We start from the raw sequence: 101,627 nt of genomic DNA, 5'->3' as shown, positions 1-101,627 counted from the left end.
TATTTGCAATATCAATATCAATACCTGATGTGTAATTGTTTTGTTTTTAATTATACCTTTTTATATAAGCTATAATGTATTCATAAGTGTTTAAAAAGATTAATAATGTATTATTCTCTAAAATATTTCATTAAAGAAATGTCGTAGGCCTTCTGTATATTTAATGAATTTGTTGACATCGTAGTACAATCTCAGGAAAATTACACTGTAGTTTTTTATGGTTAATCATAAATTATATAAGCAAAACTGTATTCATAAGTGCTTTAAAAATTATGAATAATCGATGTTTAGTCTGTAAAATATTACATTTTAAACAAAAATTTAATTTATTGAAAAAATAATGATCAGCCTACTGTATATTTAATGTTTGCTGTAGTTGCTGACCACATATACTACAATCTCGGGGAAAAAATACACTGTACATTTTAGTTTTTGATTATAACTTACAAAAAAAATAATGTATTTGTAATAACTAAAAAAAAAAATAATAATACTTGTTCGACAACACATTCAATTTAAAACAAAAATCGAATGTATTTATAAAATATGTAATGGGCCTAATGAAAATGTATTGTATTTGCTCAAGTTGCTGACCTCATGTAGTACCATCTCATGAAAAATACACTGTGTAATTTTTTTGTTTTCAATTATAACTTGTATAAGCAACAATACGTGCAAAAAAAGAATACATATTTATTATTACTTGTATAAAATATATAATTTAATGCAAAACATTATTTGAACAAAAAAATAGTATGCTTACTGTATATTTAATGTATCTGCCGTAGTTGCTGATCTCGTACAATCTCAGAAAAATAGAAGCAATAATGTATATTTAAGTGCTAAAAAATATTATTTAATATTTATTTCATAAAATTTTTAATTAAATACAACAATTGTATGTATAGAAAATGATAGTAGGCCTACTGCATATTTAATGTATTTTCTGTAACTGCTAACTTCATATACAATCTTAGGAAACATTTACTGTGTAATTTTAGTTTTTAATTGTAAATTATAAAAGCAATAATGTCTTCATATGTGCTAAAAAAACAAAATAGATATTAAAAAATTTTTTCTATAGAATATGTAATTTAATTTAAAACAATGTATTTAAAAGAATAATACAAACCCCTTTGCCATATGAGTTGGGAAATTGTGTTAGATGTAAATATAAACGGAATACAATGATTTGCAAATCATTTTCAACCCATATTCAGTTGAATATGCTACAAAGACAACATATATGATGTTCAAACTGATAAACATTTTTTTTTGCAAATAATCATTAACTTAAGAATTTGATGCCAGCAACACGTGACAAAGAAGTTGGGAAAAGTGGCAATATATACTGATAAAGTTGAGGAATGCTCATCAAACACTTCTTTGGAACATCCCACAGGTGAACAGGCAAATTGGGAACAGGTGGGTGCCATGAATGGGTATAAAAGTAGATTCCATGAAATGCTCAGTCATTCACAAACAAGGATGGGGCGAGGGTCACCACTTTGTCAACAAATGCGTGAGCAAATTGTTGAACAGTTTAAGAAAAACCTTTCTCAACCAGCTATTGCAAGGAATTTAGGGATTTCACCATCTACGGTCCGTAATATCATCAAAGGGTTCAGAGAATCTGGAAAAATCACTGCACGTAAGCAGCTAAGCCCGTGACCTTCGATCCCTCAGGCTGTACTGCATCAACAAGCGACATCAGTGTGTAAAGGATATCACCACATGGGCTCAGGAACACTTCAGAAACCCACTGTCAGTAACTACAGTTGGTCGCTACATCTGTAAGTGCAAGTTAAAACTCCTATGCAAGGCGAAAACCGTTTATCAACAACACCCAGAAACGCCGTCGGCTTCGCTGGGCCTGAGCTCATCTAAGATGGACTGATACAAAGGGGAAAAGTGTTCTGTGGTCTGACGAGTCCACATTTCAAATTGTTTTTGGAAACTGTGGACGTCGTATCCTCCGGACATAGGCGCAAAGTTGAAAAGCCAGCATCTGTGATGGTATGGGGGTGTATTAGTGCCCAAGACATGGGTAACTTACACATCTGTGAAGGCGCCATTAATGCTGAAAGGTACATACAGGTTTTGGAGCAACATATGTTGCCATCCAAGCAACGTTACCATGGACGCCCCTGCTTATTTCAGCAAGACAATGCCAAGCCAAGTGTTACATCAACGTGGCTTCATAACAACACAGTGGTGAACATGCCCTTTCTCAACTACTTTGGCACGTGTTGCAGCCATGAAATTGTAAGTTAATTATTATTTGCAAAAAAAATGTTTATCAGTTTGAACATCAAATATCTCGTCTTTGTAGTGCATTCAATTGAATATGGGTTGAAAAGGATTTGCAAATCATTGTATTCCGTTTATATTTACATCTAACACAATTTCCCAACTCATATGGAAACGGGGTTTGTAATATGCTTCTGTGTAGCTATTGTATTTATTTTAAATTAATTGACTTGTACCTTTTTTGGCCCTTGAAACATAGTAAATAGTAACCAGTTGGTGTAAAAATACAGATTAATTGACTCTCCCCTATTTCTGACAGTAATGCAAGTATTTAAAAATTAATCAACAAACATTACAGTATAGGTAACAAAAACATGTATTAGTTGGCTGATATCGTCTTCCTCTGGCAACAAAATCACTGATGCTGGAGTTCTGCTTGACACACTCGGACAGCATCAGGATGTTGTTACCAGAAGTTAACAACAGTCCATCTCTGCTTCCCCTTGACATCATGGGGGTAAAGGATTCTGCAATAATAGGATAAAAAAGTTTACAGAGGGCCTGTTGCCAAGCAACAAGCACAGTGTTTTAACAGTACTACAGTCTATCATGCAAGGATGTGATAGCACCGGCTTGTTCCTGTTCTATCACATGTTCTATTTTCACTTTGGATTTATGATAGATGTGACCCGTCTCAGTTGCTCTTAATCTGATACAGCTCAACAGCGTCTTGTATCCAAATGTCAGATGAATGAGTGAGACATCTTTGGTTTCAGCTCAGCGGGGGCATTTTGGAAGACCAATGATATGCAGGAGGATGAGGCCTGGTTTTACAGCAGTTTAATCCTAAACTGTGCTAATGATGGTAAGAACCCACGATAGGGTAATGGTTGCTCCTTGCTATTGCTTCCTAATGAAGTTGTAAACTCTGCAGGGTACATGCCAGAAGAAGAGTGTAACTATCATGTTACGGTGCAAGTGCAGAAGCATCACACGAAGCCAGTGGGGGCCAAATGACACCAAACAATCCATGAGAAGAGGGTAATTGGAGCTCACCAGGCTTGTTTAAGAGGCCGTGGACATATGGCGTGGCAGTTTGTTAATAACCATGGGTAATATGGGGAATTAAAGCATCCAGTCAAGGAGGCTTGTGGTGCTGATAGCAGCCTTTATCTGGACACAGCTTGGCTGCAAAGCACAGGGAGGGAGTATAATATGACACTGAAACAACACAGTATGTTGCTCTTCAGTACATATTTAACCAAGGTGTGTTAAGCATTAGTTTGAAAAAAAGTCCTCTACAATTAGCATTCAAAGGAAGCTGAGGAATTTGGCATGTTAAATAATCATAAGCCAAGAGGATGCTGGATGATTTACACACAGCAGTGGGCAATATTGTCACTGTGTAGCTTTTGCTTTAGCTTCTTAAAATATGTTTGCAGACAGCAAGTCTATAATCGCCCAACGTAAATGTTGAATTCAGTATTTATGAGCCACTGTTGACAGCCCAAACACCTGCTCCTCTTCGCAGGCTCCTTCCAAGAAGACCTGGGATACTCCAGCCAAGGACGCGACCTTACTTGGGAGAGGAGGGTGTACCACAAGTGTGAAGGTGGGGCTTTGTTTATTGGGGGAGATTTGTGCTGACAGCTAGGGTAACAAGGGCAGATAATCCAGCTTTACTTCGTGTTTTTTACCTATTTATCTCACTGGAAAGATGTTATTCTAATAGGATTGCAGTTGACAAAGAAGTATTGATTTAACAATACAGTTGCCCCTCACTCCATCACGCTTCAAATAGTGCGGATTCACCGCATCGCTGTGGTTTAAGCATATTCCACACAATTTTTGCCCATAATTACCCACTTTCAAGCATAACAAATGGCAAAACAAACTAAAAAATACCAATACTACAGTATTGGCTGCTTGATGAGACCATACCAATTAGACCACGCTGTTCAGTATCATGGCCACTGATTGGCTCAGCCTCAGTCAACCTTACTATTTTAGATTAAAAGGGTGCAAAGGTGACTAAAATGTGGTATTTTATGTTTACAGGGCTCTAATAGTGTTGTAATTAGAAGGTAGTAAACAGTTTTTATGCTCTAGTTATGAAAATATTAGATTTGTAATTAATTATTCCTTTGCGGAAGTTCATTTATCGTGGTCATGTCCAGAACCATTTAACAGTCTTTAGCGAATGATTACTGTATGTTCATTATAGTAGCTTTTTACAGGGAGGCAAAAGATCCCTGTAAAAGACTTTGTAAAGAAATGGGAAATATAACCACATGCTTCAAAGACACAAAAATAAGAAGAACAGGGAGGCAAAATATGATGATATGATGCACCACTGCAAACTACGGCCACAAAATAAGGATGAAATTGATCATGATTCATTAGATGCAAGTGCTTCCAATGTTGAGGTTTGACTGAAATATAAAATAAAATAAAGTTAGAAAGAGAAGAAGAGAGCAAAACAAATTTTATTTTAGGAAAAACACTAAGCATTGGTGCAAGCTTTCTACCGATCACCACCTGGTGGTGAGTTGGCTGCGATGGTGGGGGAGGATGCCGGACAGACCTGGCAGGCCCAAACGCATTGTGAGGGTCGGCTGGGAACGTCTGGCAGAGTCTCCTGTCAGAGAACAACTCCGGAAGAACTTTGAACATGACACGAGGGAGGTGCTGGACATTGAGTCCGAGTGGACCATGTTCCGCACCTCTATTGTCAGGGCGGCTGATTGGAGCTGTGGCCGCAAGGTATTTGGTGCCTGTCGTGGCGGTAATCCTAGAACCCGTTGGTGGACACCGGCGGTGAGGGATGCCGTCAAGCTGAAGAAAGAGTCCTATCGGGTTCTTTTGGCTCATAGGACTCCGGAGGCAGCACACAGGTACCGACAGGCCAAGCGGTGTGCGGCTTCAGCGGTCGCGGAGGCAAAAACTCGGACATGGGAGGAGTTCGGGGAAGCCATGGAAAACGACTTCCGGACGGCTTCGAAGTGATTCTGGACCACCATCCGCCGCCTCAGGAAGGGGAAGCAGTGCACTGTCAACACCGTGTATGGTGCGGATGGTGTTCTGCTGACCTCGACTGCGGATGTTGTGGATCGGTGGAGGGAATACTTCGAAGACCTCCTCAATCCAACCAACACGTCTTCCTATGAGGAAGCAGTGCCTGGGGAATCTGTGGTGGGCTCTCCTATTTCTGGGGCTGAGGTTTCTGAGGTAGTTAAAAAGCTCCTCGGTGGCAAGGCCCCGGGGGTGGATGAGATCCGCCCGGAGTTCCTTAAGGCTCTGGATGCTGTGGGGCTGTCTTGGTTGACAAGACTCTGCAGCATCGCGTGGACATCGAGGGCGGTACCTCTAGAATGGGAGACCGGGGTGGTGGTTCCTCTCTTTAAGAAGGGGAACCGGAGGGTGTGTTCCAACTATCGTGGGATCACACTCCTCAGCCTTCCCGGTAAGGTTTATTCAGGTGTACTGGAGAGGAGGTTACGCCGGATAGTCGAACCTCGGATTCAGGAGGAACAGTGTGGTTTTCGCCCTGGTCGTGGAACTGTGGATCAGCTCTATACTCTCGGCAGGGTCCTTGAGGGTGCATGGGAGTTTGCCCAACCAGTCTACATGTGCTTTGTGGACTTGAAGAAGGCATTCGACCGTGTCCCTCGGGAAGTTCTGTGGGGAGTACTCAGAGAGTATGGGGTATCGGACTGTCTGATTGTGGCGGTCCGCTCCCTGTACGATCAGTGTCAGAGCTTGGTCCGCATTGCCGGCAGTAAGTCGGACACGTTTCCAGTGAGGGTTGGACTCCGCCAAGGCTGCCCTTTGTCACCGATTCTGTTCATAACTTTTATGGACAGAATTTCTAGGCGCAGTCAAGGCGTTGAGGGTATCTGGTTTGGTGGCTGCAGGATTAGGTCTCTGCTTTTTGCAGATGATGTGGTCCTGATGGCTTCATCTGGCCAAGATCTTCAGCTCTCACTGGATCGGTTCGCAGCCGAGTGTGAAGCGACTGGGATGAGAATCAGCACCTCCAAGTCCGAGTCCATGGTTCTCGCCCGGAAAAGGGTGGAGTGCCATCTCCGGGTTGGGGAGGAGACCCTTCCCCAAGTGGAGGAGTTTAAGTACCTAGGAGTCTTGTTCACGAGTGAGGGAAGAGTGTATTGTGAGATCGACAGGCGGATCGGTGCGGCGTCTTCATTAATGTATCGATCCGTTGTGGTGAAGAAGGAGCTGAGCCGTCAATCTACGTTCCCATCCTCACCTATGGTCATGCGCTTTGGGTTATGACCGAAAAGACAAGATCACGGGTACAAGCGGCCGAAATTAGTTTCCTCCGCCGGGTTGCTAGTCTCTCCCTTAGAGATAGGGTGCCATCCGGGGGGAGCTTAAAGTAAAGCCGCTGCTCCTCCACATCGAGAGGAGCCAGATGAGGTGGTTCGGGCATCTGGTGAGGATGCCACCCGAACGCCTCCCTAGGGAGGTGTTTAGGGCACGTCCAACCGGTAGGAGGCCACGGGGAAGACCCAGGACATGTTGGGAAGACTATGTCTCCCGGCTGGCCTGGGAACGCCTCGGGATCCCCCGGGAAGAGCTGGACGAAGTGGCTGGGGAGAGGAAAGTCTGGGCTTCCCTGCTTAGGCTGCTGCCCCCGCGACCCTACCTCGGATAAGCGGAAGAAGATGGATGGATGGATGGATGGACTAAGCATTGGCTACTTTACCTAAGTTGTGGAATTTTGTATTGTTATTTTAAAAACTTGTCTTGAGAACTTTTGGTTTTATGTATGAAAAATGTTAAATTATCATTATTGTATATTTTTACAATTATATTTTTGGTGAAGTGTTTTATAATTAAACATTTTAATGTGTTTATTTATCACCACATGAAAAAAGTTGCACAAATGTAATTTAAGCTCCTTCAGTACAATTTGTACAACCTGTTGTTGTTGTTGCAGCATTTGTCCACTAGAGTATAGTCATGTGCAGCAATTCATTGTTTGTGACAGTAATGTTGAATATAGCCTATACATGCTTTTTTTTTCAAATTGCATTTTTTAAAATAGAGAAAAAATATATATTTTCACGTCTGTTCATCATCAACTAAATAAGTGAATAAAGTTAATTGTGAACGATGAACACTTGGGAACATCATGACACGCTATCAAACCACAGCTAAGCAGTGTAAATGATATTTTAGCTCCAACATTACTACAGAGTCATTACACAAAATTGGGAAATGTACCTAATATTTCAAAACTGCTGGTTTTGGTTGGTCAGTATAACCTTTGGCCTATCCATGTAATGCCATATGCACACAATACAGTACAGGCTGGCTATTGAACCCCTCGACTGGTGTTGACAGCGCTGTCATTTGCCCACACACATCTCAGCAGATCCGTTTCAGTGGCTATTCTTAAATGGGCTAAGGTATACAGGAGTTTGTGGCATTCGATTATAGAAAATACTGTATATATACATATATATATCTTCATATATATGTGTGCATATATATATATATATATATATATATATATATATATATATATATATATATATATATATATATATATATATATATATATATGTACCGTAATTTCCGGACTATAAGCCGCACCTGACTATAAGCCGCACCAGCTAAATTTAGGGGAAAATACAGATTGCTCCATATATAAGCCGCACCCGACTATAAGCCGCAGGGTTTTGATGTGTAATTAGCGTAGTATATAGGGGTTCCTGCTACCACGGAGGGGATTGTCGGGACAGAGATGACTGTTTGGGAACGCAAAGCGTCCCATTTATTAACAATAAATCTTTCAATCATTCAATCAAACTTTCACATCTTTGACATGGCGAACAGCATTCGTGCAGAGTACAAATAATACAACGGTGCAAAGTAATACAAAGTGCTCGCCTGTACGTTATCAAAATAACCATCCTACCGGTATATGAAAAGTCAGTCTTTAATCATTGTGTCATCGTCTTCCTCCTGCGTACTAAAACCACCGAAATCCTCTTCGTCGGTGTCGGAGAAGAACAGGCCGTAAATAAGCGGCACCGTTGTATAAGCCGCAGGGACCAAAACGAGGGGAAAAAGTAGCGGCTTATAGTCCGGAAATTACGGTATATATCTTTATTTATATATAGATATATATATACATAGAGAGAGAGAGAGAGAGATTATATATATATTAGGGATGTCAAAATAAACAAGTTAACTCATGTGATTAATCACAAAACATTATTGCATTGATCATGTACACACTTATTCATGCAATTTATTTTGGCTGTACAAGTTCTTTTATCTTAACCACTTTACGGTCAGTGATCAGATCATGCATACATCAGTACAAAAATGAGTGGGGGAGACTCCGACTGGTGTGCTTGATTAACAATTTTACTCCAAAATACAGCCTGAAAGAACTTTTGATTAAACAGTTACCACGTTTTGTGCAAATTAATAATATGCCTTCAATTAAAACATTTAAAAATGTTGCTGGATGACATTCTGAGGATTATGAGACATTCTTAATTTAAATGGGAATATATGAGCATCCCAGCAGTCGGCATCCTAATGACAGCAGACCTTATACAGTAAGTCTGTGTTTTTCAACCTTTTTTGAGCCTAGGGACATCTTTTGCATTGAAAAAATCCGGAGGCACACCACCAGCAGAAAGGATTAAAAAGCGAAACTCAGTTGACAGTAAAAAGTCTTTGTCGCAATTGTTGGATATGACTTTAAACCAGGGGTGGGCAATTAATTTTTACGGGGGACAGCATAAGCAACCCAAGCACTGCTGGAGGGCCACACCGACAATATTTCAATTAAATTTTGCTCAATATTATTTTTGATATACCGTAAGATAAATAATAATAATAATAATTTAATTTAACCTAACTTATCTTTATACAAAAGCAGATTGCTTTTGATGGTTTTATTTTTAACACTGTCTTACACAACACTTCCTGATGTATAATACAATGCAAAAATGTCCATTTCTGCACAGTGTTAATTTCTGTCACTTTATCCTGCATTATCCAACATTTTTCCCCGTCAGATTTGGACAACCATCTGTTGTTAAAAATCGTTTTTAATCATATTTATTTTATATTGTTTTTTATATTGGTTTTATATGTAATTATTTTTTGTCTTTTTCAGTCATTGGTGGAGCTAAGGATAATATTTGAATAGTGTTTTTGATATTGTTGTGCAGCACTTTGGAAACATTTTGTTGTTTAAATGTGCTATATAAATAAAGTGGATTGGATTGGATTGTCACACCTGCCAGCTTGTCCCATTTCAGTCCTAACATGTCCAAACACGCATTTACCTATGTGAACAAGTCATTACCTGTGGTTGTCTCTTTAATTGACTGCATGGCTGCCAGCTCCTTCGTGATTTGAAAGTCTGTAGTTATCCCACGTAAGAAGATGAGCAGCTGTGCGGTGTCACGTACTTCGCAGCTCTCATCCAAAGCCAGCGAAAAACAGTCAAAGTCTCCGAACCTGTGTACCACAAATTAAGCACACGGCTTTACCTTTAATTTCTGTAAAGAAATACTTGGCATTCCATGTCTTGTTGGAAACACGGCATTCGTCATCAACTTTTCTCTTTTTAGCGTCTCATCACTTGTCGCTGTGCACCTTCACTCACAGGTTACACCCGGACATACGCCCATAAATAACACTTTTCAAAATAAAAGCAGCACAGTTGTATTGCACGTACGACATAGATGTTTTTTAAACTTTATTTTGTAATTTGTGATTGCCGTTGTTCACATTCACTCACAATCACACACGCGCATACGTCCACACGGAAGTAATACAAATAACGCTTTTCAAAACAAAAGCAGCACCGTTGTATTGCACACTCGACATAGATACTTTTTTAAATGTATTTTGTAATTTATGATTGGCCTCACGCAGGCCGGACAGGGCGCACACAGGGCCGGATGTGGCCCGCGGGCCGCAGAATGCCCAGGTCTGCTTTAAACCATAACCAACCATGCATCAATATAGCTCTTGTCTCAAAGTAAGAGTACTGTCACAACCTGTCACATCACGCCGTGACTTATTTTGAGTTTTTTGCTGTTTTCCTGTGTGTAGTGTTTTAGTTCTTGTCTTGCACTCCTATTTTGGTGACTTTTTCTCTTTTTTTGGTATTTTCCTGAAGCAGTTTCATGTCTTCCTTTGAGTGATATTTCCCGCATCTACTTTGTTTTAGCAATCAAGAATATTTCAGTTGTTTTTATCCTTCTTTGTGGTGACATTGTTGATTGTCATGTCATGTTCGGATGTACTTTGTGGACGCCGTCTTTGCTCCACAGTAAGTCTTTGCTGTCGTCCAGCATTCGGTTGTTTGTTTACTTTGTAGCCAGTTCAGTTTTAGTTTCGTTTTGCATAGCCCTCCCTAAGCCTCAATGCCTTTTCTTAGGGGCACTCACCTTTTGTTTATTTTTGGTTAAAGCATTAGACTAGGGATGGGCGATACCACACTTTTAGGATTCGATACGATACCGATACTTTTTCTTGCATTTTCATCGATACCGATACCGATACCAATAATTTCTTATTGGCAATTTTTTGTCAGTCAAAAATATTATTACTTTTGTTATTATTTAAGACAAATCACAAGACAAATACAGACCATTTATACCACATTTATTATGGTCAATATATAATAAAAGTAAAATTAAAATAAATAACATAAATATGAAAAATAAATTTAATATTATATATAATAATAATTATATATTATATATAATAATAATTAGATATTAGGGCTTTCCAATTAACAGTCAAATCCGAATTGCAAGAAGCTGCAGTTATGTTTTAAAGTTTGTGATATAATTAGCAATTAATGAAATATGAAATAGGCTAATGTTTTCGAAATGTAAGAAATCATGTTACAGATTAAAACCAAAATCACATTCAATCATATATTTCAAGATTTTCTTGGAAAAAAATAAAACTGTAATGCAAAGATGAAGAATCTCCAAATTGTATCTCTTTCTTATCTTGTTTTAAATACTCAAGCAATTTTCAACTAACAGTAAATTCCCCTGTGTGGAAATTATTTGAATTTAGGATAATTATATATTTTTTTTAAATTCAGTAAACATTACTAAAAAAAAAAAAACAATGCCTGTTTTAAGTCAACAATTGGACAACACTGGATATGCCTGGCTGCATCGCTGTCGGCTGGCTGTGTGTGTGTTGCTCGTTGACGACGCTCATTCGCTGTCTCCTGTCACGTGACTGGGCCAGCTCTATACTCTGCCAGGTACAGGGGTGTCCCAGCACATAGTAAGTTAAGTAAGTCATCAAAAACATCTGAAAGTGATGCTTGCACCCCCCATACGCCGTTTTTTGGTTTATATCGATACTTTTTTCAGAAAAGTGATGCCAAATGAGTAGCGTGTGAGTATCGATATATCGATACCACAGGATCGATACGCACATCCCTACATTAGACACTTTTTTTACCTGCACCCTTCCTCAAGGTGTTTGCGACAGCTACAAAGCAATTAGCTACCGACTGCCACCTACTGATATGGAAGAGTATTACACGGTTACTCTGCCGAGCTCTAGACAGCACAGACACTCAACAACAACACATCATTTGCAGACTATAATTACTGGTTTGCAAAACATATTTTTAACCCAAATAGGTAAAATTACATCATCTCCCACGGCACACCAGACTGTGTCTCACGGCACAGTGGTTGAAAAACCCTGCATTAAGTGATGTTTTATTTTATTCTTATTTTGTTTGTTTGTTGTTGTTGAAGTGTGCAGTCAGTAATGATCAGTACTGAAGAAATTAAAAAAGCAAATGTGATGTGTTTTTGAAATTAATGTGCCACGTATGCTTAAAATGATCAAAATACGTAAATATTAAATGTTATTATAAATGTGCCAGTTACTACATTACATATATACTTATAGCATGTATGTAAAACCTTTAATGGTGGTGTTTGGATGTTTTTTAAGGGCTTTGTTTGTGGAATTACACGGCTCCATTGATCACATTTATTTAATATTTAGAATGCAAAAAAAAACAAAAAACATCTATCTTCATGTCTTTCATAATGATTGTGAATCATAGCCAAATTTCTCAAAAAAGTGCAGGTCCCCTTTAAAAAAACATCCGAACACCTCCATTAATGTTTTATATACACTCTCTAAGTATATATGTAATGCAGTAGCAGGCACATTTATAATAACATTTAATATTTAAGTATTTTGATCATTTTAAGCATACAGGCGGCCCATTAATTTCACAAACGCATCACGTTTGCTTTTTCCTTTGGCGACATCACTGATTACTGCTCACTGCAGACTTCATGAAAGACAACAAACATAATAACACATCATTAACTGTACAATGTCTGCTGTCATTAGGATGCCAACTGCTAGGATGTTCATATATTCCAGTTGAGATGAAGAATGACTCATAATCCTCGCAAATAAAAAACGGGGGTGGAACGAAGCGTCTTTTTGCGTCTTTCTCACCCTTTCCGGGTCTAAACTGGATGCCAAAGTCGACCAACTTGTCGGATTATGTCCTCATCTATCTACTATCAAGATGAGAGACATTACTTATGACCTAGAATAAACGTTCACAAGGTCTGATGCGAGAAAGCAACTTACTAGCCGATGATGTCAAAATAGCAGCACAAGCTAGTTAGCGCTCTGTGATCACAGCGCCGCTATAAATTTTGTTTGTCTGTGTTAGCGTTTATAATAACAATATCACTAATACTTGTTTAATATTCAGGTCACAAAATGTAAATGGAGTATTGTTGGTGCTTTTTGGATGGTTTTTTTAAAGGGCTTTATGGGCATAATAGAGGACCTCCCATTAACTCCACTGTAAGCAGACTTTTATTTACGTTCATTTACGAGTTAAAATGCATTAAAAAATACATCCGTCTTTTTGTCTCTCATTATGATTGTGAATGAAAAAAGTGCAGTTCACTTTTAAGAACCCCTGGTGTAATGTACTGTTTATGAGTGTAAAAGAGCGCTTCCTATGGCTTAAAATGCATAATATGTGTCACACAGATATCCTGAAAGTTGTATAGTCATCGGAAAAATGGTCAATGAGTAGTACAGGCCAAAAGTTTGGACACACCTTCTCATTCAATGTGTTTTTATGACTATTTACATTGTAGATTGTCACTGAAGGCATCAAAACTATGAATGAACACATGTGGAGTTATGTACTTAACAAAAAATGGTGAAATAACTGAAAACATGTTTTGTATTCAGGGGCAGCATGGTGAAACAGGGGTTAGTACATGTGCCTCACAATACGAAGGTCATGGGTTTGATCCTAGGCTCTGGATCCTTATGAGTTTGAATTCTGAGTTTGCATGTTCTCCTTCCCTCCGGGTACTCTGGCTTCCTCCCACCTCCTAAGACATGCACCTGGGGATAGGTTGATTGGCAACACTAAATTGGCCCTAGTGTGTGAATGTGAGTGTGAATGTTGTCTGTCTGTCTGTGTTGGCCTTACGATGAGGTGGCGACTTGTCCAGGGTGTACCCCGCCTTCCGCCCAAATGCAGCTGAGATAGGCTCCAGCACCCCCGTGAACCCGAAAGGGACAAGCGGTAGAAAATAGATGGATGGATGGATGGATGTTTTGTATTCTAGTTTCTTTCAAATATCCACCCTTTGCTCCAATTATTGCTTCCTTGCTTTGATTATTGCTTTGAACACTCTTGGCAATCTCTCGATGAGCTTCAAGAGGTAGTCACCTGAAATGGTTTTTACCTCACAAGTGTGCTTGAAGCTTATCGAGAGAATGCCAAGAGTGTGCAAAGCAGTAATCAAAGCAAAGGGTGGCTATTTTGAAGAAAAAAATATATAAAACATGTATTCCGTTATTTCACCTTTTTTGTTAAGTACATAACCCCACATGTGTTCATTCATAGTTTTGATGCCTTCAGTGACAATCTACAATGTAAACAGTCATGAAAATAAAGAAAACGCATTGAATGAGAAAGTTGTGTCCAAACCTTTGGCCTGTACTGTATACCTTTGGCCTGTACTATATATATATATATATATATATATATATATAATATATATATATATATATATATATATATATATATATATATATATATATATATATATATATATATATATATAATATAATGATAAATGGGTTGTACTTGTATAGCGCTTTTCTACCTTCAAGGTACTCAAAGCGCTTTGACAGTATTTCCACATTTACCCATTCACACACTGATGGCGGGAGCTGCCATGCAAGGCGCTACCAGCAGCCATCAGAGGCAAAGGGTGAAGTGTCTTGCCCAAGGACACAACGGACGTGACTAGGAAGGTAGAAGGTGGGAATTGAACCCCAGTAACCAGCAACACTCCGATTGCTGGCACAGCCATTCTACCAACTTTGCCACGCCGTCCCTATATATATATATATATATATATATATATATATATATATATATATATAATATTAAAAATAATAAATTATATATATGTATCTATATATGTGTGTGTATATATATATATATATATATGTATATATATATGTGTGTATATATATATATATATATATATATATATATATATACATATATATATATATACATATAATGTATTATTACATATATATGTAATAATACATTATATGTATATATATATATATATATATATGTATATACATATATATATATATACATATATATATATATATATATATATATATATATATATATATATATATATATATATATATATATATATATATATATATATATATATATATATATATAATGCACATAGTCCCATCTTTTTAAAACCTCATGCAGTATTTTTTTTTTTTTTAAACATGTAAAACTTGTAAAATGATAAGTAAACAACAAAGGTCAATCTGTGTAACATTGTAGTCTTACTGCTTTAAAATGTGCTCTTTTTATTGTATGTAACATTGAGTGAATATCTTCCACACTTCCCAAAAACACTTAAAATGAATGCCTATGTACGGCTAGAGACATTTTCCTCAACATTTTTGTCAAAATGAATGTATTATAGTTATCATTAGCAATGGTTCTGTTAATAATGTGTTACATCACAGTTACATTTTTTTATATGCTATTACTAGGCTATTGTTGTGTGTATTGTTTATTAGTATGCCTAAATCTGCGCCATATAAAAGAAAAAATTCTTGATAACCATTTGCTGGGTAAATTTGCTCCCCAGTCACACTCACTATCTTCTCCATGCATCCAACAAACACAAATCCAACATATAATCAATAAGAAATATAAATATGCAGGAAGTTCATACCTCTGCTATAGTTTCCAATCCACAGTTTCAAAGTTTGGGGTTACAAATCCCAAACTGACCTCCGGGAAGCAGTCATGATGGAAACATTCAGTCGTGATTGTTGTATGGTCCCCTTTACAATACTGTTGCAGCTGTTTATTGTGCAACAAAAACTTCAGTCATATCACTTCATAAAAGCACTCCAAAGAAAAAACATGAAATTTCCCCCATCCCCCTTTATCGCCTCTCATCCACCGCTCCATCCCGCAGGAAGCCTGGTCTTCCTGAAAACAAGCATAGGAGCACGGAAAGGCGCTAGGCCCAGGTGGCGGTGGCGGGGGCGGGGGGCAGATGTGCGAGGATGTTTTTGCCATTCTTCTACCCCACAGCCTGTCGCAAGTCTCAGCGTAGGCCCATCCTGAGGAAACGGGGCTCACGTCACTCTGTGGCCGAGCCACTTTAGTCTAATACTGTAGTTATGTAAAGTACGACACTGCAGCACACTCAAATAGTCACTGACAAACATGTACATACACATATGGTACACATTTTATCTTGACTGAGATGTAATTAGATGACAACAGAGGCTTTAATTTCAACAAATGAGTACGAAAAAAGTAATGTACGGTAAATTAGCGAAACACTAAAACGGTTTAATAAAAGTAATGTTAGTAAATTATATATTAACATAGAAATTGTTGTATAATTTTTTACAAAATTAATCTGCTGCAACTTCAAATTGTGTAATAATAAAATATGAATAGAAGAATATATTTTAAAATATATGCATGTATTTTTTTTAATTTGCAACTCATTTGCAACTTTCTTCCACATCTGTAATGTAGCCATCTCCTTCTGACTTCCTATGCTTCAAACTTCCATATGAATATAGATTTATATAACATGCAACGGCGTGGCGAAGTTGGTAGAGTGGCTGTGCCAGCAATCGGAGTGTTGCTGGTTACTGGGGTTCAATTCCCACCTTCTACCTTCCTAGTCATGTCCGTTGTGTCCTTGGGCAAGACACTTCACCCTTTGCCTCTGATGGCTGCTGGTTAGCGCCTTGCATGGCAGCTCCCGCCATCAGTGTGTGAATGTGTGTGTGAATGGGTAAATGTGGAAATACTGTCAAAGCGCTTTGAGTACCTTGAAGGTAGAAAAGCGCTATACAAGTATAACCCATTTATTTATTTATTTATGCCATGGGTCATTTGTGGCCCACATTTTATTTATTTTTTTAATTGGCCCTCAACACATTCTAAAAATACAACTAACCAAGAAAAGAAAATAACACAAATGGGATTGGGGGAATATTGTTATGTTGGGAGAATTAAGTTGAAAAATTAGGAAAATAAAGTCATTATATTTACGAGAAAAAAGTCATTTTAAAATAATAAAATTGTCTTTAAATGTATGACTTTATTTGAAGTATAAATATTACACTCACAAAAAAACCCTGCAAAATTATGTTGGGAAAATGTTATATTATGAGGAGATTACATATATGATATAAATTATATAATCAAGTTATACAATTCAGTGGGAAAGAAAAAAAATCTAATATTGGTAAAAATAAATAAAAACGATATGGAGAGAAAAAACTGTTATGGTCAGTTGTAGTTGTGGTCATTACCCCGCATATGCTAAATGTATCATGTGTGGACAAGAAGACATGTCCACAGATCTTAGCATGACCGTGACAGAGGCCAGGATAACAACAGGATGTTTACAACATGTGGAAACTCTGCATGGACAATCATAAGGACGACAATCATGCCAGCTTCCATGCATATGCCCCATGATGACCATATTATGGACATTTACTTATTATTATTCATTTATTTTGACCTTTTGTGGACTATACCTGACTATTAATCAGGTCAGTTTGCCATGACCCACTCTAGAAAACTGAAAGAAAAGACTTTTTGCACACACGCTGACGTCTGAAGTGGTCAGCTGCAGGTGACAGCCACCAGAAGGACACTGGTGGTTTGTGACACCCAGGGTTGAAGCCTATTCACTGGGCTGCCTTGTTTCTTTCTGCACGCCGGCGGTCACACATCACACTTGGCTGCTGCCTCCACCACAACCAGCGCTATGGCGATTACCGACTTTCTAGCACTTTCCGACATTACCTCCGCCATCAACGCTTGTAAAGGTAACAACTTATCACCGCTTATGTGGATTAGATATCAAAGCTAATTTGTGGTATCTTTTTTTTGTGTGTGCTTCCAGCAAAGGATTCCTTCAACCCAAAGATGTTTTTTAAAGTTGTGGGTCTATCAAAGAAGACTCCAACTGAGATAGAGAGGGTCTTTAACATCTTGGACCAGGACAAAAGTGGCTACATAGAACAAGATGAATTACAGTTGAGTTCATTATCGTGCCTCGAAATTTACTTTGCTTCTTCCTTCGAGTGTTTCAGTAAGAAAGGCATTGATTGTTTCACTCACTGTGCTTGCATTAGACTCTTCCTGCAGAACTTCTCCAAAGGAGCAAGGACCCTGACTGCCGCCGAGACCAGAGCCTTCCTGCTAGAGGGGGACTCCGACGGGGATGGCAAGATTGGATGGGAAGGTAGGAGTGAAAAAAAAATCCCTATTTATGCTATACATGTTTGAAGAGAGAGACAAGCATGGGGTTTTTCAAAAAAAAATGCTTGACACAATCCCTTTTTTCTTTTTTTCAATTCAGCTAAAAATAAAAAAAATGAACAACATTAAGTAAATATGAAAGATCAATTTTTTTTTGATAATAATTATTATTTACCTTAATTTAGCTAAAACATACAGAAAGGAGGGAAGTATAATATAAAATACATAACTTTGATAAAAAACATTTGTTTAGCTAAACTAAAGTAAAATAAAAGATAAAATACATGACATGTTTTAATTATTTTTATTTGTCAAAATTATAAATAGATACAATTAATATTTAGTCCAATTCAGCTAAAAATAAATACATGAAGAAAAAAGTAGAATATAAAATACATAATATTTTTTAATTAAAGATGTTTAGTTCAATTTAGCTAAATAATTAATTGATAAATACAGTTAATATGTATTTCAATTAAACTAAAAAATAAATATAGGATGAAGAAAATATATGAAATACATTAAAAAAATTATTTAATATGTGTATTTCAATTTAGCTACAATAAATGACTAAAATTAAGTATAGAATACGTGACATTTTCAAATGGAAAAACACATTTCAATTCAGCTAAGTAATGAATAAATACAATATTTCTTTCAATTCAGACAAAAAATTAAATACAGGAAGGAAGACAGTACAATATACATGACATAACATTTTTAATGAAATATATTTAGCTAAATTCAATTCAAATAAATATTACAGTAAAACATTAAATGTGTGGCATTTTCAAGTCAAAAACATTATTTCAATTCAGCTAAAGAATACATAACAACAAATATGTATTTAAATTCAGCTAAAAAAAAAATTAAGTAAAATAAAATATACAATGTATAACATTTTTCCAATCAGAACCCTATTTTCAATTTACTGAAATAGTAAATAAATACAATTAAAAATGTTAAATGTGAAATGAATGGGGTTTCAAAATAAAACTAAATAAAAACATTTTAAAATAAAAATAATACATATACAATACAAATAATTTCAAGCAAAATTTGTATTAAAAAATGTGAAATAAAATGTCCACATTTGAAAATTGAAGGAAGAGGTACATATTTGTATTCATTTGCATTGAAAACATTGTTACATTTGTACACTTCATTACCATATTTCACTAGTTATGGATGCTGAGATATGATTATTGTTCTAGTTCAATATTTCTGTTTTTCTTTCGCATTTCAGAATTTTCTGCGCTGGTCAAGTCTTCATAAGAGCATCTCTCTATGAATTAAGTTTATTTTTTGTATGGTTTTGATCTCAGGTTGGATTTCTTCATGTAATGTTAACTAGCTACAGTAAAAAAATAAGTCTTTTATGTGTGTAGAGACAACCTTCCCGAGTAATGTGTTGAAATTGCTACATGTCATTGTCCATACTGGTTATAAATAAAGATACTTTTCTCCATCAAATATTGCTTGTGTGATTTATTCTTGAAGTGTGTCTCATTGTCACTCTTTGTCATGCTGTCTTGGAACAACAATACAAAACCTAAAGTGCCTTTCAAAATAAAAAACTGAAATCAGATCCACACCTATGTACTTAATACAACGTTTGTCTTTGTGCGCCAATCATTATTTTATGTCAGTGTTTCCTATACATGCATTTTTTTTGTCGCTATATTTTGCCAGTAATCAAAACCCTTTTATGTATTCTTTAATCAAAAGCACAACTAGTGGAGACGTTTATAAAGTCTGACATTAAAGCAAATATTGCTCTTCTCAACAAACACCAAGTGCCAATAGCACTTGCAGGTGACTCCATCTTGTTATATTAAAAACAATGTTTTTTGTATTTTAAACATATTTCTTTTGCTTGTCACTTTTTGCAAATGTGTCATGGCCAATTTGACGATTACACCACCGCTACAAATAAATGGCAGCCATGTGGGAAACACTGATACCACTATTTTTTTGTGTGTGTGATGGAAATCCATCTCCCGGTAATACTATTTTGAAACAGTTTTATATTTGGTATATTGATCATGATATATTGAAATGATTACGATTACACAGCACAAGCGGACTATTAAAGCAACTACCGATTGTGCATGCTAATTGTGCTGATCTCAACCCTATGCTGCTCATCGCCTCCAGGATTTTTTTGCAGAGTATCCCTGGGGATTTTGTAGAATATGCCGTTATATTTTAACCAGTGTTTTTATTTTTTTTATTTTAGCACACATGTAAAATGTGTTTGACCATCCTCTAAAGTCATGTCATATTCCGAATCCATTTAGGGGACAATCCCCACTGTGCTTGAATTACACACGATCATTGCTTAATTGCTCTCTCTGGGATATTTGTAATACAAGACTGATAGGGCAGGAATAGTTGCAGTATCTGAGGCCCGTGTCGCCTGAGGTGAGGGACCCCGCTTGACCGCAGCAAATGAATGGCATTAATTTACATGAAATAACATTTTGACTGATTTGAAGCATTGTGAATACATATGACTTCTTTTTTTTACAATGTGAGTTCAGTTCAAAACTTGAGAGACAAACTTTTTTTGCAGCAAATTCCTAAAAACACTAGAGTGCTCCTAAGGAACTCCGAGCACTGTAAACACATTGGCAGATCTTTGCATTGATATTCTAACCATGCTAGCAAACATAGAACACAGGGGTCCAAACTTGTTATTTACATAACTGAGGTGTTCCTCAGGGCACCGCTTTAAGTCCTCTCCTTTTTGGCAGTTTCAGTTATGTGATTAATGTAACGAAGGTGTTGTGTATGACCAAGGGTCTTTGCGTGTCGTTCTCGCCAGTTCCAGGTCCTAAATGGCTGTCAAAGTGTAACAACTTGTCGGAATACATCCTCAGCCTTCTACTATCCACGTTAGAGGCATGATTTATGATGTTCAATAAACTTCCACAAACAGGGAAGCGAGGAAACAGATGACCACTCGATGATGTCAACATGCATTATAAAATAAAATCCGTCCGTCGTCATGTCTTTCATAATGATTGTGAACGATAAGGAGAATTCCAAAAAAAGTGCAGTTCCCCTTTAAGGTTCCATCGTCATGGAGATGATCTTTGACTGGCTTTTTTGCAGAAAGCCCCTAAAACCAGCAGAGCGCTCTTGTAACTCTAACAAAATAAAAGGACCAAAACCAAATATCTACTGTAGAGGACGCTGATTCTCTCCAATATACAAAATAAATATTGAGTGCCTGTTATTGATTTTCCTAATGTGTTCAATTAAATTGTGTCATTATCCCACTTGAAAGTTTGGACATTGTTATTAACTTCCTATATTTTTAAATATTTCTTGACCAGTGCCTTCATTTTTTCATGAACCAGGTTGATGATATATAAATATACTAGTATATTTGTGTATACTATAGTATATAGTATATTCCATCAATCTGCCGGGGACCACATCATCGCAAAGGAACAAGCCTAGGGCTTCCACTAATTCAGCGTTATGGTGAGTTGTATACTTCATGCAATTATTTTTGCTGTATTTATCTGCTTTACACGGAGGGCCGGTCCCTGAAAATAATGGCGACATTAAACGAGTTCCTGGTCCAAAAAAGTTTGGGTACCCTTGATTTAGAGCAGGGGTGTCAAACTTATTTTAGCTCAGGGGCCGCATGGAGGAAAATCTGTGCACACGCGGGCCGGACTATTAAAATCATGGCATTAAAACTAAAAAATAAAGACACCTTCAGGTTGTTTTTATTTGTCTTACTTTGGCCAAAAATATAACAAACACATTCTGAAAATATTACAATATAAATATAGAAAAAACTACCGGCAGCGGGAAAGTTTAGATCCACGAAGGAAAGAAAAAAGTGAATGAATGTTTATACCTGAATAAACTTATATATGCATACAAATGTGTTTTCTTTTGTATTATTTTTTTTCAATGAATTAAGTAACGTTTATGACAACCTTTTTCCAAAACACAATATAGAATGTGAGATATAACAGGACAATGCATACATTTATCATTTGTTTTCAAAACGCTTACAAAAAGGTCGGACCCCAAAAATGTACTGTGCGACCACATTGTTATGACTTGATGGGGTCCCATGGGACCCCGTTTTGAAAATTCCTAGCGCCAACACTGATGGAGTATTGGTGCGTGCAAAACAGCAGCAGGCGGCTAATACTGATCAAATATCATCCCGGGTGCCATAGATCAGTGGTCCCCAACCTTTTTGTAGCCGTGGACCGGTCAACGCTTGAAAATGAGTCCTACGGACCGGGGGGGATTATTATTATTATTATTATTTTTGTATTTTTTTTATTTATTTATTTTTTTCATAAAGAAATACAATCATGTGTGTTTACGGACTGTATCCCTGCAGACTGTATTGATCTATATTGATATATAATGTATATATTGTGTTTTTTATGTTGATTTAATAAAAAATAAAATATATATATATTTTTTTTTTATTTATTTCTTGTGCGGCCCGGTACCGGTTTGCGGACCGATTGGTACCGGGCCGTGGCCCGGTGGTTGGGGACCACTGCCATAGATCATTAATTCACGGGCCGGATCTGGCCCGCGAGCCTTTACTTTGACACCCCTGATTTAGAGGATCTTTGACATGTATTTTTTTGCATCGGATACTAAAAGCTATGTCTTCTAGAGGAGATTTGACTGTTTTGCAGCTGAACCTTAAAAGCACCAGAGCACTACTGTCAAATAGAGGATCTTTGACTAGCGATTTTGCTGCAGGTTACTAAAAGCAACTGGGTGCTCCTGTAATATAGAGGATCTTTGACCCGTATGTTTTTACATCAGATCCTTAAAAGCGGCATAATGCTCCTGTTATGTCGACAATCTTTGACTAGCGTTTTTGCAGCAGGTTCCTAAATGCAGCAGCGTAAAGATGCTACATCAAATTAGCTACGTGGTTATGTCAGGTTGCCACGTTACCAAACAAACCCACCCGGCTGTCTAATAGGCTGACAGGACGGCCTTACACCCAGTGAAGTCTTACCTTTGTATCTTCTCCTGCCGCTTCCCTGCAACAAAAAAAAGGACGCAGCATGCGACGGCGTGCGTTTCACCCAAATCAGCAGCGCGTATTATTAGCCCCCGAGCAATATCAAGCACCTTTGACATGGGCCTTTACTCTGCACATGGGCCTACCATTTAAGCATCTTCATTTATGTACATATAAATAGAACACGCTCTGTCTACTGGACACATTTTTTAAGCGTCTGCTTTGACTGGGTCGCGCTACAGTGTCCATTACACGGCATATGCTTATATTTCCGCAGGTATATAAGCAGGCGCGTGGACGGCGACGGGCCGCACTGCAGTGAGCAGATTCATCATAACTTCAAGGTGAGTTTCACTCCGGAGCTTTAACACTTGATGGGATGTAACCATTCAAAAGGACTCCACAGAAACCAGCAGGATTTTTTTTTTTTTTTTTTTTTTCCTGCAAGAACTTGGACTACCTTTTCTGAGAGACGGCTGTTGCATGCATTGCTGACATGTGGTTGTGTCATTTGTGTGGTTGTGTAGTTGACCTCTTGTCTCTGCTTTGCTCCCTCAGTTAAAGATGGCATTCGCCGGAATCCTGAGCGACTCTGATATCACTGCAGCCCTTGCGGCTTGCCAAGGTAAAAATAATAACAATAATAATAATGTTTGAATGCATGTACTCAATTCAAATGTATTGTCTTGCTCATTGCACTCCATGGAAGGCCACAGCATTAGGTACAGCTGCACAAGCAAATGAAGAGTTAGACAAATTACGTTTTTTGTCATTCTGTATGGTTTCTGCCATTTTATGTACATGAAATGGGCTAAGTATTATAGTATCATATTAGCATATATGAATGGTACATTATGGTTTATTTGTTTCAAACATGTTTCATTAAACTAAATCAGTGGTTCTCCAACCTTTTTCACTAAGTACCACCTCAGAAAACACTTGACTCGACAAGTACCACCATAATGACCAACATTGAAATACAGTAGCATCGTAGGCCTAAATATTAAATAAATATAACAAGGCAGAGGTTTTATTTAACAAGTATATTTAATAGCTTGGCCACTCTAACATTAGACACAGTTTGAATATTTAATTAAGTGATTATTTGGCGTACCACGAGATGGAGCTTGTGTACCACAAGTGAACTAATGCAATGAACTACATCAGGGGTCGGCAACCCGCGGCTCTAGAGCCGCATGCGGCTCTTTAGTGCCGCCCTAGTGGCTCTCTGGAGCTTTTTCAAAAATGTATGAAAAATGGAAAAAGATGAGCGGGAAAAAAAAAATTGTTTTAATATGGTTTCTGTAGGAGGACAAACATGACACAACCCTCCCTAATTGTTATAAAGCACACTGTTTATATTAAACATGCTTCACTGATATCAAGTATTTGGCGAGCGCCGTTTTGTCCTACTAATTTTGGCGGTCCTTGAACTCACCTTAGTTTGTTTACAACTTTCTCCGACCATCTAGGACGTGTTTTATGCCACTTCTTTTTCTGTCTCATTTTGTCCACCAAACTTTTAACAATGTGCACGAATGCACAAAGGTGAGTTTTGTTGATGTTATTCACTTATGTGGAGTGCTAATCGGGCATATTTGGTCACTGAATGACTGCAAGCTAATCGATGCTAACATGCTATTTAGGCTAGCTGTATGTACATATTGCATCATTATGCCTCATTTGTAGCTATATTTGAACTCATTTAGTTTCCTTTAAGTCCTCTTAATTCAATTTATAACTCATGGCACACTGTTTATATTAAACATGCTTCACTGATATCAAGTATTTGGCGAGCGCCGTTTTGTCCTACTAATTTTGGCGGTCCTTGAACTCACCTTAGTTTGTTTACAACTTTCTCCGACCAACTAGGACGTGTTTTATGCCACTTCTTTTTCTGTCTCATTTTGTCCACCAAACTTTTAACAATGTGCATGAATACACAAAGGTGAGTTTTGTTGATGTTATTGACTTGTGTGGAGTGCTAATCGGGCATATTTGGTCACTGCATGACTGCAAGCTAATCGATGCTAACATGCTATTTAGGCTAGCTGTATGTACATATTGCATCATTATGCCTCATTTGTAGCTATATTTGAACTCATTTAGTTTCCTTTAAGTCCTCTTAATTCAATTTATATCTCATGACACACTATCTGTATGTAATATGGCTTTTAATGTTTGCGGCTCCAGACAGATTTGTTTTTGTATTTTTGGTCCAATATGGCTCTTTCAACATTTTGGGTTGCCGACCCCTGAACTACATCAAATGTTTACTACATCAAAAAATTATTGATCGTTCGTTCACGTCCTGTGTTTAAATGTGAACATTTTCCAATCATGAGACAGAAAAAAAAGGAGAGAATTAGGAAAAAATTGCAGATGGCTTGTGTAATTTAAAAAAATTGTAAATGATGAAAATATATCAAAATAAATATCAAAGAAATTATTTTAATAAATATCATTGTGTCATAATTAAAAATGTCTAAGTCAATAATACAAAAAATGATAATTTCATGAATAAATAGATACATTATTTACAATAGATAAATACAAATAACACAGTAGTAAGAAACTGTGCTGTAAGTGTCTTAAAATGCACTTTATTAATAAAATGTATTATTGTATAATCAATAAGTAAAATATGATGAAAATACATCATAATAAATAATAAAGAAACTATTTAAATAAATAGTATTGCGTCGTAGTTAAATATGTTTATGTCAATCACACATAAATAATAATCCATCCATCCATCCATCCATCCATCTTATTCCGCTTATCCGAGGTCGGGTAGCGGGGGCAGCAGCCTAAGCAGGGAAGCCCAGACTTCCCTCTCCCCAGCCACTTCTTCCAGCTCTTCCCGGGGGATCCCGAGGCGTTCCCCGGCCAGCCGGGAGACATAGTCTTCCCAACGTGTCCTGGGTCTTCCCCGTGGCCTCCTACCGGTCGGACGTGCCCGACCACCAAATAATAATCACATGAATAAGTAGATACATTAATTACAATGAATAAATACAAATAATACATTAGTAAAAAACTGTGTTTTAAGTGTCTTAAAAAACACTTTATTAATCAAATGTATTATTTTATAATCTATAAGTAATGCAGGATTTAAGCAATATTTTATTAAATCATATTAAATGAATTTGATTTCAAATATAATGATTATTTTTATTCTAAATTCTTTGTAAAAAAAAATTTAAAAAATTGCCTTGTATTTTTCTTGAATATATTTTTTCTTAAATATATTTTCTGAACACAAAGCAAAAACTGTATTTAGTGCAGGTGACTCTTGCAAAGCGCATTGACCTTTGCCTGATAAAATCCTATTTAAGATCTTATTTGTTAATATTCCAACTGAGTAAAATGCATATGCCATTGTTTCCAGACTTTAGGGACACACTGTTAAAAAAAGATTATAAAAAAGATAAAATAATTCAAAGAATAAATAAATAGATATCAAAACAAAAATATAAACAACATCTCAAATGTCACTTGTTTTAGTTCGAATATTGAAATATTATTGTTTTTTAAATAACTTTTGGTAATTTTTACTAATATCTCACATTATACTTCAAATGTTGATGTAGCTCTTGTATTGGATTGTGCTGGCTACCCAATGTTGTGTCAATTTAGTGTGCAATGGTTCAGATTATATATAATATTACTATATAATAGTTAAGACACACACCATTACAGCAAGCCTGCATGAAAAAGACCACATGTAACTTCAACATCAGATCATATACAGTTGAAATATAGTAGTCATGTAACAAAAGTGTTAAAATACTTTAGCAGGTGATGACCAAACGCCTGCCAAGCATTGTGTGTGTGTGTGTGTGTGTGTGTTTGTGTGTATGCTTGTGTGTGTAAAATGTCACCAATGTCCGACATCCTTGCGTGTCTCCTGGCAGCTGCCGACTCCTTCAAACACAAGGAGTTCTTTGCCAAGGTGGGTCTGGCTGGCAAGTCCGCCGATGTCATCAAGAAGGCATTTGCTGTCATTGACCAGGACAAGAGCGGCTACATCGAGGAGGACGAGCTCAAGTAGGCAACCCGTCGTCCTCGCCCTCATCTTAGATTCCATGTTCTGAGAAGCTGCAAGATCATGTTTAGTCTGCCGTTCATGAATGATGTCGGCTCCTCAGAACATTTGAGAGGATTTAATGTTGAACACCATAGCACGGCCCAATTTAGTTGGATTTTAACCTCATGCTTGTATTAATGACAGTGAATACTTACATTAATAAGTAAACCACTTTAATGTTAGGGTCCTAATAGCTTAATGAAGCATTCATGTATTTCAAATATCATCTACAGTAATTATTAACACATGAATCAGATATTGCTTGTGTAGTGGTTCACATAGCTGGCGTTCATGCAGCTGGCGTGGACTAAATTCCCACTTCATGTAATTGACTGACAGCCAGTGCAGGTTACTGGAGCTCTATGCTGCTTTTAACCACCGACTGCAATAATGTAAAACAAAGATCCTCTATTCGACGAGAGCATTACGCTGCTTTTAAAGATCTGATACAAAAACACCAGTCAAAGATTCTCTATTTGATAGGAACACTGTGCTGCTTTTAACCACCTAGTGCAATCATAGGAGTCAAAGATCCTCTACTTCAGGGGTCACCAACCTTTTTGAAACCAAGAGCTACTTCTTGGGTACTGATTAATGCGAAGGGCTACCAGTTTGATACACACTTCAATAAATTGCCAGAAATAGCCAATTTGCTCAATTTACCTTTAACTCTATGTTATTATTAATAATTAATGATATTTATCTTTGTGGAAACACTGATCATCTTAATGATTTCTCACAATAAATATATATAGGAACAGATAAATATCAATATGCAACACTTTATTTTTATATTTTCTCTAAGTGCACATTTTTCAAATTGAACATTTTCAAATAATCACTTCTAAGACAGTCTTGTGAAATCACAATATCCCATTTTAACTAGCTAGCCACTAACATTTTTTAACAAATCATGAATTACTTTGCACCGTGTTTGTACAAATAACTCATGTAAAATACAAAAGTCAACTCTCAAATTTTTAAATAAATCATGTCACACTTTGAACTGGACACCAAATCTGTTATCTGTTTCTTTGTCAGTTAGTGAAGACCTAGTCTTTAAAATATTTTCTTGGATTTTCAAATTCTATTTGAGTTTTGTCTCTCTTAGAATTAAAAATGTCGAGCAAAGCGAGACCAGCTTGCTAGTAAATAAATAACATTTAAAAAATAGAGGCAGCTCACTGGTAAGTGCTGCTATTTGAGCTATTTTCAGAACATGCCAGCGGGCTACTCTCTGGTCCTTACGGGCTACCTGGTGCCCGCGGGCACCGCGTTGGTGACCCCTGCTCTATTTGATGTGAGCACTACGCTGCCTGTAAGGGTCTGATGCAAAAAAACCACCAATGAAGATCCTCTATTTGATGGGAACACTGTGCTGCTTTTAACCACCTACTGCAATAATAATGATAAATGGGTTATACTTGTATAGCGCTTTTCTACCTTCAAGGTACTCAAAGCGCTTTGACAGTATTTCCACATTCACCCATTCACACACACATTCACACACTGATGGCGGGAGCTGCCATGCAAGGCGCTAACCAGCAGCCATCAGGAGCAAGGGTGAAGTGTCTTGCCCAAGGACACAAGAGACATGACTAGGATGGTAGAAGGTGGGGATTGAACCCCAGTAACCAGCAACCCTCCGATTGCTGGCACGACCACTCTACCAACTTCGCCAGATCCTCTATTTGATGTGAGCACTACGCTGCTTGTAAGGGTCTGATGCAAAAAAAAACACCAATCAAGATCCTCTATTTGATGAGAACACTGTGCTGCTTTTAACCACCCACTGCAATAATGTGAGTCAAAGATCCTCTATTTGACGAAAGCACTCCACTGCTTTTAGGGGTCTGATGCAAAAAAAACAACACAAGTGACAGGAGCACATTGCTGCTTTTAAAGACCTGCTGCAAAAACTCAAAGATCCTCCACTTTTACAGAGAGGATATTTGCGCAAAAAAAAATTCTCTAGAGGACAGGAGCATGCTGCCGCTTCTAAGAACCTGCTGTAAAAACGCTCGTCAAAGATTGTAATAGGAGCACTAAGCTGTTTTTAAATATCTGATGCAAAAAACACAAGCCGAAGATCTTCTATTTGCTAATAGCACTGTGCTGCTTTTAAGGAACTTCTGCAAAAAAGTTAGTCAAAGATCCTCTATATGACAGGAAACCTTGGTAGCGTTCAGGATTCTGATGCAAAAAACACAAGTCAAAGATCATCAAAATGTCAGTAATACTTCAATCGTATAAAGTAGGGGCCCCCAAACTTTTTGACTCGGGGGCCACATTGGGTTAATATGTACATATGCATTAATGTAATGTCACGTTATCGATGGGAAAATGCATTTTTAGACAATATGAATTGCCTGAGCGGCTAGGAGACACCGAGAGTAACAAGCGTTGGACAATAGATTAGAAAGGACAAATTTCAAAATAAAATAATAATAAATTTTTTTTAAATAAAAAACTTGGGACTTCCTGCGGGCCGTAGTTTGGGGACCCCTAGTATAAAGGGTCTTTAAGATGCAAATATCACAAGTCAAAGATCCTCCATATAACAGGAGCACTCAGGAGGTTTCAAAAATTTAAGTCAAATATCTTCTTTTTGACAGGAGCACCATGATGCTTTTAAGAAGCTCCTGCAAAACACTAGTCAAAGATTGTCTACATAACAGGAACACTATGCTGTATTTAAAGATCTGCTGCAAAACCTTAGACAAAGATCCTCTATTTAACAGTAGCGCTCTGCTGCTTTTAAGGTCCTGATGCAAAAAAACATACGTCAAACATTCTCTCTATAAAAGGAAGGCTCCTGTCGTATAAAGGATCTTTGAGATGCAAAAAAAGAGGAGCACTATGCTGCTTTTAAGGACCTGCGGAAAAATATCCCTGGGCACAGATCTTCTGTATGACAAGAAGTGTTTTACGTGAATAAATGCAAACGTTAGTCGCTTCCGAGGTTTGAAATGATGCTGAACATGACGATAAGAATACATCCCACCTAAAAGCCAGACAGGAAGTGGCACACAAACCTATCAACGAGGACTAAAAATGGGAAGAAAGTCAATGAAGTTTTGAATGGGACTTTGATCCTGACTCCCTCCGTGTGTTCCTCCTGCAGGCTCTTCCTGCAGAACTTCTCTGCCAGCGCCAGAACTTTGACTGACAAAGAGACCAAGGCGTTCCTCCAGGCCGGTGACACTGACGGCGACGGCAAGATCGGAGTTGATGGTGAGATCATGTGACACTTAAGTAGTATCGGTATTGACACACACCTGGGATGTGATTAGATAACCACTGAATTGTTCCAATTGGGAATAACAGGATTGTATGAATTCAGTTGAGGTGGAAGGAGCTAATCGTCAATAAGTAAACTTTTCTACAAGGGCCACTTTCTCCCTTCAATATTAGTTCTATTTTGTATATTTCGCTGTGCCAAAATAACCACCAAAAAGGAGAGGACTTAAAGGGGTGCCTTGAGGAACGCCTGTGTTGTGTAAATCGCATGGGGGCCGCTATGATGTCATTCCCACGCCGGATTTGCCCCAAGGGCCAGTTGATTAGGGCTGATGTAGTTCCTGAACGTCGATTAGGATCATTTTCAGAATTGACAATTGCAACATTTTTCAGCTTTATCTTCTTCTTTCCTTTTTAATCGTGAATTTCAACCGCTTCACTTAGTCCCTCCCCTTCTGCTCCGTAGCCAATATGGCGACTATTTATGGTGGTAAGGGTCCATCATTGTGCACTCACTATTTTGGCTGTTTTGAGTGCAGCATTTGGGTGTGAGCCAAATTGGGGCCCTTAGCAGAATTTTAATTTGATGCCCCCCCCCCTTTCCAGAATATTTTCACACTTTTTTAATGTAAAATGTATTATGTTTGCACTAATAAAAATACTGAGCAATTTATTTTCCATTAATTTGTTTCAGTACAAAACATGCATCGAAATAAATGCAAGTTTGATTAGAAAAAGTATACAAATGGTTTCACAAAAATATCAAAGTATGAAAATATTTTTTAATGGGAGGCATAAATATAAAATTCTGCTTAAGGATTTATGTTTAATTTTGTGTATGTTTTAATTATGGTAAATGTGTTATTCTGCACTATAGAAAATTAATGACTAAATCATTTATTTCCCACGTATTTGTTTTAGAACAAAACATGCATTAAATTATGAGTTCACGTTTGATAAAAAAAAAAGTATTAAAATCGTTTCATAGCAATAAAAAAAGTGTGGAAAATATTTACATTTTTTGGCGCATCACAATAAAATTCTGCTTAGGAATTTATCCTTTTTTTTTCAATTTGAAAATGTTTGTTTTAATTTTATTACATTTATTAATTTGTACTAAAAAAATTATATTGAGCAATTTTTTAGTTTTTGTTCTGAACATGCATCGAATTAAATGTTAAAAAGTATACAAATAATTTCACATCAATAAAAATGGATGAAAATATTTTGTAACCAGGGGGAGGATCGAAATAAAATCTGCTAAGGGATGTATGTTTTTAAAAAATTGTATTTAACCATGTTTAATTTTTTATTTTGCTTTAAAAAATTAATTATTGAGCAATTTTTTCCCCATGTATTTTTGTTAGTACAAAACATGCATGGAATTAAATTCACGTTTGATTAGAAAAAGCATACAAATCAATAAAAATGTGTAAAAATATTTTGTAACAGGGGTGGGGGTTTCAAAATAAAATTCTGCTTAGGGATTTATTTTTTTAAACTATTTTGTTTTAACTACATTAAATTTGTTATTTTGCACACAAAAAAAATATTAAGCTGTTTCTCTCTTACGTATTTGTTTTAGAACAAAACACGCATCAAATTCAAGTTTGATGAAAAAAGTATCTTAAAATCGTTTGACATAAACTAAAACATAAATTTGCATATCTTCCTGACACATCTCTGGCCTGTGTTCGAACCCAGTACAATTGTTTTTCAAGCCCAGCTCTAACCCTGCGTGCCACAGGGGTAATGAGGATGATTATCGTCACTGGAGCAGGAAGGGGCTAGGACTACATTAGCGGTACAATTTCATATGAACACTGTGTCATTTATTAATTGACGTTTTTCTTGGTCACATAAAACAGACCTAGGTTGGGTCTCAATTTGAATTATTCTGCACGTTTATCTACTATGAATCATAACATTTCTTGCCCAGTCATGTTCTGGGGTGTACATGTGACATAATTAGGTGTACAAAGTGTTAGTTTGACTTATGTAACCTGTCTTCTTGCAGAGTTTTCTGTTCTGGTTAAGCACTAAAACAAGAAGAACACTGACCAACATGGAACTTGACAAGTACAAAAGGAACAACATGAGCCAAGATCTTCTCGTCTTCTCTTTTCTTCTCTCTTGACCCTCCTGCAAGTTTTATACACATGTGACCTTTGACCTCTGAAACCAACTCAAGCCCGCTCTACCTGTCAATGGTTTTGGCTGTAGCTGACTGTATGTGGGGTGGTTGTGTGACTTTTATTCTCTCTCTCTCACTCTCTCTCTCTCTCTCTCTCTCTCTGTCTCTCACGCAAACACACTTCTGTGGTCCTCGCCCTCATCGTGCTGTAAGTTTTTTTTGCTGACGGTGCACTTTTATGGCAAACGGACGGACGAAGAGAAAACAATAAAAGTTGTTTTACAATAGCATGTTTGATCCCGTTTCTTTTTTTGTTTATCTCTCAAAATATGATATTATAGTCACATGACAACATGCATAAAAATATATATACAGTAAATATTGCCATGTAAGAAACCTTGATGGATTACTTCCATTGCAAATGACCTTTTTTGACGTCCTGAGACCTTAAAAGTCTCCTGGCATAAACACTATTCGGTTGTTTAGGGCCATGACCACTAGAGGAAACCACATGATCTTAAAAGCTCTTGACTACTTTCAAAAGGGAATATATTGAATATATTAAGTACTTTGTGGGTTACAATTGGTCATGAAGAAAATATTGAACAACTTCAACTTAGTCTTGGTTTGGGTATTATATATCCATCCATCCCTTTTCTACCGCTTGTCCCTATCTGGGTCACGGGGGGTTCTGGAGCCTATCTCAGCTGCATTTGGGCGGAAGGCGGGGTACACCCTGGACAAGTCGCCACCTCATCACAGGGCCAACACAGATAGATAGACAACATTCACACACTAGAGCCAATTTAGTGTTGCCAATCAACCTATCCCCAGGTGCATGTCTTAGGAGGTGGGAGGAAGCCGGAGTACCTGGAGGGAACCCACGCAGTCACGGGTAGAACATGCAAACTCCACACAGAAAGATCCCGAGCGCAGTATCGAACCCAGGACCTTCGTTATATATATTATTATTAAATCATATTGTTGCATATTATGTGTTTTCTTCTTGGGTACACACATGTTTTTCTGCAAATACATTACTGCCATCAACCATCTTTACCATTTTACATGAAACAAGTCCAGTATGGTAAGTAAATCCTCATGTATACTACAGGGGACAATATAAGTGTTTTGTTTTCATTACAGTCGTCCCAAGTTAGCGGCTTCACTCTGCTGCAGACTTTTGTTGTGTTTTTAACAATCACATTCTGTACATATTCATGGCCAAAATGAAGTATTTCAAGCAAAAAAAATCATGTCCAAAATTAAGTATTTCAAGCATAAAAAATGTTTAAATGAACTAAAAAACTAAAAATATAAATACTGTACTACAGTAGTATTGGCCATTAGATGAGACCAAACTGATGGTGTAATATATATATATAGAGAGAGGGGGGGGGGGGGGGGTAATGGGCAAGCGGTAGAAATTGGATGGATATATATATATATAGAGAGAGAGGGGGGGGGGGGCAAGCGCTAGAAAATGGATGGATATATATACATATATCCATATATAGTGTATGTATATATGTGTATATCTTGTAATAATATACTGAATATGACAACGTTCATGTTATTAATAGCAGTATTAAGACCCACCTTTTTGATTTGGATTTTACCTAATATTAGTTAATTTTATTGAAGTCATTCCTACTTTACTTTTTATCTTATTAGTTATACAAGATTTTATTTAGTTCTATTTATTTATTATATATTTACTGCACATTAATTTTATTTGTATCTTTCTTATTTTTTTTTTTTAAATTATTTTATTATTATTTTTATCGTCTTGGGTCTTACTTGTATATTATCCTTTTTTCTCTACTCATGGTTCTTACTATTTTACAGGTTTTATTATTATTACTTTCCAACGTTCCTCAGATGAGCCATCTGCATCATGGGTTATGGGCCGCGCTGTGGGGGTGCTTTGTGTCAGCATCCTGGTGCAGATGACTCCTGTGATAGTGTTTACTCACCTGTCTCCTCTGTACTCAGCCATGCATTCATTTGTTCATATAGTTGCATGTGTGTGCGTGTGTTTGTGTTTTCTACTTGTGTGCGTGCGTGCGTGCGTGCGTGCGTGCGTGCGTGCGTGCGTGCGTGCATGCGTGCGTATGTATTAATGGGGGATCTGGGTCATCGGGGTATTGTTTTTAAGTTTGTAAAGCACTTTGCGTTGCATTTCTTTTATGTATAAAAAGCGCTTTATAAATAAAGTTTGATTGATTGCTTGATTGGTTATACTGTATATATCAAGTGATTATGTAGGAATGTACACTACCATCACTATAGTGGATCAAACCAGTTTAAAGGTGACTACGTGGGTGTTATTACATAGTTTTAAAATCGTACCCAGAGGGTCGTTAATATTAATTAATATTTTTTTAAGCTTTAGCCATGAAAGTATTTAACATGTAATAATTATTTCCTACATTGTGGAAACGAATTTACTAGGGTCAGACCCGGAACCAATTAACTGTAATAAATGAGAAATTACTGTATTTTGAAAATTAATGTTACCAAAACTTAAAACTATGAATTAAACCCTAATAACGCCCAGTTTCTACCTTCAAAATCACACTCACGCACTTCATATAAAACATGCTATGGCAGCCATTTTAGGAAGACAACCCTAATACAGTATGTCATCAGTAATTATTTCTGTAGTGTTTTTGCATCAGAAATAATAGAGGACAACAATACATTGTCTCGAGAGGTTAAATGATCAATAGTGTCAAATACTGACCTCACGGTCAAAGCTCCAATTAAAACAAGTGATTTTGCCTGCTGTGTTTGACGGAGCAATGTCCTAAATTCTAAGGCCTTATTACTTAAAATAATCAAATAATCTGCCAGAAGAAAAATAAGAGTTAGATTTTTCAAAACAATTTAAAAAGTTTTAAAAAAAAAATATTGGCATATTATAAATATTATAGCCAGGATTTTAATACAGATAATAAGCAAATTAGTCAACATGTAGAAAAAAATCAAATCAAAAATCTTGTTAATTATTCAATAATGACGTTTTTATTAGCTGCAGTTTTTGCAGTGTATTCTATTTGTCCATGCTCATGTTGAATATTGTGATTGTAGTTTCGATGGGGTATGATTATTTAAATTAAATTATTGCTTATTTGCTTACACATTTGAGTTTGATGTTCAGTCTGCGATTTGATGATTTCATTCTTAAACCCCAATATAATGTATTCAATTGTAACAAAAAGAACAAATTACTGTGAAACTAATGGTTTAGTTTATCCCAGAAAATGGTGAAAAATAAATCAACAATTGCAAGATGACATTCAGGGCAAAAAGTATTTTTAGTCAGTATGTTTGGGTTATTTAGCTGTAATGATTTACCTGCAGGAATAAAAGTGTAAACATGAAAATTGCTAGCTGTTTATCAATCAAATGTTATTTAGCGACTTGTCAACAATAACAAATCTTTATTAAATCATTTTTCATCGACATTGTCGATTACGTCGACTAATCGTTGCAGCCCTACGACTATTGAGAAGGGAAGCACTAAGTATTACCACCACTAGATGGCACTGTTTCCAGAAAACAAAGCTGGTGTATGCCTTTTTGAACACATACATCCTAGCTGGTGCTAAATATCAATAACACCATTTGCTTAATTAAATGAACACACAGCCAAAAACTGCTGACACGGCAGAGAGAATTTTCCCAGAAGGTGAAAACATGCAGGAACAAGGAGCTTTATTCCCACGGCACCCGGCTGTACCTGGGCTGTATTTGACATAAATGCTGACTGAAACCACTTGAGATGATGCTGCCTTTGCAGAAGAAAGCCATCAAGCTTGACGCCATGGTAACCAAGTGTGTAAAAAATAATAATAGTAATAATAATAATAATAATCCCTGCATCTTAAATGCATATATTTTCCTACACAAATGCAGTGGATATGTAAGTGAAATAGTGAGTGACAAATGCTGCAGTATTAGAGAGGATAATACTTCTCACACCATCCATGCAGCTTTGTTTTCATCCGCAGCTTAAAGAAGGAAAGTCCTATAAGGGACTTGAATAAATGTGACGTGTGTAAGCCGATGCAGGGAGGGAGGAGGAGGGAGTATAAAAAGTTAAAGTGCATCAATCAGGTAAGGAAGACAAGAAGGAGGCTTGAGGCAACATTTGATCCCAGATTGGAAAGTTAAGTGTTCCTTTTGGCGCATATACAGTAAGAGCCAGGCAGCCATCAGAGGCCACCGTTGAGACTTTTCTGCCGCTCTTTCGGATTTAAGAGGACGCCCGGTTGACAAAGGTGAGTCCTGCATCTGCACGATGCAGGTGAGGGACATGCATGATTCATACTGCATGCACTTTTTGCCCCTCAAAAGACTGGCTGTGCTCGTACACTGGAAGATATTACTCCTTTGGTTGCCAGTTATTAGACACAATTCTCTCCGTGGTGCAGTGGAATCGGACACCACTCGACACAAAACAGGGTAAATAATAAGCAGCACTCTTGCTCTGTTTGCCCGGTAATGACTAGTGATGATGTATGCATGCATGGTGCAGAAAAAATTCATGTTTGATTAAAATAACAGTGTGGCTTCTTGCTGCAATGCAGTGTACTTCGACTCGGTTGTTTGAAGATATATTTTAAGGAGTTAAAATCTTTTTAACCTTGCTAGCAAACTTGTGACTTACATAACTGAGGCATTCCTCAAGACATCCCTTAAAGTTCTTTCCTTTTTGGGCAGGTACAAATAATGTGATTTGTGTAACTAAGGTGTCGCTGTAGGTTGTTTACTTCAGGTGCAGTCTGATAGTCACTTATGGCGTTCCTCAAGGTTCTATCTTAAGTACTCTCTTTTTCATCACTAGTGACCCGCGAGTTTTGTTCAAAAAACTTGTGGCTCACATTTTTGCAGGAGAATCTTGAAAATACCAGAGTGTCGTTATGGAGATGATCTTTGGCTAGCTTTTTTGCACAAGATTCTTAAAAACAGCAGAGCGCTCCTGTAACTCTGACCAAATAAGAAGACCAAAATCGGTGTTCTCCGGAATACTCAATATATAACTAATAGTGAAAGGAGAAGTCTGGCCCCCTGGTCTTTAGTTTCCTGGCAATGTGTCTCCTAAAACAATTTAGTTGAATATCCATGCCGAAGAGTGCATTGGGGACTTTTTCGTCCTTTCAGGTAAATGTTTTTCCTCTATTTTTAGTCATAACTTTGTTTGAAAATGAGGTTTTTCCTAAAAGGGTTTTTTGCACGTTCAATCTTAATTTTTTTGTATCAAGTTCTTTCTTAGCTCAACGATACACAGGGAAATGTGGTCCAGTTAAGGAAAGGGCCAGGACGAACATGTCTTAAGGAGTTAAGAGTCTATATAAAAAAAAATTTGAATCATGTTTTTTTTCTACTTTTTACTTCAGCCCTTAATAAGAGGAGCAAACATGTCAGGTTTGGAGTGTGTTTTTAACCCTGAATGCCCATTTGATCCAATTAGGTCAGTTATGTATTTAAAAAAAATTGCATAAAATGAGTTATAATCCATATAGTAAATAATAAAGGACCTGGGTACATGACATGTTAGCTATGTTTATGTAGAAGTCAATTCATAGATTTGAGCACAAAAAAGTAGAAATAAAATATCCAAAAATGTTTTATACAGTCTAAAAAATCCTACTCTACCACTTTTAAAATATGCATACCCCAGAGGGTTAATAGATTCAGTGGGGTTGGAGTTGGACTATAGTGAACTAAGGATTAAATAAACAATAACATCATTCATTTAAACAGAAGTACTTTAGTCAAAGATCCCCTATTTACTCATTCGCTTGTTCGTGTACTACTGTATGATGCTGACAACCCAATTAAGCAATTATGCAGTAAAAAGTCCCCAGGAGTTGTATCAGTTATCTTGTGAGACGATATCATGATAAATAAGACAAACATTTTCCACAGGAGCAGCATGTCCCTCACCTCCATCCTCTCATTAGAGGACATTGAAAATGCTGTAAAGGATTGTCAAGGTAACACGCACACACACGCGCACACACACACACACACACACACACACACACACACACACACACACACACACACACACATATATATATATATATATATATATATATATATATATATATATATATATATATATATATATATATATATATATATATATATATATATATATATATATATATATATATATATATATATATATATATACATATATATATAGTGCTGTTAAACAATTTATTTTTTAATCAGATGATACACACATTTGAATTTGGATTAATCACGATTAATCACAGGTTATTTTCAAACCTATCAAATTGAATTAGTTACCGCATGTAAATAATCACAAAATAAAATCGCATTAATCATGTATTAACACAGAGTAACCATCCAGAAATATTTTCTTCATTTCATATACACCCCAGTGGGACTTTAGATAAAACTGTTACCAAGTTTTGAACAAATAAATGATGTATATTTAGTAATACATTTACAAAAAAATATACGCCATTCTCACAGTGAAATTGTATTTGTGTCAAAAATATTGAGGTACTTTTTAAATGTCATTTAAAGTATGCAAGCATTTATTTTGCTGTGATTGTTCATCATTAATCAATTTAATAATATGTTAATTTATTTATATATTAATTTAAAAGTTTGATTAAACAGATTTTAGATATATATAATATGACAGCAATAAAATTAACTTAAAAAAGACACCAATTTTGGGACATTTTTGCAATTTTATTGTCAGAATGTCATCCAAAAACATTTTAAAATATTTAACTTGAATGCATGTCATTTATTTGTTTGAAACACAGTACAATATTCAGCTAATTTTAATGCCATATTTTTTTGTGATTAATCACATGAGTTAACTTGTTATTTTTGACAGCCCTGATGTTATACTGTATGTGTGATTGCAGCTCCAGACTCATTTTGCCACAAGAAGTTCTTTGGGCTGTGCGGCCTCTCCTCTAAGACGCCACAGGAGGTCCAGAATGTCTTCCAGATGCTCGATGAGGACAACAGCGGCTACATCGAGGAGTCCGAGCTCAAGTGTGTTCATAGGCTGGCGTACAATCACGGCCGGCCCCTGGCATGAACACTCTAGGCTAGGCCTGGGCAATTATTTTGACTAGGGGGCCATATTGAGAGACAAAAATATGTGCCAGTGTGTAAAAAAATAAAAAATAAAAATAATAATAATAATAATATATATATATATATATATATATATATATATATATATATATATATATATATATATATATATATATATATATATATATATATATATATACAGTATATAGGTGTACACTGCCTTCCGCCCGAAGGCAGCTAGGATAGGCTCCAGCCCCCCGCGACCCAGAGAGTGACAAGGGGTAGAAAATGGATGGATGTGTGTGTAAAACTTTACTGTATAGTATGTGTGCTTGGGTCCCTTTTATTCAGGAACACTAATACAAAAACTAAAAATAATGTCTGATTGCGATGAGGTGGGGACTTGTCCAGGGTGTACCCCGCCTTCCGCCCGATTGTAGCTGAGATAGGCTCCAGCGCCCCCCGCGACCCCGAAGGGAATAGGCGGTAGAAAATGGATGGATGGATGGATGAATGCTAACAATGTTATGACTTTTTTTTTACTGGATGAGACAACCAGAATGTACATGAAAGTAAAGAATGTGGGATTTACAATATTAACTACGAGTGATAAAACACTGAATATTAACATCATATGAACTTCTTTCACGTCACCAGATGCTCAAATGTCATCTTATACAATCAAGCGAAATGCAACAACAATGCAAAAAACATGGCGAGATATGAACGTAAAGGCTAAAAAAAAAAACACCTACAACCTGATTTGATATCACTTTTCTGCGGGACTTTGTTGTAAAAATCTGCTTCAGTGTCCGTCCCAGACACCCGCGTTTCAGGCTGGCTCTGTGGAAACAAACCCCGCCCACTCTGCTGGGTGCTTCGTCTGAACTGCTGTGACAGAGATTACCATAATAACTCTTATATCACTCACTTTCTATAGTTCAAGATTTACGGTAATTTGAAAAAAAGTACCGCACATTATCATTGCGGATACAGTTTCGATGTTGAAGATCTAAAAAAATGGTTTGCGGGCCGAGGGCCATATTTTCCCAGTTCTGCTCTAGGCGGTTGTTTAAGACCACTAAACAAGCACATGATCATATATTTTCAACCACTTGTGACATTTGCTTCAATCTGATTAACAACTTATCAAACCCAGGTAGTATAAAACACCAAAACGGGGCCAAACATAAAATCTTGTTCCAGCACTGCTTACAATTCTCTTTCAAAATGTTCCGCAGCGTGCGTGACAAGGAGATTAAGACCGAGTTCATACACACTCACACAGCTGTATTAAAGCCACCCCAGTGTAATCCATCTATAAGTGTTATTATGGAATGTGTCCTACATAATTCACTTGTTCCCCTGTTTTGTCTCTTCATGAGTTCCTATTCAAATGTAACACAAGGATCTGTGTGTGTGTGTATGTGTGTGCGTGCATCGTGCACAGGTTTTTCCTGCAGAGGTTTTACCCAGGAGCACGAACGCTGACTGAGGCCGAAACCAAGAGCTTCATCTCAGCAGCTGATGACGACAGCGATGGACGGATTGGAGCACAAGGTCAGTATCAGATAACCATTTCAATGCATTGAATGGCTCTTTATAATTCAAATAAAACATACCAGAGGTGTGGACTCGAGTCACATGACTTGGACTCGAGTCAGACTCGAGTCATGAATTTGATGACTTTAGACTCGACTTGACAAAATGTAAAGAGACTTGCAACTCGACTTAGACTTTAACATCAATGACTTGTGACTTCACTTGGACTTGAGCCTTTTGACTTGACATGACTTGCTACTTTCCCCAAAACCTAAAGTTTAAAAAGTTATTATCGTTCGACATTTGAAGTTGCACAAAGAAGGGTAAGTTTTGAATGTAAGCTAACGTTTATTGGCTAAGTAACATGACTTTTATTTGCTGTGTAGTTAAATCAGTGAGGCTGTAAACTCACTGCTAACGTCGTAACCATAGACATCTTATAAGTAGACGCAGCATCGAGCGCTACTGCTTACTGGCGCAGACGAGACGCGGGGCCGCCATGTTGGAGTGGTGATCCGCTCCACTCAGTGCAATTCATTTGGCAGGAGCAATGAACTGTCAGCGCATTTAATTCATTTTACCTCACTGAATACCACTGATTTTCACGCGCTTTTTTGTCATACGTGTAGCTATGATAACGGACACATGTTTTATTATTCATAGTTTGCTTAACAGTAATAGAATATTCTTATATGCTATAAGTGACCAGACGTCCGAGATCAAAACTGGGAATATAAGCCCAGAGAAAGGGGAAAAAAACGGTCAGCTATTTTTAAGTTGAAGAAACAATATAATTACGTTATATATACATGCGTATATCCTACATAAACAATGTATGAATACATTAGATATCTATATATCTTATAGACCGTATCTCTGTTGCTGCAGCAGCAGAGAGTTTATTCTGTCTTGACACTTTGTATTGATATTTTGTATTACATTCTTCCCTTAAATGATAATGTTTACAGTGATTGTTATATACGTATTTTTTATGTATGTCGCTTTGGATAAAAGCGTCTGCCAAATACTTAAACATATATAAACACCTGAAAGTCTTTATATCAGCTAAAACCACCAATCTGTTTCACTGGATTCAGAATAAAACCAAATGCTGTCTTACCCAACAATGTTAGTATTTGAATATTGTTACTTGAAGACTTATTCCTGGTTACAATTATACTGTTAAGAAAGTATTGTCTTATATTTTGCCTAAAATGAGAATGCATCATAATCAGTGGCGGCTGGTGAATTTTGTTTTAGGTGGGGCTGAAAGTTTGTAAACCAAACCCCTGTAGGGGCGTCATCCTCCCCCAGAAGATTTGTTTGTGATTTTCACATACAAATATTGAAGATCTTTGCTCCTTCTTAACTCTGTGGTAATGTTATTTTCATAAAATACAACCAAATGTACATTAATGTTAAATCTTACTTGTGAAAAGTAATCCCCCGATTCCTATTTTCAACAGTCCGCTCATTTGAGCAGGAAAACGCTGAACACCAGCCCGGCATCTTTGTTTTCTACCTGTCAACTGTCAGTTTAGGCTGCTCGCCGGCTCCTCATCACCGATTCAAGATGCAATTTGCTCGCGTCACAGCAACCAATACTGTGTCTACTTATAAGATGTCTATGGTTATAACATCATTTCAAACACAGCAATATGTTGCGTCCACTGCAGTTTGCTTCCTTATTCATACTTTTTGTCAAGTGATTTTTTTAAGCAGGGTTGCATGAGGTACCTACACCTAACGTTACGTTAGTCAATGTATCACACACAGTAACATAACGTTAGACGGCGGTCAGCAGCACCGCATATTTTAGCCACCTACAAAAAGACAAACATAGTCAAATAAAGGTCAGTTAAAATGTATACTATATTAAGAATATGTGTACATATTGCATAGGGCCCTGACATCTTAAAAAGTACAACTCTGTTCATTGTTATGTTCATGTATTTGTTATGTTTTTCATGTGTACGCACACATACACACACATACACACACATACAGTATGAGATGAGATCAATGAGATAAGGTAAGAACAATAGAAACTGCTGTGGAACTAGTTACAATGCAATATGCCATGGAAATACAATGTTAACACTTTTGTACAAATAAGTACAGTTGCACTTGTTTTTGCAAATGTGTTTATTCTGTAAAGGAATGAGTTAAATGTTTAAAATTGTTTAAACTATTAAAACGACTGGTTAATAGTGCTATTATGAATTGCAATGTCAGTACTATTTTTTTTCCTGCTATTTCAAATGCACTTGTTTTAATAAATAAATACAGCGGTTTAAAAGCATACACAATCTGTGTAAAAATATTAGTCTGTGGTTAAAAGGACTTGAAAGGACTCGAAACTCAAAATGCAGGACTTGTGACTTGACTTGAGACTTTCCAGTCTTGACTTTGGACTTGACTCAGGACTTGCCTGTCTTGACTCGGGACTTGACTCGAGACTTGAGGGCAAAGACTTGAGACTTACTTGTGACTTGCAAAGCAATGACTTGGTCCCACCTCTGAAACATACTCTCGTCATGCATGCACCAGCCATTGAACTTTAACTTAATCTCTCAAAACAATTTTTGTCCAATTGTTTATTATCAAGTGATTTCTACATACTGTTGTTTTTTTTTACATAGAGTTCCTGATGATGGTCCTCTCCTGAGCACTCCATGTGGAATTTTCTTATGTTATTCTTATGTTAGTCCATGTATGTTATCTTTATTTTTGTTAATGCATATGCAATATATATTCCTTTGTGTTCTGTCTGTGTTGTCTACTGCACCGCTGACAATGAAATACTGTGCATGAAAAAAATGTGGCCTCTTCAATAAAGTTGGCAACAAAATACATGACTATGAGCAAAACTGCAGCTCCATGTTTTCATTTATCTTTTGTTTAATGGTCCTTTGTAGGTGACGATTTAAGTATGACCCAGCAGGCACAAGACATTGATACGTTAATTATGCATGCATGTCCTTTAAAACTCACTTTGAAACAACGCTGCAAAATAGTTGTATTTGTAAACTGAGACAACGTTGATGTCCGACGTTGGATCCACGTTGTTGGTTGGGGAATGACCAGATTTCAAAGGTCAAATCAACGTCACAACTTGACATTGAAAAAACGTCAAAAAGCATGTTGTTTCAACGTTATGTTTGAGTTGCTCAACGTCAGGACCTACTCAACAAGTTCTCAACGTTGTTTTAATGTCTTGTGCCTGCCGGGAAGGTACTAATATTATTTTTCAATGTACTGAACTTGTTTTAAGGTATTTTCCTACTATTTATTGGCTGTGCAATACTGTAATAGAAATGGTGATAAAAATGCTCTATTCCTAGTACTGTATTATAATACAGTATATTCTTATTATTTTAGGCTGTGCAATACTAATATAAATGATTATAAAAAAATATTAATATGAAAATGAATTATAATATAGTATTTAAATTAGTATGATAAATAATACAATTATATTTCTAGCCATTTATTTCAGACCCAAAGGGATCCATATTGCTGTAAAAACAACAACAATAAAGCACATCAATATTTTTAATATTTTGAAAATATACAGATAATGTGATTTGACTCTCTTTCTAATATATTATGTATTTAATGATCTATAATTATCCAGAAAGAAACAACCAACATAAAAATATAGTGCGGTATTCAGTAGGAACTATAGGTTGCAGGGCCTGGGTTTCTACACGAGCGGCTGATAGATGACATCAACCAGTGTTGCCAGACATAGGGACATTTCACTCTCTGTATAATCTACGTTTTTTAAATCCCCAAATGCACGATAATTGTAATTATCAATAAATGTCTATTTCAAAACAAAAAACAAACAGTACATAATGCACTGTGGATGTTGTTTGTTTTACTTGTGTCTTTGCGGCCAGGTGGAAATGTTGTTCTGCTACTGGTAGCCAAGCTTTTTCTCGAAGTATATTTAATGTAAAACTGTGTTATAAGCTATAATAGTACTGCAGGGGTATTTTATTAAGGTATAAGATGGTATTGAGTAACGTCGAATCGGGTAACACAATATTTTCGCTAAAAATGCAATAATGTTTAGCTACCAGTACGATAGTTTGTCATTTACCGTTTGGCAACAATGCGTCGAGCTGTCAAAAGCAGGAAGTTAACAATGTGAAGCATCTTTCGTTTTTTTTCCGTTCCCTCCTCTTTAATTTGTTTTCCACCCTTTGTGTCAACAAAACGTGCACATGGACCCGTAAGTTTATGCTCTGTAAGGTGAGTCTTTCTGTCTGTTTTTTTAATGTTTCGTTTTAAGGGGTTTAGCCACCTTGTCGACGCAAACCGGAAGCGCATATTAGCGAAACTAGCTTTTTTGCTAAGTAGTGTTTTCTGGATGCTCATTTATTTAGCTCAGCTGGTGGCTTACTAACTGTTTGTTTTACTTTGTTAAGCGAACTTAAAATTGCAGAAATATAATGCAAACTGCTATAAACGTGTTTTTATTATGAAATATTTGTGTTAGACCTTCATTGGAGTCATTCTACAGCAGCTACAATCTCAGTATGGTCATTTTTTATTAGTTAGTATGAGTAGAATACACTCATCTTAGAAGTCATGACTTACAGTTGATGGCAATAAACACAAATGTTAAAATTGTTACATTTTGACAATTTATAACAGGTTTCCAAAGTGTGGCACGTGGGCCATTTGCTGCCCGCAGCTAACTTTTTAACGGCCCACGGCTCATTCTAAAAAATACTATTACAAAAAGTGAAACAAAAGAGCAAATTGGTTTAATGTAACAAGAAAAAGTTGCAATGTTGACTCTACTAACAACTAGGGATGTCCGATAATATCGGACTGCCGATATTATCGGCCGGTAAATGCTTTAAAATGTAATATCGGAAATTATAGGTATGGGTTCCAAAATTATCTGTATCGGTTTCAAAAAGTAAAATTTATGGCTTTTTAAAACGCCACTGTGTACACGGACGTAGGGAGAGGTACAGAGCGCCAATAAACCTTAAAGGCACTTCCTTTGTGTGCCGGCCCAGACACATAATATCTACGGCCTTTCACACACACAAGTGAATGCAAGGCATACTTGGTCAACAGCCATACAGGTCACACTGAGGGTGGACGTATAAACAACTTTAACACTGTTACAAATATGCGCCACACTGTGTACCCACACCAAACAAGAATGACAAACACATTTCGGGAGAACATCCACACCGTAACACAACATAAACACAACAGAACAAATACCCAGAACCCCTAGCAGCACTAACTCTTCCGGGACACTACAATATACACCCCCCCAACTCAACCCCGCCCACCTCAACCTCCCCATGCTCTCTCAGGGAGAGCATGTCCCAAATTCCAAGCTGCTGTTTTGAGGCATGTTAAAACAAATAATGCACTTTGTGACTTCAATAATAAATATGGCAGTGCCATGTTGGCATTTTTTTAAATAACTTGAGTTGATTGATTTCGGAAAACCTTGTTACATTGTTTAATGCATCCAGCGGGGCATCACAACAAAATCAGCATCAAGGGTTGGAATTGGGGGTTAAATCACCAAAAATGATTCCCGGGCGCGGCACCTCTGCTGCCCACTGCTCCCCTTACCTCCCAGGGGGTGAACAAGGGGATGGGTCAAATGCAGAGGACAAATTTCACCACACCTAGTGTGTGTGTGACAATCATTGGTACTTTAACTTTAACTTTAACTTAAATTAGGCGTAATAATGTGTTAATTCCACGACTGTATATATCTGTATCGGTTGATATCGGAATCAGTAATTAAGAGTTGGACAATATCGGAATATCGGATATCGGCAAAAAAGCCATTATCGGACATCTCTACTAACAACAAAGCTGTCCTGCAGGCTTTTTTTTTTTGTTCTTTCTTTCTTGTTCCTTTGTCACTGTTCAAAAAAACTAATAATGAATCAAAATCAATGTTGTTATGAATTATTGACCTAAGCAAGGCTCCAATTACTTCACAGCAAGTATTCAACTTTAAAATATTGTGGAAGGAAAGTGTGTTTGCCAAATTTAAAAACTAAGTTTTCTTTTATAAAAAGGGCATACCAAACAAACAAACAAAAAATAATGTTATAAACTTAATAATCTAGATAAATCTGAAGTTGATCTAGTGACATAAGTGTTGAAAGTTTTTTTTTTTTTTTTTTTTTAAATACATATGATTTATTTATGAGTGGAGCCCCATTGGATCCCCAATTATTTTAGTAGGATTTTTTAAAAACTGACATGACTCCAAAAATTATAAATTACAATGATTGTTGTTATGAATTATTTTTAAGGCTCCAATTACTTCACATCAAATAATGATAATATAAATAATAATGGATTCGATTTACATAGCACTATCTATACACTAGACACTCAAAGCGCTCACAAAGAGTGAAAACCCATCGCTCATTAACTCCACATTCACACTTTCGTGGTAGTAAGCTACATTTGTAGCCACAGCTGCCCTGGGGTATACTGAAGGAAGCATGGCTGTCAATTTGCGCCTCAGACCCCTCCGACCACCACCAAACATTTATACACATTCATACACCAGTGTGAGCAGCAAGGGTGAAGTGTCTTGCGCAAGGACACAACGGCGGTGACTTGGATGGCAGAGGTGGGGATCGAACATGGAAACCTCAAGTTGCTGCCACTCTACCCACTGTTCCACGCTGTCTCGCTTTGAAAATTTTAGGGGGGCAAATATTGCATATTTTGTGTTCATGTCATAAAAACAGGGTTGTCTTTGACAAAAAGGGCCTAAACATGGGAAAAAACTTCATATTGACAGATAGGCCTAAAGTTGATCTAGATATTTACTGTAAGCATTGAATACATAAATTTAAAAAAATAATCTACAACTTAGGTTAAAAAAATAAATTATATTTTGTTTTGGTTTGGAAAATAAAGGCATGCTTTAATTTTTCAGTGTGCGGCCGTCAGTGGAAAAAGCTTTGACACCTTGTGTTTATAAGATAGTCTTTATTAGAATTTAAAATCATGCCTTCTATTACAACGGTCATCAGCCTATATTTTATTTGCCTACTTGTAATAATCCTATAAATAATATTTAAGCGTAGATAATTTTTCAGTTTTCCTCCTGCAGGCAAACGGCATGCTAGCCAAACAATTGTTCAATCAAAAGACATCAAGACAACCGTGACACTGATGTTGATGATAAGGTAAAAACAGTTTGAATTAAATATGTTATCGTCAATATTTTAAATGTGCTATTACCTTGTCTTGTTGTCTTTTTTAGCCCCAGGATGGCATCAGGTATGCAAGAGAAACAGTACACCCCTTCTCTGCTCAATTTCTTCATTTATAACCCCACGTTTGGACCACGGGAAGGAGAGGTGAGCCTGTATTTGTATATTATGTATCTTTTTATATATCTCTGTGCTCCATATTTCTGATAATGTGTTGCGTTTTTTCAGGAAGAGAAGAAAATACTGTTTTATCACCCCAGTGATGTGGAGAAGAACGAGAAGATCCGAAATGTCGGCCTTTGTGAAGCTATTGTTCAGTTCACCAGGTAGTCGTAATAAGAACTGTGCTTACTGTGGAGTAAGACCTCACTTGTGTGTGTCATGTTTCTAGAACGTTCTGCCCAACCAAACCAGCAAAATCTCTGCACACACAGAAGAACCGGCAGTTTTTCTTTGAGCCTGAGAACAATTTTTGGATGGTCATGGTAACCTTTTTTAAGAATTTTTTGTTATCGTTTTTTAATTTAAAAAAAAAAGAAAACATGTATTTTTATTTCTTAGGTGGTTCGAAACCCGATGATTGAAAAACCCAATAAAGATGGAAAACCTCCCACGATAGAGTATCAAGAAGAGGAAATACTTGTAAGTGCCGCCTCTTTGTCTGAATACGCAACTTCAACGTACAACTGATTTACGATGCAGCCTTTCCTCTGTAGGACACAGTGTATGGTGCAGTGGTAAAGCAGTGCTACAGCATGTATAAGGTACACACCAGTATGTTTTCATGAATCTCACCTGAAACCACCACATTTTGAGTGATTACTTTCTTTATGCTGCAGCTTTTCAATGGTACCTTCAGTAGAGCCATGGAGGCCGGCGGGGTGGAGCTGCTAATTCCGAAGCTTGAAAAGTTCTTCTACAGGGTAAAATTTTAGTCATTTGTATATATATTTTTAAGGCCTATTGTGTTACCATCTTAGGGTGCACTCACATTCCAAGACCAGCTGTTTTGTGCTAAAGCATATTTGGCATCTAACTAGGACTGCAGCTATCAATTATTATAGTAATTGAGAAAACTATTAATTAATTTGTTCGATTAATCGGGTAAACCATACTTTATAGCCTAAATGTGTATTTTAGAGAAATTAGTTGAAACAACAATTGTTCTGTTTGCCATCGCCTTCATTCTTTTTTCTAATAAATACACATTATTAACATTGAAATGTAACTTTTAACGTGTGTATAATAAAAAAATATATTTTTTAAAACTGTTCACCGGCAAACAGATCATAGCCCTCTGTGTGCTCCACTGCAGCGGCCGTGCAGAAACTATGTCGACATATTTAAAGTTCCAGGTGCTCCATACGGTCCGGATTTAATACATTTTTATTATTTACACTCCCTAGGCGATTAATCGAAGCAACAAAATATTATAAATAATATTATATTATAATAGTAGAAACTTTTTTCTTATCCATGAATCGTTGTAGCTTACATCTAACATAATTTTTTTTTTTTATGCTACCCAAGCATGTTTTTAATCTCATAACCCTTGTAACTCTTGTAGTAATAATTAATTGTCTTTAATTCCCAAAAGGGCAATCAAACAAGAAAAAGTCACAATAAGTCAACACGTGTGGAACATTGCTGTAAAGCATCCAAAAGGGCTTCCAGTGCAATCCAGATTGCTCCAAACATAAAACGACCCCCTTTATTTTTGTTTTTGGAGCTTCTTTTTTCAGAAGGCTCACTGGTATCTACAAACCCCGTTTCCATATGAGTTGGGAAATTGTTAGATGTAAATATAAACGGAATACAATGATTTGCAAATCCTTTTCAACCCATATTCAATTGAATGCACTACAAAGACAAGATGTTTGATGTTCAAACTCATTAACTTTTTTTTTTTTTTGCAAATAATAATTAACTTAGAATTTCATGGCTGCAACACTTGCCAAAGTAGTTGGGAAAGGGCATGTTCGCCACTGTGATACATCACCTTTTCTTTTAACAACACTCAATAAACAATTGGGAACTGAGGAAACTAATTGTGGAAGCTTTGAAAGTGGAATTCTTTCCCATTCTTGTTTTATGTAGAGCTTCAGTCGTTCAACAGTCCGGGGTCTCCGCTGTCATATTTTACGCTTCATAATGCGCCACACATTTTCGATGGGAGACAGGTCTGGACTGCAGGCGGGCCAGGAAAGTACCCACACTCTTTTTTTACGAAGCCACGCTGTTGTAACACGTGCTGAATGTGGCTTGGCATTGTCTTGCTGAAATAAGCAGGGGCGTCCATGAAAAAGACGGCGCTTAGATGGCAGCATATGTGGGCTCTGTACCGAGGATGTCGCTGTGGCTTATGCAGCCCTTTGAGACACTGGTGATTTAGGGCTATATAAATAAACATTGATTGAATGATTGATATGTTGTTCCAAAACCTGTATGTACCTTTCAGCATTAATGGTGCCTTCACAGAAGTGTAAGTTACCCATGCCTTGGGCACTAATGCACCCTCATACCATCACAGATGCTGGCTTTTGAACTTTGCGTCGATAACAGTCTGGATGGTTCGCTTCCCCTTTGGTCCGGATGACACGATGTTGAATATTTCCAAAAACAATTTGAAATGTGGACTCGTCAGACCACATAACACTTTTCCACTTTGCATGAGTCCATCTTAGATGATCTCGGGCCCAGAGAAGCCGGCGGCGTTTCTGGATGTTGTTGATAAATGGCTTTCGCTTTGCATAGTAGAGCTTTAACTTGCACTTACAGATGTAGCGACAAACTGTATTTAGTGACAGTGGTTTTCTGAAGTGTTCCTGTGCCCATGTGGTGATATCCTTTAGAGATTGATGTCGGTTTTTGATACAGTGCCGTCTGAGGGATCGAAGGTCACGGTCATTCAATGTTGGTTTCCGGCCATGCCGCTTACGTGGAGTGATTTCTCCAGATTCTCTGAACCTTTTGATGATATTATGGACCGTAGATGTTGAAATCCCTAAATTTCTTGCAATTGCACTTTGAGAAACGTTGTTCTTAAACTGTTTGACTATTTGCTCACACAGTTGTGGACAAAGGGGTGTACCTCGCCCCATCCTTTCTTGTGAAAGACTGAGCATTTTTTGGGAAGCTGTTTTTATACCCAATCATGGCACCCACCTGTTCCCAATTAGCCTGCACACCTGTGGGATGTTCCAAATAAGTGTTTCATGAGCATTCCTCAACTTTATCAGTATTTATTGCCACCTTTCCCAACTTCTTTGTCACATGTTGCTGGCATCAAATTCTAAAGTTAATGATTATTTGCTCAAAAAAAAAATGTTTATCAGTTTGAACATCAAATATGTTGTCTTTGTAGCATATTCAACTGAATATGGGTTGAAAATGATTTGCAAATCATTGTATTCCGTTTATATTTACATCTAACACAATTTCCCAACTCATATGGAAACGGGGTTTGTATGAGTGACAAAATGTAAAGTGCTGATTCATTTGGTGCCACAGTAGGGGTGGCAAAAAAAAACAACGATTTTTTTAATGAATTGCGATTCTTATTTGTAACGATTCTTAATCAATTGAAAAATGATTAAAATAGATTTTTTTAATTATTATTATTATAATTTAAAAATATGTCCTGTCCAGCCACTTTATTAAATGTTTGGGTAGAATATTATTAAACAAAATCACTTTTCTTTCAAGTAATATAGAAATTTATCAGAGCTTTTATCTATTTTATGGAGGAATGTAGTTAATCATATAACTGGAACCCAATGTTATTTAAAAAAGTATTCATATTGAATTGAGAATTGTTTTGAATTGAAAACGTTACCCCCAATAATCAAACCGAATTGAATCGTGTGGTGCCCAAGCATTCAAAGCCCTAATATCCAGGCCCGACTATAAGACACCTGTATTTTTTTCTATAGAATTTTTGTTTTATATATAATATATGTTGTTAATATGTACATGTTTTTGGATTGCACACTCCAGTATCTGCAGACTCTCCACCTGCAGTCATGTGACCTGCTGGACGTATTTGGAGGCATCAGTTTCTTCCCACTGGACAAGATGACGTATTTGAAGATCCAGTCGTTTGTCAACCGAGTGGAGGAGAGCCTGAGCCTCATCAAATACACAGCCTTTCTGTATAATGACCAGCTCATATGGTAACAAGCTCACAAGTCTAGTGGCTCACACGCGGTCTTTACAGGTGTTAAATTGTCGTTGTGTTTGCAGGAGTGGCCTGGAACAAGACGACATGAGGATCCTGTACAAGTACCTGACCACTTCACTGTTCCCCAGGCACTCTGAGCCAGAGGTGAGGGAGGGGCACTGAGGATGTTGTGAATACACATTTTGTAGACTCGTTATTAATATTCATATTATATTTAGCTGGCTGGGAGGGACTCTCCACTGAGGCCAGAGATTGCTGGCAATTTGTTGCATTATGGGAGGTGAGTTTTATAAAGTCCTGTAAACCATTTGCATTCACTGGCCAGGGCATTATGTACAGTATACCCGCACAATTTAATAAGGAGCTTCAGAAGAGATATGTATACAAACGTAACAATTCTCAGTTTTATGATGGCTTTATTTCATCTATATGAGAGGACTCTCAGTATGATGCAAACTAACAATCAAAATTGTTGTGTTTTTTTAAGCAGATTAGTACATTGGTAAATAAATAAAATGCTGACGTTGTACGCCTGCTAGCAGGCTCTGTGAGATGAATCTGGAATCTGATTGGTTAAAGAAACAGCCTCATTTCTGATATAGTTTAAAGGGGAACTGCACTTTTTTGGGGGAAATTTTGCCTATCGTTCACAATGATTGTGAAAGACAAGAAGACGGATGTATTTTGTTTCTAAAGCATTCAAACTCTTAAATAAAAGTCTGCTTACAATGGAATCAATGGGATGTTCTTATACCGCCTATAAAGCCCTCTAAATAACCATCCAAAAACCGCCAACAATACTCCACTTACATTTCGTGACCTGAATATTAACCAAGTGTTACTGATATTATTACTATAAGAGCTAACACAGACAAAATATTTATAGTGGCACCGTGATCACAGAGAGCGAACTAGCTTGTGCTGCTATATTGACATCATCAGATGGTGATCTGTCTGCTTCCTTGCCTCATAGCTCGTGAAGGTTTTTTTTACAGATCACAAATATTGTCTTTCACCTTGATAGTATGTAGAAGGATGATGACATAATTCGACAAATTGGTCAACTTTGGCATCCAATTTAGACCCGAAAATGGCAAGAAAGGCACGAAAAGACGCTTGGTTCCACTGCCCTTTTATCTATGCGAGAATTACGAGTCATTCTTCATCCAAACGGGACAATATCAATATCTTAACAGTAGGCATCCCAGTGACAGCAGGCATTGTACAGTAAGTGATAGCGCTGTAACGGTATTGTAGATACCACGGTATTACGGTTTAAAAATCTTCTCAATAATGCTGTGACATGTGCAATATCAAACGAAAACTTGGTGTGTAGTTTTTTGTTTTTTTTGTGGCACTTTTGCTTTGCCAGGTCTGATAATAAACTACATCTCCCAGAATCCTCTGCACAACACGGGATGGCATTGTGGTGGCGTGGAGCACCGTTAAGGAGAGCGAGGCGAAGCAGGAAGTGAAGTGTTTTCCACTTCGTAGACGAGAAGAGGAATTGTTTTTTTCCCAAACTTTTGGAGCTATTTTGCTAACAAACAGACAAACCAACCCTGGCAAAAACATAATCTCTGTGGCGGAGGTAATAAAGCGTGCCACGTTCCAATCCAAAACAGACTCAGTCAATGCACACGAAGCCGAGGGAAAGCAACTGCTTCACACATGATAAGCTACCATCACCCGGAAAAGAAGCGAATACCTCAATTTGTGGGGTTTTACATCATTAAAAGTTAAAATGTGAGTTAACTTTTCAGAGAAACTGCATTTTCCAAACGGATATACAAAATGTCCACTGTAGAGGTCGAGGACTGAGAAAGTAAAAGTTTAGAAACACAGTGGATGTTCTTGCACAAGTATTTCCACTTAAAAATCCATGTTTGTAGTAATAAATACGAATGGAAAATTTCAGCATTATGTTTATGTTCAATTACAGTAAGTGTGTTTATTCTAAACATTCCTGACACTTCATTTTGCACATTATGGCAATTTGTTTATTTTTTTGGAAATATATCACAATAGTATTGTACTATGGCCTTAATACCATCATAATATTGTACCCTGATATTTTGATACCGTTACATCCCTAGTAAGTGATGTTTTATTAGGTTCGTTGGCTCTTGTGAAGTTTGTAGTGCGTAATAGTAATTAATGATGTTGTCGAAGAAAAAAGAGAACGTTGTGATGCGTTTGTGAAATTATTACGCCGCTGTATGCTTACAATTTGTAAAATGCATAAATATCACATGTTATGAATGTGCCTGTTACTACATCACATCTATACTTACAGCGTGTACTGTATATAAAATCTTGATGGAGGTGTTTGGATGTTTTGTAAGCGCTGTAGGCAGAATAGAGCGACTCCAATAGGCTCTATTGTAAGCGGAGTTTTGATCACATTTATTTACTTGTTAGAATGCATAAAAAAAGAAAAACATATGTGATCTTGTCTTATATAAGGATTGTGAATTATAGGCACAAGTCCAAAAAAGGGCAGTTTCCCTTTAAGCATAGCATTCAACTAAGAGAGCACAGTCTACCAACTTAAAGGTTTCTAGCAGCCTTTACGCTTTGCGACATCTCGCTTCCTGTCATGTAACTACACAATAAGTACTGTATTTTAAGGGGCTGGTGTGTTCGTAGACAGAAAATTACAAAGTTGGAAAAAAAATCAAAATAATAGACATGGATGTTTTCCGTCGGTTAAAAGCTCGAAATGTAAGTTTCGATTATTTTTTAATTAATCTCCCAGCCCTAAAAAAAAGACTTGAATTTAGGTTGTAAATGTAGGTCCGTGCTTCTGAGAGTGTTTAAGCCTGCAGACAAGGCTGTGCTGGCCCTGAAAACCCTCCCACTAATGAGAAAAATAATGGTACTTTGTCTCTCTTTAAACTTTACACTCCTGTCCTGACAGGTTTTTGACAGGACCTTCTAATCTCAAAGATCCTGAGGCCAAGTTTCGTTTCCCTAAAATATTTGTCAGTTTAGAGGATGGCTATGAGGAGCTGCATCTGATTGTTTATAAGGTAAGCAAGACTTTTCACATACAATTAGTCTATTTAGCATAATTTTTTTTCTTCGTTATGTTAGAATGATTGGAAATGGTCATTATTAAATGTTTTGAAGATTTAACTGTTTTTGTTTTTTTTAAGATTTAATATATAATTGTTGCATTTTCACCTTTTCCAGGCGATGAGTGCTGCTGCCTGCTTTATGGTCGACGGTAATCATTTGTCCTGCCTAGCTTTCCCCTCCTTGCTAGCATATATTTATCTTCACCAGGTCACTAAAATATTTATTTTCTTTTAACGTCTTTCCTGGCTTTTCCTTTTTCCATGCAGCTTCTGTGGAGTTGACAAGAGACTTCTGTGAGCAGTTGGATGGATTAGTGGGCCCGCAACTCACCCTGCTGGCGTCTGATATATGCGAGCAGTTCACCATCAACCGCAGGATATCAGGGTCAGTTGGGCATTGATTGCGTTCTCTTGTTTTGAGTCGGTTCACTAAAAGCAGTTATGGTTTGTATGTATATTTTTTATTGATATCCTGTTTTTTATTAAGCTAGGGATTGTTTTGTGACCAATGTCACACAGTTTCCACACTATAGGCTTCCATCATATTTGGCTTCAGATATATTCGTGACTGTAATCCAAGCATCCAAGGATGGACTATAGAGAAGAATCCACTGAATAAATAATGACGTCCTGAATTCTTTGTCTGCCGCCTATCCCGATTTTGTAAACTGCGTCAGTAACTGCATCCTCAGCTGGCTTGTCCCAATGGCTATAATCCTGTAAAGTGACGTATCTTGGTGTATAATTTATAAATGCTTGACCCACTGCGGCTATTTTAGCTACCATCCAGCAAACTGGCTGATGCTGAGACTACTGTAAAGCTTCAGTTTGGTGTGCAGTGTGTGCTTACACAATCTACTGTTTCAGAGAAAATTTGAGTCTTTAGCATGAAATGAGATGCTGTACTTAATAAAAATCAAAGCGGCGTGGCATATTTCAGATTTCACAGCTGCTAGCAAATGGATAATGTTGCACTATGAGTTCTGTGTGCTTACATTTGTTGTTATGTGCATCAATGTAGGCCAGAGAAGGAGCCCCAGTTTAAGTTCATCTACTTCAACCACATGAACCTGGCAGAGAAAAGCACTATACACATGAGGAAGACGGCCAGTGTCTGCCTCACTTCTGTCCACCCTGACCTCATGAAGATCTTGGGGGACATCAATTGTGACTTTGCCAGGTTAGGGTGTACTTTATCTAGTCAGCACAAATGTTTCATTGACATAAAGTGGTGCTCAAGTGGTCTGCACAAGTAGTTATATTTTGTTTGTGCGTTTCAGAGTTGATGAAGATGAAGAAATCATTGTGAAAGCAATGACCGACTACTGGGTTGTCGGCAAGAAGTCAGACCAGAGAGAACTGTATGTGATATTAAATCAGAAGAATGCCAATCTGATTGAAGTTAATGGTATGTCTGCACTAGGCCTGCGTTAGATCAAGCTGAGGTGAGCATGTTTTTATAAATAACCTTATGCTTTTTCACTTCTGCAGAGGAGGTTAAGAGGCTTTGTGCGACGCAGTTCAACAACATATTTTTCCTGGACTAGTGGAATGGACATAAAGACTCTTTGACCACACTACAAACTTGTCAGTGTTGTAGGAAACCACAGCATCATTTGTGTAATGCAATAATTGCATTGTAAGAAAAAAAAAAAGCTTTCTCACCTTAATTTTTAATTTAACCTTTACAATGTAATGTACTTTTGTAATTAAGTGTAAAAAAAAATCCCTCTGCATGTACTTGATCACTTGTCTGCACATAACTTCTTTTGTTTCTTATCATGAAACATTTTTGTTTATGTCTCAAACTGGTGTGCATATAACTGCTATTTCTGGTTACATAGCTACTAGTTTTCAGTTTTTAAAAAGGATGTCATGTCAAAAATCATTGTTTGTAAACACAAATACATTTGAATAAATTATGTAGTTATTTTACACCACAAGCCTCTTTCTTTACATTACATTTGACTCGTTATATATTATACTACTATGCTATGATTTATACTCTATTACTGCGTAACAAAAATGCTTTATGTACATAAGCTTTTTAGTAAATAGCAGGGTGAAAAAATCCGGCGCCTGTCAAAGCTAGACCGGAAGTGGAAGAATCGAAGAACCAATCAGAAGTCAGTATACTTGCTTGACGTCACCCGGTACAACCAACCAATCCGATCCTTCAGATACTTTCAAACGTTAACCGCCATTGTGTGACTTTTTCTGGCTGCTTGGTTCGTCTGTTTTTATACTTTTAAGAAGGAAAAGCGGAAAACATCGAGGTAAGATAGATATTTAATGATTATTTGAAACATGTTTTGGCCTTTTGGTTTCTAACATGTATGGTTTGCGTAGTTTGTACGAGCTTCCTGTTAGCTAAATGAACGTGAACAATATATTGCTATAGTCGCTAGCTGGGTTTACTCGGTTAAAGTTACAGCATGGTCACGTCATACATATGTTTAATGTACCTACAATAACAATTATTACTTAAATACATCAATTATTTAGAATGGCATTACTGTAATGGCGAAAGTAATGGAGAAAATAGTTTATGAACAGGTCGATAGTTACCTTGCCACTAATAAACTCATGTACAAATTCCAATCCGGCTTCAGAACTAACCACTCCACTGACACATGCCTTCTCTATCTGAGCGACCACATCAAACATGAGGTGGACGCGGGCAAATACTGCGGCATGGTCATGCTGGACCTTCAGAAGGCCTTTGACACCGTTAACCACGCTATACTGTTGGATAAGCTCAGAGCAATCGGATTTAACAAAACCTCATGGAGCTGGATGCAATCTTACTTGGAGGGGAGGGAGCAGGTGGTATAGGTTAGGGATGTGCGTATCGATCCTGTGGTATCGATATATCGATACTCACACGCTACTCATTTGGCATCACTTTTCTGAAAAAAGTATCGATATAAACCAAAAAACGGCGTGTGGGGGGTGCAAGCATCACTTTCAGATGTTTTTGATGACTTACTTAACTTACTATGTGCTGGGACACCCCTGTACCTGGCGGAGTATAGAGCTGGCCCAGTCACGTCACAGGAGACAGCGAATGAGCGTCGTCAACGTGCAACACACACACAGCCAGCCGACAGCGATGCAGCCAGGCATATCCAGTGTCAGACATTGTTTATTTTATTTTTTTACTGAATATTTTTGTTTATAAATAAATAAATGGGTTATACTTGTATAGCGCTTTTCTACCTTCAAGGTACTCAAAGCACTTTGACAGTATTTCCACATTTACCCATTCACACACACATTCACACACTGATGACGGGAGCTGCCATGCAAGGCGCTAACCAGCAGCCATCAGAGGCAAAGGGTGAAGTGTCTTGCCCAAGGACACAACGGACGTGACTAGGAAGGTAGAAGGTGGGAATTGAACCCCAGTAACCAGCAACACTCCGATTGCTGGCACAGCCACTCTACCAACTTCGCCACGCCGTCCCTTTATTATTTCTTATTTAAATGATTAAATGATTATCCTAAATTCAAATAATTTCCACACAGGGGAATTTACTGTTAGTTGAAAATTGCTTGAGCATTTAAAACAAGATAAGAAAGAGATACAATTTGGAGATTCTTCATCTTTGCATTACAGTTTTATTTTTTTCCAAGAAAATCTTGAAATATATGATTGAATGTGATTTTGGTTTTAATCTGTAACATGATTTCTTACATTTCGAAAACATTAGCCTATTTCATATTTCAGTAATTGCTAATTATATCACAAACTTTAAAAAATAACTGCAGCTTCTTGCGATTCGGATTTGACAGTTAATTGGAAAGCCCTAATATCTAATTATTATTATATATAATATATCATTATTATTATATATAATATTTAATTTATTTTTCATATTTATGTTATTTATTTTAATTTTACTTTTATTATATATTGACCATAATACATGTGGTATAAATGGTCTGTATTTGTCTTGTGATTTGTCTTAAATAATAATAGTAATAATATTTTTGACTGACAAAAATTGCCAATAAGAAATTAATGGTATCGGTATCGATGAAAATGCAAGAAAACGTATCGGTATCGTATCGAATCCTAAAAGTGTGGTATCGCCCATCCCTAGTATAGGTAAACAGCACCGTGTCGTCGTCCCCCCTCTCGGTGAGCTGTGGAGTCCCCCAAGGCAGTATATTGGGACCTTTACTGTTCCTAATATACATAAACGACTTGTCATCGGCATGCGACTGTGAATTGTTTTTGTTTGCGGATGACTCTGCCCTGCTGGTATCCGACAAGGACAAGTCACAGGTGGAGAAAATCCTCAGTGCTGAACTCTGTAGAACTTGCACCTGGCTCGCTGACAACAAGCTATCCATACACTTGGGTAAAACGGAATCCATCCTGTTTGGGTCCCACATCAACCTTAAGAAAGTCAATGACTTCACTATAAAAGTGGGTGACATTGTTATCACCAGGAAATATGAGGTCACCTACCTAGGTTCCATTCTAGAGGCTAACCTTTCCTGTGATAAAATGGCAACCAAGGTAATCAAAAAGGTTAACCAACGAACGAGATTTCTCTACAGAATCTCCTCTTCGGTCAATAAAAGCACCAAAGTACTATCTATCTATGAGGATTCTGGCGGGAACTCTCGTTCAACCCTTTTTCGATTACGCATGCACCTCCTAGTACCCTAGCACCTCCAAAACCCTCAAATCTAAACTCCAAACATCCCAGAACATGCTAGTCAGGTTACTTCTAGACCTCCACCCCAGATCCCACCTCACTCCTACCCACTTCTCCAAAGTGGGCTGGCTCAAGGTGGAGGACAGAGTAAAACAACTTGCACTGAGCCTAGTCTATAAAATCCACTACACCTCCCTGATACCGAAGTACATGTCAAACTACTTCCTTAACGTAAATGACCGCCATAACCACAACACCAGGGGGAGCTCCACTAACCACATTAAACCCAGATTCCGAACAAACAAAGGTCTTAACTCATTCTCTTTCTATGCCACATCAATGTGGAATGCGCTCCCAACAGGTATAAAAGAAAGGGCATCTCTATCCTCTTTCAAAACCGCAATAAAAGTTCACCTCCAGGCAGCTACAACCCTAAACTAACACCCTCCCCGGATTGCTAATAATCAAATGTAAACAATCAAATGCAGATACTTTTTCTTATGCCTTCTGATCTCTCTCTCTCTCTCTCTCTCTCTCTCTCTCTCTCTCTCTCTCTCTCTCTCTCTCTCTATGTCCACTACTTGCTGTCCATATCCTACCCCCCGCCCCCACCTCCACACCCCTGATTGTAAATAATGTAAATAATTCAATGTGATTATCTTGTGTGATGACTGTATTATGATGATAGTATATATCTGATAGTATATATCTGTATCATGAATCAATTTAAGTGGACCCCGACTTAAACAAGTTGAAAAACTTATTCGGGTGTTACCATTTAGTGGTCAATTGTACGGAATATGTACTTCACTGTGCAACCTACTAATAAAAGTCTCAATCAATCAATCAATCCTGTTATCCTTCTATTTACTACAGGCACGTGACCATGGATTCTAAGTTTTCCCACTTCCGCCAACGGGACAACAGTGTGTCCATGCTGAGGGTAAAAATGTCCCGCAGATTGTCTCAGTCACAGAAGGAGAACCGAGAGAAAGTTGTAAATGCACGGAGGCAACTGGACAAGCTGCAGGAGCTGGAAATATCAAGTCTGGATGCCTCCATGGCTGTGACCAACACGTCAACAATCAAAGAGATAACAAATCTCCATGCAAACTCTGCCAAAGGTATGTCTGCACACTTCCATGAATACATTCTCCGATTGAGTGCTCATCATAATAGCTCATTTGTTTCTGTTATGTCCATCTGTGCAGGTAAAGCTGTAGAAGAGAGGCTAAAACAGCTTGCACGCTGGAAAGAGAGAAAAGCCCTTCAGAAAGAGAAGGAAAAGCAAGAGAAGGAGCGTAAAGGAGTGTTTAAGACTGGCCTGTATCATCCTAAAGACACTCAGTGCCTTTTCGCTTTACCTCCCATACCTGCAGCCTTAACCAAAGCAAAGGAGGTACGCAAAAAGGCCACTCACTACACACACCTGCATTAAGTCAACATCGGATTTGATAAAATGCTGATTCAATTACGAGTAATGTTTTCCTACAGTAGATCCCTCATTTGTTTGAATTATGTTCCAAGATCCACCAAGCAAATTGCAAAAAAACTGCAAATAACGAACTCAGTCATTTAAAAGAAACAACAACAACAAAAAACGCTTATTTTAAAATCTGTGTTTCTCAACTTATTTTTAGTGAAGTACCTCCTTTTGGGATTTTTTTTTTTAGGCAAGAACCTCCTAACCAGACTAAAGTATTTTTGGTTGGCATCAAACTGTAGCATCATTAGCTGATTGACTGCGGTTGAAAATAATGCTTATCAAAGAGAATCTTTTTTCAGAATCCAAAATACTTCATTAACCCTCGTGGGGAAATGTTTGAAACATCCATCCATCCATCTTCTTCCGCTTATCCGAGGTCGGGTCGCGGGGGCAGCAGCTTAAGCAGGGAAGCCCAGACTTCCCTCTCCCCAGCCACTTCGTCCAGCTCCTCCCGGGGGATCCCGAGGCGTTCCCAGGCCAGCCGGGAGACATAGTCTTCCCAACGTGTCCTGGGTCTTCCCTGTGGCCTCCTACCGGTCGGACGTGCCCTAAACACCTCCCTAGGGAGGCATTCGGGTGGCATCCTGACCAGATGCCCGAACCACCTCATCTGGCTCCTTTCGATGTGGAGGAGCAGCGGCTTTACTTTGAGCTCCCCCCGGATGGCAGAGCTTCTCACCCTATCTCTAAGGGAGAGCCCCGCCACCCGGCGGAGGAAACTCATTTCGGCCGCTTGTACCCGTGATCTTGTCCTTTCGGTCATAACCCAAAGCTCATGACCATAGGTGAGGATGGGAACGTAGATCGACCGGTAAATTGAGAGCTTTGCCTTCCGGCTCAGCTCCTTCTTCACCACAACGGATCGATACAGCGTCCACATTACTGAAGACGCCGCACCGATCCGCCTGTCGATCTCACGATCCACTCTTCCCTCACTCGTGAACAAGACTCCGAGGTATTTGAACTCCTCCACTTGGGGCAGGGTCTCCTCCGCAACCCGGAGATGGCACTCCACCCTTTTACGGGCGAGAACCATGGATTCGGACTTGGAGGTGCTGATTTTCATCCCAGTTGCTTCACACTCAGCTGCGAACCGATCCAGCGAGAGCTGAAGATCCTGGCCAGATGAAGCCATCAGGACCACATCATCTGCAAAAAGCAGAGACCTAATCCTGCAGCCACCAAACCAGATCCCCTCAACGCCTTGACTGCGCCTAGAAATTCTGTCCATAAAAGTTATGAACAGAATCGGTGACAAAGGGCAGCCTTGGCGGAGTCCAACTCTCACTGGAAACGTGTCCGACTTACTGCCGGCAATGCGGACCAAACTCTGGCACTGATCATACAGGGAGCGGACCGCCACAATCAGACAGTCCGATACCCCATACTCTCTGAGCACTCCCCACAGGACTTCCCGAGGGACACGGTCGAATGCCTTCTCCAAGTCCACAAAACACATGTAGACTGGTTGGGCAAACTCCCATGCACCCTCGAGGACCCTGCCGAGAGTATAGAGCTGGTCCACAGTTCCACGACCAGGACGAAAACCACACTGTTCCTCCTGAATCCGAGGTTCGACTATCCGGCGTAGCCTCCTCTCCAGCACACCTGAATAGACCTTACCGGGAAGGCTGAGGAGTGTGATCCCACGATAGTTAGAACACACCCTCCGGTTCCCCTTCTTAAAGAGAGGAACCACCACCCCGGTCTGCCAATCCAGAGGTACCGCCCCCGATGTCCACGCGATGCTGCAGAGTCTTGTCAACCAAGACAGCCCCACAGCATCCAGAGCCTTAAGGAACTCCGGGCGGATCTCATCCACCCCCGGGGCCTTGCCACCGAGGAGCTTTTTAACTACCTCAGCAACCTCAGCCCCAGAAATAGGAGAGCCCACCACAGATTCCCCAGGCACTGCTTCCTCATAGGAAGACGTGTTGGTTGGATTGAGGAGGTCTGCGAAGTATTCCCTCCACCGATCCACAACATCCGCAGTCGAGGTCAGCAGAACACCATCCTCACCATACACGGTGTTGACAGTGCACTGCTTCCCCTTCCTGAGGCGGCGGATGGTGGTCCAGAATCGCTTCGAAGCCGTCCGGAAGTCGTTTTCCATGGCTTCCCCGAACTCCTCCCATGTCCGAGTTTTTGCCTCTGCGACCGCCGAAGCCGCACACCGCTTGGCCTGTCGGTACCTGACCGCTGCCTCAGGAGTCCTATGAGCCAAAAGAACCCGATAGGACTCCTTCTTCAGCTTGACGGCATCCCTCACCGCCGGTGTCCACCAACGGGTTCTAGGATTACCGCCACGACAGGCACCAACTACCTTGCGGCCACAGCTCCAGTCAGCCGCCTCGACAATAGAGGTGCGGAACATGGTCCATTCAGACTCAATGTCCAGCACCTCCCTCGTGACATGTTCAAAGTTCTTCCGGAGGTGGGAATTGAAACTCTCTCTGACAGGAGACTCTGCCAGACGTTCCCAGCAAACTCTCACAATGCGTTTGGGCCTGCCAGGTCTGTCCGGCATCCTCCCCCACCATCGCAGCCAACTCACCACCAGGTGGTGATCGGTAGAAAGCTCCGCCCCTCTCTTCACCCGAGTGTCCAAAACATGAGGCCGCAAATCCGACGACACAACTACAAAGTCAATCATGGAACTGCGGCCTAGGGTGTCCTGGTGCCAAGTGCACATATGGACACCCTTATGTTTGAACATGGTGTTTGTTATGGACAATCTGTGACGGGCACAAAAGTCCAATAACAAAACACCGCTCGGGTTCAGATCCGGGCAGCCATTCTTCCCAATCACGCCTCTCCAGGTTTCACTGTCGCTGCCAACATGAGCGTTGAAGTCCCCCAGTAGAACGAGGGAATCACCCGGGGGAGCACTCTCAAGTACTCCCTCGAGTGAATCCAAAAAGGGTGGGTACTCTGAGCTGCGGTTTGGCGCGTAAGCGCAAACCACAGTCAGGACCCGTTCCCCCACCCGAAGGCGGAGGGAAGCTACCCTCTCGTCCACCGGGTTGAACTCCCAACATGCAGGCTCTGAGCCGGGGGGCAACAAGAATTGCCACCCCAGCCCGTCGCCTCTCACTGCCGGCAACGCCAGAGTAGAAGAGAGTCCAGCCCCTCTCGAGAGAACTGGTTCCAGAGCCCTTGCTGTGCGTCAAAGTGAGTCCGACTATGTCTAGTCGGAACTTATCCACCTCGCGCACTAGCTCAGGCTCCTTCCCCCCCAGCGAGGTGACGTTCCACGTCCCAAGAGCTAGCTTCTGTAGCCGAGGATCGGACCGCCAAGTGCCCTGCCTTCGGCTTCCGCCCAGCTCACATCGCACCCGACTTCTATGACCCCTGCTATGGGTGGTGAGCCCATTGGAGGGGGAACCCACGTTGCCTCTTCGGGCTGTGCCCGGCCGGGCCCCATGGGGACAGGCCCAGCCACCAGGCGCTCGCCATCGTGCCCCACCTCCGGGCCTGGCTCCAGAGGGGGGCCCCGGTGACCCGCGTCCGGGCGAGGGAAATCTGGGTCCATAGGTTTTATTTTTCATTGAGGTCTTCGAGCTGCTCTTTGTCTGATCCCTCACCTAGGACCAGTTTGTCTTGGGAGACCCTACCAGGGGGCATAAAGCCCCCGGACAACATAGCTCCTAGGATCATTGGGACACGCAAACTCCTCTACCACGGTAAGGTGGCAGCTCAGAGAGGAGATGTTTGAAACATTTGGAATTAAAGCTCATATAAAGTGACCTAAATTGTTCACAAATAAATAGTTAATTAATTACGACATAAAGCTTTGCACATACAATAGGTATCAACTTGAAGTGCATTACATACAGCTGAAAATTTAAAAAAAGTTAATATCGTGCAAAGGTTTGTTTATTACAGAAAATTAGATTTACAAGAGGCCCTTTTCCACTAAAAGTTCAGGAACTTTAGGTTCCTGTTGAAGTTTGTGGGTTGTGTTTCCACCACATTTCACAGTTCAAAGTAGTTTATGCAAATCAGGCTGATGACATATAGAGGATTGATTGATTGAAACTTTTATTAGTAGATTGCACAGTACAGTACATATTCCGTACAATTGACCACTAAATGGTAACACCCGAATAAGTTTTTCAACTTGTTTAAGTCGGGGTCCACGTTAATCAATTCATGGTACAGGAGTAGTTTAGTACATTTCTACACTGATACCATGTAAATGAACAGACAATATTATGTCAGAGTTATTTTACTAAAAATTTATATATATGTCATACGAAGCAATAAAATACCAAACGAAATGATTTAAAAAATAAAGTGTACCGAATTGTTCAGAAAAAGTCAGGCTTTTGTCTGCAGTGTCTCACAGTCAGTCAGCCTCTCAGTAAATGGTGAATTACTGAGGGTCAGTCTTGTCAACAAGCTGTCCCACCACTCTGGTCGCTTTGGTGTAGAACACATTAAAGCCTTCTACAGAAAGCTAGGAGTATCCAACGATGATTTCAAATTAGAAATGGTCACAGCTGATGAGGTGTTTAAAAAATTGAGCGTGCTCCACCCTATAATATTCCCTCCAGATTCCTCAGGGACTCTGCCTCCATCATTGCCCCGATCATCACGCACATAATAAACCTATCAATTACACAAGGCCAAGTACCAAAAGATTTTAAGATAGCAAGAGTAACTCCCCTCTTTAAAAAAGGAAGCAAATTGGAACCTGGCAACTACCGACCTGTTTCTATTCTCAGCTCCATTTCGAAAGTAATGGAGAAAATAGTTTATGAACAGGTCGATAGTTACCTTGCCACTAATAAACTCATGTACAAATTCCAATCCGGCTTCAGAACTAACCACTCCACTGACACATGCCTTCTCTATCTGACCGACCACATCAAACATGAGGTGGACGCGGGCAAATACTGCGGCATGGTCATGCTGGACCTTCAGAAGGCCTTTGACACCGTTAACCACGCTATACTGTTGGATAAGCTCAGAGCAATCGGATTTAACAAAACCTCTTGGAGCTGGATGCAGTCTTACTTGGTGGGGAGGGAGCAGGTGGTAGAGGTGAACGGCACCATGTCCCCCCCCCTCTCGGTGAGCTGTGGAGTCCCCCAAGGCAGTATATTGGGACCTTTACTGTTCCTAATATACATAAACGACATGTCATCGGCATGCGACTGTGAATTGTTTTTGTTTGCGGATGACTCTGCCTTGCTGGTATCAGACAAGGACAAGTCACAGGTGGAGAAAATCCTCAGTGCTGAGCTCTGTAGAACTTGCACCTGGCTCGCTGACAACAAGCTATCCATACACTTGGGTAAAACAGAATCCATCCTGTTTGGGTCCCACATCAAACTTAAGAGAGTCAATGACTTCAACATAAAAGTAGGTGACAGTGTCATCACCAGGAAAGATGAGGTCACCTACCTAGGTTCCATTCTAGAGGCTAACCTTTCCTGTGACAAAATGGCAACCAAGGTAATCAAAAAGGTTAACCAACGAATGAGATTTCTCTACAGAATTTCCTCTCTGGTCAACAAAAGCACCTTGCGGATTCTGGCGGGAACGGTCGTTCAACCCTTTTTCGATTATGCATGCACCTCCTGGTACCCTAGCACCTCCAAAACCCTCAAATCTAAACTCCAAACATCTCAGAACAAGCTAGTCAGGTTACTTCTAGACCGCCACCCCAGATCCCACCTCACTCCTACCCACTTCTCTAAAGTGGGCTGGCTCAAGGTGGAGGACAGAGTTAAACAACTTGCACTGAGCCTAGTCTATAAAATCCGCTACACCTCCCTGATACCGAAGTACATGTCAAACTACTTCCTTAACGTAAATGACCGCCATAACCACAACACCAGGGGGTGCTCCACTAACCACGTTAAACCCAGATTCCGAACTAACAAAGGTCTTAACTCATTCTCTTTCTATGCCACATCAATGTGGAATGCGCTCCCAACAGGTATAAAAGAAAGGGCATCTCTATCCTCCTTCAAAACCGCAATAAAAGTTCACCTCCAGGCAGCTACAACCCTAAACTAACACCCTCCCCGGATTGCTAATAATCAAATGTAAACAATCAAATGCAGATACTTTTTCTTTTTCTTATGCCTTCTGATCTCTCTCTCTCTCTCTCTCTCTCTATGTCCACTACTTGATGTCCATACCCCCCCCATCTCTCCCCCCCCCCATCCCCCTCCACACCCCTGATTGTAAAAAATGTAAATAATTCAATGTGATTATCTTGTGTGATGACTGTATTATGATGATAGTATATATGATAGTATATATCTGTATCATGAATCAATTTAAGTGGACCCCGACTTAAACAAGTTGAAAAACTTATTCGGGTGTTACCATTTAGTGGTCAATTGTACGGAATATGTACTTCACTGTGCAACCTACTAATAAAAGTCTCAATCAATCAATCAAAGGCGATTCCCTATGGTCCATTTCAGCTGTAAATAACAATAAATAAATAATAAATGCCGACTACACAAACACATTGGCTTTATACATCTTTTGATAACATTTGGGTAATTATTGCTTTAAATGTCAGAACATTTGGAGTTTTCAAAAACTAAGCAATAATCATCAAAATTATAATGAATAAATGCTTGACATTTCATTTTGCATGTAATGATTTTTATATCACATATTAGTTTCACATTTGAAGTAGAATTACTGACATTTTACACGATATTCAAATTTTTCAAGTTTTACCTTAATATTCTTTACCCTCTGGGGACATTTGATTTTAATTATCTTTAAAGCCAGACATGAAAGTCCTTAGGTTTTGAAGGGCATAAAAACATTTGATAACATCCAGGACTCACAAGGAGGATACACAAGAGTTCAGAGCTGTTCCAACCAGCAGCCCATACAGCCACCTTAGAGAAGAAAAATTAGTAAAAAGGGACAAGCGGTAGAAAATGGATGGATGATTTAAATGAGCAAAATAACTCATATTGTGCAAATGTATACTGATTGAAAACTGTGACATTCTTTGATCAAAGGGCCTTTGAATGGGTAGAACTAAAATAAAATCATCACATGTTTGGTGTTTTAAGGGAGAATCCATCCATCCATTTTCTACCGCTTGTCCCGTTCGGGGTCGCGGGGGTGCTGGAGCCTATGTCAGCTGCATTTGGGCGGAAGGCGGGGTACACCCTGAGCAAATAAAATGAAAAAATCCTAAATGTTTTAGATTTTTGAAAAATGAAAGACTTGTATGTCCTGTTTGGTTTTGGGGTATTGTACAATAACTGCCAGTGTATCGTAATGCTATGAAAGAATTGGAAATTGATTTTAAAATTCAATGATAAAGAAAAACTTGTAGGAAAAATTTTTTATAATGGAGTTACAGAACACAAATTATGGCTAAAACACAGCAAAAACTTACTGAAAGGATAAAACTGTCAGCCTATGTTCCCTGAGGGTTACTGTTCTTATAAAGACAAATATAATTGAATTGATAAACTCTGCAGATAGCGCCATCAGCGGTCCCCCTTGAGGTTTCTCATTGTGCCCATCGGGTTGAGTTTTTTCTTGCCCTGATGTGGGATCTCCTTGAGGATGTCGTTGTGGCTTGTGCAGCCCTTTGAGACACTTGTGATTAAGGGCTATATAAGTAAACTTTGATGATTGATTGATCAAACCTCTTTGTATTTAAGTTACCAATAATTGAATATTTACAATTTAAATCAGACAAAAAAATATTTTGCGAATATGCGGGGGAACAAATGCCAAATTTTAAATAGGCGCATGATCAACTGTATTGTGGTTGTAGGTTGATGTGTTGGTGACATACACTGCATCACAAGAGCTGTTTTTAATATATTGGTTGCACAAGGGGCCGAAATAATAACACATTGAAAACAGCATTATTGTGTTTGTGGATATGAAGGAGATGGTGCAGATATGAGGGACTTAAGTTTGAGTGTGTTTGTGTATAATTGTGTTGTTTTTTACGACAGACAAAAACAAACACCGCTCCATCAGAGAGCACCAGGGTAACTCGTTCAATGAGGCAGCAGCAAACGCAGAAGGTGCCACTTCATCACATATCTTGTTGCAAATTATTTCCATGAAACACGGTACTGTAATACCTTACATGGCCTGTGCCTTTACTTCTGCCTCCATAGCCTCTAAAGACCCAGAATCCAAATACAACCGCAAAGAAAGGTAAATAAAATGCATCTTAAACATTTGTTTTTATTTTGAGTGAGTGAGGCTTAGCTTTTCTTTTTAAATGATTCCTACTGTAGAGAGACCAACCAGAGGAGCTCCTGTTAAAGCGGCTCCAACTTTGGCTAAGAAAAACATATGTCCAGGTGACTACCAGCAAGAATCAAGATCATTTGTAATCAGAGCCTCTAATCAGCTATCGTGTTTCTTTCCACTTCTATTTCTTTATTTGCACTGCAGTGGTGCCAGTAGTCCGAGCACAGTCAATCCGATCTGTCAACAGATCTGTTCCAGCAGCCCCAGTTGTTACTAACGAGCCACATGACAAATCTGCAGGTATTACTAAATGTAATTCCTTTGACCACACCTGTAAGGAACACTTCAATTGCTGTGGAGTGCTTGAATGTTGTTTTTCTGCCCCTAAAAGTCCAGAGAATCACAAGAAGCAAAGCCACTGTCGACGCTATAGTGCCACCCTCTGGAAGGGGAGGGAACTGCAAAGGTATTGTTTCATCTTTGTGTATTTTAATGTATTATCTGATCAAATTAGAGTAACAGGGGCAATAATTGGGTCTGTTGTAGCCGATATCAAGCTCATTGTCCATCCTGCTGCAACGCCCCTGGCAAGCCTTTCAGTGAGTGACACACATTAAAAAATAAACCCTGCCTTTGACCAGTAATAATAATAATCTAATATGTGTAGGCGCTTAAGGCAGAGGAGCTTGACCATCAGGAACCAGAAAAACCTCAACCCCCCAAGTCAACTACCTGTCCTGAGGAGAATATGAAGGTGGACGAAGAAGCAGCTGAGGAGCTTTCCTCTTTGGCCTCATTCGCTCCCAAGGGATTTGTCTTCCAGGCTCCTGTCGGTGTGTCAGCCTTCAAATTCGAGCCTCTCACACCTCGCTCTGCAGATGCCTTTCTTACTCCAAGGTCTGTGTGGTCCTTTTTGACCTTTTCTAAAACCCTTTTTGCATGAGCTGATCAGGGATGGGCGATATGGCCCTTCTGAGATAATGATATATATTGCAATATATTATTTGGTATATCAATGATAAGAGAACCATTTCAAAGTGGGTTACAAATGCTCCTAATTTGGCTGCTTGTATATTCTGTAACACTGAATAATTTGTAATTGTATTATATTGTCAAAACTAGGGATGGGTACCAAATTCTTAACTTTTATAGGCACCAACCAAATTTTGTCTGTACTAGCGGGTATTGATTAATGTAAAATAAAAATGTTGATGCCTTTGTTGTACATAATGTCGCGTCCGGTTGCAGATATCGATTCCCAGTTACTGGGAATTGGCACCGTATCGATTCAAATGTGAACAGTACCCAACCCTTTTTAAAACCTAATTTTAATCTACTTACTAATTTACTGTTAATAGCTTGTTACTTTATGTTGTCTACACTTTTGTTTAAGTGTAATAAGCACTTATTCTTCATCTGTTGTTTGGATACTTAACTTTACTACACGTTTGGGTATCGATCCAACACCAAATAGTTACAGGGACAGTAATGGTCATATCAATGATAATACTTAGTTTTCAGGATCATTTAAATGATAACATTTTTTACCATGACTGTAATCAGACAAAACACAGGAGCAATTAATATTGAAATTGTTTCCTTATTACATAGACGATGTATAGCAAAGTAAATGGTGCCAAATAATTAAACAAAAGCAAAAACTAGTCTCTGATCTTTTTTCCTTAGTTTGTAAACAACAAAAACGATTTTGTGATAAGAAATATCGATCAAATCACTGTAGTATCGACCACACCAGGTATCGTTACTTTCTGTATTTGTTTCTATCCGCCCACCTGTTTTCATTCAAAAGCTTCAGCTTAGCGGTTAGCTATTCTTTTTTGTATCCTACTGTGTGTAGCGTAGCATGTTTAGCTATTCCTTGTCCTCTAGTGATAATGATACTTGTAAAAACGCTGTTTATTTGCCACAGGTGAGGATTTGTGGTTTAGATGCTGCACTGTGGAGAGACATTAGCATAGACACTACATTGCGTTGAGGACGTCTTTGTGTGCATGTCGCTGTCAAAATAAAATAGATTTTTACATCATTTATATCGTGCAACCCGAGACGTGATGTGTTTGTTGTTGTTTTTTTTTTACTGTTTCCTTCCCATCCCCAGCTTCAATTTTCCACCTGCCCCTGTATTCACTGATAAACCTCAAGCAAAGCCAAGTGGATCTTCGCCACCTAAATCACCTCGCCGCTCTCCTCCTCCAGCCCCAAGTAGCCCGCTAGAATCCAAGCATGATGTGCCATACTTTAGGTAACCGGGATATTAGTGTGTGAAAAGCTGTGTATTTATAAAGAATGTGTCAAATTTGAAGTGTTGTGTACTTATGTTTAGGTCAGAGATTAATAACGAGACGGACAAACTGATGTCTCTCAGTGCTCAGTGGGAGACTAAAGTGGAAGATGAATCTATTCCTGAAGAAAGTGAGTAAAATATTTGTTTTTAAATTGACATAAAAATGCTTATTTTATTAATTGTTCGACGTGTGTTCAGTGAGAGACCGCATGCGTACAGCCATCGGTCAAGCAAGGTTGCTCATGAAAGAGCGCTTCAACCAGTTCAGCGGTCTGGTGGACGATTGCGAGCTGGGCCGAGGGGACAAACTCACCACCTGCAGCGACCTGCAGGGTTTCTGGGACATGGTTTATTTCCAGGTGATGGGAAACACCTGTTGTTGTGTTTCTCAGTGACAAAAGAGTGCTCACATGTTGCACTCTTGTCTCCCAGGTAGAAGATGTAAGCAGGAAGTTTGATGCCCTCAAAGAAGCGGAGGTGCGAGGGTGGGTAGAGGAGCACAAGCCACAGACACGGCAGAGAAAAGCAGTCAAGGTGAGTATTTGATATATTTTTTAGTGTTCAGTTAATCAATGGGTTTCAATTCTGTGCATAGTTCAATTTGTTGAAGTATTCCTCAATTTATCCAAACCATAAGAGGTCGTTTTGAAATACCTTCACTCATTGGTTCCTCCCACCATGACAAGAATTGTCAGCTTCCCAAAAAAGGCTGTAAAATATACAGTACATGTATACAGTCATGTGTCAAACATTTTGGGGAGTTACTTAAATTATCTGCTTCAGGGTTTCCCCTTTATTCCCAAGATACCTGTGGCGGGGGGCGTTGTCATAATTTACTATGATGCATATTTTCCTTAAAAAGGGCACACAAAAAAATGCATACATTTAAAACAAATCTGTGTTAATAACTTACATATTTTATATGTATATATATATATTTATATTTATTGTTCTATTTTTCAAGTGTTGCTGCTTATTGTACAATCTACTTTTGTTGAGAATTTTTCAAGAGTCTAGAGACTTCTCCAATCCTTTCGGTCACTTATCTTTATTAAAAACTACTAGCAACATAACTAGCATCTTTTTCTGGTGTTATTGTAGACTGTACCTGTGTTTAAAGACTCTTTTGCTGCTCCATGCTAGCATGACGTTGCACTTGCTTCGCGCTGCTAATAGCCTTCCTCTCCCTAAAAGCCGCCACTGTCCTCTTACATTTTGTAGATCGCTCTCTGCGGATTCATCTCGGACACATTAAAGTATATCCACATCGTAGACATGCTGCCTCCAATCCAGACAATCCTGTGTGTTATGTTTACTTCATCACAGCATCCTGTTTCGGCAGAGCTGTTTCGCTGATCAAAGTCTTTATTCGGCGGCCAAATTTTCGGTGCATCGCTAGTCAATAGTGCACAAATAATAAACTATATTTATCTATTCATACTGTAGCGACCTGTTAGTGTTAATGTGTATGTTTGTGTGTTATGATGTTCATTTTTCCCATGGTCTGTGAACACACTATTGGCAGAGAAGGCGGAAGTGTTGTCAAGTGTCTGGGGAAGCACGGAGACGGATTTCTTTGCAGAGCAGGGAATATGTGTTGGAATTGGGCCGATTGTTAGCACACGATTGGCAATAAACGTTAAAAAGAGTGTTGAATTTTGTGTGTCGTCTTCTGGATGCTTCAATACATTATATTACTTGAATTTGTTTTCACGTGAAAAATCCTAATTTTTAAGGTGTCGGCATATATTTTGTCATGGCAGTGCACTCTGATTGACTTCATAAAGGGGGAAGCATGTGCTTCAATAACTTGGCTGCTTTGTGCTTTCAATAATTGCTCTTCCCGCGTTCCATACGATAGTACTGTGGACGCTTTTCTGTTTGTTCAGTTCTGACAGCCAAAGCAAAACACTACAAAAGTGGCCCATATAGCTTTAAACGAGGAGATAAGTCCCTTCCAAAGACAAAATGTACTCCACCAGGGCAGAATTCCTGGTTGAAGATGTCACTTAAACACTTTTAAGCAAACTGCGCCGTCTGCAAGAAAACATGGCTGTTGTGTTTGCCAATATTTATTTCAGCGTTCTGAACAAATATTAGTTTACAGTCAAGAGACTTCTGGTGTTTTTAGTCAGGGGAAGCATTATGGTCTTTTTTAAAAAAGTCTTAAAATTTACTTGGGACCTGCAGTAAGCCTGTCTTTTCACACAGCCAAAATGATAAAACTAATGCTACAGAAAGTCCTTGAAGTGTTCGCCAACCTTTAGCCTGACCCTCTTAAGGCTTAAAGCGACGCAAAAAATGGAGCATTGCAATTTTCTTATAATCTGCACTGTAAGCACTTCAAGTTCCGAGTGAGGCTTTTTTTCAAAACGATTGTATCTTTCATAGAAACCTGTAGTAGCGCCTGCCAAGCCACCAGGAACCAAAGCAGGGGCCAAGTCTCGCCTTGCTGCCATCAAAGCGGCCATGAGAGCCAAAAAGCAGGCAGCCGAGGCAGAAGAGGCGTCAAAGGTGGCAGGTGACACCCAGGACGAGGCGACCCCCCCTGAGGGACCACAAAGTCAGGTCGCAACTCAAGCAACTGACACTGTGGTCTTTGATGGAGGCTTCTTCTCTGTGGCGAGTCCAGCCAGGGCATCAGGTGAGAATCTTTATTAATGTTATTATTAATATTATTGCGACATTGGTGTGATCGCGCCACTTTGCAGGCTACGTGAGAAGATCCAGACGCCTGAGTGCCGCCATGCCTCCACAGGCTTCTCCCTGCACTAGCTACCTTTCCCCAAGAAGGGTCACTCGGCGCTCCCTGGCCTTGGCACAAAGCCACGGAACTCCTGTTCAGGGCAACCAAACTCCCCTGCGCCTTTCCTCCAAACAAACCTCCCGATGTACACCAAGGCTGCAGCTTCACACTCCTCTGCCAACCGCCGACACATCACTTTCTTTCCTCCCTCCCACTGAAATGCCTCCGTGCAGCCCCCTGCTGGAGGAAACCTCAGCATGTCCAGCAGAAATTGTTTCAGTGCAGGAATCCACCATGTGTGTGCTTCCTACTATTTCCGTCGTCCAAGAAAACGACGAAGCAGCCAAATCTGTCACAACAGCCTTGAGCTTCATGCCGTCACCCAGCAGCACTCCTTGCAAGTGTTCCCCCACTGCGACCACATCTCCTGCCGTGCCAAGTTCAAAGGGGACTCCAAAGTCCATGTGCAACACACCCGATAGCACATTTATGGAGGTAAAATGTCAACACGTCTTGTATGAGCCACCAGCAAGCTGATAATACACAAACAAAAGTCATTGCGTGTCTTTTACGTTTAATAGGAAATTCCAGGGTTGGACTTTGAGCGTTACCTCCAGCCCTCACAGCGATGCAGCCTGTCACCAATGGAGCCAGTTACCATGGAGACGCTGTCGTCTATGACAGTGGATGTGGAGATGGAGAGTCCCAGAAGTCAATCTGAACATCTGACTCAGCAAGAAGGTATGATGATGCCATAGGTGCCACACGCACACAACCCATGTGATTGTACACTTTTTAAATGTCATCTTACAGTAAAACTGCTTCTTTTGCACATGATGTTGGGCTTGGGACACTGTCTGTTGTTAATAATAAATCTATCCTTCCACACGGTGATACTTGCCACAGCACTGCCGCCACCATTTTCACCTTTAACCCCTCAGACGACACAGGTTCAAGCTTTCTTTTCCCACTACAACTTTTAAACCGACAAGCTTATCACGGCCAAATATTCATGTTGCATCTATTTGTTGCTTGTTTTAGGAGCGGACAGCACAGGCGTCCTTGCTTCTCTTCACCCCGAATCCCAAGGACCGGATACGCCCGTCGGTCTGCCCGAGTGACCTCATGTACTTCACTCCTCCTCTGTAATTTTAAATCACTGCTATTTTTTTAGTATTCTTAAGGGAAAAACTTTATAGACGTCATCTTTTAAAATACACATATTTTTTGCAAAATCAGTGCTGGTTAACTTTTATTAAGAAATGTGTTTAGACTGAGGACCTGGGTCTTCATTTATAGAATTGTGTGTGGATTTCATACCAGAATTGATGAACACAAAGAAATGTTTGTATAGATAATGTACGTTTGTTTTAAAGTAATAAAAAGCAGCCATTCTTTGGCACAACACAAGTTACCATGAGCACTACTTTTTCTGCCAGCTGAATGGCATGCATGTGTACAAGGTGTGTCAATATTATTTGCTTTTTCTGCAGTAGTATTTTTGTACTGGTTCATATTTGAGTAGTACTTATGATATTACATTTTAGTATTAGCTGTGTGACATCCAAACATTTGCTACATTTCTAGAGATAAATTTGATAGAAAAGGGAAAAACAAGGATTCCGTGTAATAAAAAATTCTGTTGCAATCAATAGTAAAAGATCTACCTCTCGACTTATTGATAAAGTGCTGCGCCATTCAATTAAAATAGTATCAAAATAAACACAATTTCACCAACATGACTGCATGCAAAATATAACTACAGTCAATGTTATTTAGCTAGAGCGGTTACAAACAATTCACATGTTCTTTATTAGATTAATCACTGGTTTGTGTTAGATTTCTTTCAGTTACGATTAAATGTCAATTATTCATGTTTCAAATACATTCAAGAAAAAAGGGAATATAAATGCACTTAATGTGTTTATTAAACAACTATCATGTTTTAAGAAAAAACATTTAACTACCTATTACTCTTTTTGTTGTATTAATCTTTTTTAACTCATACTTCTTATTGAGAGGGCCAATCAATCAATGTTTATTTATATAGCCCTAAATCACAAGTGTCTCAAAGGGCTGTACAAGCCACAACGACATCCTTGGTACAGAGCCCACATACAGGCAAGGAAAAACTCACCCCAGTGGGACGTCGGTGAATGACTATGAGAAACCTTGGAGAGGACCGCATATGTGGGTAACCCCCCCCCCCCCCCCCCCCCCCCCCCCCCCCCCCTCTAGGGGAGACCGAAAGCAATGGATGTCGAGTGGGTCTGACATAACATTGTGAAAGTCCAGTCCACAACAATGTTCTGTTTAGCTTTTTTCATATTGACTTGTTTGCTTCTGCAGCGTGTCACTAGCGGATCAACAGCCCATGTGCGCATGAGTGACGCTAACACTACCGGTTCTTGGACAAACTGCTTTAAAAATTGTTGCCAGAGATGTTTCAGGGATTTGGAGTCTTTCTGTGTAGCAAATGGGTTAATGGTTAATATTTCTAACTATATAAAAACAATGGGTTAAGTTAAAGTGCCAATGATTGTCACACACACACAAGGTGTGGCGAAATTATCGACCCATCACCCTTGATCACCCCCTGGGAGGTGAGGGGAGCAGTGGGCAGCAGCGGTGGCCACGCTCGGGAATCATTGTGGTGATTTAACCCCCAATTCCAACCCTTGATGCTGAGTGCCCAGCCGGGAAATAATGGGTCCCATTTTTATAGTCTTTGGTGTGATTCGGCCGGGGTTTGAACTCACAACCCACCGATCTCAGGGCGGACACTCTAACCACTAGGCCACTGATCCACATTAGTTGTGATAGCCCTATACATTTCAACTTTAACACATACAATATATCTGCAATTAGAGGAAGGCTTCTACATTGTTAAATACTTTGAGCTCGTCAGTTTACATAAACTGGCAGAATGAGTTGTTTCTTTCTTCTGTTTAATTATGAGAGTAGGCTGAAATAGACCTTGTACAATTAACTCATTCACCAGTCGTGTAATTCTTCAACTGGTTGTTGCTGATCATGCTAACTGGAGAAGGTCAACAGCAGGAAAGAAAAACTGGTTGAAGAAGTGATGGATCTTCTGAATCCAAGCTTCCAGTGCGAGGCCCTTGGTCAGCAATTGTTGCCATTTAAGAGAAACTGCTGGAAGAAATTAACATTTCTTATATGAATACAATACAGATCTGACATGATTCTGCCACCTTACATTGAAATGTACACTACACAATATTATACGATACTTCAACCATGAGTAAGTTATTGTTTTAGTAAACAAACCTGGGGAGGAGAGACATGGTCTTAAATTGGAGGAACAATCTGACATCTGTCGAGAGAGTAAAACATTGGTTGGCATGGTATGGTATGTTACTTTAATTAGTTTTGAAATCTATAGGGTGCATTCCACTGAATCGGGTGCAATGTGCTTGTAACTCACAAAAAAATGACACTTCTGTCTTTTTAAAATTAAATCTGATCATACACATGCAGTCACTTGTTAATCACTGTTAAGTGGTTCCAGACATGATGCCATAAAATCATTTCCATGAAGTAGGAATTATTTATAAATCAAATATTTTCATGTAACTTTGTACAACCTGTTTACAACCGTCTTAAGTACATTTTTAACCATTATGGGAGACCTCTAGACATGAAATAACACTCTTTAGTCAACTTCACACTTTTAATACAATATAGTAATGCTGTATGAGGCTGAACCAATCAGTGGCCACGATACTGAACAGCACACTCTGGTTTGGTCTCCTCCAATGGCCAATATTACTATAGTATTATCATTTATATATATTTTTAAATGTAGTTTATTTAACCATTTTTATGCTTGAAAATAATTAATTGGGATTTAAAAAATGTAAAATATGCTTTAAACATTATGGGGGGAAAATTGCGAGGACATGTGACTTGTGGAATATTCCAAAATTTTTAGAAGGTATAACAGGACTGAGTCAAAACCCTAATTTAAAGTGAAATTTAACTAAATCTTTTTTTTTTTTACTAATTAACCCAAAGTATAGTTTGGATAACGAATAACACAAATATGTTAGAAAAGTACAATAACATCTTGTTTATTTCTGTTGTTTGTTCTGGGCCTGACCATGGTAAATTAATTACCATCAAATAGGAATGACTAACTGTAAATTAAATATTTCCGAGCTAGAGTATAGAAAAACTGTTCACAACCTTCTAATTACAGTTTTTAACATTACCCTCTCGACATGAAATAACAGCTACATACTGTAGTCACTTTACGCTCAAGTAATCCAGTGTAGTAATGCTGCCTGAGGCTGCGCCAATCAGTGGCCACGATACCGAACTGCACGTTGTAATGGCTGCATTGATCCATCCATATAGTCGTTCTCAAAACTTTACATACACTTGTGAAGGACATAATGTCATGGCAGTCTTGAGTTTACAATAATTTCTACAACTCTTATTTTTTGTGATAGAGAGATTGGAGCACATACTTGTTGGTCACAAAAAACATTCATGAAGTTTGGTTATTTTATGAATTTATAATGGAATTATTGAAAATGTGGCCAAATCTGCTGGGTCAAAAGTATACATACAGCAACATACATTATCAATTTTGGTGATGTAGAAAAGTTACAATCAAATCAAATTAGCTTCATGGCATGGCCTCTTAACTTGATGTGAGTGATTATGATTGACAACACTTGTTGACTTCTCTGAGCCCATTTAAATAGGGCTCATGTGATGCAGTCACTAGATTCGGTTACAAACGCGACAATGGGAAAGTCAAATGAACTCAGTACAGATCTGAAAAAACTAATCATTGACTTGAACAAGTCAGGAAAGTCACTTGGAGCCATTTCAAAGCAGCTTAAGGTCCCAAGAGCAACTGTGCAGACAATTAGTCGTAAGTACAAAGTGCATGGCACAGTTTTGTCACTGCCACGATCAGGAAGAAAACGCAAGCCATCACCTGCTGCTGAGAGAAAATTGGTCAGGACGATCAAGAGTCAACCGAGAACCACCAAAAAGCAGGTCTGCAATGAATTGGAAGCTGCTGGAACACAGGTGTCAGTGTCCACAGTCAAGCGTGTTCTGCATCGCTACGGACTGAGAGGCTACCATGTAAGAAGGAAGCCCTTCCTCCAGAAGTGACACCTTAAGGCTCGTCTAAAGTTTGATGCTCATCACATGGACAAAGATAAGACCTTCTGGAGGAAAGTTCTGCGGTCAGATGAAACAAAAATTTAGCTGTTTGGCCACAATACCCAGCAACACGTCACTTCCTGTCAATGAGAAAGGACGCAAAAGAGAAAGGCTCCGCTCTTGCTACCGGAGTTTTTTGTTAAATCTGAAGATTTTGACCACTGATTTGCGATCACAGCCACAGGAGAGTACCCTGGCATCTTCAATCTGATTTTGGTCAGTTGAGAGGCACTGATACGCTTAAAGAAGTCGAGTTGGGAGAGCCGTTAGACTCAAGCCAAAGGCGCCTTGCCGCAGTTCAAAGCGGTTGCCTAGCAACCAAAAGCTACGGCGAGTTTACAGCTGTTTTAAAGTGATCCCGACGTCGCAGAGTGATTATAAGTTGACAGGCTGACACCTCAAATTGATCTCTGAACGGTGCAAGATACGAAATTGTTGGAAAAAACAAGTTAAAGTGCCGCAAGTCGCTAAAGAAGCAACTGCCGTTAAGACACAAGCAAGAGGCAGTGACGTCAGTGACTGCCGCGATGCGAAAAGGTAAAGGAAAGATTGAAATCCCGAAACCTTCGGGGTCAGCTGTTACAGAACACAACTGGGAACAAGATTTGAGGTTGGACACAGGACATGATGGGAATCAAGAAGTGATAATACAAATACTTGAAGAAATGAAAGAAGAAATGAAAGAAATGAAAGAAGAAATGAAAGAAATGAAAAAAGAAATGAAAGAAATGAAAGAAGAAATTAAAGAAGAAATTAAAGAATTGAAAGAATATCTGAGAAAAGTAACAACAGAACACCAACAAGATGTGAAAAGTCTGCAGGAAAATATAGAAAATCTGCAATCTCAGAACAACAGAAGAAATAATGAAGCCACTGAAATGAGCAAACAAATGAAGATCCTTCAAGAAGACAACAACATGTTGAGGAATATCATAGATGAAATGGATCAGGACAAACGAATGAATGATATCATCGTGACTGGGCACCGAATTAAACCAAGATCCTATGCGAAAGCTGTGAATAATGAAGGTGAACCAGATGAAATGGATATGATCTCAGCAGAACAGCAAGTGGTCAACTTTCTGCAATCAAAGGAAATTGAAATTGACATTAATACCATCGAAACATGCATCCCACTGAACGGAAGAAACAACAACGCCACTCCAGTCGTGCTCGTGAAACTCGTAAACAGAAAATCTAAAATGGCATTGCTGAGACAGGGAAAGAAGCTGAAGGGAACAAATGTGTACATGAATGAGCATCTCACACAACGCAATGCTGGAATCGCCAAGAAAGCACGCGACTTGAGAAGGCAGGGAAAAATCCAGGGAACTTGGAGCACCAACTGTAAAATCTACATCAAGCTGAATGGAGGTCCAGAAGCAAGAGTAATTGTTGTCCATGACATCAAGGACCTGGACAATTTTTAAAGTTTACACAGCTACCAAAACAACGATGATAATGGACTCTGACAGAAAACAAACACCCAAATTCAACATCGACACTACTATGTTCCAAGGGACGACTAAACAAGAAGACCTACATTCAGGATTGCATCCACCTACACTTATTGAGATTATTGAAACAACATCAAAGATTGTTGAACAAGAAAATATGGAACTAAAAAATTTCTGCAACAAAGATTACAAAAACCAGGATTTGGAAAATGATATAGATCCAGATACAAATTTTTTCTCCCACATCAGTAATAATAGTTTTTATTATACAGATGATCAATATAATAGCAACATTACATGCGATAACAAATTGTCAATTATTCATTTTAATAGCAGAAGCTTGTATGCAAACTACAACAACATTAAGAACTTTTTGGAACACATCAACGAACCATTCAAAGTGATTGCTGTTACAGAAACATGGATTGATGATAAAAAAGGAATAGATTTTGATTTGGAGGGATATGAACTAAACTACATCAACAGAACCAACAAAAATGGAGGAGGAGTAGCTGTGTACGTGATGAAGAACCTGAACTACAAAGTGGTAAAAAACATGTAATTTGCTATAGATAATATCTTAGAATGTATAACCATTGAAATATGTCAGGAAAAAAGCAAAAACATTTTCATCAGTTGTATATATAGATCACCTAAGTCAAGTATAGAAACATTTGAAGAATGGATCAAGGCTACTTACAAGGATAATGGTCAAAGAATAATGTTCTTATGTGGTGACTTTAATATTGACTTATTGAACCCTAACAAGCAAAAGTCTATTGATGACTTCATTGATACAATGTACAGCATCAGTTTATATCCAAAAATCCCAAAGCCAAGTAGAATCACAGCACACTGTGCCACGCTTATTGATAATATTTTTACCAATGAGTTTGACAATAACACTACAAGTGGTCTACTTATAACCGACGTTAGTGATCATCTGCCAGTTTTTACAATATTTGATGGACACTACAAGAAGAACATGGAAGACAAAAGGACATTTCGAAGACTGTGCACAGAGAAGAGGATGACTGCTTTCAAAATTGAGCTACAAAAGCAAGATTGGGACAATGTGTACAATGAAAAAGAGGTTGATGAAGCATATGAACATTTCTTAAACAAGTTCATAATACTTTATGATAAACATTGTCCATGGATACAACTTAGTAATAAACAGAGAAAGAATAATCAACCATGGATGACAAAAGGATTAAAAAATGCTTGTAAGAAGAAGAATACACTATATAGAGAATGTATAGCACAAAGAACTATAGAGGCAGAAATTAAGTACAAAAAGTATAAAAACAAGTTAACAGAAATACTACGATCATGTAGAAAAGAATATTACAGTGAATTATTGGACAGGAACAAAAATAATATGAGAGCAACATGGGGCATCCTCAATAGCATTATTAAAAATGGTACAAAGAGGGACTACCCTCAATACTTTTTAGACGGAAATAAAAACAATGACAACATAAAGGAAGTAGTTGAAAGCTTCAATAATTATTTTGTAAATATTGGACCAAAATTGGAAGAAAGGATTCCAGACCCAGTTCCAATTGAGGACTATAATGATACCATAGAGCGAAATCCCAACTCCATGTTCCTCAGTAATGTGACACAGGAGGAAATAGTTACAATCGTGAAAAAATGTAAATCTAAGACTTCAACTGATTGTAATGGAATTGATATGAAACGATAAAAAAGGTTATTGAAGAGATCTCAGGACCATTAATGTATATTAGTAACCTATCATTTCAAACAGGTACATTCCCAAACAAAATGAAAATAGCTAAAGTTGCACCAATTTATTAGACTGGAGATAAACATCAATTTACAAATTATAGACCTGTTTCTTTACTTCCACAATTTTCTAAAATCATTAAAAAACTGTTTAATAACAGATTAGAGAGTTTCATAAATAAAAATAGAATACTCGAAGAGAACCTATATGGATACAGAGCTAATGTCTCAACTTCAATGGCTTTAATTGAAATTACAGAAGAAATTACCAATGCAATAGACAGTAAAAAATGTGCAGCAGCAGTTTTTATGGATCTAACTAAAGCATTTGACACAATTAATCACAATATTTTAATCAAAAAACTAGAACGATATGGCATCAGAGGGTTAGTCTTAAACTGGATAAGAAGTTATCTAACGAACAGGAAACAATACGTGAAGCTAGGCGAACACATGTCTACAACGCTAAATATATCCTGTGGTGTACCTCAGGGATCAATATTAGGACCTAAATTATTCAATCTCTATATAAATGACATTTGTAAAGTTTCAAAAGATTTAAAGTTAGTATTATTTGCGGATGATACAACAGCGTTTTGTTCAGGAGAGAACACACAGGAGATAATACAAATAATAACAGAAGAAATTAACAAATTAAAAAGATGGTTTGACAAAAACAGACTATCATTGAATCTTAGTAAAACTAAAATAATGCTATTTGGTAATAGTAGAAGAGAAAGTCAAACACAAATACAAATAGACGGAATAGAAATTGAAAGAGTAAATGAAACCAAATTTCTAGGTAGATTGATGATAAATTGAACTGGAAATCTCACGTAAAAAATATACAACATAAAGTAGCAAGAAACACGTCAATAATGAATAAAGCAAAACATGTTCTAGACAAAAAATCACTTCATATTCTATACTGCTCACTAGTGTTACCATATCTGAGCTACTGTGTAGAAATATGGGGAAATAATTACAAAAGTACACTTCATTCATTAACGGTGTTACAAAAAAGATCAGTTAGAATAATACATAATGTTGGATATAGAGAACATACAAATCCTTTATTTATTGAATCAAAGATACTGAAATTCCACGACATAGTGAATTTGCAAACAGCTAAAATTATGCACAAAGCAAACTATAACCTGCTACCCAAGAATATACAACAATTCTTTTCAACAAAAGAGGAGAAATATAATCTTAGAGAAAAATGTAATTTAAAACATTTGTACGCACGTACAACACTTAAGACCTTCAGTATATCAGTATGTGGAATTAAATTATGGAATGGATTAAGCAAAGCAATCAAACAATGTACTAATATGATCCACTTCCAGAAACTCTTCAAACTTAAAGTGTTTACAAAGTACAAAGAAGAAGAACCATGACAAACATTTTCAATTTATTTCATCCATCCATTCATTCATTCTTAAAGTAATCTTACTTATCTCATCATATGAAATATGACTTTCTTCACCAATTATTATTATTAAATTCTTACTATTATTTATTTATTTATTTTTATTGTGATTACCTATGGAGTTTATTGTGAATAAATTGAGAACAGGAAGTGAATAAAAAAGTTTCAGCAACTGTTATGTATAGAAAAGGGGTAGGATTAAATAAGCTCTGCTTCTTCCTACTCCTTTTCGAACATGTTGAAAAGAGAAACTGGAAATTGTGATGTATCATGTTGTATGCTTGAATGTTCGAAATAAACTCAAACTCAAACTCAAACTCAATATGTTTGGAGGAGAAAAGGTGAGGCCTTTAATCTCAGGAACTCCATGCCTACCGTCAAGTATGGTGGTGGTAATATTATGCCCTGGGCCTGTTTTGCTGCCAATGGAACTGGTGCTTTACAGAGAGTAAATGGGACAATGAAAAAGGAGGATTACCTCCAAATTCTTCAGGACAACCTAAAATCATCAGCCCGGAGGTTGTATCTTGGGAGCAGTTGGGTGTTCCAACAAGACAATGACCCCAAACACACGTCAAAAGTGGTAAAATAATGGCTAAATCAGGTTACAATTAAGGTTTCAGATTGGCCTTCCCAAAGTCCTGACTTAAACCCCATTGAGAACATGTGGACAATGCTGAAGGAACAAGTCCATGTCAAAAAACCAACACATTTAGCTGAACTGCACCAATTTTGTCAAGAGGAGTGGTCAAAAATTCAACCAGAAGTTTGCCAGAAGCTTGTGGATGGCTACCAAAAGTGGCTTATTGCAGTGAAACTTGCCAAGGGACATGTGACCAAATATTAACATTGCTGTATGTATACTTTTGACCCAGCAGATTTGGTCACATTTTCAGTAGACCCATAATAAATTCATAAAAGAACCAAACTTCATGAAGGTTTTTTGTGACCAACAAGTATGTGCTCCAATCACTCTATCACAAAATAATAATAGTTGTAGAAATGATTGGAAACTCAAGACTGCCATGACATTATGTTCTTTACAAGTGTATGTAAACTTTTGACCACGACTGTATATAAATATTGCCAATCACAATTAGCTTGTGCTCAGCTGGGAATACAAGTATATACTGTATACTTATGTCATTCATTTATGAATTGTTATGAACCGTTACAGGCATGTCCAATAACAATAATGGTAATAATGTTAATATCAAAAACGTAAATGAATGGAATGTGGGAATATAAAAGGCATGGGGTGCTATCGGATGTGCCGGAAGCGGAAATTGACGTCAGGCTCCACCTGGACCACCTGTTAGCCAGATTGTTTTTCTACAGGGCCACTACTTGGATCATATCCTCATTTTTTACCTTTTTTTGTAGATTTACCATTGGCCTGTGGAGAACTGGGACTAAAAGAGACAATTGCCAGGAGGACTTTGAGTTGGATGCGCGGTACCGTAAGTACGCTGCGACATCCAACGTTGTATCGCTTGCCCGTACGTGCATGTCGCGTATGTAACTTTGGGGACTTTGGGTAATATATTTTCTGTATAAACTTAGGGTGGCGAACTGCACTTCCAGCTGTGGGATTAAGTGTGTTGTGCAAGTGTTGGTGGGTTACATGGACAGGAGGGGGGAGATATATGTCATGCAGGATTAATTTTTATGGTATTAAAAATTACGCCTGATTGTGTTGTGGCTAAGGGTCAAATGTCTTTTATTTATTTATTGTTCAACACGTCCCCAGCTGAATATCAGGTCCCACCCGTGACTCCTTAATTAGCGTAGTGGCAGTGACACCCACACTGCAAAAACTGAAATCTAAGTAAGATTAAATATCTCAAATAAGGGTGATATTTGCTTATTTTCTGTCTGATAAGATAATTCTTTTCACTAAGCAGATTTTATGTTAGAGTGTTTTACTTGTTTTAGGGGGTTTGGTCCTAAATTATCTCAGTAAGATATTACAGCTTGTAGCTGAGATTTTATGACCTATCTTGAGTAAAACATGCTTGAAACTAGAATATCAACTGATGCAAAGCTGTGTCATCAACACTCACAAGTACAAAACTACTTTTTTAAAGTAATAATTTCTTACTTCAAGCATGAAAAAAAAAATCATGATGCAGAGCGAGCGCATATCATTATGTCAAGATAATGGCACTAGCATTTACTTAATTTAAGAATATTTTTCAACATATTGAGCAAAAAGGTCTTTTTTTTATTCTACCAAGAAAAGTGCACTTGTTATTAGTGAGAATATACTTATTTTAAGGTATTTTTGTTAGCTAATTTTACTTGTTTTGGAAAGTCTTGACAGGCCGAATTTTCTTGTTCGTTTGGCAGATAATTTTGCTTAGTTCAGTGACGACAGAAAGGTAAAGAACTAACTACAGTCAGAATTATTCAATTGAAATTTCATCAATCTGTTGCTCTTTTAAAAAATACAAATACAAAATCACTAACCTCCTGACATTTAATCTCAGCACAGCCGAGGAGAACCTCAAAGAATTCTAGGAATACAACCTGCAGAATAGGACAGAGAAAGGCAGGTGTGGGCATAACAAATTGGATGAATGGATGCATATTAAAGAAATACACCCACCTCTATTTCCATGCATGCTGGCACGTTACCAGGGTCCCAGATTTCTTCACAGATTATTTCTATGATGTTGTTTACGGTCAAATTACAGTCAAAAAGTTTGAGATCCTAGTGTGGTGGACAAAGAAGTCATACCAAAAAAAGTACCATATTAAACCAAGTATAAGACAACCCCTCTTTTTCAAGAGGTTTTTTTTTTCAAGGCTTGTTTTTCAATGTGTCATCATGGCTGCATCGCTCCTTGTCACAGATACTATATTCACTATTTCAGTCTCCAGTTATTAAAGATTGTTACCTTGTACAGCCACAGCATTTGCCGGTTTGTCATAGTGCAGTCATCCCTGGGGGGTGCATTGAGCCTACAGTAAGCCTGATAGACCTCCAAACTTTTCCTCACATAGTCAACCGCTACAACTGCATGCCCCGGTGGGTTAAACAGGAAGCCTGGGCCCATTATTAAAAATAATGAGTGCAATGTAATATAGATCGGAATGGAAGCTTTGGTAAAACATTAACACAAATATCCTTTTGATGTTTAATTCTATTTACCTTTTACATTCATAGCATTTGGAAATATGTCATCGATCAGCAGTTTGGAGAAGCAAGAAGCCAGAAGGTAACTTGATGGCCTGTATGCAACAAGAGCATAGGAGGAACATGTTCCAAAGAACTTTGACATGCATAATGCTCCATTGTGCATTATACAGTAAATGCTCACTCAGACAAATGTATTGTATTTTCGGACCAGCTTCCTGATCTCAACATAACTTATTTGAGTAACAGGAGTGAGTTTGTAGCATGGCAAATAAATGAAATATAGCTATGAGGCATTTATGCTAAACATATGTTGATAATAAGCACATTACAGGGATTCTACCCAAAAATAAACAAATATTTCATACTATTATTTAGGTAACAGGACTGTAATGAGATTTCAAGTAATAGTTGGAATATCAGCAGATACATAAATGAGTGAACTTACTCTGAATGATCAAACTCCATGTGGACCCCTTCGTTTTCTAGAGGGGGAACAGGACTGAAAAAAAAACTAATCCTAAAATGAGCTAAAAAAAACACAAAGTGAATTTTACTGAATTGTTTTGGGTTGATGTTTTTTTTTTAAACAAAATGAACTTGAAGTATAATATTACCAACATTTCAGTTATAGAAACAGGACTGAGTGAAAATTCAGGGTACGACTAAAGTGTATATTTGAACTAAATGATCTTTTTTTGTTCTTGAATTAAATAAACAGAAGTATAGTTGAGATAAGGAGTAACACAAATATGTAAAGGAACACAAAAACACAAAAAATAAAGTGACAACAAATGTAAATTAGTGTTCAAGGTAGTTAAATGTAATCTTTTAAATGTATTATTAAACCAATGTGCAGGACACTTTGCTTGACTGTAAAAAAAAATTGTGTATTTATACATTTTATTTCCTCAAAATGGCACTGATTTTGTTGAAAGGCCTATATGTAAATGCCCAGGGCCGCTGTAAGCTAAAATTGGGTCCCTAAGCAGAATTGTATTACATTTTTTTCACACTTTATTCTTTTTTAATCAAACTTTAATTCAATTAAAAATGCATGTTTTGTACTGAAACAAATTTATAAGAAAAAATGGTTCAATAATGATTTTTCTGTGGAAAATAAAAATTTTAACATCATTGAAACATAAATGACATAATCTTTTCATCTCGATTTCAACCCGGATTCAATCCCAGTCTTTTGAGACAAGCACTAATTGTGTGCGTGCGCCACGGGAAGCGGCCAAAAATACATTTGCGGTAAAACTACATATGAATACACATGCTCTGTCATTCATAAGTTTACATTTTACATGCGCTTTTTCCATGGAGCACTGGGTCTTACGCACAGCGTGTGATTTAGGGAGATGCAGCCCTGAGTGGAAAATCGCCTAACCATCCAACTAAGGGTTGGCGCTCACCAAAAATAAAAGGGCGGTAAAACAACAAGCTTTACTTACTCAATGTCCTTCTGGTAGATGTGGTAAGCAATGACTACCAGGCAGCTGAGGAAGCGGCAGAGCATGATGGGAGTAAAGGGGGAGTGAACCTCAGCTGGGTCCGGGTTGTCTGAGATCAATAAAAATGACAGATACGACTCATTTACCATAGAGGTGAAACTATGTACACAACAGGGGGTTAGAGAGAACTACCACCTCTTATAAAAAGATCCAGCTCTGCCAAGGTGATGCCATGATGGTGGATGTAACAGTCTTTGAGCAGGCGCCACATCTGCATGCGGGACAGCAGAAAGGCACCACCTGGAGTCTGGCGTTGTCCCAGTCTGCTGTAGAAACGATAGATAGCCCTAAACTCTGTCTTGTGCCTTAGCAGCACGAACCTCACCTGTTGGACACAGTGCATAAGTGTATTTAATGGATCCACACCAGAGGGGACCAAATATCAGAAACAGCTCGGGCACCGAACCTGTTTGAGCTCGGTATCTCGTTTTCCCAGAGGAAATTTCTCCAAAATACAATCAATGTTGACAGTCATGTCTGGTCCAAGAGTGGACTCACCCACACCTGATGTGTTGAGAAATGCACATAGCAGAATATGAGGGCTGGCGTCTCTTTTGAAAGTCTAGTGTGTGTTATACCATGTCGAATAGATGTTCCGTTTTCTGTCATGTTGGTAGTCTCCATTTTGTCATTGATGAACTGTACTTCAAACGTGTGGCCATCCTTGAGGGTTACTTTTCCCTAAACATAAAAGGATCACTTATAAAACTTGACTCTTGTTGTCTTTTAAAATGCCTTTTTTTCAATTCACCTTCCCGTGTTTTTTATTGCTCATCCATCCTCCCTCATAGGTGTCACCACTAGAGTAATAAAAGATTCCATGTCCATGTCTCTGACCCAGGAAAAAATTCCCCGTGTACTGATTACTTGGACGAAATTCCGATCCATCTGTTCGCTTCACCAGCCACACGTGAGTGCCTTGGCCATGCTGCCGAGAAGAAGAACCAGCAGGCGAAACAAAAGGATGACAGGAGTGGAAATACAAAATTCCTACCTGGACTCCATCTCGCCAGTTCCCAATGTAAAGCTGTCCCACGTTCAGCCACCTCATGGTGCCTTCTCCGTTTCTTAAGTTATTCCTCCACTCACCAAAATAAATGTTACCAGACGGGTAGCTGATAGGTAAGAGAAGCCACATGAAACCCACTTGGGTTCTTCAACAGTACAATGAATGATCCAAAACACAACAGAAAGTCTACCTTGAAATGGCTTTAAAAAATGTTTAGTATGGCTTAGTCAAAGTACAGATTGCATCGCATTGAGATTAGGGATGGGCACCAATCTGGTACTTTTTTGGCACCAACCGAAACCAGCCGGTACTACCAGGCACTGAATCAGGTAAGATCCAGTGGTGCCATGTTTCGCTGCCTGGGTTGCACATGACGTCACGTCTGGTTGCATTAGCACTGGCGAGTGGTGAATATTTGTTAGCACTTGAGGAAAACAGGGGATTTCAAAGCGGAAATGCTCTCAGTAATCTTGCAACCCATCAATGTTTATGGTAAAAACCCAATCATACCAAATAGAGAAAGCTTTTAAGTTTGGCTCATCTTTTCCAAATGCGTTGCCGACACAGATTAAGCTCTCTGCAATATTTTCGACGCAAAAATCAAGGCAATTGCGGTAAAACACCTGGTTAAACACAGGATTTTTGAAAAGTGCAGAATTTTTTAATGTTAGATGTGCAGCTACAACTTTAGCGACTCGACTGCAGCCAGCGACACAGTAAAACAAATTGCCTGAACATTTGGTGACGGTAACAGCGACATCGTTATCTTCGTCTGCTCCAGGTAAATGGTAAATGGGTTATAATTGTACAGCACTTTTCTACCTTCAAGGTACTCAATGCGCTTTAACACTATTTCCACATTCACCTATTCGCACACTGATGGCAGGAGCTACCATGCCTAACCACAACCCATCAAGAATGAAGTGCCTTGCTCAAGGACGTGACTAGTATGGCAGGAGGTAGGGATCGAACCAGGAACCCTCAAGTTGCTGGCTCGGCCGCTCTATCAACTGAGCCACGCCGTCCACGCCTATTGTGTAAGAAGACATTAGCTTTGCATTTTAACTCGCAATAGTTATCATAATAAACTTGGTTCCTCATACTGCACTTTGTAATGTTATGTGAAGTTTTTGCTTCACTTTCTTTTGTGGTTTAATATTTTTTGAAAAATATTAAATTTGTCTTTATTTTTTACTCCATCCCTCCATGTACCCCCAGCACATATTTTCCAGATGGAAAAAGAAAGGAGTGCATGTTATTTTGTGCAATGCTTTGTAGTTAAGCGTTTTTATGTTGAAATCTTTTGCAAAACAATTGCAATCATGTTACTAACCGTTGGGTTGTGTTTTGATATATTTGATGATCGGTCGATATAAAGAAATAAAAGTTAACATTTTGAGATTTCATTATTACACAAATTAACATTTATTACTACATGAGCCCATACAAAAGTATTGAAAATTTGTATCGTTGAGTACCAGTATCGATTCCCAGGTACCAGGAATCGCAACTGTATCAATTCAAATGTGAACGGTACCCATCCCTAATTGAGATGCTGTGGCATGACTTTAAAAAGTGGTTCATGCTTGTAAACACATTCAGCTACATGTAATATTTACATATTTTGCTCATTTTAAGCATACAGCAGCATAATTTCAAAGACGCATCATATTGTTTGCTTTTTCCTTCAACAACAATACTACTAATCATGGCAGACTTCATGAGTGCCAACAAAGACTACTTTGTGACAAATGATGATCCAGAAACTTATATTTTTGAGCGAGAATAAAAGGAGGATGAGCTACGAGTTTTAGAAGCTGTGTGCTAAACGGATCCAGCTTAAGTGAAACAAGCATCATGTAGCAGTATAGCTAGCCCTAAACAAGATATACAAACTATAAAAAAATGTCTGCTCTCTGTGGGATGCCGACTGATAGGGTTTACATATCTTGCCATTTAAATGAAGAATTCATAATCCACACGCAGAGTTTTTAAAAAAATGCTGCAGACGAGCATTTTTTCAAGTCTTTCTCCACCATCTTCGGGTCCAAGAGGAATGTCACAGATGAACAACTTCTCAGTTAATGTCTACAAACTTCTATTATACAGGTGAGTGGCATGATTTATCATTTAAAATGAACGTTTACTAAGTTAGAGGTGATTATGATGCAGCAGCTCAGTATGTCCACACTGTGGCTGCACAAGCTAGTTAGCTCTCTGTGATCACGGCGCTAAAAGTAGTTCAAATAACAATATTGCTAAAACTTGGCTGATATTGTAGTAGAATTTATGATAATGCAGGGAAGATTTTGTTTAACTTTGTTTCATTTGTTAATTCTAAATTTAGTCCATCCTGAGTAAATGACAATTATTTGCACTGATTTTGAGGGACTTTTTATTCAGGGTTTGTACAGACTGGATGAAATGTTCATTAAAATTATTATTTATGTCCAGACTGTCTGCGATAGTAGAGCCATTGATATTTAATGTTATAGTGTTGTTTCTTGTTTGCTCTCTTCCCGTAAGTTTGTACATGGTTTTCCATAACTGTCTAATGTTCCCTTTTGCAGCTTTGATTAATTCTAAGTGAAAGTCAGCCTTAGACTTCCGCATAAACATTGTAACTTTGTTCTTCAAAACTTTTAAAATCATACGATCTGTATTTAGACCTGTTATAATTGCTCTTATGAGAGCTGAGTCCCGATGTCTTATTAGAATCCAAATTGTTTTGTTAATCCAAGGTATTTTTATTTTAACACTCTTCTTTCTGGTTTTGTATTAGTGTATTTACAGATGATCTCTTTGATTTTTGTCATCCAATTGTAATTCTAGTAGGGCTGCTTATCATTTGTATCATGTAGAAGCCGTTTATAATATCCTTAAGCAGGTCACGAGATGCCAATGGTGACGTTTCTGGATGTATTTTAGAGTGATTCAGAGGCAGAATGTATTACTCCTTCCTATTATCTGCATTGCTAGCCACCTAGAATGAGCCAATTATTGCAAATTAGAATAGAAAAAAAAATACATTTGTTCTTGTTTCTCATAAAGTTTGTAAATAATAAGCAAATTCTCAAAAAAGTGTAGTTCCCCTTTAACTTCCTATTAGAAAGTGTCCTGTGCAATAGACATTTTGCATTAGTTTTGAGAATACTGAGTCTCAGGAGGTTAACTGACAATTGAACTTTTGACAATGTAAATAACTCACACATTGAATTTTGAAACGGCAATACCGCTGTATTTACAAAACTGTTAGATCCCTATCATTCCAAAATAAAATGCAATGTAAGCTTTACAGATCAACTGAATTAGATCCTCTCTAAACTTTGAAATGCACAAGTCCAATTGTTCAATGTTTCAGTACTCTTTGCACAGGATGATGTTCTTCAACAAGGAGATGAACAGCAAAACTCACAACAAGTGAAAATATCTTCTTTTTTTACACTACATTATCTTTCTGTGACTCTTAAGGTTTCTTTGTATCTCTATTGCAACCTGCTGATGACACTTCAAGCTCAGTGGCCACTTCCTTCTGAGAACATTCTGTTCTAAGCCTTGCAATGGTGAGGTACACTTGAATAATGGTAAAGTGTCGGTATCATGAGGTCAAAATGAGAACAGCATGATAAAGAGCCCTGTTTGAATACCAATTCTAAAAGAAGCAGGACATTTATTGATTCAGTGCATGAACTATCAAATACATTTAATGACACAGTACTTTATCTAGAAGACATACATCAGGAAAATACCGATCACTTTTGCATGGAGGAGGTGTCCAAAGACAAAGTGAATAAAATTATATTATATTATATGCACTCCCATAACAATGTGACCTCGGACTATGTTAAGGTAACGTGTGGAGTTCCCCAGGGTTCGGTTCTTGGCCCTGCACTCTTCAGCATCTACATGGCGCCGCTAGGTGACATCATACGCAAATACGGTGTTAGCGTTCACTGTTATGCTGATGACACCCAACTCTACATGCCCCTAAAGCTGACCAACACGCCGGATTGTAGTCAGCTGGAGGCGTGTCTTAATGAAGTTAAACAATGGATGTCCGCTAACTTTTTGCAACTCAACACTAAGAAAACGGAAATGCTGATTATCGGTCCTGCTCAACACCGACATCTATTTAATAATACCACCTTAACATTTGACAACCAAACAATTACACAAGGCGACTCGTTAAAGAATCTGGGTATTATCTTCGACCCAAATCTCTCGTTTGAGTCACACATCAAGAGTGTTACTAAAACGGCCTTCTTTCATCTCCGTAATATCGCTAAAATGTGTTCCATTTTGTCCACTAGCGATGCTGAGATCATTATTCATGCGTTCGTTATGTCTCGTCTCAATTACTGTAACGTATTATTTTCGGGTCTCCCTATGTCTAGCATTAACAGATTACAGTTGGTACAAAATGCGGCTGCTAGACTTTTGACATGAACAAGAAAGTTTGATCATATTACGCCTACTGGCTCACCTGCACTGGCTTCCTGTGCACTTAAGACGTGACTTTAAGGTTTTACTACTTACGTATAAAATACTACACGGTCTAGCTCCATCCTATCTTGCTGATTGTATTGTACCATATGTCCCGGCAAGAAATCTGCATTCAAAGAACTCCGGCTTATTAGTGATTCCCAGAGCCTAAAAAAAGTCTGCGGGCTATAGAGCGTTTTCTATTCGGGCTCCAGTACTCTGGAATGCTCTCCCGGTAACAGTTAGAGATGCTACCCCAGTAGAAGCATTTAAGTACCATCTTAAAACTCATTTGTATACTCTAGCCTTTAAATAGACCCCCTTTTAGACCAGTTGATCTGCCGTTTCATTTATTTTCTGCTCTGCCCCCCTCTCCCTCGTGGAGGGGGGGCACAGGTTCGGTCTGCTTGAAAAACACTAAGATACTCTGTTAGAGCCTATCACACACCTAGTAAATCTTTCTATTCGATTTAATACATTTCCAAAGTGCTGGAAAACTGCTGTAGTAACACCGATCCATAAGACAGGCAAAAAGGACACCCCTAACAATTACAGGCCTATCTCTATGCTTCCTGTTGTGTCTAAAATCTTGGAGAAGGTAGTCGTAGAACAACTAATAGAACACCTGGAGTCAAACCAACTGCTCTATCCCCATCAATTTTGGTTCAGGCAAAAGTACAGCACAGAAACCGCTCACTGTTACTCGCTCAAACAGATTAAGAGCTGTCTAGACAAAGGTCAAGGTGTTGGTGTGATGTTTCTAGACCTCAAAAAGGCCTTTGATAATGTGGACCACAGAGTTTTGATTAAAAAAAAATGGCATTTCAGAATATCTTCTCGAGCACAAGAATGGTTTAAAACATATCTCGAGGACAGGCAGCAATGTGTTAGGTTCAATGGCATTAGATCTAGTCTTCGCGACATGGGAGTGCCACAAGGCTCCGTATTAGTGCCATTGTTGTTTGCCATGTATATAAATGACCTTCCAAACTGTTGCCAGGGTGTCAACTGCCAGCTTTATACAGACGACATAGTTATTCCTGTGCCTGCAAATAATTCAACTATAGCTGGGCAGCAGTTGACAGAATCTCTCGTCAACATTTCAACCTGGCTTCAAAAATCTCAAATGATAAAACAATCTCAAATAAAGCACAACCTTCAAACAATTTAATTAAGGTATGTATAAATAATTAAATTATCCAGAAAGTTAAAAAAACAAAGTACAAAAATAATCTAAAGTTCTAAAGCCAGGTAAAAAGTGTGTGTAAAAAGGTCAAATCAAATTTGAACTGCTTTCGTTTCATTAGAAAAGAACTGTCTCGTCAAGCTGCTCTGTTGTATTTACACGCAATGATATTCTCTCATTTCTCCTATTGTCTAACCTCATGGTCGCAAACTTCACCCACAGCCCCGAAGCCAGTCATATCCCTGTCCAACCAGGCAATCAAGGTATTTGCCAGAAAACCTGTGAGGTGGCATTATTGTGATGTCATTAAGAAACACAAGCTTTTTACATTTGGCTGTCACACGTCAAGGCTCTTGCAGACCTAACACCGGATCCTCTGACAGTGGGGGACTGTGTGGTTCCTAAGTTCAGAACATATTTTGGACAGTCTGATGTATCCTCTAACGAAGCCAGACTGTGGAACACTCTTCCCACTGAATTAAAACTGTAAACTGACCTAAACCTCTACACAAGACGTCTGAAACTGCTCCGGCTTCCTCCCACTCCAAAGACATGCACCTGGGAATAGGTTGATTGGCAACAGTAAACAGTAGTGTGTGAATGTTGTCTATCTGTGTTGGCTCTGCGATGAGGTGACGACTTGTACAGAGTGTACCCCGCCTTCCGCCCAAGTGCAGCAACCACCGCTACCCCGAGAGGGACAAGCGGTAGAAAACTGATGGATGGTTGGATGTCAATTTTGTAACATATTAACACGTAGTCTATATCCTATGAGCATCCTGTGGACAGATGTTGAAAATTAGCATTTTCTTGCTGACACTTAAGGCAGTGCATCTGGTGTGTCCAATGTAGCTGTTATGTGCATTTCAAATAAACAAATACAAATGTATTGATTGATTCATTGATTAGAAGAACAAGTTGTGCAAAAAGCAGTGTATTATTGAACAGTTGGACGTGTGCATTTAAAAGTATAGAAAAGTTACAATAAAGTTCCTTTTAGTGCTGGGCGACTATATGATCGTGGTCGTTGATTCTCCTTCGAGTTCGATTACGGTGATCAGCTGCTAGCATTTCCTCAATCATACATGGCTGAGATGCCTGTTAGAAGTTACTCTAGTAGTGGACAGGTGATTATTCGCTTGCATAATTAAAATTTGCTTAAGAAAAGACCCTAATATTTGTAGACCAATGCAATTTTATTGTCAGAATGTCACTTCAATGCATGTCATTTATCTGCACAAAACTTGGTAATAATTTTATCTAAAGTTCTTTCAGGCTGTGTTTTGGAGTGAAATTTGCCAGCCAGCACACCAGTCGGAGTCTCCTCACTCATTTTTGTACTGACGTGTGCATTGATTTGATCACCGACCGTATAACGGTTAAGGTAAAACCGCTTGTACGCTGAAAATTAAGTGCATAATTAATCTAAGTGTGTACATGATTATTGCAATATTTTTTTGTAATAAGTCACATGAGGTAACACATTAATTTTGGTTTTTAGCTTTAGGGCACTTTTAGGGCACAATTGCTTTTTTAACATAAAGTTTTAGGCTTGGATAGTTTGTTTGATATGATGATGACACATATAAATGTGACAAACATGCAGACATTTTCTGAACTGTATATCTTACCTTCGTATGCCCCATCCCTCTCTTATGTTCATAATCCAATCTCCTTTGTACCAAGAGGTCTCCTCCTGGTTATAATACACAGTGCCCTAACAAGAAGGACAAACATCAATATTAATTTAAATTTCCCCCAAATCCAGAACTTTCAAGATCCAGGGACCCAAATTATATCTCAACATGACGTATGTCAACCTTATATGGCTATTTCTAGTTTTTGATGGAAATAAAAATCTAAACGTGTTTAAATTGGATATTTCCCGTTCCTTGTCCTTGATTACTGCTCATTCTTGCTCACTTTTTAAAAGCTCCTAAATATCCAAAATGCAAAGCAAATGTCATTAAATGTTGTTCCATCTTTGTGTAGATTTGATTAAAATGTCATTTTTGATATACAGTTAGGTTCAAAATTATTTATCAATTACAAAAGACTAAACTTGTCTTGGGGAATGCAGTTTAATCACAAAAAATATTGCATTAATCATGTCTAAAAGTAAATCAGTCATGTGATTCATTTTGGCCTTATTTATTTACAATATTATGAATACTTGTTAAAAATGTGCAATTGGCAAATCTAAAAAAAATATTCATACAAAAGCATTAAAAAAAAGTTCTGTGGTGAGCAGAAAACATAAAATATGCCCCATTTGTTTTAAATCAATGGTTTAATTATGGTATTTTGTCATTATCTTGTGTATAAAATTAACTTTACCTCAAAATCTCAACCAGGTTGAATATTGATTTTGCTTGAACTGCTAATAGTATATGGTGCACAAAAAAATTCACATAAATGGAAACGAAAAGCGGAACAATGTTATTATGTTACCTTTCCATGCCTCTTGCTGTGATTCCATTGACCTTGGTATGCCACTTTGCTTTTGCCAATTTTGTGGGTTCCATCCCCATGCCTGACACTGTTGCACACGTCACCTTTATAGGAGCTGCCGTCTGGCCAGCTGTACATGCCTTGGCCCATGGGCATGTTGTTCACAAACTCTCCCTGTTGGACAGGAGCATGCAATACAACCAAATACAGTATGTAATACTACATGTATTTATAAATGGCACTATAGCTAATAAATATTTATGTGCATTACATTAAAAATTACAACCATAATTATTATAGCAATATCCTACCTCATATTGCACTCTGTCAGCCCATGTGAAGACACCAGTTCCATGCATTAGTCCCATGGAGAAGATTCCCTGCAAAAATACCAAGATTGAGTTTCATTACTTGAGGTCAGTCTTTGAGTTTTAGAAAGGTCATATTATGATTTTTTTTAATCACCACTTCCTGACGGTCCCTATAAAATTTGATCAAAATTTTGCATAGATTATGTTTTACAGAGCGTTTAAGCCGCTTTCTGACCATCTCTTTAGGATGCGCCGTTTCGTGGGCAGTTTTATTTACAGGCCTCCACTTCGAATGAGTCTTCTCTCCACCATCTTTGTTGTAGTTTTTAGCTTTTCCATAGCGAGGCTACCGACAGATTAAATTTAAACCCTATGCTACATTGTAGTAGAAATGGCAACTGCGAATGATGCATGTGCATGTACGAGCCAGTCTTCCCCACAACAAGAGGATAGCGAAAAAGAAGAAGCTGAATGACTGCAGCGCAGCCTTCAATGGTGGACCCGTGCAAAGTACTTTGGGTCGTTCTCTACCGTGTAATGGTGGTTCTTTGGCCAAAATGTTGCATTTCACTTCATGATGCGCCGTTTTGTGAGTGGTCCTATTTACGTGCCTACACTTGAAGTGAATTGAAGTGAATTATATTTATATAGCGCTTTTCTCTAGTGACTCAAAGCGCTTTTACATTTTACAGTTTCAAGGTACGAAAATAAAAGAGAATATATTTCATGTTAAATGTATTTATATTTTTATTTCTGTCCTGAGAGGCAATTTAAACACAAACAAAAAGCAACACAATTGGCTGTACAGTACTTTCAAAAAGTGTGGAAAATATTTAGCTTGAGATAAAAAATAATTTTAGTGGATTGAAATAAGCAAGTTTAAATAGAAATCGTTCCAAATAAAGCGATTTAGCAGATGTACCTTATAAAAATGGCGTCCTTTAAACTTGGCCAGACCTTTCCCATCAAACCGGCCTTCTTTGGATTCTCCTTCATATCTGTCAGAGACGCCATATTCATTTGCTGTTGTGATATAAATGTACAGTTATATGGAAAAGTACATTTACCTTTGGAAAGTTAGGATAAAGAACGAAGGGAGGTCAAATAAGTAACCATTGTGTTGCTGCTGCTCGCCGTCAGATATCGCCTGTTTGAAATTACCTGCTCTTCTCTGTAAATGCATTTCCGTGTAGGTTAAAAAATGATACGTTTGTAACCTTATCTCAAATTTGAATCATTCCAAACACCGAAAATGTCCAAATTTGACGACAAGAGTGTGCCTGTAGGACCCGACTACGAGACCGGAAATGATCAAAATGTTGTTGACGTCCCCTAGGCAACGTGAGTAGGACTGAATGAATGTTCAAATATCAAGCGTCAGAAATCGTCACTATAGCAAGTGTTATTCAACGTAAATGACTTTTTGTTTATGCTAGTAACTCAGTTACCGTTACTGCATGATGCGTTACTGCGTTATTTTATGTTATTCGTATGTAGTATCGGCTAGAAACTGAAGATCTGAGTGTGTTTTATTGGAGCGCTCCGGTGGAAAAGAAGAGGCGTGCTTTCCCCCACCCATAGAAAGCACGCCTCCCCGCAGGGGAGACGTTCCTCCAGAGCCGTACTTCGGGTCTAACAACCTTCACTTTACCCGAAAGAGGGTCTTTACAGCTGAGGGTGAATGACGAGCCCGGCGGTTTGTTGCAACTTTATGACTTTATTGGTGTTATGCACGCAGCCATCCACCAAGCTAGAGCACCTACACGCAGGGGCGCCCAAAAGGGGGGGCAAAGGAGACGGATTCTAGGGGCCCATGATGGAGGGGGGGCCAGAGAGGCCCCTAATGATGATGAAATTATAATACAGAAAAAATAATGACGCTAAGTTATTAACTAACATATAATCACACATGTTTTATTTTCCATGTCCTGGTAACAATACCTTTATTCGTTTTGGAAGCATCAACACCTGCAGGGCCCTCCCTTCCCCCCCTCTATTTACGTAAAATGGTTCAGTCCGACTGGATCAGCTGCAGGTAGAGCACCGGCGATTTGTCACAGACAGCGCCAGAGCGGGCAAAGCGGAGGAGACAGCACTATGCTTCAAAAATCAGGCAGCCAAAAAAGAAAGGAAAAGAAAATAAGAGAGGAGAAGGAGTTGAAGGGTCGACAATATGTCACCCAATATTTCCAAAAAAAAGGTGGGTTTGTTAGTTGTGGTGGAAAGTTATGCATATTATCAATCAATCAATCAATCAATCAATGTTTATTTATATAGCCCTAAATCACAAGTGTCTCAAAGGGCTGTACAAGCCACAACGACATCCTCGGTACAGAGCCCACATACGGGCAAGGAAAACTCACCCCAGTGGGACATCAATGTGAATGACTATGAGAAACCTTGGAGAGGACCGCATATGTGGGTAACCCCCCCCCCCCCCCCCCTCTAGGGGAGACCGAAAGCAATGGATGTCGAGTGGGTCTGACATAATATTGTGAAAG

General features: G+C 38.4%; 6 protein-coding genes across 11 annotated transcripts; 5 read left to right on the top strand and 1 right to left on the bottom strand.

Moving 5' to 3' along the window:
* Window positions 1-17,554: 17,554 nt before the first annotated feature.
* On the top strand, window positions 17,555-19,621 carry LOC133655695 (parvalbumin, thymic-like). Its single transcript, XM_062056084.1, has 4 exons — window positions 17,555-17,712; window positions 17,790-17,922; window positions 18,022-18,131; window positions 19,395-19,621. Exons 1-4 carry the CDS (start codon window positions 17,652-17,654, stop codon window positions 19,421-19,423), a joined length of 333 nt encoding a protein of 110 aa, XP_061912068.1. The 5' UTR covers window positions 17,555-17,651; the 3' UTR covers window positions 19,424-19,621.
* A 3,598-nt stretch (window positions 19,622-23,219) lies between these two features.
* Window positions 23,220-32,892, top strand: LOC133655019 (parvalbumin beta-like). 2 transcript variants are annotated; one of them, XM_062054911.1, is made up of 6 exons: window positions 23,220-23,227; window positions 23,452-23,518; window positions 23,733-23,799; window positions 27,092-27,224; window positions 30,389-30,498; window positions 32,522-32,892. In XM_062054911.1, the coding sequence occupies exons 3-6, from the start codon at window positions 23,739-23,741 to the stop codon at window positions 32,545-32,547; spliced, it is 330 nt and encodes a 109-aa protein (XP_061910895.1). In that variant the 5' UTR covers window positions 23,220-23,227; window positions 23,452-23,518; window positions 23,733-23,738; the 3' UTR covers window positions 32,548-32,892. The 2 variants fall into 2 exon arrangements, with proteins under 2 accessions (XP_061910895.1, XP_061910896.1); XM_062054912.1 differs by lacking the exons at window positions 23,220-23,227; window positions 23,452-23,518; window positions 23,733-23,799 and adding an exon at window positions 24,642-24,722.
* Window positions 32,893-36,763: 3,871 nt separating this feature from the next.
* pvalb9 (parvalbumin 9) lies at window positions 36,764-44,141 on the top strand. Of its 2 annotated transcripts, none has more exons than XM_062054910.1 (5): window positions 36,764-36,924; window positions 38,582-38,643; window positions 39,562-39,694; window positions 41,190-41,299; window positions 43,924-44,141. In XM_062054910.1, the coding sequence occupies exons 2-5, from the start codon at window positions 38,583-38,585 to the stop codon at window positions 43,947-43,949; spliced, it is 330 nt and encodes a 109-aa protein (XP_061910894.1). In that variant the 5' UTR covers window positions 36,764-36,924; window position 38,582; the 3' UTR covers window positions 43,950-44,141. The 2 variants fall into 2 exon arrangements, with proteins under 2 accessions (XP_061910894.1, XP_061910893.1); XM_062054909.1 differs by having other exon boundaries at window positions 38,576-38,643.
* Window positions 44,142-45,396: 1,255 nt separating this feature from the next.
* On the top strand, window positions 45,397-57,701 carry ccz1 (CCZ1 homolog, vacuolar protein trafficking and biogenesis associated). The gene is made up of 17 exons (XM_062054908.1): window positions 45,397-45,541; window positions 48,411-48,486; window positions 48,564-48,660; window positions 48,742-48,839; window positions 48,905-48,998; window positions 49,075-49,155; window positions 49,230-49,277; window positions 49,353-49,436; window positions 52,510-52,685; window positions 52,756-52,837; window positions 52,912-52,973; window positions 55,614-55,725; window positions 55,889-55,922; window positions 56,041-56,158; window positions 56,795-56,953; window positions 57,054-57,181; window positions 57,265-57,701. The coding sequence occupies exons 2-17, from the start codon at window positions 48,473-48,475 to the stop codon at window positions 57,318-57,320; spliced, it is 1,443 nt and encodes a 480-aa protein (XP_061910892.1). The 5' UTR covers window positions 45,397-45,541; window positions 48,411-48,472; the 3' UTR covers window positions 57,321-57,701.
* Window positions 57,702-57,929: 228 nt separating this feature from the next.
* dlgap5 (discs, large (Drosophila) homolog-associated protein 5) lies at window positions 57,930-76,608 on the top strand. Of its 2 annotated transcripts, XM_062056076.1 has the most exons (19): window positions 57,930-58,049; window positions 61,320-61,567; window positions 61,655-61,842; window positions 69,891-69,962; window positions 70,059-70,098; window positions 70,182-70,247; window positions 70,342-70,437; window positions 70,529-70,603; window positions 70,684-70,736; window positions 70,805-71,034; window positions 72,257-72,400; window positions 72,482-72,570; window positions 72,641-72,801; window positions 72,875-72,976; window positions 74,834-75,086; window positions 75,154-75,683; window positions 75,770-75,929; window positions 76,095-76,138; window positions 76,230-76,608. In XM_062056076.1, exons 2-19 carry the CDS (start codon window positions 61,330-61,332, stop codon window positions 76,335-76,337), a joined length of 2,649 nt encoding a protein of 882 aa, XP_061912060.1. In that variant the 5' UTR covers window positions 57,930-58,049; window positions 61,320-61,329; the 3' UTR covers window positions 76,338-76,608. The 2 variants fall into 2 exon arrangements, with proteins under 2 accessions (XP_061912060.1, XP_061912061.1); XM_062056077.1 differs by lacking the exon at window positions 76,095-76,138.
* Window positions 76,609-77,507: 899 nt separating this feature from the next.
* Window positions 77,508-100,531, bottom strand: rsph10b (radial spoke head 10 homolog B). 3 transcript variants are annotated; one of them, XM_062054904.1, is made up of 18 exons: window positions 100,194-100,531; window positions 100,049-100,124; window positions 99,127-99,195; window positions 98,816-98,989; window positions 97,996-98,081; window positions 90,682-90,802; window positions 90,439-90,615; window positions 90,266-90,368; window positions 90,094-90,191; window positions 89,823-90,012; window positions 89,628-89,736; window positions 88,619-88,672; window positions 88,186-88,265; window positions 87,932-88,080; window positions 87,640-87,744; window positions 87,501-87,560; window positions 78,480-78,525; window positions 77,508-78,344 (listed from the first exon to the last, which is right to left on the bottom strand). In XM_062054904.1, exons 1-18 carry the CDS (start codon window positions 100,307-100,309, stop codon window positions 78,220-78,222), a joined length of 1,938 nt encoding a protein of 645 aa, XP_061910888.1. In that variant the 5' UTR covers window positions 100,310-100,531; the 3' UTR covers window positions 77,508-78,219. The 3 variants fall into 3 exon arrangements, with proteins under 3 accessions (XP_061910888.1, XP_061910890.1, XP_061910891.1); XM_062054906.1 differs by having other exon boundaries at window positions 77,508-78,341; XM_062054907.1 differs by lacking the exon at window positions 88,619-88,672 and having other exon boundaries at window positions 100,194-100,530.
* Between the last annotated feature and the right edge of the window lie 1,096 nt (window positions 100,532-101,627).

The sequence above is a fragment of the Entelurus aequoreus genome, linkage group LG08 (assembly GCF_033978785.1).
Source record: "Entelurus aequoreus isolate RoL-2023_Sb linkage group LG08, RoL_Eaeq_v1.1, whole genome shotgun sequence".
Classification (NCBI taxonomy): Eukaryota; Metazoa; Chordata; class Actinopteri; order Syngnathiformes; family Syngnathidae; genus Entelurus; species Entelurus aequoreus.
The sequence above is the reverse complement of the archived record's forward strand: the minus strand, read 5'-3'. Positions and strand labels throughout refer to the sequence as shown.

Bases quoted from the DNA above. Each gene is read 5' to 3' on its own strand.
- LOC133655695 (XM_062056084.1), top strand. From the start codon at position 17,652: ATGGCGATTACCGACTTTCTAGCACTTTCCGACATTACCTCCGCCATC. The intron at 17,923-18,021 runs GTTGAGTTCATT...TGCTTGCATTAG, and splicing joins ATAGAACAAGATGAATTACA to ACTCTTCCTGCAGAACTTCT. The intron at 18,132-19,394 runs GTAGGAGTGAAA...TTCGCATTTCAG, and splicing joins TGGCAAGATTGGATGGGAAG to AATTTTCTGCGCTGGTCAAG.
- LOC133655019 (XM_062054911.1), top strand. From the start codon at position 23,739: ATGGCATTCGCCGGAATCCTGAGCGACTCTGATATCACTGCAGCCCTT. The intron at 23,800-27,091 runs GTAAAAATAATA...GTCTCCTGGCAG, and splicing joins AGCCCTTGCGGCTTGCCAAG to CTGCCGACTCCTTCAAACAC. The intron at 27,225-30,388 runs GTAGGCAACCCG...TTCCTCCTGCAG, and splicing joins ATCGAGGAGGACGAGCTCAA to GCTCTTCCTGCAGAACTTCT.
- pvalb9 (XM_062054910.1), top strand. From the start codon at position 38,583: ATGTCCCTCACCTCCATCCTCTCATTAGAGGACATTGAAAATGCTGTA. The intron at 39,695-41,189 runs GTGTGTTCATAG...CATCGTGCACAG, and splicing joins ATCGAGGAGTCCGAGCTCAA to GTTTTTCCTGCAGAGGTTTT. The intron at 41,300-43,923 runs GTCAGTATCAGA...TTTTTTACATAG, and splicing joins TGGACGGATTGGAGCACAAG to AGTTCCTGATGATGGTCCTC.
- ccz1 (XM_062054908.1), top strand. The intron at 52,974-55,613 runs GTGAGTTTTATA...CTGTCCTGACAG, and splicing joins AATTTGTTGCATTATGGGAG to GTTTTTGACAGGACCTTCTA. The intron at 57,182-57,264 runs GTATGTCTGCAC...TCACTTCTGCAG, and splicing joins CAATCTGATTGAAGTTAATG to AGGAGGTTAAGAGGCTTTGT.
- dlgap5 (XM_062056076.1), top strand. From the start codon at position 61,330: ATGGATTCTAAGTTTTCCCACTTCCGCCAACGGGACAACAGTGTGTCC. The intron at 61,843-69,890 runs GTACGCAAAAAG...TTTTTACGACAG, and splicing joins CCTTAACCAAAGCAAAGGAG to ACAAAAACAAACACCGCTCC. The intron at 71,035-72,256 runs GTCTGTGTGGTC...TCCCATCCCCAG, and splicing joins GATGCCTTTCTTACTCCAAG to CTTCAATTTTCCACCTGCCC.
- rsph10b (XM_062054904.1), bottom strand. From the start codon at position 100,309: ATGCATTTACAGAGAAGAGCAGGTAATTTCAAACAGGCGATATCTGAC. The intron at 88,673-89,627 runs GTAAGTAAAGCT...TTTTTTTTTCAG, and splicing joins ATCTACCAGAAGGACATTGA to TCCTGTTCCCCCTCTAGAAA. The intron at 87,745-87,931 runs GTAACAATCTTT...CCACCACACTAG, and splicing joins AAATGCTGTGGCTGTACAAG to GATCTCAAACTTTTTGACTG.